Genomic DNA, 142,108 nt, shown 5'->3' with positions numbered 1-142,108 from the left:
AACTTTTAAGCGTTTGTTAAATCTATCAATTTGATAAGATATGCATTCTACGAAACTAGTTTCAACAATCCAACTGTCAAATATGTTTGTATATACTCCGAGATAGCATGTGTAAAAAATCACAAAAAAAAAAAAAATATTCAGAGATTATTTTGGCGGCCATTCAAAATTTTGCTTTGTTCGTGTCAGTTATATCCGACAGGGCCATGAGTGAAAAAAAAAAAAAAAAAAAATTTAAACATGTGTTTATTTATTTATTTTTAATCAATATAACATTGTAAAATAATAAAATCAGACATGATAGAGTATACCAGATGTTCATGTGTGTTTATGTGTCAAACAATGTGCTTTGTGACGCATTGAAAAAAAATTGTTTGAATTTCTTTGTATCTTGTTGCTTGCCTGTCAGGGAGCATAATCCTTATTACAAAAATGATAGAGCTTCAAATTGTAGTATATTGTTATTATTCTCTCAGAAAATTTATGGCTGGTGGGAATTGGATTCATTAGACTTTAGAGTCATGAGTGAAAAAAAAAAATTAAAATATGTGTTTATTTATTTATTTTTAATCAATATAACATTTTAAAATAATAAAATTTTCATTTCTGTCGGTTGTAACCGTCATAATACTAAAATAATAACCACTAGAAAGTAAAATAATAAAATAGTCAATTTCTGTCGGTTATAACCACCATCATTACATAAAAACCATCAGAATCTTTCAAAAATATTTAAAAAATATTGTTGGATATAACCGACAATATTATTTGATATCCGCCACTAAATATCCGGCAGGAATTTCTGTCGGATATAACTGACAAGATTTTTCTAATATCCGTCACTAATTAAATGATGTGTCGGATACAGTTTATCCGACATGATTTTTCTAAAACCGCCACCATCATTCGCCACATAAAGCTAATATTGTAGCAGTGGACGTTAGGCGCTAGCCCGATGGCGAGCTGGGCTGCCTATACGTCTGGACAGGGTCTAGGCAAATGCCTAGGTGGACTAGGCGGTTTTAAGTAAACTTGCCATGTATCATACAAGTAAGTGCCTACTTACACTTCAAAAAACCTATACTTGTATTGAGAATGGGGTTTTTTATTTTAACTAGGTTTGTTATTCAACTATAACATACAACAATCACCACCACCAAAATACTCCTCTTAAGCCTAGGAACAAACCCCAAACAAGTTTGGGGGCGGCGGAGCACCGGAGAGTACAAATTGAAGTGCACCCATTTCAAGGGTTTCTGGCGGATCAAGGCAATTTCAGGCCTCTTCCAGGCCGAATTGGACCTTGACCTAGGTATAAAACTTATTCCTCTCTTCATGATCTTTATTTTGGTATAATTTGATAATTTTTGGAGTTAGGTGAATTTTTCGGCCGCCACTTGCGGCGGCGTATGGCCCGATGACACACTCAATTCTTTTAGGCTAAAATCAATATCTCAATTCCGTATGTGACATCCAATTGATGATATTCCGTTGTTTGAACATATTTTAGTTAAGGTCCACCACTTAAACATTATAGCAAACGACGATCCGATCGTTGGATCGCCACTGAACTTTAATATGTTATTGTATGTAACATCCCACATCGCCCAGGGGAGTGATCCTTAAATGTATATTCCCATCCCTACCTAGCACGAGGCCTTTTGGGAGCTCACTAGCTTCGGGTTCCATGGGAACTCCGAAGTTAAGCGAGTAGCGCGCGAGAGCATTCCCAGGATGGGTGACCCATCGGGAAGTTCTCGTGTGAGTTCCCAAAAACAAAACCGTGAGGGTGTAGTCGGGGCCCAAAGCAGACAATATCGTGCTACGGTGGTGGAGTGGGCCCGAGAAGTGGTCCGCCCCAGGCCGGGATGTGACATTGTACGTAATATTTAAGGACATTAGGAACTAACGGATCAGAAATCTGACCTACAGATCTTGATGAATTGAATTTCTAAGTTTGTAAAACCAAACATTGACCCCCACTTAATTTTTGCGCTTGGCGGAGATCCGACCGTTGGATCGTTCCGAAATTTTAGGATATTGTTCTAAAATATTAATGAGACTCTTGGGAAGTTACGGATTGAAAATTCAGCTGGTGGATATTCTTGATTGAATTACTAGGGTTGACTTTGATCCAAATGTTATAATTGTTCTTAAATTCTAAAATTAGTATTACTAGAAACTCAATGAAGCTTTGCGGGCCTTTCTCGGTGAATGAATTTAATAAATGTGATATGATTATTACCCTGATTTCGTATTTAGTATCCTTTGTGGATACGACTTGGTTTTATAAACGTGTTTTATATAAAATGGTTTTTTTTTTTTAATATTTAGCCTTCGATCTATTATTATGAAATGTGATTTGATTTGTGCATTGGGAATATTTGTGAAATGTGATTTGAAATGCATGTGGGATTGTTTGTTAAATGTGAGGGCTAGCCCATTGTCATGGGGATTCATTGCTTCAATATCGTTTCATTTCTTGCTTCGTTGATCCGTTCTAAATTTAGTACTTGTGCTTGTTTCATTTCGTTGAGCCTTCGTGAATTGAGTAACTTGATTCATATCTTGTTTCTTCGAGCTATTGTTATGTTTCTTGGACTTCATCTCGGTTCCATTTAGTGGTCCGAAACTGGTTCCCCTGGGATTCCGTTGAGTGGTTTGGTTCCCTGCTCTATCTGGATTCTTTGAGTGGTCTGAAATCCCTCATGCTCTGCAATTCCATTGAGTGGTCTGAAATCGTATCCGGCTTGGATTTCGTTGAGTGGTCTGAAATCGTATCCCACTTGGATTTCGTTGAGTGGTTCGATATCCATTGTACTCTATGATTCCCTTGAGTGGTTCAGAATCATTACCACTCGGATTCCGTTAAGAGGTCCAGAATCCCTTCTACTCTGCGATTCCGTTGAGTGGTCTGAAATCGTATCTTGGTTTGGATTTCGTTGAGTGGTCCAGAATCCCGCTTGGTATTTTGGTTCCGTTTAGTGGTTCGGAACCCGATGTTGTTGAATTTCGTTAAGTGGTCCGAAATCACATTTCTTGACTTCGTTAATTCGTTGGATTTGATTATTTGAGAAGCTTCAGAGATGTAGGCTTCGGCAGAATTGTGTCGCTCTAGCCTTACATTTTGGTGTATTGTATGAGCTATTAATTGATGTGATTGTGGAATGGAGTTGGAAAGCATGTGTTTGTGTGAATGGCAAGATGACAACTCTTGTTTGGTTTATGGTTAATGTGTAGTGTGGTACTCTATGTTTTCTGCTAGAAAATGTTTTGCAAAAAGTTCAGAGTTAACAAACGGTGAATTACGAATGGCTTAATCCCGTCTGAGGGTACGTAGGCAGTCTAACGAGGAGGTTAGATGCAGCCATAAAGTTACAAAAAATTACTACGCAATTGGACCTTGAGTGGTGTTTTGTCCATGTATCGGAGGCGGGGCATGATAGATGTACAGGTACATTGTGACGTCACGTGTCGATCCTGGACGTATGTTAGGTTTGAGGCGTGACATTAGGGGGGCACAACCCTGATTAGAAAACAATTAAAAGCAAAATGGGAATTGTTCACGTGGGAAATAGAAAGAGAAAGTCTTTCTTCTTCTTTGTAACCATGGTCCAAGAACAACAAAGCCATGGCGTTGGCGTGAGTCAACGTCTTAGATGGATTAGGATTATATTTATGTTTCCTAGTTTGGTTGTAACTCTCTTTAATGTTCCTTGAATTACAAGGAAATAAGTTGTGTATATATGTTGCCTTCCAACGAAAGAAGAGAAATATGAAGAATATAGAAGAAGTATGGACATATGGAGGTGAAAGATTACACTGATGCAGATTGGGCTGAAAATATTACTAATCGGCAGTCCACCTCAAGCTATTTTACATTTGTAGCTGGTAACCATGTAACCTGGAGAAGTAAAAAGCAGAATGTGGTAGCAAGGTCTTCAGTGGAGCCTGAATATAGATGAATGGAACCTAGTATTTGTGAGCTTCTGTGGCTTTAGATCCTGATTACAGAGATAGGGTTTAAGCCCCAGGGTCCTATGTTGTTGTACTGTGATAATTAAGCAGCACGAGATAGCTAATAATCCAGTGCAGCATGATAGAACTAAACATGTTGAGGTGGATAGACACTTCATAAAAGAAAAACTGGATATTAAGTTGGTTGACATTCTATTCGTGAAGATTGATGAGCAGCCAGCAGATGTTTTGACACATGCAGTCTTAACAAGAATGTTTCAGGACTTACTCGTCAAGCTGGGCCTAGGAGATATCTATGCACCAACTTGAGGGGGACTGTTGGCGTGAGTCAACGTCTTAGATGGATTAGGATTATATTTATGTTTCCTAGTTTGGTTGTAAGTCTCTTTAATGTTCCTTATATTACAAGGAAAAAAGTTATGTATATATGTTGTCTCCTAACGGGAGAAGAGAAATATGAAGAATATATTTGAAACCCTAAAACTAGTTTTATCTCATGGTGGTCTTTTATGTGTTCCACTTTGTCTAAAATTAGATCTTTCTTCTTATTTCAAGGTTTTTTGTTGTAGAACATCTACACAACTATGGTAGTATTCACTCTTCCATCACATGCCCAGACCATTGGGTGGTCCTCAAAGGTCCTCACATGTGCTTCTTTAGACGTTCGGGTGGTCCCGAGACCACCCGGGTCCAGGAGTGGATCCACCCTTGTGTGCTTGTGTCTAATTCAATGGTTAATGAAAAAGTATTGAGAATGAATTCCACGTTGATGGGAGGATGGGCCTTGCATAGCTTGTAAATAAGTTTGGCAACTTCTCATATTGCCAATTAGTTTTATGGTGGAACCTTAACTTCTAAATTGTATAAGAGCAGCTTGTCTCACGTGTAAACCCAAACGGCCACACGCACTCCATGTTACCCTATTTGTGTTGCCCACGTGTTAAATTTGAAAATTCGTGACACGTGGTTGTTATTTCTTAAAATAGAATGACATCACCTCACCTACCCTTGATTTGTTTTTTCGGAAAAGAATCCCCTCTGGATCCATTGTGTGAGGAACCTAGGGATCCCCACATCTCAGCCGTTCATCGTGTATTGTACGGTCAAAAATCATTTGACTTTTATTATTTTAAATTAAATACAAATAGCACCTGATAAAAAATGATCGTACGATACATGATGAAAGACTAAGATGTAAAGATCCCTAAGATCTCCACATAATGGATTCAGAGGGGATTCTTTTCCGAAAAAACAAATCAAGGATAGGTGAGGTGAGGTCATTCTATTTTAAGAAATAACAATCAGGTGTCACGAGGGGATCCTTTTCCTGTTTTTTAAAGCAGTTGCTTTGAATATTTTGTTGTGCTTAATTAGAAAACTAATAAGTCGACACCGACCCTTGATTTATTTATTCTTTCAGTTGCTTCGAGTATTTTATTGTGCTTAATTATAAAACTAATAAGTCAACACCCACCCTTGATTTATTTATTCTTTCAGTTGCTTCGAGTATTTTATTATGCTTAATTATAAAACTAACAAGTCAATGTTCCTACAACGTTGTTAGAGTTGCCTGCGTTCAGAATCTTGCATATTACTATTAACAAAAAGAAACTCGTAAAAAATAACATTATCTTGTGAATGGTTTTTGGTCTCGGTATTATTCGCTCTTCACGCTATCAAACATATATAATTTCTTTATTTAAATTTTATAAATCACAATATTTAGTAAAAAAATGTCTCTGATATGCAACGCAATTATACAGTAGAGTAGAGGCATTTTTATCGTACTTAGAAACATTTGTAACTTGGATTTCTTCTAGAATTTTTAAGGAAGAAAGTGAGTTTTATATTTCTATTCAACTGTTTTATTTCACAAAATTAGGACAAAATACAAGCTTGGTAATGACAATTGGCTTAGTAGAAGTAGAGAAGGTTGGGAATGAGACTCTCTCAAAGTAGGATTCTTTATAGACTTTCCGGCACTTCATGCTTTTAACACAATATTTTACAATGTTGGCACGAGAATTGTGTAAAAAGCATGAGGTGACAGAGAGTCTATGATGAGTCTCAATTTTGTGAAGGTCTCCTCGAAATTTCGCATGGCTGAATGATGTCAACAAAATAAAATAAAAGGATGCGGTTGAAGTCTTTTTATGGAACAATTTGAAAAAATAGCCAAAATTTGAACCATGAATGGAATTTTAGCCAACCATACAATTTTTCATAATTCTAACCAAAATTTGAGGTGAAAATACTACAATACTCTTCCTTAACTCAAATAATTACTTAACTATATCTTCTCCATCCAGTGTGCAATCAAGTTTTGGAGAAGATATGGGATTCCTAATAGGGATGGGCAATGGTTATGGCGGGCGGGTAACTGCGGTTATTTACCCATAACTGTTTATGTTCATACCCGCATAACCATTTACCCGTTGGGTAATTGTATAAACGGTTATACCCATACCCATAATCGTGTACTCATTTAACCATAACCATTTACCCATTTAACCATAATCATTTACCCGTTTTTGAACCCGTTTATCCTTTTTTACCCATTTACCCCTTTTTTCACCCATCTACATGTTTTTTTTTTAACAACTTGAAAATTACAAAAGAAAAATTTGTCATAATTTTCGTTTTTTGACAATTAAACACCGTTATAGGTACATTTTAGCATGCATTTCCCTATTTTAATCATTTAAGTCCTCATACAATTCCAATAATTGAAATAATAGTTTAAAAACGATATCTTTATGCTACACCCAAGCAAATATTTAATTATAATCCATATGATTACAAAGTAAAGCTTCTAAAAATAAAAAGTAGTCATTATCTTGAATACTAGATGATTCAAAGCTCCAAAATATTCCGAAACTAAACACTTTCGAACACTAATGCTTTTGCACGTTCAATCACAAAATCTCATCGACTCGTTGTCACCAAAAGAGGTCTACAATAGAAATGTATAAATTGAATTAGTATCCCATTTAGGAACACCGACACTAATTAGCATGAATCCAACGGAAGTAAGTGATCACAGAAGGTTTACATTGTACACTCATTTATCAGAAGAAAAAAAAAAAAAAAAAAAAAAAAGAGCAAACAAAAGCGATCCTTAGTCCTTCTCCTCTCTAATATATATATATATATATATATATATGTGTGTGTGTGTGTGTGTGTGTGTTGTTGAAAACATTGGCAGTGTTATGAATGCCCACACAGATTTTCAATACCTACACAAAGGGATGTAGACTTTGGAAATAAAGGTGATCGTATTTTCAAAGTCATGTACTGTAAATTTCAAAATGTTTGTCTGAAGTTGCTCTATAAATAGAGCACTCCGACTACTATCAAGATACACAGACAGAGTAAGAAAGGAAAGATCATTAACATCAGTATCTATTCCTACCTCTTTTATTTGTCATCCTCTTGTGCTATAGTTACAGTGTAATATTTTATACCTGCTTCACTCATGTCACTAGTAAAGGTTATCTATCTAACTTTGACCTATTTATAACATGTGTGTGTGTGTGTGTGTGTGCATCTTAGCACCTACAAAGGGAAGGTCCTGATGATTCGTCAACGTCGCATCGCAATGGGTGGTACACAATATCTTCTATTTTCTTTTTGAGTGTACAATATATGTGTGTGTGTGTGTGTGTGTATCCTAGCACCTACAAAAGGAAGGTCCTGATGATCGTCAACATCGCATCGCAGTGGGTGGTACACAATATCTTCTATTTTCTTTCTCAGTGTACAATATATATATATATAAATTAAATGGGTAAATAGATACTCATTATAACCTCGGGTAATACTTATAACCGCTCATTTAAATTTCACGGATAAACGATAATACCCATAACCGTTTGTTCGTCTAAATGGTTATTCACAACTGTAACCGTGAAATTTAAATGGATGGGTAACCGCGGTTACCCAAATCCATAGGTATTTGCCCATCCCTAATTCCTAATCTTCTTCCGATTCCTGCCTTCTTGTATTTTCAGCAGTGTTCTAAAAAACGGCCTAGGTGGCGCCTAGGCGCTGGGCGTAGGTGTGCCGATCTGATTAGGTCCAAATCGTTAAGAAAAATCGGGGAGCTGTTAGGCGTCCACCTAGGTGCTCTTAGGCGGCCTGGGCGGTCTAGGCGATAGTCTAGGCGGAGTGAAATGGTTTCCTGGGAAGAAATTCCAAACACATACTTAGAATCGTAAAAGCTTTCTCGCCGCTTCGACTCCCTCTCTCTATGCACCACAACCTTCTTAGCTTTTGCGACTTCCTCTCTGAAATCAACCGAAGAAGAGGAACTTAAAAGCGTAAAACAGAAAAAGAGGAAAAAAAGAAGGGAGAATTTACAAAAGAAAAACAAAAAAAAAGAAGAAGAACTGAAGAAGAGGAAACAGAAAGATAACGAAGACGATGAGGAAAAGGAAAGAATACAAAAGAAGAAAAGTTTTCGGTTTTGTCAAAATGGTCTGGGAGTCTCTAGGCTGATTTGAATGATGGAAAGAATAAAAAAAAAAGAAAAGTTTCTGGTTTTGTCAAAATGGTTTGGGAGTCTCTAGGCTGTTGGGAGTCTCTAGGCTGATTTGAGTGATGGAAAGAATTAAAAAAAAAAAGAAAAATTTTCGGTTTTGTCAAAATGGTTTGGGAGTCTCTAGGCTGATTTGAGTGATGGGACTATGGGTGGAAGGGAGGGGTCACGTGTGGTGTGCTTTATGAAATGGTGAAGGAAGGATGCATGCACCTCTCCATAATTGTCTCTTTATGATTTCTGACCTCAACAAGTTAAACTTTCAGACCGGTTTTTGGTGGGATTTTTACTTTTATGTTTCAAAAATAAGATATAACTTTAAAATGTGTTAAGTTATATAGCATATATGTTTAATGTGTTTTTAAAGTTTGAACACTTGTTGGATACTATTTTTGTATTTTATCATTCTTTTATTACCTTATTCATGGATTTCATACAAGTATAATTTTTTATGTGTACTTATTTACGAGATATACAAGAAATTTACCTAAATCCGCCTAGGCTGCCTAGATCCCACCTAGGCGCTAGGCGCTAACCCGCCGCCCGACTAGCGCCTAGCGTTTTTTAGAACCTTGATTTTCAGGTTCTTTTTTCTCTTCTCTTCTCTTCACTCCACTTCAATCTTTGCTTCTGTAAAAATCTCTCAAAAACAACCAACATATATTATCTCTGAAAATTTGAAAAAATACAATAAAAGAAATGGAAGGAGGAGGAGAAGAGCTCAGCATACAGAGCTGGCCTCCAGTCTCTAACCTTGCAAACGTCAGCTTCACCAGGTCCCCCACTCTCCCCACCTTCTTCTTCCTTGTTTCATCTGTTTTTGTTCTTATTACGGTGTTTAATTTTCATCGTTGCTGTTGATATGCTGTGAATTTTATTAGGATTTATTTGAATTATTATTCAACTAGGGTTTTTCTTACCATTAATATTTATACCAATTATGATATAATAACCTGTTTAGGTTTAACCACTCCCCTCTCTAGTCAAAATGTTTGGAGAAGATATAGTTTTATAATTATATTAGTTAAAAAAGATATTGTAGTTTTTGTATTTTGATTAAAATTATAAAATAAATTAAAATAAATGGCTAAAAGAGTGCATTTTTACGTCAAATTTTCATTGTGATCGGAACACGAGTAGTACACCACGTGTTTTTATAAAAGTAGTGGAAAATTTTATTTTTTAAGTTATTAACTTTTTAACATACATATCCCACCATTTATATAATGACACGTGGTGTACCACCTCGTGTACTGGTCTCACTAAAAAATCTCTCATCAAATGGTCGTAATGCTTACCACCTCATTTATTATCGTTAAATGAGTTTAAATTTCGAAATTCGTATAGTAAATAAGCACAAATCTTAAAATTCAAATTCATCTAACAATAATAAATAAGATGATAAACATTACTACCATATAACAAATCTTAAAATTCAAATTCATCTAACAATAATAAATAAGATGATAAACATTACTACTATATAAGAGTGACGGGCAAAAATGCTTCCATGGCTAAAATTTTATTCATGTTCCGCTATCTTTCCAAATATTACCTTTTTATATTGGTCAACATGAGCGTGAAAGTCTATAACTCTTCTTTTGCTCTTAAAAAATGGCGAGTGCTCATCTCTCTCACTCTCGTTTCAATGCTCTAATGGCTACTCGGAGCCTGTGAGGCAAAACCCAGCTGGGAAGATCATCTGCAAGTTGCAACCAGGTAAAAACACTAATAAAGTTTGCATTTTTCCTATTTTATTTTGTATTTTCTGTGTAAACTTATGTGCTGTGTGTTCTTGGACTGCCATGGACTCAATGCAGTTCTGGGTTTTTGTTCAAAGTTGATCAGCTTGTTCTTCCTCTTTGTTGGATTTGTGGGCAGAGCACATTGTTTCACTTGAATGATTTTTTTACTGTTTTATACTTGATAATAAGCTTTTTGATTGGGGAACGCATGTTGATGTTTAGTTATTTCTGGGATTTCCTTGGTCATTTGTTAGTAATTCGAAACCGGAATCTTCGGACTCTTACTGATATCTGATCTGAATTTGTTTTGTTAGGACTAAAGTTGCAACATAGAGGGAAGGATTAAAAAAAATATAGTGGAGACGTGAATCGGCGGAAGGGAAGTAGAATCGCTTGAATTATCGGGTTTCGAATGGCTGCAAGAATGGCTGCTGATGTAAGTACCAATGAGAACGGTAGCATTCGGGTTTTGAATCAGCAGCTTGATCAGCCCATGGATGAGGAGGCTAAAAGGCTGAGGAATATGCACGAGGAAAAGGTATTATCCCACCCCCTCACCCCTATTCCGCGGTGAAACTTCACAACTGTCAGTCCCGAAGGGTTTGAATTTTTGAAATAGGCAGTCGATTGATTTACATCTACTATTGATTTTAACTTCTCGTACTTTATGGTTCAATGATTGCATTACATATACGAACGAATGTATCTGTCTATATCCGACATGGATGTAACATATCTTGAAAGCTTTTGTGCTATTTCTGAACTATATTTGCTCCCTTTGCTGATCACCCTTTTTTTATGCCCTTCCAGAAATTTTCAGCATTAGCGCTCGTGCAGGTAGCATTTCAAAGCCTTGGCGTTGTATATGGAGATTTAGGCACATCTCCTTTGTATGTTTTCTACAATACGTTTCCTGATGGAATTGGTGATCCGGAGGATTTGATTGAAGCTTTATCTGTTATTATCTATTCCCTCACCCTTATTGTACTCCTGAAGTACGTTTTTATTGTCTGTAGAGCAAATGACAATGGTCAAGGTAATTGATCTCAATCTATCATACTTATATAAGCTCCTCCTCCCCTCCCTACCTTTCTAATCTTAGCATAGGCCTTGAACGCTATGCTCAGATCATTAATCTAAAGCATCCATGTTTGATTATTGCGACAATAACATCGAGAGCTATAGATGCTGTTATGCTTTTGTTCTAATGTAGTGCCAAAGGAGGTAAATTTCTCTATTTATTCTGCGATTTTCAGTTCATTTAAACATATCCTCCTCATGGTTTCAGGTGGAACGTTTGCTCTCTATTCATTACTCTGTCGATATGCAAAAATAAAGGCTATTCCTAACCAAGACAAAACGGATGAGGCACTCACAACATATAGTTGTTCTACGTTTGGTGAGAAATCATTTGCTGCAAGAACCAGGAGATGGTTGGAGGGACATGCATTTATGCAGAGCACACTTCTTATTCTTGTCCTAATTGGCTCTTCCGCGGTGATTGGGGATGGGATTCTGACTCCGGCCATATCAGGTAACCATCTTCATTGTTGATGTTGTAGTATCATTCTTCTGCCTAACTATCCTCATTAGTGATTGTATCCTAACACATTCAACATCCGTAATTAGTTCCTAAAGAAGTAACTCGTAAGGGTAGCGTATTGCAATCCCTTGCACCCTGACCAATCTTAATTAGGAAACTATTATCTTCTTCTTCTTCTTCTTCTTCCTATTATCCCCGCCTAGCTTCTTCTTCTTCTTCTTCTTTCTATTGGTAAAAGGTACTTCCTTGAACGCATTTTTACCAAGTAAGAACATAGAAATATTCTACACAAGTTCTATGATATTCTTTATCAGTTTTATTGGAGGCTGCTTAACCATATTTTATATTCTGTTTGATAAGTACACGCACTGTTCTAAAAATCCCTGCCTAGGCGCTAGGCGCTTGGTCACCGCCCCAATTAATGCCTAGACGTTTGAAAATTAAGAAAGGGCCCACAGACCTACTGAGGCGCCGGCCTAGGCATCAACTCACTTAGGCAGAAAATAGGTAACTTTCATTTTGCATTTTATTTTTTTCAATAAATTGTAAGAGACTTGTCGAATACTTAAATGAGCACACATTATATGCTTGTTCCCCATGTTTTCATTATGTTCCAATACTTCATAATATATGTGTCATTCTATTTTATAGTTTATGATGAAATTATATATATTTTAAGTATAAACATACACTTATTTACATGAAATATAATGGAATTAGTTAAATCCGTCTAGTCCGCCTAGGCTCCCGCCTAGACCCCGCCTAGCCGCCTAGGCGCTAGGCCCCAGCTCGCCGCCCGACTAGCGACTAGCGTTTTTTAGAACCTTGAGTACATGTAACACTTGACGATGCTATATTTTGCAGTTCTGTCAGCAGTTGGGGGGATCAACGTACGCCACTTTGAGATTAGTAATGGTATCTCCATACGCTTGACATAAAGATACTGTTTCATTTGTTTCGTCTTGTTTGTTACTCATCGATCATTTTTGCCAAATCTAATCATAGCTACTCTTTTGTTATACAGAGGTAGTCGTGCTTGTTGCTGTTATTATACTGGTACTTTTGTTTAGTATGCAACCTTATGGTACAGATAAACTATGTTGCCTGTTTGCACCAATCATGCTCCTTTGGTTTCTCGTAACTGGAGGAATTGGCATGTTCAATATTTGGAAGTATGATAGAAGGATTTTAAAAGCCTTTTCACCTATATATGTAAATCGATTTTTTAAGAAGGGAGGAAAAACTGGGTGGACATCCCTTGGAGGTCTTATGCTCACTATAACAGGTAAAAGTTCGATATTCCATCCTTTTTTATTTATGAAATTCAATCAAGTTTGTGACGTGGTCCCTGAAGACTGGTTGTGAACACTTACAGGTACTGAAGCACTTTTTGCCGACCTATCCCATTTCTCAGTCCCATCCGTACAACTTGCTTTCACAGTGGTTGTATTTCCTTGCCTTCTATTAGCCTACTGTGGTCAAGCAGCATACCTCATGAAAAATCCAAATAACGTGTTCGGTGCTTTTTATCATTCCATTCCAGGTTTGTTTGATTTCTTGAACTATAAAATATAACATAAACATTTAGGTTTAGGTGTTTATTGTTTCCATGTTGCCGAAACTGATACCAAGTAAATACTTGTATGGTCAGAATACTGATACAAGATAGTATGTCGCATTTGAAAAACTAGTGTACGGTATTTTGTTCGAAACGTGAACGTGCTATGATACTCAAATTTCACGTGAAGTAGAAGTCTATTGTTCAAGGAAGCCCTTTAAACTTTACATATATTGTTAGAGTGGCATGAATGCCCTGTATTTATGGTAATGCATTGCCGAAGGATTCTGATTAATCGTTCTTGCAGACAGCATATATTGGCCCGTGTTTATTGTTGCAACTGGAGCTGCTATCATTGCAAGTCAAGCCGCCATAACTGCAACTTTTTCATTAATCAAGCAGGCAGATGCACTAGGCTGCTTCCCAAGAGTCAAAATTGTGCATACATCAAGGAAATACCGTCACCAGATATATATTCCAGAAATTAATTGGATTGTTATGATCCTGTGCATTGCCGTCACAGCTGGGCTTAAAAATCAAACCAACCTAGGGAATGCCAGTGGTAAGTTAAACCAGATGTCGCTTGTTTTATTGTGCACGTATCTTCCTATGTTAAAACATAACTTCATAGCATTAGTGAATAAAGAATTTTCCTCCATATTATATGCCATCTTCAAATTCTATGAAACTTTTGTATAGCATTAGGAAATCTATGATGGCAGTTAGGATTAAAGGGTAAAATTTTCTCTCCTCAAACTTCTGTTTTGACTGTTACTTGTCGTATCTCATTCCAAGCTTCTTGGTTGAGATTAAGATTGCACCAACTAACATAATCTTACGTGTTGCAACAGGGACGGCAGTTTGTGTAGTCATGTTGGTAACCACATTGCTTATGATTTTTGTCATGATACTAGTGTGGCGCTGCCATTGGATTCTTATCCTGATCTTCACTGGCTCATCATTGGTTGTGGAGGGCACTTACTCTTCTGCTGTACTCCTCAAGGTCAATCAAGGCGGCTGGGTTCCTCTTGTGATCGCAGCGGCCTTCTTTATCATCATGTATGTTTGGCATTATGGCACAGTTAAATGCTACGAGACTGAGATGCACAGTAAGGTTTCAATGGCATGGATTCTTGGACTTGGTCCAAGTTTAGGACTGGTTCGCGTACCTGGGATTGGCCTTGTGTACACTGAGCTAGCAAGTGGAGTTCCCCGGATCTTCTCTCACTTTGTCACCAACCTACCCGCCATCCATTCTGTTGTTGTCTTTGTCTGCGTGAAGTACCTTCCTGTCATCACAGTCCCAGAAGATGAGCGGTTCCTTATAAAGCGGATTGGAGCCAAGAACTTCCATATGTTTCGTTGTGTTGTAAGGTGTGGTTATAAAGACTACCATAAAAAGGATGATGATTTGGAGAACAAGCTCTTTCACAACCTTTTCATGTTTGTCCAGCTTGAGTCCCTGATGGAGGCGTCACCAAACTCTGATGTACCTAGTTTACTTGGCCAACAAACTAATCAATCAGGAGATGGCCAGTTGAGTAATAGCAGTAATATACATCACTTCAATCAAGTAGACCTGTCAATTGAATCAGTGGACTCGATCGTGATTTACGATTCTCCATTGCATGCAAACAACATGACCTCCATTCCGGCAAGCAGGCAGGCCGAGGCTGCTGAGATAGAATTCTTGAACAACTGTAGAAATGCAGGAGTGGTGCACATACTAGGAAATACAGTCGTAAAAGCTGGGAGGGAATCGAAACTATGGAAGAAGATCGCTATCGACTACCTATATGCATTTCTTAGGAGGGTATGTAGGGAAAACAATGTAATGTTCAACGTTCCTCATGAGAGTCTCTTGGATGTCGGGCAGGTTTTCTATGTGTAGCATCTGCATCAATCTTGTAAACTCTTTTTTTTTTCTGGACGAAGAATCTTGTAAACTTTTAACACTTCAATCTTACATGTTGTCATCCATTTCAGTTTACTTTAACTTGTGGATCAAAAACCTCCTTCACACCGATATATTTTTTGGCCAATTTTTTCGAAGTAACAAGTTAAATACCTAATTAAGATCTCACATCGGTCATTTAAGTTAATTAACCATTTGCACGCACCGGTTAATACTGATGGCCTTGCTAAAGGTAACCCAGGTCCTGCAGCTTGTGGCGGGGTTTTCCGAGATTCTGCGGGCTAGTTTCTTGGTGGTTTCTCCCTAAGCTTGGGGCATTGCACTTCTTTCTATGCAGAGCTCCATGCTGTCATCCTTGCTGTGGAATTGGCTCACGCGCGGGGTTGGCAAAATCTATGGCTTGAAAGTGACTATTCTAGCGTGATATCTTGCTTCACTTCTGGATCCTTCTCTCCTCCTTGGTCACTCCAGACACGTTGGAACAATTGTATTCTTCGATTGCAAAACATGGTTTCTGTTGCTCTCATACATTTCGAGAAGGGAATGCTGCTGCTGACAAATTAGCCAATTTAGGGCTTCTCTCATCTTCACTTGTTTGGCATTCCGCTCCTCCTATAGAGATTCTTCCTCTTCTGCACTCAGATTTCTTAGGCATGCGAGCCTACAGGTTTGCCTCCCCTTCTTGATGTGTGATTTCCCTTTTTTACCTAATCTTTTGGATTTCCTTTTTCGTTTTGCAGCTTGTCTTGCAGGTTCTTACCTTTTTAGGTTTATAGAGGGGTTTGGGTATATGTCCACCCAATCTTTTTCTTGTATTTTCTTTTTCAAGAGGGGTATGGTCTGTGCACCCCCCCCCCCCTTTTTCTTTTTTCCTATATTTTCTTTTTCAAAAGGGATAAGGTGTATGTCCCCCCTCTTTGTATTTCGTTTTTCTTGTTCTATATATTTGTGACCACGCACGTATGATATCGTTCTTTGATAAGGAAAATGATTCACAATGAAGAAAGAATAAATAAACAAATCAAACATCCCTATTGGAAGATTAATCTGAATTTTTCATCACAATTTCATTGAAATTTGAAACTTGACATAGCAAATTAATTAGATGAAACATAAAAATTCGATTTTTCCCCTACTTGGTAGTTGGTAACCTTAAATTAAAGTTGCTCAAAACGAAACTAAATGTATTAATGTGTCGGAGGCCACAACGCAAAGGGGCACGACGCAAGTTATCCAAAACAAAAAATTATGCCACAAAAGATTATCACGTCCTCTTCCTCAGTTTCCTTAATTTCCCTGATTAATGGCGCCGGTTCCGGATCCTCAAAGAATGACAGATACGAAGCATCGTCGCAGCAATCGCAGCCATGCTCAACAGCAACGCAGTCATCTTCGTCAACTGATAAAATCAGAGAGAATACACAGTGAACGCAGTGAAGCCAAATAGATTCAAAACAAACAGACATACGCGAGCGAAGAAGGCGCTTATTGAAAGTATTGTTTGTACGCAGTTGCTGATGTAGTCCAGCCCTCGAGTATGTACGTAGTCAAGAGTACCCACTGCATGCTATATATATATATATATAACATCAATCTGAAGGTAGACTGATATCTGACCACCTAATGGTTCTGGGAACTTTCATGTTTGCATTTTCTTGATTGGTTTGAATTAAAAGTGTGTGGTCTCTAGGAATCTTAGTTAAAGCTTAGAAATTCATGTTTGTGCCAGTAACTTTATAATATACTCTGTATATTAAGGCCAAAGGCTATGTTCCTTCAAGGACTTGGTATCCTGAAGAGCTAGATCTAGAGCTAGTGCAAGCCATTGAATTAGATCTAAATAATCTACTCATAAAGTTCACAAATCAATCAAACAAAATACAGAAATCTTATTACAGCAAGCATATCGCGATCCATCAAGTTACCACTCATAAAACACAACAAATTAATTTCTTGAAGGAAGAAATTAATCACAAAAGAATTGAAGAACAGCTAACAAATAAATCTTTGTTAGAAGCCATTAATAATTTTCAAATGAAACTTGTTAATGACATCTGTTCAGATATTCCCAATGCCTTTTGGCATCAAAAATAGCACATTGTTAAACTTCCTTACATCAAGGTGTTTAATGAATCCAAAATCCCAACCAAAGCCAGACCCATTCAAATGAGTCAAGAAGTTCTAGAATTCTGTAAAAAAGAAATCCAAGAGCTCGCAGGCATCCTTGATTAAAAATGAAAATACAGATGTTTATTATTTTGCTGGATATGGGATGGAACTGAATGGTGGCTTCTGTTCTTCAGAGAATTCACAGAAGTCTCAGTTATGATGGACGAAAGTCCCTTATGAAAGAAGCTTGAGCTTGGGTTTTGTAGAGTTGGATGAGATGATTGAGGCTGGGAATCCCGCTTGCTTGCATGTGCCAAAAGCTGTAAAGGCTGGCAAATGATGATGCTTTTTACTGTGGATTCACACCATTGCTGCTGAAATGATGGATGAATAGTAGAAGTGATTTTACTATTCATGAATAGTTTTTGTTGGAATGATTGCTACTTCTGCTGATGCTGCTTTTAGTGATAAAATCACATGGCTGCTACTGTGCGATTTACATGGGTAAAATTTAAATGATTACAAATTATTACATTTTGAAATTCAAATTTCAAATGGGTCTTGAGAATCTTGATAATCGGCCCATTTGACTGGCTAGGACGAAGCGTCTGATGAGTTGGAACTTGTCTCTTCTTCTTCATTGTGCAGCAAAGCACACATTGCTTTTTACAACCATAGAACATTTCATAGGAACACCTAGTAATGTCACCTCCAGGATCCATGATCAACTCAGCAATCTGAGATGTCTTACTCTAAGCGACTTTAGATGGTACAAAGATGTGTTCATGTCTAGAGTCATGCTCAGAGAAGACAGTAATCAACCATTTTGGAAAGAAAAATTTATAAACGGATTACCAAATCTTTTTGCACACAAAATTAGAAGTGTCTTAGTTAACGAAGAAGGTATCATACCATAGCATACCCTTACTTATGGAAATATAATTAATATTATCCAGAAGGAAGGTTTGAAAATGTGTATCAATATGAAAATTTCAAAACAAGTTAACAAAGACAAATCTATAGCCAAGTATAAGCTAGGAACATTCTGTGAACAATATGGATTACCTCATATTGCTCCTTCCAACAAAAAGAGAAAATCACGAGTCTATCATAAGTACTCCAATAAATACTCAGGTAGACATTATCCCAAATACAGATCCAAAAATAAACATTTTGAAACCAACAAGTTTTATGAAAAACCCAAACCAACAAGTGGAAGAGGAAACCCTCTGGAAAAATCCACTCCAAAAATCCAAAACAAAAAGGAAATTGCTACAAGTGTGGCAAATATGGCCATTATGTCAATGAATGCCGTGTCAAAAAGACAATCAATCAATTGAAAATCTCTGAGGAAGAGAAACAACTACTTCTGCCATAAGCTTGTCTGCTAATTCTTTGAGTTGTGAGGATTTCTCTTTTTTCTTCGAACTTGTTGTCTTGGATGATTTGGATGATTTAGTCTTTCCTTCGAGAGAGGATGAAGGACTAATGTCTGATAAGGATTGTGTTTATTCCAGAATTTCTGGCAATGCCTTTGTTGTTGGTGGAGATACCATTGGGACAAGTATAATGGAAAATTCTGATGAAATCAAGTTGATGATTTTTTGATAGTCAAATTTAACCCACTTGGAACGGTAGACTTCACCTGTTTCACTTTCGTAATTCCATTTCATGATCCAAGGGACCTTGTATTTTGCCATGAACAACAGTAGAAGTGAAATTCTGTTGTCGAAATGGCTGCGATCAAATCTTTTCTAGAAACCATTTGATAAAACTTGCATGGGATCATCTGGCAGTAAACTGGCTATTGGGCCGTGAGTAGACCGCCATTTTGGAAACTATGCTAGAAAATTTAGTTTGAAACTTTTATCAAAAGTTATGAACCATGAATGACTAAACTCTATTGTTTGATGAAGGAAAATGTTGGTCCAGGTTTGAATGTAATCAAAATAATTCATAAAAAGGAGACCTAAAATGACTGGATCATAAATGTTTTTGATTAAAACAAATGAGGTTTTAAAACAAATATCATTTTGACAGACATGCGCTTTTGGAATCTCAAAATTTAATTGCATTGGTGATTGGTTAGCAGCACTAAGTATTTCTTTTGACTTATGAAAGTACTTAGTAGGAATCTACCCTTCTTGAATACAATTCAAGTCTGCGCCCAAATCTATCAAAGCAATAGTTTCAAAATGAAAGTCATCAATTATTATTTTGATTTTAGAATACCATTTCTGGAGGCGGAAGCTTACCATCTATTGACGATGGTAGAAATTATGAGGACAACAATCAAGACTACAATCATTATGATCATTAGGCTTACAGAGATCATACCAAATGCTATAAACAGAAACGAAAAATTGAACAAACGATTGATCAATATTTACCTTGAATTTGAGATACTCAATGAATTGACTAGGAATAAGAGATTTATGCCAATTAAAATCAGTTATGATAAAAATATTCTTCATAATGAAAATAATGTTCTATGATAAAAATAGGTATTCCTTCTTCATCTTTTTAACAGCATTTTTTATTTCATTTATGGATTGTTCTGTGATATGTTTCTCCCACCAAGAATGAAGCATTCATGTAAATCTAGTGACCAAAACGTCGACAACTTGTGATTGGCTGAGATTATGATTGGTAATATAGCTATCAGCAACCATAGAGATATGTTAGAGTTTATTGAGAAGTTCTTGTTCTGACAAACCATCTATATTTCATTCATAGAGTTTATCATAAGAGACTGAGAATTGGTTTTGAATATTTCTTTCCTCAAACTGGATATCCAGGGGTGTTGGCCTGGGATACCAATTTTTGGTAAGAGATGTTGGGTTGACTTGCCTATTGGTGATTCTTTTAAGTTCAAGGTTTTGAAAAGCTTGTTCAACTTTTCGAATGGAATCTGAATCATCTTCTGATTCAGAGGAAGTTGGAGATGTTTCTGATTGAGAATCATCATGATGTTGTAAAACATGTTGAGAATCATCAGGATGTTGTAAAACATGAATTGTCTTTTCTTGTTTTAATTCTGATAACATTTGGTCAATTTTTTGACTTGTGGAAGTTGCCTTCAAGGCTATTGCCTTTGAAGAAGATTCTGGAAAATTAACCAGGGGTTTTACCCTGATTATGGATTTTGGCTGGGAAAGTTTATCAATTTTAGTTTCAATTTTATCTAATTGTTTTCCTTTGATATGAAGACTCTGATTGGTGAAACCTAATTTCTTGTTTGATTTTATTAACTTCACATTGGAGGTCTTTGATTGTGATTTCTTTCTTAGTCTTATTGAACCTTTCCAAGGTTGTGCTAAGAGAGATTTTTTGAGTTGGTTGAGGTTGGCTAGTGCCAGGTTCTTCAGAAGAAACTAATTTCTTTAGTTTCTTAAGATAGAAAGATTTAAGCTCAGGGTCATATACTTTACTTATTAGTTCTATAAGAATATCGTCTTGTTCTTCTTATTTGTTGAGAACTGAAATTTTATTACAGCAAGCATCGGTAAAGAATTAATCAATGATTTGATTAACATCAAGCTAAAGTCAGTCAAAACGACCTCTCAAGTCACACATCCTAGGTACCAACCTCATACCCAGAATCAAGGAGAACAAACTTCTCCAACATAATCTGATTTCGAAGCAGGTCAGATTAATCATCAACTTTTAGTTTTAAATAAACCTTTTAAAAGAAACAAAAAATGTCTCAGTGCTGATATTGAGGCTGAAGAGAACATTCCAAGAAGGAATGTTTTCAGAAATAAATACACTCAAGAAGAGATTTGATAAAGAGACTTTCTCAAGCAATTATTTTTTCAAAATTTGATATGAAATCAGGTTTTTGGCAAATTCAAATTCACGAAAATGATAAATACAAAATAACTTTTGTTACTCCTTTTGAACATTATGAATGGAATGTAATGTCTTTCGGCTTAAAGAATGATCCAAGTGAATTTCAAAATATTATGAATGAGATTTTTAATCAATACAGTCATTTTTCAATTGTTTATATTGATGATGTTCTTATTTACTCAAAATCAATAAATGAACACTGGAAACATTTGCATTTGTTTGCTAGGATAATTAAGTCCAATGGATTAGTCGTTTCTGCATCTAAGATTAAGCTATTTCAGACCAACATTAGATTTTTAGGATATAATATTCCTGAATCTACCATCCAACCCATTGATAGAGTCATCCAATTTGCTAATAAATTTCATGATCAGATTACTGATAAAACTCAACTTCAAAGATTCCTTGGGTCACTAAATTATGTATCTGAATTCTATCATCATCTTCGTCAACAATGTAAACCATTATTTGATCATCTCAAAGATAATCCCCCAGCATGGTCTACCATTCATACATCCATTGTCAAACAAATCATATACATATATATATGCCCTGTATGCAAAGGGATTTTCATTTTTTTCTCAAAAAATAGGGATTAGGTGTGGGGTCCACTCTACATCGAATTTCAACGATCTGAATCGACTATTTTGTAAATCTCGTTTCATAAATCATCCTTACAAAATTCAATTCAATCTGAAACCATTTGCCTATTTAATTATCAAGATAAAATTTTATTGTTTCTTATATAACAAAGTATTCGTTAATTTCTTTGAATTTAATTAGATGTCTTAAACATTTCCGATTTGGTTAATACTTTGTAAGGACTCTATGATGTGCAACTTGAAAAATAGACGGTTCGGATCGTTAAAGTTTGATGTGGTGTGGACTCCACAATTAATTTCCATTTTTATAAAAAAAAAATAGAAATATGTTCCCTTAAAGGTTTCATATATATATATATATAGTAACAATCAAGACTACAGTCATTATGATGAGGAGGTGTGCAGATATCAAACCAAAGGCCATAAACACAAAGAAAGAATTAAACAAATGATTGATCGGTGTTTCTCTTGAACTTGAGAAACTCAATGAATTGTCTAGGAGTAAGTGAATCAAAGTCAATGGTGGTGAAAATATTCTTCATAATGAAAATAATGAATTAAAATTAATGATGCAGATATATTTGAAAATAAGTTTTATTGAAAACTTAACTTGAAACTTACAATTTTGTCTATTGACAATTGATAAAAGAAACAATGGAGCTCGCAGGCATCCTTGATGATGAAATTAAAATACAAGTATTTACAATTTTTGACAGGGATATTCTGGACTGAATATTGCTTCTGTTCTGGTATGAGAATGTGTAAAAGTTTCAATCTTTGGACAAAGTCCCCTCTGGAATGAAGCTTGAGTTTTGTTTTATAAAATTGGATGAGATGATTGAGGCCAAGAATCGCGCTTGCTTGCATGTGTTAAAAGCTGTAAAGGCTAGCGAATGATGATGCTTTTACTGTGGAATCACGCTGTTGCTGCTGAAATGATGGATGAATAGTAAAAGTGATTTTGCTATTCATGAATAGTGATATGTCTGGAATGATTGCTAATAATTGCTACTGATTTCGGTGCTGGAGCTGACACATTTCCTATTGGAATTACATGCTAGAAACTATTTGTTCACATGGGTAGGTTGATTTACAAATCAAACGGGTCCTGGGAATCTTGATAATCGACCCACTTGGCTTTTTGGCTGGATAAATGAGCTGGTTGTTGAGAAGATGCATTCGAAGAGTCTGATTCTGAACCTTCATCATGGAGCAAAGCTGCTTCAGCCAGTAGCTGCTGGGCTAAATCTTTGAGCTGGGAAGATTTTTCTTTCTTCTTCGAGCTTGTTGATTTGGAAGATTTAGTAGTTCCTTTGAGAGATGAGGACGGACTAATGTCTGATAAAGATTGTTCTGGAATAATTGGCAACGCCATTTTTGGTTGTGTTGGAATAGCTTGAGTGGATGATGCCGAAATGGCTTGGACTGGAGTGACGGGAAATTCTGAGAGGACCAGATTGATGATCTTTTGATGGTTGAATTTATCCCACCACTTGACTGCTCTTTGTTTATAGACTTCACCTGTTTCAACTTCATACTTCATTATCCACGGAACTTTGTATTTGGCCATGAACAATGGTAAAATTGTAATCCTATAGTTGAATCTGCTTCTATCGAATTTCTGTTGGAAACCATTTGAAATGATTGTCATGAGTTCTTCTGGTAGCAGGCTGGCTGTTGGACCATGAACTGACCACCATTTGGGAAACCATGCTGGAAAATTGAGTCTGAAAGTTTTGTCAAAATTGATGAACCATGAATGACTAAAGTCTTCTGTTTGATGGAGAAAAATGTTAGTCCATGCTTGGATATAATTAAAGTAATTATAATGGTTATTAGGAATTAGAACATGGTGGGTATGAAGGGGTTTAGTCTGATAAAGGGGGAGTCCCCATTCGGATTCAGTTAAAAACTTTCCAATGTATAAATAATGATAAAGTATTTTGTTTTCATGGGTTTTGCTGTAAAGAGGTTTAATTGAAATGGATTCAGTCTCACTGAGAATGGCTTGATAATATTTGAGGGTCTTATAAGACTCAGTTAGCTGGTAATGAAAATTGGGAGCGAAAACTGTTTTGGCTATTTTTTCTGGTGCTTTTTCTTGATAAATATTGAAAGGAATGCTGAAGAGATACTCTTTTGGGGTTTTATTGACATATGGGGATGTTTTAGTATAACTAGTTGATTGGGATGATGAAAATGGCTGGGTTGAAGTTGAATATGGGTTATATTGACTGACTAATGTCGTTTGATAATTGGGACGTGGGGTTTAGTAGTTTGGTCGGAAATTTCCTATGGTGGAACCTAAGGGAGTGAATCTGTTGGTAATGGCTAATGTCGATAAAGAATCTGGACTTGATTCTTGTGTTACTGGTGGTAGTGATGTGGTTGGAAGCCTTTTTGTGGCTATTGCTTTTTTCTGTCATTCTTCCCTTACAAAAATTCTCTTGTTAGGAAATCGGGGATGCAATTTTGGCTGCCTTTAATGTATTCAATGTAAAAATAAAAAATACTTAATATCGTTTGCCATCATGCAAAAATCTGTTTTGATACAATGTTTTGAACATCTTTTTGTAAAACATGTTTTGCAGACTTACAATCGACTTTGATTAAAAACTTTTGATTTAATAAATCATCTTGAAATTTGCTAATGCATAGTACTATAGATAATATCTCTTTCTTAATAGTACTATAATTACTTTGTGCAGAGTTCCATACTCCTGAATGGAAACGAACAATTTGTTCAGGAGATCCAGAAGAAATTGATTGTTTGAGGATACCTCCATAACCAATGTCAGATGCATCAGTTTCAACTATTTTGAATGAGTTGGGAGTTGGAATGCCAAGGCATGGCAAAGTCTTGACATGTGATGTAATCTGTTTGACAATAGAAGTATGAATGGTAGACCGTGCTAGAGGATTATCTTTAATACGATCAAATAATGGTTTGCATTGCTGACGAAGATGAGGATAAAATTCAACAACATAATTCAAAGAACCTAAAAATCTCTATAATTGAGTTTTGTCAATAATTTCATCAGGAAATTTATCTGCAAATTGAATAACTCTATCTATTGGTTGAATGGTTGACTGATGGATATTGTATCCTAAAAATCTAATATTAGTTTGAAACAATGTAATCTTTGATGCAGAGACAACTAATCCATTGGACTTAATGATTCTAACAAACAAATGCAAATGTTTCCAATGTTCATCTATTGACTTTGAATAAATAAGAACATCATCAATATAAACAATTGAAAAAGGGCTATATTGATTAAAAATCTCATTCATAATATTTTAAAATTCACTTGGAGCATTTTTGAGGCCGAAAGGCATTGCATTCCATTTATAATGTCCAAAAGAAGTTACAAAAGTTGTTTTGTATTTTTCATTTTCATGAACCTGAATTTGCCAAAAGCCTGATTTTATATCAAATTTTGAAAAAATAACTGCTCGAGAAAGTCTCTTTATCAAATCTTTTTTTGTTGGGGATTGGATATCAAATCCATTCCTAAACTTCATTCAATGGTTTGTAGTTAATAACTAATCTAGGAGTTCCTCTTTCTAATTCTGCATTCTTTTAAATATAAAATGCAGAGCATGACCATAGAGACTTGCTTTTCCTAATGATACCTTTATTAAGAAGCTCTTGGATTTCTTTTTTACAGAATTCCATAACTTCTTGACTCATTTGGATGGGTCTGGCTTTGGTTGGGATTTTTGATTCATTAAACTCCTTGATATAAGGAAGTTTAACAATGTGTTATTTTCAGTGCCAAAAGGCAATGGGAATATCTGAACAGATATCATTAACAAGTTTCATTTGAAATATTAATGTTTTCTAACAAAGATTTATTTGTTAGCTGTTCCTCAATCCTTTTGTGATTAATTTCTTATTTAATTTGTTGTGTTTTATGATTGATTAAATTGATGGATCGCGATATGTTATCCTTTTGGAGATGTTTTAATTTTCTGAGATCTATTTCCTTACAGAACTCAAATATGACTTTCTGTCCTAAGACATGGGTGCTAATCCTATTATGATGAATCCTAAAAGGATATATTAGTGCCATAAAAGGGAGACCTAAAATAACTGGATCAGAAATGTTCTTGATTAAAACAAATGAGGTTTTGAAACAAATATCATTTTGGCAAACATGCACTTTTGGATCTCAAAATTTAGTTGCATTGGTGATTGGTTTGTAGCACTAAGTATTTCGTTTGACTTATAAAAGTACTTAGTAAGAATTAACCCTTCTTGAATACAATTCAAGTCTGCGCCCGAATCAATCAAAGCAATGGTTTCGAAATGAAAATCATCAATTATTATTTTGATTTTAGAATACCATTTATGGATTCTTATCTTGTCTAAAAGACCTTAAGATTAAATCTTTTTCTTCAGTCTAGGAGTCTGAATTATGACTTGAAGAAGAATCATCATGTTATCCATTATTGTTATTAACAAGTGTTTGAGTCTGAACTCTATTAAGATGTGTACAAATTTCTAGGTTTTCAGACTTTAAAAACTTAATTTCGTCTTTGATTTTATTAACTTCATGTTGAAGGTCTTTGATTGTAATTTCTTTCTTAGTCTTATTGAACCTTTCCAAGGTTGTGCTAAGAGAGATTTTTGGAGTTGGTTGGGGTTGGCTAGTGCCAGATTCATCTGAAGAAACTAATTTCTTTAGTTTCTTTAGATAGAAAGATTTAAGTTCAAGGTCATCGACTTTACTTATTAGTTCGATAAGAAGATCTTCTTGTTCTTCTATTTATTAAGGATTGAAATTTTGTTACAACAAGCATCGGTACATCCTAGCTTCATATCGGGAGATGAAAGATTGGTTGAGGAACTATTATCAAAGGAGGATAATTCCAAATCATCTTCTGATTGACTATGGTCTGTGTCCTTAAGATCTAAGACTTGGATTAACTGAAGTTTCTCTTCTTCAGAGATCTTTAATTGATTGATTGTTTTTTTTTTTAACACAGCATTCATTGGCATAATGGCCATATTTGCCACATTTGTAACAATTTCCTTTTTGTTTTGGATTTTTGGAGTGGATTTTTCTAGAGGGTTTTCTCTTCCACTTGTTGGATTTGGGTTTTTCATAGAATTCATTGGCTTCAAAAGTTTATTTTTGGATTTGTATTTGTTGGATTTGGGGTATTGTCTACTTGAGAACTTATTGGAGTACTTGTGATAGACTTGAGAATTTTTTTTTTTTTGTTGGAGGGAACAATAGAAGGTAATCCGTATTGTTCACAAAATGTTCCTAGCTCATACTTGGCTATGGATTTGTCTTTATTAATTTGTTTTAAAATTTTCATATTGATACACATTTTCAATCCTTCCTTTTGGATAATATTAATTATATTTCCATAAGTAAGGGTATGATATGGTATGATACCTTCTTCATTTACGAAGGCACTTCTAATTTTGTGTGCAAAAAGATTTGGTAATCCATTTATAAATTTTTCTTTCCAAAATGGTTGAGTACTGTCTTCTCTAAGCATGACTCTAAACATGAACACATCTTTGTACCATCTAAAGTCGCTTACAGTAAGACATCTCAGATTGTTGAGTTGATCATGAATTCTAGAAGTGACATTACTAGGTGTTCCTATGAAATGTTCTATGATTGTAAAAAGCAATGTGTTAACTGCGTCTGGGACACCTTGTCCCATATGTTCATCAAAAATAGGTATTCCTTCTTCATCTTTTTTAACAGCATTTTTTATTTCATTTCTGGACTATTCTGTGAGATGTTTCTCCCACCAGAAATGGAGCATTCCTGTAAATCCAATGACCAAAAGGTCGACAACTTGTGATTGGCTAAGATTATGATTGGTAATATAGCTATCAGCAACCATAGAGATATGTTGGAGTTTATTAAGAAGTTCTTGTTCTGACAAACCATCTATATTCCATTCATAGAGTTTATCATAAGAGACTGAGAATTGGTTTTGAATATTTCTTTCCTCAAACTGGATATCCGGGGGTGTTGGCCTAGGATACCAATTTTTGGTAAGAGATGTTGGGTTGACTTGCCTATTGGTGATTATTTTAAGTTCAAGGTTTTGAAAAGCTTGTTCAACTTTTCGAATGGAATCTGAATCATCTTCTGATTCAGAGGAAGTTGGAGATGTTTCTAATTGAGAATCATCAGGATGTTGTAAGACATGAATTGTCTTTTCTTGTTTTAATTCTGATAACATTTGGTCAATTTTTTGACTTGTGGAAGTTGCCTTCAAGGCTATTGCCTTTGAAGAAGATTCTGGGAAATTAACCAGGGTTTTTCCCTGATTATGGATTTTGGTTAGGAAATTTCATCAATTTTTGTTTCAATTTTATCTAATTGTTTTCCTATGGTATGAAGACTTTGATTGGTGAAATTATTTTGTTCAATGACTAGTTTTACTTTTGCATCTTTCTTGGGAAGTTTACAAGGAGTAGCTGAGATTTGCGTATTGGCAATTGTGATTAGAATTGTTTCTTGTGGAGGATGACTGGAGGAGATAATAGTCTTGTCTTCTTTAAGCCAATTTTCTTTGGTTATTACCTTTAATTTCTTTTTAGACTGGTAATACTTTCCAACATAATCGAAGAAAAATACTTCAAATCTGTGGGTTTCCATGAAATTAATCCATTTATGGTAAATTTCCAATTTTTCATCTTGATTATATTTATTTCTGAAAATATTCCTTCTGGGAATATTCTCTTCAGCCTCAATATCAGCACTGAGACGTTTCTTGTTTCTTTTGAAAGGTTTATTTAAAACTAAAAGTTGATGGTTAGTCTGACCTGCTTCGAAATCAGATTCTGTTGGAGAAGTTTGTTCTCCTTGATCCTGGGTATAAGGTTGGTACCTAGGATGTGTGACTTGAGAAGTCGTTTCGACTAACTTTAGCTTGATATTAATTAAGTCATTAATTAACTCTTGCTGAGTGACAGATGAACTGGTTTCTACTGATTTTAATTTCTTATTAGCTAATGAATTAATTAACTCTTGATCTTGACCCATCCTATCGTTTGGCATGGATCCAGCAAAAGAATTTCTGCTAGGAGCAAATGATCTATGCAAATGGGTAAACTCACATGATTTTCTGGCTGGACGATCAAAATTGATTTTGACAGTTCCGTCAAAATATTGTTCTATGTTGTCTAAATTGACTAGACTGTTTTGGATGGCTACTGGCTTGCTTTCATTAATCAAACACCAATCTGAAGGTAGACTGATATCTGACCACCTAATGGTTCTGGGAACTTTAATATTTGCATTTTCTTCGTTGGTTTGGATTAAGAGTGTATGGTCTCTAAGACTCTTAGTTAAAGCTTGGAAATTCATGTTTGTACTAATGACTTTGTAGTACACTCGTTATATTAATGCCAAGGGCTGTGTTCCTTCAAGGACCTGATATCCTAAAGTTTTGATATTTAGAGTGAGTGCTTTCAGCATATGTGGATCTGAAAGACTTATGGTGAGATCTGGGAAACAATCAAAATGGATAGGTCCATTATAAAGACTGGATTCGAACATTCCAAGTATGCTATCACTAAAGTTAGTGAATCTAGCATCTCAGAGACACAATAAAATAGAGGTATTAAGGCCTCTATGCGTTAATGGTTTTATTGCTATTTGAACTAAGCCAATATGGATGTAATTATGACCACCTTTTCTATGTGTTTTAATTTGTTCCGAAGAGAACAATTGGCAAGTTTTTGCTCTTTACTAAGAGCATAAGCTTTTTCTACAATTTTAATATGGTGTTCACTTCTAAATGAGGCTACTGACCATTTCTTTTTGTAAATATTTTTACTTGAAACTCTGGGGATATTCCAATCTCCAAAGTCTACATTATCATCAATTTGAAAATCAAGTTTTTGTTCTTAATTAACAATGTCTGGTATTGCACCTAAACTAGATCTAGAGCTAGTGCTAGCCATTGAATTAGATCTAAATAATCTACTCATAAAGTTCACAAATCAAGCAATCAAAATACAGAAAACTTATACTGATTCACCTTCCTCGTGTATCTACTAAACTCCTTCCCCGCTCATGCGATCCGCTCATGCCTCTCCAAGGACTTATTGTTTGGAACACACCTTACTGTTTGGTTGGGGAGTATAATAAACAACTTAGAGGACCGATAGATAAGTTAAACCGTAAATCTAAAGACTGAAAAATGAACCTGACTTGCAGATTAAGAAGATGCTAATGCAATTACCACTCACTTGGCTCTGATACCAAATGGGGGCGGAAGCTTACCTTCTATTGAACATGGAAGAAATATGAGGACAACAATCAAGACTACAGTCATTATGATGAGGAGGTGTGCAGATATCAAACCAAAGGCCATAAACACAAAGAAAGAATTGAATAAATGATTGATCGATCGATGTTTACCTTGAACTTGAGAAACTCAATGAATTGTCTAGAAGTAAGAGAATCAAAGTCAATGGTGGTGAAAATATTCTTCGTAATGAAAATAATGAATTAAAATTAATGATGCAGACATATTTGAAAATAAGTTTTATTGAAAACTTAACTTGAAACTTACAATTTTGTCTATTGACAGTTGATAAAAGAACCAATGGAGCTCGCAGGCATCCTTGATGATGAAATTCTATATATAGTAAACTGTCGATTTACCCCCTGAACTTTCACCTAGCTTTCGATTTCCCCCCTGAACTTTTCTATTGGAAAATTAAGGACTCAAACTAATCTTTTTAGCCGATTTGCCCCCTACTGTTAGTTTTTCATATATTTCATCCATATTTCTGTTAAGTGAGACCATGTGCACAACATATGAGGGTAGTTAAATCATTTCACTCTTAAAAATGATTAAAAAACTAAATATAGATAAAAAAACAAAACTTTCCCTCTATTTTTTCCTGCTAATTCCTATACTCAATTTTTTTTTCCCTCTCATTCCTATGCATGAGAAATGATATATGGTGTTATTGTCTTCATAAGTAGCTAAGTTAGTCTTTTTCTTGAAGCATATACTACCATTTTTATTTTCTCTAACAAATTAATAATTTGACAAATGTTCACGGTGTTATTGTCTCCAAAGCAGTGTATTAATATAAGAAACATGTTCATATTAGTCATAAAAAATGCTCAAGATAATTACATATTTTTCATAATGTCGTAATAATCCCAATACAATTCCACAAAATGATCCTTAAGAAGTTGGAAAACATAAGAGATTTTACCATCCATAAGGTATATAACCCATAGAATCTCGATTACAAAATATGGGCATTCCACTTAACCAAACACAAGCAAAATAAGGTTTTAGTTATCAAAACAAGAGCACAAACATTATGCTTGAAACGCACATGACACGTGGAGATCAACTACACTTTCCATGGCCTTCCTCGTTTGGTTGGAATCTTGTACCTAAACCTATTTTCATTATGGCTGAGTAAGGTTGAGGGTGTTATGTTTTCCAACTTCTTAAAGATCATTTTGTGGAATTGTATTGGGATTATTATGACATTATGAAAAGTATGTAATTATCTTGAGCATTTTTTATGAGTATTATGAACATGCTTCTTATATTAATGCACTGCTTTGGAGACAATAACATCATGAGCATTTGGAAAATTATTAATTTGTTAGAGAAAATAAAAATGGTAGTACATGCTTCAAGAAAAAGACTAACTTAGCTACTTATGAAGACAATAACACCATATGTCATTTCTCATGCATAGGAATGAGAAGGAAAAATAAAATTGAGGATAGGAATTAGCGGGAAAAAATAGAGGGAAAGTTTTGTTTTTTTATTTATTTTCAACTTTTTAATCATTTTTAAGAGTGAAATGACTTAACTACCCTCACATGTTGTGCACATGATCTCACTTAACAAAAATATGGATGGAATATATGAAAAACTAACGGTAGGGGGGCAAATCGGCTAAAAAAAATTAGTTTGAGTCCTTAATTTTCCAATAGCAAAGTTCTGGGGGAAAATCGAAAGTTAGGTGAAAATTCAGAGGGTAAATCGACAGTTTACTCATATATATATAATGTGTGCATATATAGGTACATGAGAGTACTCGTACGTACGCAAACGCATCATTGGACCAATAATAGTGTGTCATGCATGCATGCATGTTTCTTTTTCAGTGTCCATTAATTCGAACCAAGTTAATCACCAAATATCCAAAAATATTATTCTTACGGTATGTTTGTACCATCATTCTAATAGAGGTAGGACTCCGATGGGATGCTTATGTATTGTGTCTCTACTTTTCTACTTTTCCTTTTATGTGTTTTTCCCCCATGTAGTAGGTTGATTACTTGAAACTAAGAGTATAATATTGATGGCACAATACAATCTACAAATGAATGGTTTCTTATAGCATGCATATCCATATATAGCAAGCAGAGTTTCACTTCATTGGTTCTTAGGTACTAGACCATCTTTTTAGTTACTTTCTATGGAAATTATTCATGCATGTTGTGGATAATGGTTTCAAAACCCGCAGCAAAACGCGAGCACATTTTCTAGTATTTATTTATTGTAATGTGACAATCGGAGTTGAAAATTAATGTCAAAATCAATCTGATGTTCATTTGACTTGCTAATTAGTAAATTGATGTGGGACCAGATTTAAAGTTTGAACTCCCCTTCCTCATTGATAAAAAAAACACACTTTGTACCATGGATGCAAAACGAGGATTTTGGCTGACTAGACCTATGAAAGAATCAAAGAAATAATATGCCCAAAGTGATGAAGAGGGGGTGATGTGATAGGTCTAGAACAGGTCCAGGGTTCGAAACCATCCAAATGTAACAAAAAAAAAGTTCATATACATGTATTAGCATATTTAGAACTCAAGGTACGTATACAACTCATTAGGAACTTAATCCTCAGGCAACTAATTGTGCCTCCTCACTTTCAGGGACTACAATGTCAAGCCTCATCATGGGTTTATATTTCTCAGGGATCTGTGCACCTGCCTGCAAGCAAACCTCTACCACTGCCGGAGCCTTCCCATAGAACTTCTTGAGTGCACCGCCCTTCAGTGGAGGCCCTTTGGGGTCTTCGACGTGCCATACATAATTTGGAGGGAAAACCTCGTCCACGCTAGCATCCTGCCAGCCATGCTTCCCATCCCTCCATTGGTGCTTGAATTCCCCACAAAGCTTTGCATTGTGACCCCAAGGTCCCACGTGAACCTCGGAGCAATACCCGCATGCCTTCACAGTGTATTTCTTCATCAGCCTTGTCACCCCCAATCTAACAGTTTCATATGCGTCCATTGTCTCCTGTGCAATCCTGGGAATATCCACTGGCAGTGGAGGTGGAAACCGCTCACAAGCCCCATGTGTGTCGAGATCAATAAGGGAAGATGGATCTGCAGAGCACCCTGGTTGAGGCTCCTCAAGCAATCCACCTCGATCTATCACTTTCCTTCCAATCATCCGGATGGGTTTGGTCCTTCGACGTGAAGGGTACTCAGGGATCTCAACACCAGCTTGGATGCACAGCTCCACAACAGCTGGAATCCTGTCGTATTGAAATCTAGTTTCATGCTTAATGCGTCGACCAAAAGGGTCAAAGAGATGATATGCCTCGATGGGTACAAGTACATCATTGATGGAACCCTTGATCCAGGAGTGGAAGCTTCGGCGTTTAGCACTGGTTGAACCAAGACAGTCCTGTATGTGATGACCAGGGTGGCTTACATGAACCTCAGAGCATTCACTGTAAAAGAACAAAACCAATTTAATATTCCAATTTAAAACCTAGATTGCTAAAAGTTTTTTTTTGACAAGTAGATTGTTAAAAGGTTAGTACAAAGCTATATACAACCTGAAAGATGGACACCCATATAAATAAAGCATACTTACGTGCATCCGTATACAGGAATGATGTGCAACAGCTGCGCAATGCCTTTAATTAAAACTTTCCAGGAATCTAGTACTTGGCAAGCAACAGGAATCAGATCAGTGGCAAGTAATCCATTTTTTGGAGGTTCAAGGGGCTTCTCTATACCCAATTCTGCAAGTTTCTTGTCCTCCTTTGCGAACTGCTTGATCTTCTTTAAGGGAATAGGATACGGTTTCTTCTTATTCTTAGGTAGTACAGGTGGAAGATCCACATTCTGGGGATATGCTTCTCGCTTCCTAGAAGTTGGTTCTACTCTGGTCTTCCTACTGGCAGCAAAGATAGTTCCAAATATACTTCCTCCTTTATGAAGTTTTCCATGCTCAAACTGCATTTGAATAAAAGTTCAGTGTGAGATTTAAGGATGAGACTCGAACTCACGAGTATAATATCTAGTTACAAATAAGAAGATATTCTCAAAGCACCTGTACTGTCATCAATTACAGTAAAATTAGCCTCAGACATTCTCAAATCACAGTAATACCACTAGGACACATGTAAGAAACTAATTAATTAGTTGCGAGAAGCACAATGTTTCTCAACCACTCCAGCTACTCCAGGAGCAATATTATTGTAATTTTTTGATCCCTTGTACTTTATATGTATCTACTTTGTTGTAAATTTCAATTGCAGACTCACAAGGAAACAATTATAACTCGGTTGTGGGTTACCAACTACCATAAATGAGAATCACGAAGTTGTGAACCCCAAGAAAATTCCATGAAAAATGTACAGTACACAAACATTTTTAACCATTTCCAGGAGTTACATATGATCATCCACTACACTCCAGTTTTTGCTGCAGTGCACCACATCATGGTGAAGGACAAATGCTAATCTCCTAAAATCATATTAGTAATTTACTACTCAGAGGTTTCAAGGTATTTCCATAGTCCACAATGAATTTTAAAGACTTTTGGATGAATTTATCAATGGCTGCCTGCAGATGCAAAACTGACTGGTACCGTTGACTAAGTTATATACCACTTAGATGACCGATAAATCGGAACCAACATTGTGTAGGTCTAATAATATAATATATAAATAATAGCCCTCAAATTTTTCATAATTATGAATAGGAGTGGTTTGCTCGCTCTCGTATGAACTTGTACAAACCAAGCTCAAACAAAAAAGGTCATGGCAGAACTGGCCGGATAAGAATTTGTGCATAATAATTCGCCAGATCTATTATGCATATTTGTAGTACAGTTCCACAAAAAGCAACAAACAAACAAGACCAAAAGGAAAATAAAAGAGAGAATCAAACCTTCAACCCAAGACTGTACGATCTTGCAGCTGATAACTGAGGCAACTTGAACTCAACGGAACAGAGGCAAGCACCTACAAAAGTTGAGCAAAACCAACACATGTTATCCATAAACTTGTTTCTAAAAATCCAACCTTGAAGATCAAAGATGAAAGAAGAACACGATCACCTTTCGGATATGGATCCCACAAAGCAGAGGATACTGTTGGAGGATTCTGGAACATCTCACTAATATTAATATGATTCTGCAGTCTCCTGGTAAAACCAAGTACCCAATAATCATGCTTCCATTACAAAGCCAATATATACCACTTGAGAAAAATTGCTAAAGAAAAAACATGGGTATTCTACCAAAAGGGAAATCCTTTCCGGGTTGGAACAACATCCCCATTCCCCACCCGAATGCAAAGCGTATTTGTTCTTGGTTGGAGGCCAAAGTTAATGCAAATGTTGTTACTTTCACACCCCAAATCCCAAATTTCAGCCCATCTCACTCGGTGGTAGATTTCTTTGGGACTGTTGAATCTACAGAAACCATTAAATTGACATTTGAAAGTTGATGTGTTCTCTGAGGCTTTCCCTCAAACACTCGGCGTGCACCAGCAAAACAACAACCCAATTCACAGTTATGCGTACGTGAGAGAAAGAGCTTACCTTTAGCAATTTTGACAAGGAGAATACGCAAGTATCGCAACTGCTAGCCTGCTACTGTCAAAGAGCTTCATTATCTCTTGATGAATGGACATGGTTGTCAATATCGCATTTATACAAGGGCATAAATATGAAATAAAAAGTATGATTTAGTTCCATTTTCGTCACGTTTGCTATGTAGTCTCAGTTTTGTTGGCAAAAACAAAAGGTGTCAACTTCGCTGGGTACAAAAGAAATTTACATTTCAAACTTCATCTCACATGTTTAAACATGATTAACATTCTATTATAATACCAGTTACAAAGTGTCGAAATATAACGACATAACGAACTCACATCAAAGTTACGTTACCACAATAGGATTAGCCGTACCTAGCTATTAGATTCAAGAAAAATGTATACCGTCATTGCATTTAGTGAAACGAACTTGATATCTCCTTCAACTAAGTGGAGACAACTATCAAGAAATCAGAAGCTGGTTGATTTTTTTTTTTCTACTCTCACGTATAAGTTTTTTCGAACTTAATTCTCAACAACGAAACCTTACTCAAGTTTAACCTCAAAAAAAAAAAGAAAAGAAAGAATTAAGAGATGGATTACTCTTAAACAAATGATGATTCAAGTTAAAATTGGTTGGCGTGGCGCCAAGGGATGTCATGACCTAGCATATCCTTCAAAACCCTAATCCTAACATGGAGACAATAGTTTCACACAACGCTTGCCTGATGTCCCCAAGTCCACACGTATTTATTGATGACATGAAAGTGATTTGCTTTTTATGTTTTTCATACAAGCGATTTTGAGAAAGATGATTTTCAAAGAGGTGAATTAGAGCACAAAATCTCGCAACTTTAACATGTTAAAATGTTGGAGTAGGAAATTTTCACTCTTTTTTTGTCTGGTTGAGAATATATTTTACAACACAATTATGGTCTGATTAAGATGCAAATTTGAGATGTAACAATCACGTTTAAATTCCACCTTATAACTTCGGGAGACGTAGATATTAGTTCCTCTCCTATAAAAATGTAAATGTGAGAATTCACTATTTTCTCTCTTCGACTAGCAGATTCCACATTCCAAAGATGGTATATATAAATATATACAACATAAATATATATATTTTTTGTCACATATACATATATATATATATATACACACAGTATAAATACATATATATGGATTAGGATGGAGACACGTTTTTAACATACATTTTAACACACGTTTTTGTTTGGTAGACGTTTCAGAATGTAATAAAATAGACGAGCAAATGATCATGAAACAATTGCCTTTCACAGCTTTTTTTTTTTTTTTTTTCATTCATTTCATTGAAATTTGAAAAATAAAAGTTCGTGCATCACTATGAACACAAATAAAAGATTTACATAAAAACCCAGTTCTTCCCTTTTATGCACCTAAATACACAATCATTCCGTTCTGTAAAAAAGTTCGTTCCACAATTACACTGGGAGCCCTTCTTCTCCCCAGTCGTCATATAATACACACAACCTATACGGAGTATAAATAATTTCTTGTAATCGGCTCTCGTGCTAAGCCAAGATTGAACGAGGGGATCATCGTGGAACCCTGCTACTTGGGGACCTGGTTCTGTGGTTGAACCTGTGGTTTGGTAGGTCGGCAAGCTGCAGTCATCACCTGCAAGCGTTTGGTTATTTCGGTAAACGATGGGCGAGCAACAGGATCGGCGGCCCAGCATTGCTCCATCAGCAACTCCCATTCAGGATCACAATAGGGTGGCACATGTGGCCTCAATGTGTTGTTCACAATGCCTCCTGCAAGCAACAAAGTGTCAGTACAATTTCCGGTTTCTGTCTCTATTCTCGACTCCATACACAAAAAGTCAGCAGGTGAGCAATGACACATGCAAAGCCAGCAGGACTAATTAACAAGATATTAGATGTGCTTGAATATCGGACTGAAGCCCAGTTAGACATCGTGAGGAGAGAGCTTAGTACGCACCTATGATTGCTCCGTAATGCATGTTGGCATAAGGCTCCTCACCAGTTAGAATCTCCCATAAGACAATACCAAAGGAGAATACATCAACCTGTCAACAGGCATAAAGTGGCTCTATGACATCGCATCAACGTGTGGGGAAAAAAATAATCAGCAGAAACTGTGCGGCAGTAACATTCTTTTTCTGCCAGTAAGCATTAGATATGAATTGTAGCATCATACCTTTTCAGAAACCTTACTGCTGCTACCATTAAGAAGCTCCGGAGCCATCCATGGTAGGGTTCCCCTAACACCACCAGTAACCAAGGTGTTTCTTTTGATTTTTGACAAGCCAAAGTCTCCTACCTGCAAATTACATAATTCTCTGCTAAATACGATGTTTGATTTGGAACATAATAACTGTTTGGCAATGAAGAAAGGACGATAAAAAAGGCCCATATAAAAGCAAGATTCTATCATGAATTCCTGCTCAAGTATAAAATCTTATATAGACAAGAAGAATTATACAAATACCTTGCAAATGGGTCGTTGAGGGTCTTTCAAATTTACAAGTAAATTGTCGCATTTCAAATCAAAGTGCACTATGTTTTTTGAATGTAGGTATTCCATTCCAAATGCTGCATCCATCGCAATAATGAGCCGCTTACGACGATCAAGATGTCTGGGAGTTCATAAAACCAACATAAGGTGAAGGTTGGAGTGCCTGGACACTGCTAAGGTTTACATCATTGACATAACTAAAGAGAGCGATGTTACCTTTCCTTGCTAAGTAAAACATGCCTCAGTGAGCCATTCACCATGAACTCTGTCACCGTGGCTAGTGTTCCTCCTGGTCCATTCTGAACAACACCATAAAACGCCACCACATTCGGATGGTGAAGCTTCGAAAGAATTTCAGCTTCGCGCCAGAACTCATTAGTCTGAACCAGATTTTTTTTTTTTTTGGGGGGGGGGGGGGGGGGGGGGGGAGAGAGAGAGAGAAGGAAGAGGATCAATGGTTATTGTTATTGATATGTCACACAATGACAAGTTAATGAGCACAATGCTGTAGGTGAATGCCACCCTCCACCAGCCATGAGAGGTTACAGTAAATATCTGAAATAACGATCACTACCAGACTAGACGATGGAGGGATCACAGCCATCTAAATTTGAATCGATGGATTGTTTATAGCCTTCGATTCCAACTTGCTTAGTATCACAATATAAATATTCTTCACCTTGGACTGGAAAAACATATTCACCTGACATGACTCACTCTAACCTCTAGCTTAGTGAACTATTGAACAAGAAAACTCTGTGTTCTACTCACCAGTCTTTCTTGCTCTGATGAACGCCCCGTGAAACAGCTCTTTTTTATTCGTTTAATGGCCACATCTGTTCCCCTCCACTTTCCATGATAAACAGTTCCAAATGTGCCAGAACCCAATTCCCTAAGCTCTTCAAGATCTTCATTCTCTATGATCTGCAATGAAATACATACATGGCCAACAAGAGAATCAACAGACTTCAAACATCTCCAATTTGCATCAACTGAAGAAGGTACGGATGATAACAATTAGGAATAAACTTATGTCTGACACTACATAATGAAAATGGCAAGATGTTCCATCAACAAATTTTGCTGTGCAAAAGTTGGGATGTTTGATATTAGCATCAAAATGAAGCTTCTACTAAACAAATCAAAGTAAAAAAATAACCAGGATTCATGTAGCATACACACAAGGCAGAGCTTGGATGCAAGATAGTCTATTGGGAAGTCATTTAGGTTTAACAGTTGTAAAATAAGAGTTGGCAAGATGCCAGAAATGGTATGAAGAGATTAAACTGTAAGTTAGTAATGGCAGTGCCATGGTAGTTAGGGAAGTATGATACCATATATTCTGATGTTCGAGTGATTGGTGGTTTCCATAACACAGAATTACAGAAAAGGAACATGGTGGGAGTGGCAACACCGCTAATAAGCAGGCTGTGCAGGCAGAATTCTATGATGGAAAGGTAAAATTTTGCTTCCAAATGCAACCCAAGTACTACTAGTTTTACTCAAATAATTCCTTGACTTTAATTGAACAAGAATACCAAAAATTCTTATGCTTGGAAGAACAGAAAGAAAAGAAAAACAGATCCATATAGTTTATTGATAGGTTACAGAGAAGAGCACTAGTTAACGCCTCCGTAATGCAGATAGAAATTGTAATAAATAAACTATCATACCTGCAAAGTAGTAATATCAAATTCTTCCAGAGAAAGATCGACAAGAGGTACACCTGTGTTCTGAACATTTAGCTCACCATTCTGCAAGAAAGAGCAATCGAAAATTGGTCAGAGGCAATCAATATGATAAGTTGAGAACAGTCTGATTTACTAGTAAAAGATACAGCAGAAATACCTCATACTCTGATTCTCTTACTCCATGATTTACCCCATCCAGCTGCTCACTTTCAATTCCCTTGAGTGGCGTATGATTGTAAACTGAACCTAAATTCACGGCATTTGGCCCAGCTACACCAGGCAACCCTTGCCGAATATCTTCATCAAAATTTATTTGGGAGTCAGTGTGACCAAAAACAACTCCATCAGACTTCAAAGGTGGAAAGCTGTAATCTACTGGAGTCTCTGCTCCAATATCGGTCGGTGGGGATGAGAAACCCAGATGGTCCTGATCCATAAGGGAAACATCTTTTCTTACAAATTCATTCTGAGCCAAATTTCGGAAATATGACCAATGCTTAGGCTCGGGATTCTCCATGTTCAAGCTCAAGCCAGTACCATCGCCAGGAAGTGGAGGAAGGTCAGAAAGATCCCCTGAGATTGTAGCTTTGGAAAATATATCAGACAGGAAATCACGCGGAAAGCGGTCATTAATATCAATGAGAATGTCTCCCTGCTCAGGAGTGCCAGCACCAGCAGCAGACTCCCCATGAGCAACACCTCTGGGGTTCTCTGCCCTAGCCAATGGTTGTCCATGACCCTTGGCATGATTCTCATTGTCCTTACCGCCAGCAATCTCAGACCATTTAAATTCTGGTGGAACTGAAGCAGAATCATGTGTAAGCTTCCCAAATGTTTCCGGATCAGCAGTTTGTTGAGTCAGCACTGCCGCTTCTTTATCTTTGTTACTGGGGTCTTTGTAGTTATCTTTTGGCCGGCCCATTTCCTGATCCGATTTTTGTACCTTTGACTCAAGCCCCTCATGATAAGCATCAGAACTCATTTTACTAATATTTTCAGCAAATTCTTTATACTTTCCAAATTGTGCCAGTCCATCTTCAACGTGCAATAGTTTTGAAGGTAAGCCAGGCTGCACAGACTGCTCAGACTGCAAGGGGACATTCTCACCATGCAATTTATCCAAAGAGTCCGTGATTGGTAGTGAGTGATCTGACTGTGCTTGAGTTACCATAAACTGGGAACCATAAGAATCACCAGATTTTGATAAACGGTTCAATTCTGCTTGTTCCCTGGGGATCCGCTCAGAATGATAGACACGCTGAGGAGCCACAGGCGGGTCAAGGTAGCTAAAGTCCATAGAATCAACCTCAGAGCCACCATATCTAGAATCAACCTCAGAGCCACCGTATCCAGGATTAGACAGTCCACTGGCCGTGTCAAATCGGTCATCTTCATTGATCTTCTTCCCATCATTTACATCTTCAGAGGTCATTGGATTTTGTCGAGGTTCCTGGAGCTTTTTGCTGCTTCTTGTAGCCAACAAAGGTGACCCTGTCTCTGCAGCTGAATTGGCAACTGAAACTTCATCCCTAGAAATATGATTGGGAACTGAACTGTCAGATGGAGGTAGAGAAACAGTGTTGTCATTTACTAAATTCCTAGGCTTATTGCTTTCATTTATCTTCTGGAGAGAGCTCTCTCTCTTCATTCTTGCTTCCTTTGGTGGAGCTTCCTTCTCTGAGGATCGAATTTTCTCAGGTTCATTTATCTTTTGTGCAGAGCTGTTTCTTTTCAATTTCATCTCCTTTATGGGCAATTCTGAACCTTGCCCATGCATGCCACCATATAGCTGCTCTTCAATCAATCCCCCCTGTTGAGTGGATTGACCGTATACAGGCATTGAATCTATATTTCCTCCAGGTGTTGCATAGTGAGAAGGGTGAGAACCAGAATCATATTGCAATGGAACCAATGAAGGCACATGAGTCAGACCATCTTTCCCAGGGACAGGGTGGAAAGTTGACACTGGATGCTGTCTGGCTTCCACACTATGCACCTTCTGCCCCTGGTATGGTTGTGAATTGGATTCATAAGCCCTTGAAGAACCTGGAAGTACTGATTGAGAAGATTGATTAGCGGAAGCCACATTTGGTGCTGAGGGTGCTGCGCCAGCACTAGCTGTATCAGGCACTGCTCGAGTGCTCTCCCTTACAACATTTAGACTGAGTAACTCTTCCAAGTTGTTGCCTGAAGAACTTGCCAAAGCAATAGAATTCTTTCTTGAACCTAAGTCAATACCATTTACAGCAACTACATACTGAACCTCAGAATCACCGTCCATGCTTTCTACACCATACTGAGAGTCCTCCAAATCAACATGAGAAAACAGGAACATCCTAGGTTTCTGTGATCCCCCGTCTTGTAGCACATTGCATTCATCCATCATGTTTTGCAGATCTTCATCACATGAAACAGAAACAAGTGCATCGAGATCCTCACCAGGAAGCTGATACTTTATTGCCCGAGTTTCATCATAAATTGTCAACATTTTCTGCATCAGATCCTGCCAAAAGATATCCCTGTTTAACCGTATAATACGTGTTTCACCTCCAACGTATCTAAGCCTTCCATCACTGGGACGCGGCAAAATTTTACCACCAAAGCTGCAGAGAAACTTCACTTTCCTCACTGAGCTATCAGACATTCCTGAAGAAGCATAATGAAGTCCTCGATTGCTGTCATTTCTTGATGAGGTTTGTGGTAATTGTACCGAATCATAGTAACTCTTATCTTCATGTGCATAAGATGCCTTTCTTTCGGATTCCTGGGCACGCCCTTTATCTACCGAGTTCAGCAACGAAGTATCAGACCCACTTTCTGAACCTGTATGGCTAATTCCCAGTATGCCTTTTAGATCCATATAGTTAGGAGCACTATTAGGATCCCCAGAAGCTAAATGTTGCCTTGGGTTCACCCTTTCCCTCATGAATTCAAGAGCAAATTCCTCACCAGTCTGAATGGAGTAATTTAACACAGGCCTGGCTCCAACAGCAACATTGTAATCTGGAGGTCGCATGTTAGTATTCGCATTACTTGATGGATCCTGGAAGTACCTTTGATTGGATGACCCATTTCCGTCATTTCTAGCTTCAACATTATTGTAGCGTACACGCTCATAGTTTTTATGTTGATCCATTGTACCTTTACCCAGATTTCTATCCATGCAGTCTAAATTCACATGGATAAACATCCAAGCAAAAAAACAGTAAATATGACACGTGGGCATGTTCCCATGGGTAGCCAACTGCAATCTTTGCCAACAGCAAACATTCTTCCAACAAAGCAATCCTTAACTAGTAACCTAAGTGAGTAAATGAGGCATCACTAGATCAGTTAGCCGTAAGGATAATTTCTAAGCATGAGCAACATATAAAAAAACAACCTTCTCCAACAAGACAGCAGTCAGAAACTTGAAGCACCTTAAACAAATTACAAATTTGAATTCAAATGCATCTATGATTTGTGAAACAAAAAGAGTAAATCCATACAAAGATAATCCAAGTCTAAAGTGCAAACTAAATAATCAAATATTTTAACCTAACAACCTCTCATAATTATCCAATTTTCAGAAATGCAATGATATGCACATACATACTTGAAGCACCTTCATACACTTTGAAACAGGCTTCTGTATAAACAATACAAAAGTTGGAAAAAGTCGCTTATAGGATTTCCGAATTGCTCAATTATTTAAAATTACAAAAATATTAGCTTTAAGTCCTATTTTCCTTCCTATTCTCAGTGACCAAACAGGCAATAAATCAACATCCCTAATGACATCCTACAATTCACATTGTTTTGATCAACTTGAGACTGCACCATCGATGATCAACGCGGTCTGTATCCATCTCCTCATCTTTTTCAATCATTTTCTCATCATGAAAACAGTATATAGATGTCCAACAAGCACACGGCTAAAACTGTTCGGTTTCGCTACAATCAATGTCAGTAACACAATCTTAATAAAATTAGACAATCCATGAAAAATTAAACAATTTGTGAAAGTGACTAAGGGCTGGTTTGGTATTGCTGTGCTTTGAATAAAAGCTGCTTCTGCTGTGCTGTGAGAATATACAGCTGGGAAATACAGCAGCAGAATATTTGGTAAACTTATTTTATAAAAGTGCTTTTGAAAAAAAAAACAGTATTATAGTGTTTGGTAAACTTTTATGTAAAACAGATGTGAAAAAAACCGATTTTTTAAAGCTGGGTTTTGCAGCTTTTTGTTTTTTGCTTTTTTTATCCAAATCTGTGGAAAAAAAAACTGAAGTTGAATGTTTACCAACCACAAAAACAGTTACCCAGTTTTTTATTTATGCCAGCTTTTTTTCAGAATCACCTTACTGCAATCCAGACCTAAATCAGAAAATTATTGGAGTAGAAAGGACTAGAGGAGACTTCAGATAAACTTGAAGGGTGCCGGCATACAACTCAGACTCAAGATCCTAAACCCACAAAATCAATCCCAAAAAAACCCTAATCGAGTACACAGAAACACTATAAAAAACAAAAAACCAAATTTCACAACAAAAACGTAAGATTCAGCAAACGAACTCCGACCCAGTCAACCTCACACAAAATTAGCTCAAAAACATCTAATCCCCAAATTAACAAAAAAAAAGACAAAACTTTCCAGCGATCCAGCTGAAATCAGTACAATAATCGGATAAACAAACACAAAAACGATCCGTAAAATAAAAAATAAAAAAGATTAACATAATGATTACCTCCGAAAACACTAACAATCGATCAATCAAGAGCATGAACACTCACTGTGATGACCTCTCTGATGATGATAGTTGAACTCTCTGTGAGCTCAAAGACCCCCACCTTTTTTTTACTTTTTTTCTTCTCTTTCTTCGTTTTTTTAAGAAGATTTGGGAGTCTCTGAATTTTTGGCCTTTTCAGCACGGTAACGATTTTTTATTTTTCACGGCAGAAAAAAAAATTAATTAAGAAATTAGAAGAAAAAAAAACATAAAAAATGCTGTGTTTAGAAGGTATTGGAGAGGATATCCCACGCTATTTATGGCCGCGTGTCTTACACTGGCCAGTTGGAGGTGGAGGTGATGCTGTCACATATGACCCAAAATTGGGTGGATTAAAATGGAATTCTCTCTCTTTTGTCAAATATTCTAATCAAGATGTTTTGTTTCACGTAATTTGTCGTCTAAGTCAATCGAATAGGAGAGATTTAATTTCAAGTAAATAGAAAATATGATTCCTTATAATTATTGGTTTGATCGTAGTTAGGGAGATTTTTTTTAAAATGATTGACAGCGTTTTTAGAGAAATTATGTGTTTTTTTTAGAAAGTACTTAAGTGTTTTTCAATAATCTACTTATATTTTTACTAAATATTAATTTTAAAATATTTTCACAAAAAATGCTTTTAACAACTTTAGAAACAATTTTAAAGCTCACATTATTAGGAGTGACTTTGAATCGTCAACTTTTTAATAATTGTTTCTAAAAATTCCATGGACTTATGCTTGGAGGGGTCCAAAACTTTAATAAGGTAAATAGGTAAATTGCCAAGCAACTGCCATCTTGTCAAATTGTTCCTTCTCACCAGATCAAGATCCTCTCCTGATCTAAGGATGAGAATCCTCATGATCAAGAATTGTGGATCGTTGGATGAAAATTTAACGGCTATAACTATTATAACTTTAAAATGACCTCCTGTTTGTAGCCATTAGATTTTCATCCAACGGTCTACACTCCTTGATCATGAGGATCCTGATACAAGGATCAGGAGAGGATCCTAATCCCCTTCTCACCCTTCAAAACTGTTCCTTCTTTTTTCAAAAACTTCTGCAGAACAAGTATTCACCGCACGATTTTTATTTTTTTTTATTTAGAAAGAGACCAGATGGTGACTTTGCCTTGAGCCCGTCGTTCGGCTGTCGATTAGGGTGCCTCGCCTCGAGCGACATAAGACGTGAAACATTATGAAGGCCACCCCACTTCTCCAATCCACGAGCAATGTGGTAGTGCCCTATTAAATGTTTACAACAGAAGTGGTTTAGTACGAACATGCAGTGATTAAGCCATTGTAAAACGTCTAAATATGAGATCATGATCTCCTTCTAACTAGTACAAGGCCATGCCCGAGGCCCCAAATGACAAAACGATTAGTGGTTTGATGTAAGTTTTACGTTTAAATGTTCTCTAGTTACGTGAAATTAAGAGAAAATTTACCACATAAAGGAGAAATGAATCTGTTCTATAGCACATACAACAAATTTCATGTTGTTGGCAATCACTCAGGGTTATCAGGATCCTCTCCTGATTTAAGGATGAGGATCCTCCTGACCAAGGAATGTGGGCTGTTGGATGAAAATCCAACGGTTACAAACAGGGAGTCCCTTTAAAGTTACAATAATTATAACCGTTGGATTTTCATCCAACGATCCATATTTCTTAATCAGGAGGATCCTCATCCTTAGATCAGGAGAGGATCCTGATCCTGCTAGAAGTTGCAACATTAGTCTTACCTCTTCCTGCATATTCTCGAGGCTGTCCCCATCATTTGGTTTTCGATTCTTGTAAGCAAGAGAGAGGTTCATCGATGATGTGATCCTTCCGGACAATGTAACAAGTATTTCACAAACACTTTATTGGGAGAGATGGTTTGAAAAACAAGAAAAAAAAAAACAAAAAAAAAAGAAAAATATCTATAATTCGATTTGTATCCATATCAGTAAACGAACTGCATATAGTATATTTGAAAGTCCAATCTATTGGACACAACATTTCATCCTTAAGGCTCCGTTTAGCAAGCAGGATGAGATGAGTTATTTCTAATTAAATTAGATTTGTAACCAACTAATGTTTAATAAGAAAAATTTCAACTGGAAAAATAATTTAACGATTTTTTATAAAAATGACAATGGTGTGGTGAAGATGAATTTCTATAAATTAATAGTTGTTGAAATTCTATTTATGTCTGAGGTTTGAAAGAAAGATAGACATGCTTAAGATAATGACAAGAATTAGATATGATTAGCTTTAAAAAAATAGTGGAGTACAAATTTAGTTAGTTTATGGTAATACTTTGCGTTTATGTTACGCTATAACAATCGCTTTTATCATTATAAAAAGAAAAAAAAGATACTTAACTCTACAATCATGACAAGTCTTGTTCGCATTAAGTTTTTGTATTATTCACGCTCTTTTAGTGTACTCCCGCAATTCGAAACAGATATAAACAACATACATCATAAATACGATCCAATGTATAACGTAAATGCAATTCTATACCGAATCTCAAAAATAGTTAGACAACGAAAGATGTGATTTGAAAACCAAACAGGAAAGTATCTATAATTGGATTTGTATCCATATCAGTAAACAACCACCAGCATAACATTTGAACGTCCAATTCCATTGGATACAATATTCATCCCTAAACTTGTCTATTTTTAGTTGATATCCCTCACCATTTGTCTAATCCTTATAATGTCCTTCAAAATTGTAACAAATTAAATTTTAATTGAAACAATAAGGAAAGGTAGTTTAGTGATTTTCTATGAAAATGACAATGGTTTGGTGAAGATGAATTTTAATAAATTAAATTGTCTTTGAATTCTACCTATGTTTGAGGTTTAACAGAGAGACACAAATGTTTAAGATAAATGACACGAACTGGTTATAAAAAATTGAAAATCCCAAAACCTGTTTTCCTTTGGTTTCGTCCTTTTTTCTTCGTCGTATCAAAAATTGCGTGACATTTAATTCGTAAATATGTAATTAGTTGTAGAGTGTTTAAATATGATAGAATAAATTGTGTACTTTTAACATCCAATAAGCTTTTGATATTTTGAGTACTCATCTTTTTTGTTTTTTCAATAGCATCATTTGCAGAACTGACTAAACAAAACTCATTTTAACTTGTTTCTGTACCAAATGGATGTGAAAACAATATTCTTAAGTGGACGACCCCTTGGCCGTGCCTGAGGGAAGCGTCGTGGTGGAAGCCATTGCTCCTTTCCAATGATCTATTGTAGCTTAAGAAAGATAGCGATACAAATTTAGTAAGGGTTCATCAAAACACCATACCATTCAATGTAAATACGGTTTTCAGTGCTGGTTATCCAGTTACAAAAGCAACCCCATACGTTTCGGTTTCGCGTTTCTCTAAAATTGCAATAATGGTAAAATCTTGATTTATTTAATAATTAATCATCATACCCGCTCAGATCCATTTGTGGAAAAAAAAAATAGTAGAATGAGAATGAAGATAAATATAACGAATTTAAGTTTTTATTATTACTATGTGTTTGACGCTATAAAGGTCGCTCTTGTCATTATAAAAAGGAAAAAAAAGATAAACGTTCGACAAATGACAATAACGACAAGTCTCGTTAACTGTAAGTTTTGAATTATTCGCGCTTTTTTTAGCATATTCCAGCGCTCCGAAACCAATACAAGTGACGCACAACATAAATATGACCCGACAACTAACATAACCACACTTTCACACTGAATTTCAAAAGTAATTTGAAAACTGCGAGCTGTGATTTGAAAACAGAAAGGGAAAGAATCTATATTTCACAGTCCAATTCCATTGCACAGAAATATTCATCCCTAAAACTTGTCTCTTTTGGTTCAACATCCCTAATATTGTTTAGCTCCTCAAACAAGCATAACCAAATCCTAGCTAATAGAAACATGCTATGGAGTTGATTGGAAAAAATAGAAACAAAAAGCTGAGCAAAAAAGAAAAAGTATGAAGCAGAAGAAAGCTGCAAATGAAGGAAGATAAAGGAAGGAGAAACAAAGAAACACACACTTCCTATCCCTCTCCCTTTCTGTAAGCACTCTCTCACTCTCTCTCTCTCTCTCTCTCTAACAAAAATTACATAACACAAAAGAGAGTGAGTTGTGGAGGTTGGATGGAAGAGAAGGAAAAAAGCAGAGGGAGACGATGAGGGAAAGAGAGAGAAAAAGAGAGGAATATGGGCAGTGAGAGAAAGTGCTGAAGAGCCTCTGGACCCGACACGTGGCGAGTTCTGATTGGTGTTGAGCTTTCAACTACATCAAATAAGCTACTACAACAACAACATCACAAAACCAAAAAGCAAGAACAAGGTGAGAAGAGGAGAGAGAAAGTACCCACTTCTCTCTCTCTATCTCTCTCCTGCCATGTCAGATTGTAACCCCGTTCCTATGACCCTGGCGAATCCGTATTTGTATGCTTTCTCTCTCTAGAAAAAAATATTTAAAAAAGGATAAATGAGTAAGATTGGAAAAACCAAAAACTCTCTCTTTCCTCTCTCCCTATTTATTTCCTTTGTCACCCATTCGCTTTCTCTCTCCTCCTCGTATCTCCCCACAGCCTGCCTTCCGTGCCCTAAGCCTCTTCTTCCCCCCCACCTCCCCAGCCTCCCAATTCAGCTGCCTCATGCTGCTGCTCTGTTTCTTGGGTTTTTGATCCATTACTTGATTGGTAAGCTTCTTAATTTACCTGGGCAGTCTTTATTTCTCTGTTTTTGCTCATTTTTTGTTTGTTTGTTCTGGGTTTTTTGAATTTATGTGAGTTGAAACTTGCCCATGTGTGTTTTTTTGGTGGTTTGATGTGGGTTTTGTTTGATTATCGAAAGATTGTGTAATTTGAGCTTTGATTGCAGTGGAAAATGGTGGGGTGTTCTTGTTTAGTGGAATCTTGGTTTTTGTAGAATCTAGATTGTGTAATAAATTATTAGTAGGTGTTGAAATGGGGTTTTGTGTTTAGCTGCAGCTGAATGTGTTTGCATGTTTAAGTTTTTGCTGATTGGATTGTTAATTTTATCATTGTTTTGGTAGATTGCATTGGGCATTTGAAAGTGGTAGATTGGAAAAGATGGTTAAATTGTTCGATTGTCAGGTCTGTAGTGTGTTGGTTTTGCAGTAATGTTGCAGTATATATGCTAGTTTTCTCGGCGTGTTAAGATTATCTTGTTATCTCATTCTGCTACGGAGTTGGTGTTCGGCAATGTACCTTATAACTGTTAATCCAATATCATATTCAAGTGACTTATGCTTTTGTACCAGGTGCTGAGGTTGAGTTATTTGAGAGCCGTCACTGTGGACCGTGGTAGCTGATAAAGATTTCATTTTTAGGAATTCCAATTTGCTTAGCCCTACCAAATCTAACTATTATTCTGGTAGGTCACTTGCATCCATTATCCTCGATAGTTTTGTGTTTGCTTCAAACACCTAATTAAATAAGTTTTGTGACGTTTTTGCATGTAGAACCTCTGATGTGTTGACTAATTCATGGTTCCTGACGTGCTTGCTCTCACTCTTGACTATGTATGTAAGACCCAGGTCTAAAAGATGAAGGAAGACAGTTCGTCGCCTAGTAAAATGATAAACAGGAATTGGGTCTTGAAACGAAAACGTAGAAAGCTTCCTCATGCACCTGATCAATCTAATGGCAAAGAAGACGCTTCAGTGGCCTCAGAATCTCCAGGGAAGACTTCTTCATCTAAGCGCAAGCTGAAAAATGAATTAATTTCTGAGCGGTTTCAATCCAAGAAGAAAGGAAATGACGGGGTTAGTTTTTGCATAATTGAAATTACTCAACTGATTTCTTTAATCTGAAAAGTTCCTGAAGAAAAACATCATTGGAATAATTTTATCATTGGGTGGAATTTGTTTTCAATTTTGTTCATTTTATATTATTCTTCAGTCACTCTAGTATGTGCTTTGTTTGCGATGTTGGTGCTGATGTTTTGATTCAAACATTTTCAACCTGTGGTTTCTAGTTCTTCATACAAAAGTTATTCTGCAGCCTACTTAAGTTCTTTGTGATAGGATCTTCAAACATTTGATTCGAAACGCTGTACTTGTTCCACACACGAAGCTTTTAAGTGGAATAGTGGCTTAAAATTTCAATATACTCGAGTCTGTTCAATTGAAAACTAGAGATAGGTATAGACAGTTAAATTGATTCCTGGGTAGATGGTATGTTGATGATAATCATATGAGATTTGATGGACTCAAGAGTCAAAGTTAAATTCTGATGGAAATGGGAACTTTTATTTTAGAATAGGCAACTGACAAGTTCACTTTAGTTGCTGAACTTTGAGTTCCTGGTCTGCTGAACGGTTAGAAGAACATAAGAATGGGCTCATATTTTTTTGGGTTTAGTATTCCTTTTGAGTTTGTTGGCACAACATATTGTCAGATACAGTAACAGCATTTGTACTGCAGTTTATCGTATCTGCATGGAACATAATATTTTGCTCGTTAGCAGTCCGATGTTAGCTTTGAGCGATAAGTAGATACTTATGTTTTATCCCTACTCTGTAATATTAGTTTTTTTTAGGTCTCTGATTTCATGCAACTTTTTGTCTAATCTAATTTTCTCTCATCCAGTATTTCTATGAGTGCGTGGTCTGTGACCTTGGCGGTAACTTGTTATGTTGTGATAGCTGTCCCCGAACCTATCATCTCCAGTGTCTTAATCCACCTCTTAAGGTAGATATATTTTGACGGTAGTACGATAGCTTGTTTTTCATGATCCCCTTTTTTTTATTGCAATTATGGTTTTTCCCTTTCTTGTAAAATCTTTAATTGTTATATTCATTGTGTGAAGCGCATTCCCAATGGGAAGTGGCAATGTCCAACTTGCTGTCAGAAAAGTGATCAGAAAAGGAATCTGCTTGAACCCAGAAACTTTTTGACGGATACCATTTCAAAACGAGCAAGAACAAAACTTGTCACTACGAAGTCCAAAACTGGAATGAAGTCATCTGACAGGGAGAAAGTAACACATATTTTTGGAAACTCTATTGTTGCAAAGAAAAGATCCTCAAGCAAAGGAAAAGCTGTTTTAACCCATGGAGTCAAATCCTTATTGAAGAACTCACAGATAGATATATGTAGCACCAACCCGACTCATTCAACAGTTGGTGGTTCTGCAGACGGTATTTCATCTTGTGTGAATGTTGATGATGAAAAGAGATCCAGCATTGTCCCAGAAGAGGATCCCACAGACAGAAAGTCGAGCTCTCCTGCTAAAGAAGTTTCATCTCATTCTAAAGTTATAGCGTCAGAGCAGAAGGAAGAAGCTCCTGAGGTATCTGCCTCTCCTGATGTGAAGCCTGATATGTCTTGTACTGATGGATCTCCACGCAAGACCATTGTTCTTGCGATCAGTGCTGCAACTGACAAGGCTAAAAAGAGAAAACACAAGGGAAATAATGATAAGAGTAAAAAGAAGCGCAGGAACGATAAGGGGAAGTCTGTTAGTATTTCTGAACAATCTGGATCTAAGGCAAATACTGCAAAACTGAGGGTTGGTAAAGCTCCTCGTAAGCATAAATCTATTAACCATGGGGTTTCTGCGTCTTTGCCAAGAGAAGAAATTGGAACCAAGAAGTCAGATATTAAAAGCAAAGATGAGGTATCATTAAATTTTTTTGATTTTATATTGGACCCATGTTCATATGTAGGAACCATCAATAGGCTTTTGATGACTTCTTAATAGTTTTCCAAATCATGCTGGTTTTTATACTGTTATCACTGTTATTTCCATCAAATAATTTCAAGTTCTTGATGTCCATAGGCTGGTGTTATCAGGATAAGTCCTTAGTTATGTTTATTTATACGTAGTAAATATCATTGATTTGTTTCAGGAGCTTCCTGAGGGAGCAAACGACTCATCACATAATGCAGATAAAGCTGGAGGTCATGTAGTTGAAACACCAATTTGTAGAGATAGTTTTACTGCTCAACCTCTGCAGGTAAATGAGTTTTCTAGAGTGTCAGAATGTTTTTATTACTGGATGTGGATATATAGAAAATATGCTCTTGTTTTGGTTACTTGACGTTGCTATACAGATTAATTTGTTTCTTGTATGCCCATGTCACAGGTTGATCGGGTTTTGGGATGTCGAGTTCAGGGTGACAATGCCAACTCTTCTTGTCAGATATGTGTGACAGCTGCTCCTGACCTGTGTCCTGATGATTTGCAAGTTTCTGAGACTCAAAACAGACTAGCAGATGGAAATTCTGTTTGTGATAACGACATGGATGTCGGAGCTGCTGACAAAATTGTCAATGGTGGTGATGGGGATGAAAATCTTACCGAGAGTTGTGAAAATGTTGTCAGTGGTGCTGATGGGGATGAAAGCATGAAGGATGATAATCTCGTGGAGGGTTGCGAAAATGTTATCAACGGTGCTGATGGGGATGAAAGCACAAAGGATAATGTTATAGTGGACAAAATACATGTGTACAGAAGATCTGTGAACAAAGAAGGTAAAAAAGCTAGTTCCATGGATGTGTCGAGGATGGGTGCTAAGGATTCGATTCCTGCTAACAGAATTTGTAGAGATCAAGAGGAATCTGCTGTAGCTGCAGATGATTCAGTAAAAACCCCTGAAAAAATAGTGACTGCGGAGAATACCGAAGTTAGTCTGAAAAGTCCTGATAATGATGAGGTTCGTGAAATTGAAATGCATGTGTCCCTTGACACCGAAGACAAAAAAGATGCAGATACAGAAACTGGACTCAGTAGCAGCCCTCAAACCAAAATTCAGGGGCCCTCACTGGCTGATCTTGCAGGTGGAAGTGATGGGACTGTATCGTTTGAATTTTTAGTTAAGTGGGTGGGTAAGTCTCATATTCATAATAGTTGGATCTCTGAATCTGAGCTAAAAGTCTTGGCCAAGAGAAAATTAGAAAATTACAAGGCTAAGTATGGAACAGCTGTTATAAATATCTGTGAGGAACGGTGGAAGCAACCACAGCGGGTGATTGGTCTACGTGGTGTTGAAAATGGTTCAGGCGAAGCTCTGATAAAGTGGACTGGTCTCCCGTACGTCGAATGCACTTGGGAAAGATTGGACGAGCCTATCATTAAAAATTCTCAGAATCTGATCGATCAATTTAATCAGTTTGAGCGCCAAACACTGGAAAACAATGCTTCTAAGGATGATTCGTCAAAGGGGAAGGTTAGTTGTCAGCAAAGTGAAATAGTTACTCTGACAGAGCAGCCTAAGGAACTGAAGGGTATATTGTTTCCTCATCAGCTTGAAGCACTCAATTGGTTGCGTAAATGCTGGCATAAATCCAAGAATGTAATACTAGCGGATGAGATGGGGCTTGGTAAAACTGTGTCAGCTTGTGCTTTTATTTCATCATTATACGTTGAGTTCAAAGCCACTCTGCCTTGTTTAGTCTTGGTTCCACTTTCCACAATGCCTAATTGGCTTGCTGAGTTTGCATTATGGGCTCCTGAATTGAATGTTGTGGAATATCATGGGTGTGCTAAAGCACGAACCATAATTCGCCAGCATGAATGGCATGCTAGTGATCCAAATTCGTTGAATAAGAAAACATCTGCGTATAAATTTAATGTCCTTTTAACTACGTATGAAATGGTTCTTGCTGATTCCTCACATCTCCGCGGGGTTCCTTGGGAAGTTCTCATAGTTGATGAAGGCCATCGTTTGAAAAATTCAGGAAGTAAGCTTTTCAGCTTGCTCAACTCCTTGTCTTTCCAGCATCGCGTACTGTTGACTGGTACCCCTCTTCAGAACAACATTGGTGAAATGTATAACTTGCTTAACTTCTTGCAGCCGGCATCATTCCCTTCCCTTTCTGCATTTGAGGAAAGGTTTAATGATCTTACAACTGCGGAAAAAGTGGATGAATTGAAAAAACTTGTTGCTCCACATATGCTTCGGAGGCTTAAAAAGGATGCTATGCAAAATATCCCCCCCAAGACTGAACGGATGGTTCCTGTTGAGCTGTCCTCTATCCAAGCTGAATACTACCGTGCAATGCTGACAAAGAATTATCAGATATTGCGGAATATTGGAAAAGGGGTGGCACAACAATCCATGCTGAACATTGTAATGCAGTTAAGGAAAGTCTGCAATCATCCGTATCTTATACCAGGCACTGAGCCTGACTCTGGGTCTGCAGAGTTCCTTCATGAAATGCGGATAAAAGCTTCGGCCAAGTTGACTCTGTTGCATTCTATGCTTAAGATTCTGCATAAAGAGGGTCACAGAGTCCTCATCTTTTCACAGATGACCAAGCTGCTAGATATCCTCGAGGATTATTTGGCCGCAGAATTTGGACCTAAAACATATGAGAGAGTAGATGGCTCAGTTTCAGTGACTGATCGCCAATCTGCAATTGCGCGTTTTAACCAAGATCAAAGCCGATTTGTCTTTTTGTTATCAACACGCTCCTGCGGCCTTGGTATCAATTTGGCAACAGCTGACACTGTCATTATCTATGATTCTGATTTCAACCCGCATGCTGATATTCAAGCTATGAACCGAGCACATCGAATTGGACAGTCAAAACGACTTCTGGTATATCGGCTTGTAGTTCGTGCTAGTGTTGAAGAGCGCATCTTGCAGCTTGCAAAAAAGAAACTTATGCTTGATCAGCTTTTTGTGAATAAGTCTGGATCCCAAAAAGAAGTGGAGGATATTATAAAATGGGGAACAGAGGAGCTTTTTAATGATTCTCCTAGCACTGATGGAAAAGATACCGATGAAAATAACAGTAACAAAGATGAGGCAGTGGCAGATGTAGAACATAAGCATAGGAAGCGGACTGGTGGCTTGGGAGACGTTTATACGGATAAATGCACAGATAGCAGCAACAAGATTGTATGGGATGAAAGTGCAATTTCAAAGTTGCTTGACCGTTCAGACCTTCAGTCTAGTTCAACTGATATTGCTGAAGGAGAAATGGAAAATGACATGCTTGGCTCAGTAAAGGTGCTATTAAACTTATCTAATGCATTGAGTTTTTTTTTTCCCGATTAGAAGTCTTTATGGTGATTTTATATCTGATGCCACTTGAAAGCATGACTGATAAGCCTCCCTCTCGCTCACTTTCGGATTAAAACTAAAACTACAATTTTTTGACCCAGATTGATATTATTTGTCCATTTTTCCTTCCTTCATCGGGTCAGTAATAATTAGTTGACTAGTTTTTGTGTCAGTTTTGTTATTGATTAGATTGGATGTGATCACTCTAGTCCGGGAAATTTTTTCGTTTCTCTCAATTTGCTATGTGTTCGGTTGAACCTTTTTTGGAGACCCTATTTTGGTTTGATGCTTCTCATAGTTGTAAAAGAAAGCAATCATTCTTTTCATCTTTTGTTCCATGCATATTGATTTTGTTATCCTACTTTATGCTGCTTTTATTCATTCATCTCATAAAGTTTCTAACTAAAATTTTAATCAGGCCACCGAATGGAATGAGGAACCAGCTGAAGAACAGGGAGCTGAATCACCTCCAGGTGCAAGTGATGATACCAGTGTACAAAATACTGAAAGGAAAGAGGATAACATGGTTACTGAAGAAAATGAATGGGACAGACTTTTGCGCCTTAGGTAACAAATTCTTCTACTTCACCCATGTTTAGTGTTCCATGTGTTATTACCGCTGCTCTTCTAATCTGCTAATTCATATTATCTACATTCAAACATTAGTGTTCTGATGAGGTTTTCCTGTGTACCTTTTGCTTTCCGTCTCCCATTTTCTTGATTTATTAAGGACTTCTTTGTATTTTGATGGGTTTGTAGGTGGGAGAAATACCAAAGTGAGGAGGAAGCAGCTCTTGGTCGTGGGAAGCGCCAGCGGAAAGCGGTTTCGTACAGAGAAGCATACGCTGCACACCCAACTGAAACATTGAGTGAGGTACTTCAGTTGACATATGATTGAATGAAGCATGTTGCTTTTTCTAGTCTACCTTTCTTTTGTATCTGCACTTTCACAGTGCTGCTGAAATTGTCGCTAAGAAAAACTTTCGTTTTCTTTTTCAACTGCAGATAGACTTTCCTGAAAATTACTGAACTCCTTCTATAACTGAATTCTATGTGGTTGTAGATTGGCTGAACTTGTTTCAGGCCTTTCGCTTCTAACTTGTCTTTTGACTTGCATGAATTCATATATAGTGCAGATAATTTTTTTTTCCTTAGGCTCCTGGACTATCTGGGCAGGAAGTTACTGCATAATTAGTTTGGTTAAGTTGCTTATCGGCGGTAATCTAATTGGTTGCATGTAAGCAGGGTGCTGACGATGAGCATGAGCCCGAACCAGAGCCAGAGAGGGAGTACACACCTGCTGGACGAGCTCTAAAAGAAAAGTTGTAAGTTCACATTTCCTTCAAGTAGTTATACTGTAATTGCTTTAGTTCAGCATTTTTGCGACATACCTAGTTGTGTTTTGTAAAAGGGATATACGTGTGTACCTCTCACATTTTCTGATTTTAGTTTAATTGATTTTAGAACTGGAGCCTTAATATATGGATTATCAAATTTGAACTTAATCTCTATAAATAATTTGGTGGATTTTGGAGTATTTAAATATTTCAGATATTTAGGCAGTAACAAATTTATGAGTTGTAGGCATTTAGATTTGGTCGGAAGTCCTGAATAAATGGTTCGTGTATAATAGTGATAATTTTTTATGCATTGTCTAAATTTTTGATTGTGGATGTCGTTAAGTACTTATATTTTTACTCTACAGTGCTAAGCTCCGAGCTAGACAAAAAGAACGACTTGCTCAGAGGAATGCAGTTGAAGAACCTCAACCTAGTGAGGGACTACCTGTTGAGTCACTTCCTCAGGGTCCTACCAACACTGCCAAAGATGGGGATCAAGCGACTGAATTAGTTCAGTTTCTCAGAGAGAGGCCTTCTGTAATTGACTTGGAGGACGATAAGTTAGATCCCCCTAAGGCCAAGACTGATTCTCCTTTACGATTGGGCCGGCTATCGAAGCATAAAAGCAGTCACCTTGATCTTTCTGTTAATTCTCTTGACTACATGTCACCTGATATTTTCCTTCCCAGCCACCAGGTTCCGGGAACAAGCTCACTGCTCTCAAATAATTTATTACCTGTTCTGGGACTCTGTGCTCCCAATGCTAGTCAAATAGGATCATCAAATAAGAAATTTTCAAGGTCAAACGGTAGACAAAAAGGAGCTCGGCCAGAGTTTCCATTTAGTCTGGATCCTCGGTCTGGGACTGTGAATGAGACAGAAGTAAATGGTGATGACATGAAACTATCAGATGCACCAGCTGAAGTATCACGTCTCAAGAATAAGTTGAATAACATCCCAAATGGTGGTTTTCCATTTAGGCCGGTAAAAACTCTCTCTCTCTCTCTCTCTCCCTCCCTCTCTACATATATATATATATATCTGTGGGTGAAATTTTTTTTGATACATGATCACTATGCTTGGTCTGTTTGCAGTATCCTCCGCCTGGTCAAGGAAGCAGTCATGATTGTCCGGAAAGTTCCGGTGCTTCCTTTTCTGATTTCCATGAAAAGATGGCATTGCCTAACTTACCATTTGATGAGAAATTGCTACCAAGATTCCCACTTGGAGCAAAGAACATGCTGAGTCCACATCTAGACTTCTTACCTAACTTGTCATTGGGTAGCAGACTCGAATCTGCAAGTGGTTCCTTGCAAGAACTTCCAACAATGTCATTGTTTCCGAATTTAAAATTTCCGCCAGATGCACCCAGATATAATCAGCAAGATAGAGATGTGCCTCCCTCCTTGGGTTTGGGACATATGCCAACTAATTTTCCATCTTTTCCTGATAACCACCGGAAGGTGCTCGAAAACATAATGATGAGGACTGGTCCTGGATCGAGCAACTTATTCAAAAAGAAATTTAAGGCAGATCTGTGGACGGAAGATGAACTTGATTTTCTATGGATTGGTGTTCGTAGGCATGGAAGGGGCAACTGGGATGCAATGCTGAGAGACCCGAGGTTGAAGTTCTCGAAGTTTAAAACTTCAGAAGATCTGTCAGCTAGGTGGGAGGAGGAGCAACTCAAGATTTTAGATGGGTCAGCTTTTGCTGGGTCAAAGTCAATAAAAAAGACTGCCAAATCGTCACAGTTTCCAAGCATATCGGATGGGATGATGGCACGGGCACTGCATGGAAGTAGACTTGTTACACCGCCAAAATTTCAATCCCATTTGACAGATATAAAGCTGGGTTTTACTGATCCTTCATCGGGCTTTCCGCATTTTGAATCATCTGATAGACTCGGTTTGCAGAATGAGCAATATCCCCCTATTCCATCTTGGTTTCATGATAAATTCAGGACTAATTTTTCTGAAGATTCTGCAGCCGGAGCTTCTAACAGAGCAGGTACGTCTTCCAGTGTTCCTGCTGAGCAGCCATTTGTTGTCACTTCTTTTGGTACCAGTTGCTTGGGTTCATTAGGCTTGAATTCCGCTAGCAACTATGATGTACAGAAGAAGGAAGATGAACAGGGTGCTCATAGGTACGGCAAGTTGCCTTGTGTGCTCGATAGGTCACTGAATGCTTTACGTGATACGAATAATAATTTGGGAAGAGGTGAACCCTCCAGTTCAGGATTGCTGCCTAATCTTAAGAGTGGGATTTTAAAGGGAGAAGATGTTGCTGGAAGTAGTTCTTCAAAGGGCACGCTCCCCATTGGCTACGGGAAGCTGTAAGTGTTCCTGCTAAACCTCCAGTACCTGACCTGCCACCCACAGTGTCCGCAATAGCTCAATCTGTCCGGTTGTTATATGGGGAGGAGAAGCGAAGTATTCCTCCATTTGTGATTCCTGGTCCACCTCCTTCGCTACCAAAGGATCCAAGGCGAAGTCTAAAGAAGAAAAGAAAGCAGAAATCACGTCTATTTAAGCGGGTTAAACTAGACATTGCTGGAAGAGGCCGGGACTTTCATAGCAGGCACGCTGGCGACAATGCTTCAAGCTCCATTCCTATGGCCCCATCATTTCCATTGCTTTCACAAGCAATGGCTGCAACTTCAGGCCTTTCACGGATTGAGTCTGGCCTAAGTGCGCCTCTGAGTATGGTAAACCCATCATCCTCAGCGCCACATCTGAATCAGCAGAAGAAAACAACCATGGGATTGTCGCCTTCCCCTGAAGTGCTTCAGTTGGTAGCATCCTGCGTTGCGCCAGGTCCACATTTGTCAGCAGCTTCTGGCATGGCAAGCACAAGCTTCCGTGACGCAAAGCCCTCATTGCCAAACTCCGTTGACCAAGTAGAACTCTTGGACTCGCAAACCGCAACTGCTATGGTAAGAACGATGGCTAAGCAGGGATCGCCTGTTAGAACATTTGATACTGTCAGCGGGGATTCCAGCAAGACACAGTCGGATCCCCCTAGGACAGAACGACCCGATGTAGAGGAAATTTCTTCTGAGGGCACTGTCTCGGATCATCCCGTGAGTGATCAGGAATCTTAGGTGTAATACGCGGAGCGAAGATTAGAACACAACTATTCTTTTGTGTTGTTCATGGCTCCGACGTGATTGAATTTTTGTAGGTTTCGTGTAGTGCATGATAAACTAGGGTTGTTAGGATATATTGTGTAAAGCTTATGTAAGAGAATGAAAGTATAGTGTTGTTTCCTTCTCATTTTTCCATGTGTGTATCCATGGAAGCTTTCTTCCTCCTTGTGGTCTCATCAATGAGGTCTGATCAGCGGCGCTGAACCGGTTGGTTTTGCTGAAAAAATGGCTGGTTTGGGACTTAGAATTTTCTGGTGGCCGTTTCCGTGTGGCGGTCTTGTGAACTGTTGATTTGTTTACAGTTGAAAGAGGAGTTCTGCGTTGAGCAACCAAATCTCAACTGGTTTTGTGTAAGTTTGTTTTGATGGTTAAAGATTTGGTTGTTTTAAGTGATTAAGGTTGATGCAGATGAAATTTGGTCCAAGTAGAAGTTAAAGCAGAGTCTCTTACACACTTCTTTATTTATGGTCATCCAAAGAAATAAACTAAACGAAAACCACGGAATTTATGATCATTCAAAAAAATAAATTAAACGAAAATCACAGAATATGAGGAGAAAAATAATGTACGGTTACCATTTTCCTTTCTTTATCATGACTAATTGTGGACAGTAAGTTATTTCTGCATATTTTGTCGTCTCATTTTTGTTTTTGGGGTAAAGATTTTCATGTCCCAGGATAAAATTTTAATTTGGAACCTTGCTGTCTTTTGTCCTTGTAAAATGATATTCTAACATCAGCGATATATCATAAAAATAACAAATATATCTAAAAACAAATAAAAATATAGAACGAACACAAAAAGAAGGAAGAAAAAGTTTTTTTTTTAGCCAAAAATGATCCCAAGAATGGGATAATTCATCATTTTAATTTTTAAAATTTAAAATCGATAGAAGTGATTTTAAGTTTGTATATCATCAATCATTTTAATCATTTCACGAAAATTTTTGTTACATATAGATCAAAATGACAAAATTCCTTCAGTTTAATAAACAATAGATCAAAATAATTTGACAATAATTAAAAGTATTTTTAACGAAATGATCAAAATAATTAATGGTAGATAAAGATCATTTTTATTAATTTCAAATCATTTTGAATAAAAAGTCATAAAAAATTATGAAGAAGAAAATTGATCGTCAAACTATTATCTATTAGTCAGCACAATAATTAACCACTGGTACAAAAATGTATTAGCTTAACTTGCTTCCCCCATCATATCAACCTCTCACTCTCTCTCTCTCTCTCTCTCTCTCTCTCTCTCTCTCTAGAAATCTCAGATGCCAACCTCTACCAGACTACCACTATACAAAATACCCATTGCATCCTAATGAAAGATTACAAGCTCAACATAATATATATATATATATATTTATTTATTTTTTTTTTCCTTTTCTTTTCTAGTGAGGAGTGGTGGTGTCTAGCCTGGGAGTTTGCTGAGGAAAACAAGCTGAACATAATATATATATATATATATATATATTTTTTTTTTTTTCCTTTTCTTTTCTAGCGAGGAATGGTGGTGTCTGGCCTGGGAGTAGAAGCTGAGTTTCCTGACGGGTTGGCCACAAACCTGGAGGAAAATGCACAGAACTTGAAGTAATCTTGGTCATCCAACAAGTTCCCACACCCACTGGCATCAAAGTTGAGAGAATAGCTCAGTGGATCATAGTGGGACTGCAATGAACTTTGCCTGCTAGCTGCAGCCCTTACCCTTCTCCTATGTTTCCTAATTAGCTTCCTCACCAGTTTGGTTAGACAAGTGCAGTGGGATGATAAACCATTCATACACCTATTGGCGGCGGTTGTGGTGGTGGTGACACCTTCAGGACCACCGGTCTTGGTGGGGCAAGTGGTCTTCGGCCAAGAAATAAGCCACATCGTGGAAATATATAGGTAACTTCTCTAGTTTTTTTTTTCCGGAGAGATTTGGAGTGAGTGAATTGAAAATGATTACAGCAAATGGTCTGGCGATGGAAGTGAGTGTGGAATGTGTATATATAGGAAGTGGAGGGGTGAGGGAGGGAGGTGTTTTCTCACCTTTAAAAGTGAAAAAAAAAATAAGATAAATTAAGATTAAAAGTTGCATGCAATGCCAAATTTTGAATGCTTTTGTTTGTACTTCTCAATGAATAAAAAATGTATCATCCACATGACAGAAAGCCAATGTGAACCTTTTTAATTTGGTTTCAAACATTATTTCTCGAGCACACTGTCTAAATCACAATTAAATTCTTATTTTAAAATTTATGAATTTTTTTATTTTGTTAATTTAAAAAAGAATGAAATTTAAATACGAAATTTGTTATTTTTAAACTCTCATTCATAAAAATTATGAATGATACTTATCTACATGGAATTTAGTACTGATTTGGTACTGACGTGCTTTTATAAAAAGTGGGTATAAAAAAAGCTGAGTTCAAAAATGTGTTTGGTAAGTACTTAAAAACAACTTATGTTTACAGTTTTGGATGAAAAAAAACTGAAAACGTGAAATAGAAAAAATGAGCTTATTCTCACAGCATAGCAGAAGCAGTTTTTTTCAAAACACAGCAATACCAAACTAGTTAAACTTCGAAATAAAACTCCTAAATTTCTATATTTATGAATTCAAATAAGGAATTAGTGTAAACATTTTTTTTAGTATAAATGGAGAGTTCGTTGGTGTATATTCGGTGTCAGATTCATTTAACAAAAATACAGTTAAATTGAGAGAATGTCTAAATCTATTGATTATAAATTTATTTATATAGAGTAATGTTTATTCTCGTGAAAGATAGTAAACTCGACAATCTAATGACTACAACGTGCTTATATAAAATGTGTTGTAGAGAATGTGTGTTAACTATATTTTGAAACTACTGTCCCTATGTTGAAACTGAGGGTTTAGGCAGCGATGAGAACGACAGAACTTGTGAATGCATAAAAATTCTGTTGAAAATGAATTCTAATGATTCATTGAATAAGATGGTGGAACGAATCAGAAATTTCTTTGAGCGTAAAAGCAAGGTTAAGTTAATTAGATCACTAACCACAATGATTAAGAGAAAAATGATTAAAGCAAGTGCAGGAAGTGACGCAGTAAGGCAGTGGCATCCCAATCTAATCTTGTCAGAGAGCAGAGAAATAATTTGACTGAAAAGACCCAAGTGGCCACCCGGTTGGTATAATATTCTTTGCATATGTCCCACACCTATCAACTAAACTGTCAACGATCAATGATCTGAATATGTAATTTTATACTTTGATCACTGAGATTAAAAATCAATAGAAATGGTTTCTGAAATTGTCCATCATCCATCATTTTGATCATTCTGCTTAAAAACTCCGTTAAGTGTCCCAGAGCTCTTGGCCGAAAGTTTGGCAATTTTCAAAACTTCGTAACTCAATCGTTTTTTAACCAAATTCGACCCATAACATATCAAAATGAAGATAGAAAAGTGTAAAACAAAATTATACCTATTTGGAAGCCCAATGGTTGCCAGAGATGGTCGGAAAATAGCCTCAAAGGTGATTGGTATGCGGGAAAACTGGAAAATTCGCCGGAAATTAGGTATTTAAACGTTCATAACTTCTTCAATACTCAACGAAATCGAGTGATTTAAAAATGAAACTCATACTACTCGACGAGATGAAGAGAATGGTACATATTTTTGATGGCTAATTCACCGTATATTGGCCGGAAAAACGGTTCGAAAGTGGCTAACTATTTTCGAGTTAGCCACTTTCGAGCCGTTTTCCGTCCAAACCATGGATATTTAGCCGTCGAGAAAGGTACCATTCTCTTTTTCTCGTTGAGAAGTATGATTTTTGTTTTTGAATCACTTGATTTCGGTGAGTATTGAAGAAGTTATGAACGTTTAAAGTTGACATAGTTTCTAGCGAGTTTTCCCGCGAACCAGTCAACTTTGAGGCTATTTTCCGGCCATTGGCAACCATTGGGCTTCCAATTAGGTATAATCTTGTTCTACACTTTCCTATGTTCATTTTGATATATTATAGGTTGAATTTGATTAATAAACGATTGAGTTACGAAGCTTTGAAAATTGCCCAAACTTTCGGTCAAGAGCTTCGGTACACTTAACGGAGATTTTAACGGAAAGACCAAAATGATGGATGGTGGACAATCTCAGGGACCAAAGTGATGTGTTATGCAAATCTTAAGGACTATTTTGACTATTTACCTTAATTTAGTAGAAAAAATAATTTATAATTATCAGAATTGTAACTGTTTGATTTTACACATAAGTACTATCTTTATCGGCTTTGTGGAACAAATTGTTATATATGCTTTCAATAGTTAATTACAATCCCATCGGAAGAAAGCCAGAAAAAAAAAATACATAATAACTTATTGATGTGTATGTAAAATACACATTTAGCAACAGATGTTGTATGCAATTCGTGCATGTGAATTTTTCCTCTCGTGGTTCTCATCTCATGAGCGACCTCTCATCATTCTCTTCTCTCTTTTTTGGCCTCTTGTTATTGAATAATGGAAAAGAACATGTTACCAATTCATTAGATTCTCTGATTTTACCTTTGTTTATGCCAAATTATATTGCCTAATTAATGTTAAACTTATATCTCTCTCTCTTCAAATATTACTACAAAGTTGAAAGTTGATGACACAAAAATCCAAAAATCCATTGAATAATGGAAAAGAATACGTTACCAATTCATTAGATTCTCTGATTTTAACTTTGTTTATGGAAAATTATATTGCCTAATTAATGTTAAACTTATATCTCTCTCTTCAAATATTACTACAAAGTTGAAAGTTGATGACACAAAAATCCAAAAATCCGTGTCATATACAAGTGTGTTTAGTTTTTAGTTTTGGGTACACACCGAAATCCACATGTCAGCGGGCATGCAAGTCAATGCGCATGTGTGTAAAGACTAAGTCCAAAGAAGATGGGTGTTTAATTTAGGTTTTGGGTAGACACCAAGATCCACATGTCAGCGGGCATGCAAGTCAATGTGCATCTGTGTAAAGACTAAAACCAAAGACGATGGGTGACCAGAGAGACAGAGACAGAGAGACAGAGACAGAGAAGAGCTAGGGCGTCGTCGATCACGTGGTGACCCTGATCAGCCATCGGTTTATACAGAAAAAGAAAGAGGAAAAAGTCGAAGAGCATGCGAAGCCGCACATGGCCCTCCCTTTATGGGTACGTTATTTTTTTTTTTTTTTTTTTTTTTTTAAAAGAAGGATTCTCTTTTTTTTTAGTCTCTCTTTCATTCCATTCTTTTTTATTTAAACGATCACGATTAAATCACGTTAATATTTTATATTAATTTTTTTATAAAGATAATAAAATAAAAAACAATATATGAGAAAAAGAAGAAAATAAGATGGAAGAGAAGGTAAAGAATCATATTCTCTTTTTTTAACGCATCGTTTCTGCTTAAACCCTATTTCCCTGCCTTTCTCTGAGATCTGAAAGGGAACTCTGATCACTTGGCCACTATGGCACAGTAAGATTTGTGTAGCATCAAATCTAAGTGTACTTTCTGACCTCTGTTATGGACCTTAATACCCGGGCATTGTGGTGTCGTGAGCATTTCTTAACCTAATAAGATTCTGAGATCAATGAGAATCGTACTGCAAGAGCAGTGAATTGTGCAACGGGTTTGTAGGTCAAGTCCTAAGGAAAATTTATTAGGGTTTTGTGCACTCGAAATTTTGTATTCTTGACATTTACATTCTCAAATATGGCTTACAAATTTGTATATATATAGTTATTTTGCGTAATAGTTAAGTATCATTTGCAGATTAATTATCAACAAATTTAAGTTTGTAATATCAACAAATGCTACAAAAATATACTACTTATCGACGATATATCTGTATTTTAATTGATCATAGAAATACTATAAACACAATATATAAACTTAAGCGCCAATCAATGAAATAAAAGTCTAGGCCGTACTCGTCGGTATTGTAGAATAACCTACCAACGGCTGAAATTCTTGTTTTGTTAACTTTTACAGCAATTCCTTTGAATTTTTTACCTTTCAACAAATGATAACATTAGTAGGTTAAATTATTAAATTTTAGGATAGAGAAAGATCTGTAAAAATTAAACTCGTACCAAAATGCATATGTATTATTGGTTTTCGTCATTACGATGAAGCGTCATATGCTATTACTAAGGATTTTTTCGAGTGGACTATACATGTCTAGGGCTTCACAAAGTTTATGTGGCCATATATTGAAATCTTCTCCACATGCCTTGGGGTAGGTCAGCTGCGCGCGCGCGCATGCACACACACACATATATATATATATATATTTGGTAGTACCAAATTCAAATGGGAGTATACTAGTTATATAAACTATGTGGAAAATTTCAAAGATTCACATTCCAAGCCAACCGACCACTATTGTGTAGGGTAATAATATTTGGTAGTACCAAATTCAAATGGGAGTATACTAGTTATATAAACTATGTGGAAAATTTAAAAGATTCACATTCCAAGCCAACCGACCACTATTGTGTAGGGTAATAATATTTGGTAGTACCAAATTCAAATGGGAGTTTACTAGTTATATAAACTATGTGGAAAATTTCAAAGATTCACATTCCAAGCCAACCGACCACTATTGTGTAGGGTAATATATATTGACCCTTAATGAGAGGGTATATAGGTGCATCGTGCATGCCATACTGACCCTTCCCGATATAGATTTTTGCAATCCATCAACTGCTTCCAGGAGAAATTCAAATAATGTAAGAAACAAATTAGGTTGCTCATTGTGGATATCAAAATTAAGTTGTCCATTGTGCAGCTTAGCAGAACTCTCACTCTTTTTAATGTAAAAAATATCGATGTATTCAAAAATTTTGAATTTCCTTAAGGTTAATGCAGCATTTTATTTTTAAAGTAAAGTTTTAGGTAAGATAATGATATCAGTTTTGTATATAAGTTGATAGTTTGCACAACCATGTTGCCTAATAGAGCAGTTCGCCGTACAGAATATTTGTTTTATATCACTTTAATTAAGTTAATAAATACAATGCAAACAAAAACATATTGGTTAAAATGTGATAGTTGCTGAAAAGCATGGTATAATAGGGACATTATTTCGGTGGTCCAGAGTATCGGATATTCTAAAGTATTTTAATCGTTAGATCTTAATTTTTATATTTTAAACCACTGTAATGCTATTTACACATTTATTTTTATATTCTAAACGCCCTTGTTAATTTTTATTTATTGATTTTCTTTAATTCATTCGATCTAATTATTAGAAATTAAAAAAAAAATGTGAGAAATAAAAACAACTACGTACATAACATCATCCTTTAAATAAAATCTGACAGTTAAAGTATGAATACACTCCAAAGTACCAAAGAATTTTTCGACATAATAACACTATCAATAGGCAATACCATGCGTGAGGCTAGCTAGACCATGGTATTAGGTTTCAAACCCATAGAAAATGCATTAATCAAACGGTCAAGACTGATGAGACCCAGCAGCAAAACATAGAGGCAGAATAGTATATATATATATGTGAGTGGCGACAGATATATATTCTCAACCTAAACAATCTTACTTTAGGAAACAGTACATGAACATCGCCATCTATCTTGCTAGGCACTAGACCAGTAGACATATTAGTTAATGGGTTATTTCATTTCTAGGGTTTGTAAACCATGTTTATGAAAGATAATCATCCTAATTAACGGTTAAGTTCTTCAATATAATTGGATGCCGGTGGAAAACTTTGAAACCTATGCTGCTACTCAAATGCACATGTCTTGGTTTGAGTCGCACCTTGAAAAGTGAAAACAAAACAATCGAACCCCAACCCCTCTCCCTAATTGACTGAAAACTATTAGTTAATGATTTAGGGTTCAATTCACTTGGAATGATTTAGGGTTCAATTCACTTGGAAGTAGGTTAAACCTTCTGCAAACATCCATGCAACTGTGCAATGCATATTCATTGATCATGGTATTATATGACTTCAATTCAATGAATTTGCTTGAATATGATCTTCAAACACAATGCATTGATCATGATGTTAATCCCAATTAATCAAAGGAAAACTCATGACTCATCATGCGGTTTTACATTAATCCAACTTCTCTTTTCCTACTGCTTGTTCACCATTTGGTTTGAATTTATTTTATTTAATATAATATCGATACCAAACCTTTCGTCACTTATAGCATGTGGACTAGTTTTATCAAGTGACGATGTTTAACCATATATAACTTTGTATGGTTTTGGGGACAATGAGATGAGTCATGTAGGTAGTTAATTAATAGCACCATGTTCAAGGTAGCCAAGGAAATACAATGTAAAACAGGGGTGATGAGTCATGAGTTTTCCTTTGATTAATTGGGATTAATAATTTGATATCATGAACAATGCCTTGTGTTTGAAGATCATATTCAACCAAATTCATTGAACGGAATTGGAGTAATATAATGATCAATGAATATGCATTGCATAGTTGCACGGATGTTTGTAGAAGGGTTGACCTACTACTCCAAGTGAATTGAACCCTTAATAATTAGAAAGATAATGATCAAATTGCTCTCAAGGCATTCACATTTTATGCATGTAATTATATTTGGAGTAAATTTAGGCGAAATGTGGAGAATAGACAACGATGGGAAAATTAGCTAAATAATTTAATTTGAGTTCTTAATTCTATAAAAAAGAAATTTCGGGAAAGGTTTAGATTTACTCGTTCCAATAAGTAAACATAAGATAGTTAACATAGTAGCAGGTGACCCTCTACCACAGTGATGGAGAGAAGTGTTGCTCTTGCACCATGGTGTGTGTTTGAACTATGTCGACTCCTTCATATAACATCTAATCTAATAAATCTATCGTCTAACAAAAAAAAATAATAATAAACATATTATATTAAAGTTTACAGTTATGAGATATTTTAAGTGTTTTAATTGCTAGATTGTTTTAAATATAAAAATTAAAATTTAACAGCTAAAAGATCTGAAATATCTCATACGCTCTCAACAATTTTTGTATAGTTTATATGTGAGGTGAATGAAGATATAGTTACTACTTACTAATATAGGAGACTACCAAAATCATCTTTTGGTTTACCGCAGTGACGAAAAACAATAATGCATATGCACTTTAGTGCAAGTTCAATCTTCACCGATTCTCTCTTTACAACATTTAACTATTAAACATTTGCATTCAAAACACCCTTCTCATCAGTAGTGACTAGTGAAGCATTAGCTCCTGTCCACCAAAGGTGAGTTACAACTTACAAGGGATTTGCTGCCTGGTCGCAAACGTTTCAAAACCAACCGTCCTTGGCCTATATTCCATCATAGTTTAATTGTATACCAACATCAGTTCGTAGTGCAGACTTTTCTTTGATTTCTATTTTCCAGAATCATAAGATAATAATGTAAAGCAAATCTATTATTTCACAGGTTAATAATCTGGAGATGAAGCAACGTACTCCGCAGCAAGGGTGAAATCCAAATGGAAGGACTCAAACAACGTTAATTCTTTCGGAGAACAGGGAGTGATCCGACCTTGATCATGAAGACAGAAACATTGTTGGTATTTGTCCCAGTTCTTCTCTTTTTAGCTACAGCTATTCTGTATGGGTGATTATCTCCCCCTTGTCAAAGACAGATTTACAATTTCTTCAGTTAATCCAAATTCCAAGTTGTACTAATCAGCCGAGTTCATCATTTTCTTGTGTATATCTTAATTCCATTTAATAATTTGGATTTCTAATTATCTTCTTTTCGGTCAATAAATTAGTTTTCAACCTCTAAGCATTAACATAAATCAAGCATTAGAAGCTTAGAAGTGCAAACGGTTGCTGATTTCAGCTTGGCAATGTGTAGCAAACCAGCACCATCCATGTTCAAAACACGTGACTAAGCGCTATCAGGAGTTGAGGGAAGTGATTTCCGCACTCTACTTTTCTTCCAATGCACTCATCTCTTTTTATCTAGTTGTTGAATTGAACAAATCAAAGGAGGATTGAGCGAGGAGCGCATTAAGAAAAAAACAGAAGGGAAATAATTTCCCGCCATTATAAACGCTATGAATGGCAGGCACCATGCTAATAGAAATATTAATAATGAAGAAACTAAACAAAGGTCCAAGAATTATGGAAATCGGCCTTCGTCTGCGGACCATTCTTAATCAAAATCTCAGCTTTACCAGAATAGATATCAATACAGTAAAGAAATCAATCGTGAGCAAATTTCTGAACATAAAACAGTTGGAGGAAATCTGAGATGTGATTCATAAGGATTGATAAAACTCTGAAAAGCTGATCACCTGGTATTCCCAAGGAAACATTGACTAATCTCGCAATATCTCGAAGAGGAGTACATCTGGATCGTCTTTTTATTTCATTCAAGGGAAACTTTTGCGCCAAGAGCTTTCAGCTTCTCTACCAGTTGCTCTCCTTCTTCCTTTGACACTCCTGTCTTTAGCACCGATGGCGCCTTCTCCACTAAATCCTTTGCTTCCTTGAGTCCTAAGTCGGTGAAGCTCCTTACCTCCTTGATCAGTTTTATTTTAGAGGCTGCCTCAAATGACTCCAATTTCAATTCAAATACAGTCTTTTCTGGTTTCTTCTCCTCCTTAGCTGCCGATGACGGCCCCTTCATTGCCAATCCTAATCCAGCAGCTCCCGGCTTCATAACTCCCACAACTGGTGGTTCCGTCATTCCCTTTTTTCTCATCAAAATGGAGCCCAGCTCAGCAACTTCAACTAGTGTGAGTGACGATATTTCATCTACGAGCCTAAAAACCCGATCAGTTGGAGGACTACGATGCTCTGTGGGATCAAATGTTGCTGGATCATAATCAGCAGGGAGTCTCCTTTGGTCAATCTCCACTTCTTCCTCCTCTTCCTCTTCTCGCCTTGCAGGTTGACCAAAGTTCCGACAAAACCCATTTAAGCTACCAGTATTCAGTCCTCCAAGGGATGAAATAAGTGGTCTTCTGCAAAGCCCATTAGGCAAATGATTCCGTAATCTCAAGATCAAACTCATCTTTTCAAGGTTTGCACACGAGTAGGTTCTCTAACAATGGAAATCAACCTATGACAAACCCATTTCAATTCTCACAATCGCTTATCTGGATCCGGAATCTACACAAAACCTGTCGGATACAATTGTTAAGGTTAGTCTAGGTACGTTAAAGCTAACAAAACAAAAAGGCTTGCATCAATACACTTATGGAAACAAACAAGAACTATCATTCCTATACTTGCACATCATCTCCTAATTGAAAAAATTCATCTCCACCGACTCGTTGTAAATTTCTACCATTGGGAGGTAATGATATCCAAATTTTTTGTCTTCAACATCTTCACATTAAGATTCAACAAAAAAACTAAAAAGGGGGTAGGGAGGGGAAATGCTCGGTTTCTGAGAGCAGGGTAGAAATTCGAATCCCTGAATTCAATCATTTGGATTCCGAGATCGGTTTTGTGTTTTCCAGGTATGTTTAATCACAAGATTCAGACTTTGTCTTCAACAATCAAAAGCAGAACAGACAGGAAGCAAGAAATCATTAAGTTTGATGTTTTCTGATCCCATTTTCTCAGCAACCAAACAGAAGGTCAATAAAACTAATAAACAAAGACGAGCCCAATTTCGGAGCTCGATGGAAATTCAATTAGGCAAACAAAAATACAACATTTCTGATTCACAAGTACCAAAATCGATCATAGAGAGAGAAGACCTTACAAGTTCTGAGCTTGTTGAAGCTGGAGGTAGAACCCTAGAGAGACTGAGCGACTGAGCGAGAAGGGTTTTGTTTTATGATTTTTAAATGGAAAAGAAAAAAGAAAAAAGAAAATAGGAAAACCCCATTTAAACACGGTTTTAAACCTGAACGAAGGACCCGACCCAATTTGTGAACACGTGCTCCCTATTCACTATTCAGCCTTCCTTTGTTTTGTACACAGGTTACAGCTCTAGAGAGAGAGAGAGAGAGAGAGAGAGAGAGAGAGATGGAGAGAGAGGGAAGGGTGGAGGTGGAAAAAGTTGGAGGAAGGTCAACAGTGACAAGATGCTTCTCAAAGTATCCTCTCAAGTTCATCATCCCCAGAAAGGTCTCATCTTTTTTCTCCACTTCATTATTTTTAACCTTCTGTTTTTGTCAACATTTTCAGATCAAATTTCACGTTTTGATGATAATAATGTGAAATGGTCCAATTGGGGTGTTAATTTTGATGTTTCCTTAGGTGGGTCCCTCCAAAACTGATGCTGTTTGGGTTTACAACCTCACCTATGGTGGTGGTATTGTTTCTGTATGTGCTTTTTTGTTCCATCAATCTGTATTTGCTTGTGAATTGTTATCCGTTTTGTTTTCTGGGTTAATTTTTTTTTTGAACTTTTTCTCTTGTTTTAGGGAGATTCTATTTCATGTGAGTTTAACATTGGAGATGGCTGCACCACTGTCTTAACAACCCAAGCTTCCACTAAGGTTACTTAAAAAACGAAATCTCTTCCTCGGATTTTAGGGAACTGTTATTAGCACTTCAGAATAGTCATTTTGCGCGTCGTTCTTACTTTTTTTTATCTAAGGAGGAGTGCAAGATAACGATTTTGGAGTGCCAATAACATCTTGTGGATTCACTATCTTCATTCCCTTTTTCGTATGTGGAAGATTGACTTCAAGGAAATGTACTGTGTCTGGAATATATGGATTTCTCAAATAGATTTTGGTTGTTGCATAGGTTTACAAGTCTGTGGGATTCAAGTGCTGTGAACAAGTCTTGGAGGTAAGAATCTAGCCTAATCAAACATATAGCAGTTCGATGCCGCACATTTTGGGGACATTTTTAACACGCAGTTGAAGCTAAATATGTGTTGTTCGGATTAGTTCATGCTTTCTGTCAATGACTACATTACATGTGAATCCTGGAAATCACGTTTCTGTGCAGTAGGCAAGAGTTGGGAGCAATGCCCTTTTGGCGGTCATTCCTGATCCTGTTACATGTTTTTCCACGGCAAGATACTCTCAGAAACAAGTCTTTAGGGTAGTTTCCGACTCAAGTTTGGTCATTGTAGATTGGATTACCAGTGGGCGTCACGAAAGTGGAGAAAAATGGGATTTCGATCTTTACAAGAGCATCAACCACATATTTATGGAAGATGATGAACCTTTGTTTCTGGACGCGGTAATCTTTTTCTTTTCATTTCATTTTTTGTATGTTTCCAGTCTAAACATCCAAATGCTTAGTTCTTAGGGATGGTAATTCTACCAATAAGTTTTCTTTTCCCCAAGGGAATTTGTGAGCTGCATATTTCAGGTTCCCTATATGTTTGAGGACTAGATTTAAAGATGGGATGCCCTGTTTCAACCTCTAAGCACAATATTTCAACCTTTATCAACTTGGTAAATTTAAACGCCTGAATATGCCCAGTGATGTAATATGTATTGCTCGTCCTTCATTTCATCCCTCTGTACGCAGTGCACTAGGATTTTGAGAAATGAATGCTTGCGCGAGTCCTGTTGTCTTCCCTTCCTCTTCTTCTCAGATGGTTCAATGTTTTTAGGACAGGTACACCTCGAGCGTGGAAATATCTCTTCAATTGCAGAACGAATGCAGGACTACCAAGTAATTGCAATGGTTGTACTCTTGGGGTGAGTATTTCATGATTCATAGACCATTTGCATCTTCTCCTTAACCTTTATCAAATGTTTTACAGTGGTTTTAATTTACTCATATTAATACGGAATGGAAGTAATTACGTGAATAAATCAATGTTTCACCTTGCGGTTGCTTCATTATAGGCCAAAGATCAAGCACATTCAGAACCTAGTTCAAGAAAACGTGAAGAGGATTATGTCTGACCAATTACACATTCCTTCCACCGCGTCAGGTCACCAAATAAAAACACATTCTGATAATCGCTTCGCCAAACCAAGCTTTATTGCTTCTTCAAGTGTTTTTGGTCCTAAGGTATATTGGTCAGGTGCTGCTAAGGGCCTGTTCATGTTCTGGTGTAAAACCAATGCTTGCCACATATTGCGCATTTCATATTTCCTCAATAAGATAAATCTAGTAATTTCTATGACGCGGTTCAAGACCCACATCTAACTCTCTTTTCATGTTCTTGCTTCAATTAAGTTTTCTATTTTTAGAACATTGGACAGATCATATGATGCTGCATGATTCTCTACTGTATTTCGCAACCATCTGAGGTAAATGCGAGCTAATGGTTCTTTTTTCTGCAGGGAATCGGGGTGGTTGTTCGTATAGCTGCTACAACAACTGAATCGGTTTATAAGTTCCTGCAGCATCAATTGGCCGGCATGGAGCCACTACTTGGGGTATCGCCATATCACTGAACCTGCGTGGGGAATACGAAACTTCAAACACTTTGTTTTGGTCTTATACCCGGCGACCTTTGTCGGAATCTAGCTCTTGCTTTCCTTGCCCATCCTTTTCAATGACTCGGTGGCTCGACGGAGATGGTTTAACTGGACGATAAGCTTCTCGGAGTAGCTGGATAAAAATGCATTGTAACCTGTTCTTCCAATCCATGATTAAACTACATTCCTAGTTACAATCGTTGTCCGTTAGAGTGAATATTGGCTGATTATCCTTGACATTTTGCTAAACATTTGTTATGCTAGATATCCCACATTGGAACGCTTGTAACTAAGCAAGTTAGCAACGCAAGAATAGCTAAAGTTGACGGGCTCGTCATGTTGTTTTGAGGTCAAATTGAGCACGTTATAAGCCCTCGGTTAGTAGGGCATCCACGTAAATCCAAAACTCATAAAACCCTAATTATCCAGGTTATCTACAAAGGGAATTGTTATTAGCACTTGAAAATCTTATTCTACACTCCAAACTTTCTATATTAGGAAAGAAAAATACATTTGTGAAAAGTATGCAATGAGATTTTTGGAATGCCAATAACACTTTCCATCTACAAAATCGGTTCCAATTGAGGCTAATCAAGCTTTTCAAAGATAAAATAAAAACAACCAAATAATAGAAGGGGAGTAAATTTTGCGCTGTCCGTTTTACCTTCCACACTCTTTCCTCTTAATTTTGTTTTTGGTTTTCTTTTGATTTGTTCAACATTTCTTAACTAAGCATTCAAAACTCAACGAGAGAAGTTTGTACTGTCAATGACTATTTTCATGCGTCAAAAAATTAAGAGGCTAGAGTCCCACATGGGAAAAAAGTTGATTGACTAACTTTGCTAACCCTGGTAACGTAGGCTTGTAACTAAGTAGGACATCAAAGTGATTCAATGTACAAGAGTGAATGAAAGTGGGTAAATGATTCAGTATCCTCACGAAAGGTCAAATTAAGCACGCCTTAAGCCCTCTGGTTAGTAGGGAAACCCCACCACCATTATGTGGGTAGCAATTCACAACTTAACAAAGCAAACAAAGGTGGCCGTCGAGACATAGAACTGAAGCATGACAAAAATACGTATATATCTCAAAGACCTTCATATTATACACAGCAAATCATCCACTAATCAATCACAAACGTTGAAGATATAGGCGGAGCCAACTCACACTCTAGGTTTTAGTACAATACAGCCGCACAAATTAAGGGTAAAAAAACCACGATTCTGTCAACTGATTAGAATGTAATCTCGCAAGGGGCATGGAAGGTTCGTCCACGGCAAATAGCTTCGAGGTTTTCTCCGGCATACGAACAAAGAGGTGACACCTCCACACCTGCATTCAACATCAACTGTGTCAGTGCAACTTTCCCTTATTTTTGTTTCCTTCCCTTGCGTTTATGCACATACTAGAACGCAAATAAGAAACGAAGTGCGTGCGTGAGTTACCAGTTGCATATAAAGGCACTGAATGTGTTAAGAATCCACCAGCGGCAACTACCCAACGAGCGTGGAGTCGGAGAACAAGAAGCTTGGCACTATCCGGAGTGTCATAATTTGACCCGTTTGCATTTTTTACCGGTGCAAACTCTTCTTCACGCAATACCTGAATATTTGGCAAACAAATGCTATCCTTAGCACTGGAAAGTCAAGAAAGGAAATTGTTGGGATTAGAGCAGACACAGGGGGTAATGAAGTCACCTCAAAAAGCGCAGTTGAGGGTGCATAAGGAAAGGCATCGAATATGAATTGCTCTAGTTTGAATCCCATCGACTGTCCATGGATAGAAGAAATTTTCTTCTCAGCGAGATGGTAACTGCATTCACAAAAGCATGTTTACAATAATATTGTTAGAATATCGAAAACTAAAGTTGAGAAATTCCAAACGTAAGGCAATTAGAGAGAGAGAGAGAGAGAGAGAGAGAGAGAGAGAGAGAGAGAGACATGCTATCCTTCTCAAGGCCATTAGCCACTTGGTTTAGAAAATCTAGGGTGAACATGTGCAAACACACCTGAAAAACACAATGTCGCAAGAGTTGCCATAACTTAGAAAGCACGAAACTGCCATAACTCATAATTCAATCCACTAAAGAAAAAAGCATAGAACTTAGAAGACAAAATATTTATTTCAAAAGAAAGAAAGAGTAGATGATGAGATCAGAGGTAACAATAGACATTACATTACTCCAACAAAAACGAAGACGTCCAGTTTCTTGATTGATTGCAGATGCCAGAGATGAGTCCATCTCACTGTATTCAACCACAGTAAGAGGTCCTCCTTTTCCTCGACGTACAAACACACCAACCTTTTCTTGTGGGTATGCCTGTAACCAAAAACCCGAAGTATATCAAAATGTGATATATCAGAATAGTTCTAAAAACTCAATATGTATGGAACGACACAAACTTTCGGAACTCATGTGTAACAAACACAGGTGAAAAACTGATATCAGTAAAATAGTTATGCAGAAAAAAGGTATATTCGTCCAAAATATCGTCCATCTTTTTTCTGGCTTTACCAATATAGCCATACCCATATGGATGAAGATGAGCTAGTTCTGATGAGTTCTCCCCTACAGATGCATAGGCTGCACAATGGATATTTTGAACTATGAAAGACTCTGACACATACATTAAAATCCGCTATAAAACGGTAATATACCTTTACCCGAGCAAGCACCATAGCTCGTATCAAATCATTTGAGTTCTATCAGCCTATCACTATCCATACACTTCAGATACAAGAGCAGGAGCAAATGTATGTGTGTGTGTATCAGAGAGAGAGAGAGAGAGAGAGAGAGAGAGAGAGAGAGTTAAATTCTTGTCAATTACCTTACGAACAACTTTTGCAGCAGCTGAAACACCTTTATCAATGAAATATCCTAAGAACGTTGGATCAGCTACACGAACCTGCTTTCAACAACCTAATCATTATAAGAAAAACTTTCAACTCTTTCTAAAAAAGAACATTTAGACTCCAGTTGATTTAGGCAGATATGAGAGGAGAAAAAGATGAGTATTTTCTTCCTTGACCAACCAAATAATGGAATAGAAGGAATTTCAATTTCTGCCCTTCTTTTTCCCCTCCTTGCAGACTACACACGCCATCAGAAAGGAAGAAATCTCACCAGTGCATTGTCAACTCCATAGCAATCCACGTATTTAATACCTCTTGTAGCCATATCTTCTAATAATCTTGATGATTTTAAAGCTGATAAAATATATGGGCCCAATTTATTAAGGAATGTCTTATCAGCAGTTAAGGAAAATTGAGGAAATTAAGCTCAGCCAAATCTAATGGGAAAATACCTGAATATACTCCTCCATTCCCATCAGGAGCCTTAGCTACCTGGTTTAGAAGAATAAACTGGCATTAATCATAGGCCTTTTTTGTTGGAGGCAGTATATCACAATCTTTATGGAATGGGAAATACAGTGGCTGTGTGCTACACACACACACACACACACATGCATATAATATCGTAAAACAAAATTATCCTTTTGTTATATTCTAAGTATATCTAAGGTACGTAAGAGATTTATAAAGGCTTAAAAGAAGGAGGTAAAACAAAGTGAGGTTTCTGAATAAGTTACAGTTCAAATAGAAGACTTACTCTATACGGAGTTTCCATGATAAATCTGCCATCCTTTGAAACACAAGGTATGGTTCCTTGCTGAAAGAAGGTTATCTGCATCAAGGAAGTTTGAACTTAAGAAAAGTAAGCAAAAAAATCTGTTTTCTTCAGACTAAACAAAAACACCTTGGCTATCCTCAAAATATTAGAAAATAGAATATAAAATTTCTTACCTGGTCAGTGTCGAGACCAAAGTATTTATGACTTTCAAAAAATTTCCGTGTGGATTCATCAGTAAATGGGCTGGTCATGATATACCAATGTATTTGCAGTGAAGCAGCGTTACCTGAATAACATAGCAATTAGTATGAAAACCCAAATTACTTGAGACCATAAAGAACCTCTTGCAATGAAACATACCCTCATTTGTAGCTTGAGCAGCTAGTCTTTGGACACACAAAATCCGCTCAGCTTGGAGTTGAAAGAGTGACTTTCCAGATGGAAGCCCAATGTCTAAAATATAAGTATAAATACACATATGGGTAAACTTTTCCGGTAAATGTAAACATAAAGGTATGATACACACAATGCTTCACAATCAGGTGAAGATATGAAAAAAAAGGAAATGACTACTACTCACTGAAGCATCCCTTCGGATCTGAACTTCCAAGCCGAGTTCCCTACAAAATTAGCCAAGCTCACACTTGAAAAAAATGATAGAGCAGAACTGAAACAACTCAAGTATGGAGAAAATGTCCTGAAAGAAACTCAGCCAGAAGCAGTGTAACAGATTCATTCCTGACTACATCCCCTCACATCACATCTTGATAGCCTCAAAACACAAACATTGTCAAACGGGTATAATCATTTTATTCATGACAAAAATTTCTAGTTGCTTGTATTACCACAACATGTATTATCCAGAAAATTACTAGGCTTGAATAGTTTACTGTTACTATGACTTGTGCACACAACACTTCAAATGAGGTTAAGTGAGCAAGGAAGCTGAGAAAGATGGACCCCTGACATGAGCATCGAATTCTTTAAAAGCATTCACCTAGACGTGGAACCCAAAAATGTCGGTATTTCACGTTCCAAATGTGACAAGAGATTGAACTACAGTGTAAAACATTTTCACTCTGTATCATACATCCCCCATAACCCCAAAAAACAAAAACCAGAAAAATAAAAGAAAGAAAGAATAAAGATATTGGAATCCTACAAAGCAATTTTGCTGTAAATGATGCTTAAACACGGGGAAAACCATATTCCAATGCTTTTTCCATCACTAAGTGCCATCAACATTGTCCCAAATGAACATTTAGAAAATAACATCCTACCAACCAGAGAGAGGGAGAAACACATTATTCGTAAAACTACCTACAAATCCATAAAGCAACATCATAGCAAAATAATAGTTAGAGAGAGAGAGAGAAGGAGAGGATGATTAAATACATTATGGACTAAAAAAGTTTGCTTTAAACATTAAGCGTACAAACCCATGTGTAATCAAGTTGTCTTTATATACACAAAACCCCGAAAAGCGAATCGATCCCGGAAGTCATAGTTTGAAGGACAGAGAGAAAGAGGGGCACCAAATGTAACACCCCACTTACAAATAAAGAAGCACTATTAAACTAAAAATTCCCTTTTGATGCAGTATAAAGTTAAACATTGAGCAAAAGCAATGAGTGCCAAGCAATGCCACATTAAGCAAACATATCTATTAAAAGCTACAAAACATGATTGAAAAAAATTGGACCTCACCTGTCCACCGGACAAAAGTAGGACAGCCAACTTTCCCTCATAGATGGCTTTCAGTCCCATCTTCCACCACCTCTCTCTGTCTTCTAGCGTTCGCTCCTCCACCGCCGACACATTGTTCTCCGGCACCGGCTCAATCGCCGCCGTCGGCAGCCCTGTCAAACCAATCAAAATCCATCAGAACTACCAATCATACTTTGATTATATTTTCTGCGTGTAATTAGCAAGATACTGACCGTGAGATCGAAGCGAACACCGTATGATCCGATCGATTCTCGAAAGATCCAAACTCTAAGCAAAAATGCAATACAACATGCATCAATCTCTTGATTCAGAAGCAAAATCAACAATTCAACTGTACCAGATTGGCATTGAAATCCAATAAATTTATGAAAAATCAGATGAATTATCGTTACTGGTCCCGAATTCGATCACTGTCGAGCTCTGTTTTAAGAACCTTAACTGTTTGGTTGCCGAGAAAATTAAAACCAGAGGGGTGAAAGAAAGAGAGAGAGAGAGATATAGATGGAGAAGCGACCTCGATCTCATTGACGAGAAGCTTGCGTTCGTCGGGGGAGAGCTCGTCCCAGAGGGCAAAGGCGTCTTCTTGGCCGTAATCCTTGAGCCTCTCCAGCAACGCCTGAGGCGGCGGTGGCGCCAACGACACATCGCTCGATGGCTCACTCATTTTCTCTCTCTAGAATTCTGAATCTCTCTCTCTCTCTCTCTCTCTCTCTCTCTCTAGATCTCTCTAGATCTCTCTCCTCTCTCTGCAAGCTTAACAGAGAAAACGAGGGAGTGAGCGTCAGAAGACAGCTAACAGTAGTAGTGGCGAGGAAGACAAGAATCATTTACAGCGGGCAGAGTAACCACCCGCTGTATCGGAATGACGAAAATGCCCTCGATTCCGGACGTACCAGTTGGGTCATGGTCCATTGGGTACTTGCGACTGTGACAAGATTTGGGTTGTGGGGCCCGGCTGGGTGGGTCCCATTGGTTGTATGTTTAGTTTTACACTCTTTACGTTGGAAATCCAGAGCCTAGAGATAAAGCTTCAACTACCGGTATGGTCCCTCTACCGATTTTGCCCCTGTGACCGGGTGGGTGCGATCCGAACCAAACCGTTCCGGAAATGGGTTGGGTCTATGGAAGGAAAGAATCTACTTGGTATAAACAATGGAAATTAAAATTATGGAATAGAGATTTGTCTTTTCAAGGATTATAAAAGAAATTTTTGGTTTTTGATGAGCCAATGAATGAGAGATGACGGTGGATTGTAATCTAGACAATAATATCATTATTCAATTAGGAGTCCTTTGTGACAACTGTCGATTTTCGAGAGAAATTTTTTATTTTATCCAAAATACGAGCGATGCACCGTATATAAGTAGAGTGAAGTTTTATTTTTCAAGTTGTTAAATTTTCAATACAAATATCTCATCACTTATATAGAGACACGTGATGTACCACCTTGTATTTCGGACACACTAAAAAATGCCTCGATCTCCAAGACATGTTGATCCAATCACATATTGTTTTCATTTTTCTTATTTTTAATTGTGCAAAAGGGTTTCTGAGACTAAATGTGTCTATTCTTCATATAAACAAGCGATGCTGTAAACTAAACTAAAGTATAAGCAGCAAGAAGACTGACAAATTTAGGCGTAATTCGTACATATGCACCCTCTCATCTCAAGTTCATGGAGCCCTATTAACTTGAGAGTCTAGTATTACATAGACCAAACATTTATATAAGATGCTTACATACCAACCTTGCCAAACTCTGGTGGAAAAGTTAGGGCGATAGACGTAAAATTTCATTCATAGCCATCTTGCAAAAGTTTTGTAAAGAAAATGACATGGGAAAATTTGGCTTTCGCAACATGGAAGCATTGAATTAGGCACTAAATGGGAGCACTAGAGTGGAGAGTCCTCTAGTGGTTAGAATTTTCGAGTCACACCGCATAACATTGGTTATTCTCTAATTTGGTAGGAAGGATCATTCTCAATTTCAATGTTGAAAAGGAAAGGTGGTTGAATTCTACGATATGGGTGAGTTTTCAATCCCTTGATATAATGTCATTTTGTCACATTTTTGATATACTTATGCTAAGAAGACTTTCTCAAAATGAGACTCTTTATGAAGTCCCTGCCACCTCACAATTTAACGTTAATTATCGTACCAACATTATAATTAAAACATTGTGCAAAAAATATGAGATGACAAAAAGTTCATAAAGAGTCCCACTTTTCAAAATCTCCATCACATTTATCGTGATTATATATAAAGGTCATATATATAATGGTAGGACTCATGCGACATATTACCATCTTCCTTAGGTCTCCAAGTCTAGTGGATTTGTTGTCCTCAATTTAGTGTTTTCTTCACGTTTTATGTTTTGAAAAACCAACAGTGTTAATTCTAAAATGAAATGAAATAACAAGTGTCAAACTTCATAAAAACGAGACACCAAATTAAAAACAATAGATCTGCAATCAAGATGCACCTATATTAAAAAGTGCTTGTTGTGTACACTAATAACTATAAGTGATGGTGCACTCGTCGTACCATAAAAGTTTAACCAAATCAAGTGTTACTAGCAAGACCGTAATGAAAGGTTGGACACATGCACATTACTTCTTTTGTTTTCAAAGATTGTGATATAAATATCTCCATTGTCCCTATCGTGTTAAGTTGTGGTTGACATTTCATGCGAGGTAACAATCTAACAATTGTTGGGGTTGCCAAAGCCCTAGGCCCCAAGTGTACTTATTTCGTTTCTCTTTTTGTATTTTGACAACCTTTTCTTTGACTACTATAAACTATTCGGGTTCGTTATTATTTGTACAAGCTTGTAATTCTTTTTTTTTTTACAAGAATATATTATTAAGAAAATAAAAAAATAAATTCATATCAAATTCATTATTTATAAAATTAGAATTTATGACTTTTTACTCACAAATAAAAACCGTAATAATACATGAAGTTGTGAGTTATTAATTTTAATATAACATAAAGAATAAAAAAAATGATAAGAAATAGGATCATCTTGATAGGCCATAATTTGATCCACGTCTCTACTAATCAATATAGTACGTATACTTTTCAACCCAAAAAGAAAATGAACCAAAAATATGATTATCCTGCCTCCTTTGGCTCTTATTACGTAAGCATACATCATATAATAATAATAGTAACAATAATTAAAATAGTTTAAATAGTAATAACTAATAAATAAAAAAGCAATAAACAGTTTTTTTTTAAATTTATTTATTTAATAAACGTCACTTTTACTATTTTAAAATACACTAAGAATAGAGAAAAAAAAATTTAGCGTGAGACGCATTAAGTTAAGAGCAACTCCAGCGTTGGAGCCCTCCCCCCTGGCAATTCACTATTCAATCCACCTAATGAACAGTAATTGCCCTTAATGAACAGTAAGTAGCCCTGGCAATAGATTTTGCATCTCCACCGTTACACTTCTATAGCCCTGGCAATAGGCAATAAAATATTAGTATTTTTTTTATTTATAAAATTAATACAAAATAATTTTAAATGTAATATCGGATAAGATTTTTAATCGTTATCGGTGCGCCACGTGTCATTATCCTAAGTATTATTAAATAATACAATTAATTAATCTCTGCCGTTGGATATAAAAAAATTTGAATTCCAACGCTCCAGATTGTGCCACGTGTCACAACGGTAACTTTTCAGATTTTTTAAACTATTTTTTCATTTATTTTTTAATTTATAAAGCATTTTAATATCCACCGTTGATCTCAGATCGAACGGTGGATATTAAATCTGACAGTTTTAAAATTTTTTACCGTTGAGATCTAACGGTCCACATTAAGTGACCGTTAGGATCTAACGTACCGTGGGAAGCCACGTGGCTTCCCAACGGTAACAGACAAAACTTTTTTTTTTCTGATTAAAGTGTCAGGACGCGCCCCCACGCGCGGGTGGGGTGCACGCGCCTGACACAAAAAAAATTAAATAATAGGCTGACGCCACCCTGGCGTCAGCATGGCGTCACTCCCACCCCGGGCTCAAGGCCTGTCAATTCCTCACGGGCCTGGCCCTCGGGCCTTCCCCTTCCCCCCGGCTTCCCAACGCTGGAGCTGGTCCACCTTCACTCGGGCCTCCGTTTTGGAGCCCGTCCCCCGAGCTAAACCCCACGCTGGGGATGCTCTAAGGGATGATGGAGACCTTATTTTTGCAATAGATCTACAATTAGTAATAAATGACTGCCATAATAATCACATAGATCTAATACATGGTTGCTCATTTTACTTATGGCTCATTTAGAAGTGTTTTTAAAATGACTGAAAATACTTTTGAAAAAAATGTGTTTTTGAAACCAATTATTGGTAACTAGTGCTTTTTGCAGAAAACGCTTTAAGTAGTTTTGAAATCTAAAACTAATTTTACCAAAAACGTATTTAATCATTTTAAAAACAGTTTCAAACGAGTTCTAAACCAACCGCAACAACAAAGGTTGCTTGCTAGTTTAGTATTAGGTGAGCAGGTAGTTGGGAAAATAACATGCGACTGAACATCAATGCCTACCTTAATAGTAACACATTATTACCAATCAACTCAAAGGTGTTGTATTACTGCCCTATCCTTAAGTATTTTTTTAGTGATAAAATCATTAGTTTTAACTGGCCAAGGTTCTTCTCAAGGGTTACACACGCAATGTAACGAAATGACATCATAACAAATTTCAATCAAAGACATGAGCCTAGTCCAATCTAATCTCAACTTTATTCATTTAAAGTCAAAGTATATATGCCCTTTCAAACTGACCTTATACCATCATTCACAGACAACCAGTCTTCAATTTTCATTGGCACTATGTGTGGGGAAGAGATCCCTCCGGATCTCTCCCACCAAAGTCATCCCAATTCATTAATTCGGGCTCTTAAAATTTGATGCAACGGCTAAAATTATTATAACTTTTAAGGGATCCTATGTTTGTAGTCGTTGGATCAAATTTCAAAAACCTGGATTAATAGATTGGATGAATTTGATGGGAGAGATCCGGAAATGATCTATTCCCCTATGTGTGAGGTGTTACCAACTAGTTTTTAGTTTAATAATAATTGTTTGGTGGAAAGTAATCTTATAATCGACTCATACGAATTCTGAAGTATGAAGATGATAAAAAACGAATTACAAATAACAGTTCAATTTTATCACCCTTACTTTATCTTGTGTGGCCTCTCTGATCCCTCTTGAAATTTTGCCATATTTATGTTGAACTATTCTGGCCATTTAATACTATAGGTTAGTGGTAAATGAGTGATTTTAGAATCGAATTGTTAACTATGTTGACAAAGTATGAAGATTATCCATCACAGTGGAATGGAGAAGAAGATGAGGCTTTGGAAGAAAATGAAAGCTTGTATTGATATCTTCTAAGTTCAACTAATTACAGAAAATGAGAAAGCTTTTACAATTTATACTAGCCCACAAGGTAACTAACTCTAACCTTCTAAAAAACTCTTCCTAGACCAATCTTCATCATTCAATTATAAAACGATCTCCATCATACATTCGTTAATACAAATCTCGTGGATGCATAGTGTAAATATATTGTTGTATAAAAGTAAATAGCGATTCTTGGCGAGAACCAATGGTTAGGGCTCCAGGTTTTTTGGATAATACAGTTCTATATAAAGTAGTGGCTAGTTTTGTTTTTGGTTTTTGCTTTAATGGTCTGCAAGTAGATTGAAGTATATATTTAGATACCAGGCGAATTAGCCATAGTGAAGTGATCAAAATTCACGAAAGTTATTGTACGAGACAAATATCCGTTGAGTTGAGATGCTAAAAAGAAGGTTTGAGTAAATCTTCTTCGCGCTTTGTTATCTCCACAGTTAAAACCCCGTCACTAGAACAATCAGCAGTTGCTATATTTACATCACAATTCTGACAGCCTGAGGAGTGAGGACAGTAGCATGTTCTTGATGGCCTCCAGTTAAAGCTCCGTCACTAAAACAATTACTCCACCCTGGAATGAAGACTCCTGCTAAATTTATGAATCAATAACTCCAGATTACTTTGTAAGAAATTATAATATTCTGGCCAAAAAAAAAAAAAATATTGCCCACATCCGTCGCGGTTGCAATTGGTGGATCTTCTGGTTGATTTGAAATCTCAGACGGCAGCAGGTCGGAGGAAGAGGGCCAAGAAGCGCCCTGCGGTGGCATCAACTCCGGAGACAAGGAGAGAGAGAGAAAGAGAAACTCTAAACCGTGTTCTCTATAGGTACGTACGTCAGAATACAGCCGTGAGCATTTTAGGGTTTGATCGTGGATATGGGTATTTTTGTTTCCCTTATGCATAAAGGACTTACCTTTTATGTTTTTCAAGGAGGTTGTGGACACAGTTCACAAGGCGGCTATAAAACAAGTTAACTTTAAAACCAACCCTGAGAAAGCGAGAGCCGAAGTGAACTCATGGGCTGAAAAGGCGACGAAGGGCCTTATCACTGAGGTTCTTGCTCCTGGGACAGTCAAAACCAATACCAGGCTTATATTTTCAAATGCTTTACACTTTAAAGCAGTTTGGAGTGACCCGTTTGATACATCGGAGACACTAGAAGAGGACTACTTCCACCTTCTCGACGGCACTTCTGTTGAGGCGCGCTTCATGAGAAGCTACGATTACCAGTTTGTAAAAGCCTTTGACGGCTTCAAAGTCTCGAAGCTTCCTTACGAACAAGGCGAAGACAATGAGAGACAATTTTGTATGTACTTGTTACTTCCTGATGCGAAAGATGGGCTCCCAGCTTTTGTTGAGAGAGTTTGTTCCGAGCCTGATTTCTTAGATCGTCATCGCCCTGAAACACGAGTCGCGGTTGGTTCCTTCGAAATCCCAAGGTTTAAGATTAGCTCCGGCTTTGAAGCTTCTAAAGTTCTCAAGGATGTAGGATTGGTGTTGCCCTTCAATGGTGAAGGTGATTTGACAGGGATGGTGGAGTCACGTCTAGGTAAGGCCAAAATAATTCACAAATCCTTCATTGAAGTTGATGAAAAAGGCACAGAAGCTGCAGCTGTTACTGTTTGCGACTTGACGATGAAGCGGATGGTGATGATGAACCATTTATACAGAAAACGATAGACTTTGTGGCTGATCACCCATTTATGTTTATAATCAGTGAGGAAGTGATTGGAGCGGTTCTGTTCATTGGTCATGTTCTCAATCCGTTAAAAGAATGAGCTTTAGGACGTGACAAGGCAAGTAAGATTTACTCTTTATTTTTGTTTTTTTAACTATTGCATTGTGGATGACTGCCTGCGGGAATGGTTTTTAATTTCTTGTTTTTCTTTGCAATGTAACAGTTGAGGTTCAGTGATCGTTTTGTTTTTCGCAGTTGAATCCTCCTCTAATTTCTGCAATGTTTGTTCTTTTTGGTGTTGAGGTTCACTGGTTGTTGATTTCCAATTTAAAATAAAATAAAAAAGTATTCGTTTTGATATCCAAATCCAATGAATGAGCATACGATGATGAAAATCTCATATGCATTTTTCAGTGTGCCAGAAACACGATATGATACACAATATAATTATACAATTGGTTGGAAACGTAATCAAGTAAGTTGGTCTTTCTTCTTTTTCTAAGTCTATTCAGAAAGTACAAACCTAGAGATTCTAGTATTAACTGGACCAAAACATTTTATGCATTCAACGTCTATACCAACTGAGGGCAACGAAGCCACTAATACTATCGGTATTAATTTTGGTTTGACTAATATTAGGTACGATTCTCATGAATTAATCAAATTTAAAGCATACTCCATGTCAATGACGAATTGGTTTACTAGCGTTCAAATCTCTACTTGTGTGTAAATAGGTCATGAGTCTAATTATTACGAACTATATTATTTTGCCGATGAAGAGAAAATATTTATCCCAATTGCATTCGTATCAAATAACAGTCACAATCATACCAATTAGTCATATACAACATATCTATCAATAAACGAGAAAAGTTATCATTTTGCGAACATAATATTAGTTGAATAGTATGTAAAACTTTAGTAGGCTAGGCTTTCAGTTGTTTTTGCACACCCCTTCGATGGAGGGTTACTTGTATTTATAAGATCATAAAGATTACATCAGTGGGTCTGAAAATACCCTATTTACACGCTAGTTTGAAATTCAAACTTTACAACAGCATAATAAACTTAGCTAAGAAACATTCAAAATATTCCTAGACTTATCAGACTCCCTTTGGGATAAAGAAAATCATGCACACAACAGATTTGAGAGTGAACGTAAATGGGAAGTCTGACTTGGTCTAACATTTAGATTTCAAATCACATAACTTATTCTGTTTAGAATGGGTATTGCATTTCATTAGTGGGCTAGGCCATAATGATACATATATGGCTTTGGGCCTAGGTACATGGTTGGGCTTTTCAAACCCAAATTCCGACCCGAGACAAATAAATTCAAGAAAGAAACCAAAAGAAAACAATAGCAAAGCCCCAAATCATCGATAAGAGTACACAGAGACTCTGCCGCGCACTGCTCTCTCCTGTCCGAACGAGAATGGCAACGGCCTTCTCATTTGCGCAGACCACTCTCTTCTCCAAAACCTCACCTTCTCTCCGCACAGCTTGCCTCAGAAGCTTCACTTTCTGCCTGCCCTTCTCTTCTTCCTCTACAGATCTTTCCTCCGATAAGCTTCACAACAAGAAATGGAGGCAGCCGGTGGCTTCCGTGCTCGAGCTGGGCGGCGTCAAAATTGCTAAAGATGGTAACTTTGACCATTTCCCTCATCTGGGTTGCTCTCGTTTTTGATATTTTTGTTGTTTTTCTGTATTGGGTTTGCAGTGATGGTGAAATTTTTGTACTTGGTTTGCATTTCTACAACCTGATACTGTGAATTTGTTCGTTCCGTAAGTAGTAGTTTTCTGTGAAATTGTAATATTTGAATTGGTTTTAAGTTTTTACAACTTTGGTTAGTCCATTTATTCTTTTATTCATTAAGTTCTGCAGTATGTTTTGTTCGTAATGCAATTTGGTTCGTTGAAAAGTTTTGCATTTTGTTTTGTATACTTGTTCGAGAATTGTATCTCACATCAATCCATTGCACTCTGGAATACTTGTTTCGGGTACATTCCATTTTGATGTTGGATGTCTGTTTGATGGCCTAAGTCTAACAAACATTTCAAAGCATGTTAGAATTCTCATCATATGTTTCTTTTGATGCTCTGTCGGATATGTGCAATTGGAAAGTTGCAGACTTGGTTTTCTGAAAGATTTGTTAGTGGCTTGATAGTTTTGGATTATGGGTTTGTAGATGTGCTGAGGGATGACCCCACAAACAATGTACCGGATACAATTTTTGCAAAGCTTGGACTGCAACTCCACAGAAGAGATCAGCACCCACTTGGGATTTTGAAGAATGCAATATACGAGTATTTCGACACCAATTACTCAAATCAGTTCGATAAGTTTGATAATCTTTGCCCAATTGTCTCTGTGAAAGAGGTACGAACTTGATTTTATTTTAAAAATTGGACCATGAAATACACCAAATGAAGGGGACAAGAATCTTTAGTTTATAGCATTTATCATTCATATCTCCTAGGTTTGTTTCTGGATTGTTAACCTCATTGATTAAGTCATGCATTTTTCATAAAAGAAGAATAGTAAATATGTGTTATTGCAGTGCTCTTTTATCCTTCTAAGATTGTAAGAACCCTGTGAGTTCTTGACAGTGAATCAAATTTCAATTCTTTCAGAATTTTGACAATGTTCTGGTTCCTGCTGATCATGTAAGTCGAAGTTATAATGATACGTACTATATTGACTCTCAAACCGTGTTGAGGTGTCATACAAGTGCTCATCAGGCAGAAATATTGAGAAGAGGACATACTCATTTCCTTGTAACAGGAGATGTGTACCGTAGGGATTCCATTGACTCAACACATTACCCTGTGTTCCATCAGGTTTCTTATCTCTAATGCTTAGAATAAGACTTCAATACTGCTTAGCTTCTTGGAATTCTGCCTTAACGAATGAATTTATTTCCTGCCCATACAGATGGAAGGTGTTCGTGTTTTTTCTCCACAAGATTGGGAGGCATCTGGGACAGATGGCACATCTTATGCTGCTGGAGATTTAAAGAAATGTCTAGAGGGTTTGGCACGCCACTTATTTGGTAAAATCTATCTTGAACCACTGTGCTTCATATCTCCTAGGCAAGCTGTAATTTGGTGTGCCATTTAAGTGCTTTAGCATTCAACAAATAGCTATTAAGCATATGGAGTTTTATTTGCTTCAAAAATTCTTAGAGTGTTTTCTTAATTTTATTTAATTTATTTGTTTATTTATTATATGATACAATTTATTCTTTTTGGTGGATTGATAGAGTTGTTTTGGAACATCTAAGTTTATCAGATTGAAATTTTCAGGTTCTGTGGAAATGCGCTGGGTTGATACATATTTCCCATTTACCAACCCATCATTTGAACTTGAGATATTTTTTCAGGTATACTACTGACACTGATCATTTTGGGACACGAAACAAAAATTCCGTGTTTCTTTGTGGATTGTGAATCTACTTCATGCTATTTCTGATACATATGGGTTAGGATCCTGGGACACACACTTTTGACACACATTTTTGTTTGGCCCACTCTGTAATGTATCTCAACAATTCTAACTTTCTATCTTTTAGGTCTTCTCTCAAAGATCATGTCTACCCAAAATCACCCAAATCCGAAACCAACAGTTGGATTATTCTTTGTAGTATATTAGTTGCCAGTATGATTTTGTCTTTATCTGCTGCCTGTGAGATCTGGGAGTTCGAGTGGAAGTAGTTGTTTACGCTAGATTAAACTTGATGGCTATCCTAGATTACATGTAGTGACCCTTGAGCCCCTTTCTATTCTGTAGATGAAAAAGTAATAAAAGTAAAATTTATCAAAAATATATCTATGCAATTCCTTGGAGATACTTTCTATTCTGACTGTTTCCATTGTTGATTATTACTGTTCATATCCAACTAGTGCTTTTGTCATGCGTTGAACTGGGACACCTGTTGATAATCAAATCTCGCATTGAACTAGTGGCCACTGTTATAATTCGTGGTTCTTATGTTTAGGAAAGTTTTCTGTTGTTACAATTCATGCTTTGAAACCCCTTGTCGTACTTTTCAATTGATGCTTGGAGGCATGAATATTTTTAGCATTAAATCAATTTTATAAATGTTGAACACAATACCAGGAAAAATGGTTGGAGGTTTTGGGTTGTGGGGTGACAGAGCAAGAAATATTGAGGAGAAGTGGCAAAACAGACAACGTTGCTTGGGCTTTTGGACTTGGACTGGAACGGCTGGCAATGGTTTTATTTGACATCCCTGATATTCGGCTTTTCTGGTCAACTGATGAGAGATTCACCTCTCAGGTGGTTCCTGAATCCGTTAAATATGATTTTTCCCCTCTCTTTTTTTAGATATGTTCTATTTGCTCAATTTAAGTATTGACAAGTGAAATAAGCAAGTATTAAAGTCCTTGGCTTTTTTCTAATCCATTATATCTAATTATCCAATTTTGGATATAGTTTTTGAGTGGCCAGTTGGGAATCAAATTCAAGCCATTTTCCAAGGTATTGTTGCAACTCACACATAGGAAATTAGCATGTTTACTTTCTGGTTACTGAGTTTTCTGGTCACGTATTATTGTGTAAAATTAAGATATAGTTTTGTGAGATATTTGATCTCCCTCCCTCTGCCCTCGTATGCTTAGAGCTTGTGCTGCCCTTTTGTTATATCTTGTATCAAAAGATAGAAAGCAAAAATTGAGCCATGATAATGTTGAGAATGAGTCCCACATTGATGGGAGGAGGGACCTTGCATGGGCTTATAAGAGGTTGGGCTACTCCCCATATTGCCAATTGGTTTTATTATTGCCTTGAAAGAAATGAACAAAGAAAGAACAAAGAAATGATGATGTATGACTGGATTTTTATGGTGGAACCCCAACTTTCTTCAGTAAAAGAAAGAACAAAGAAATGATGATGTATGACTGGATTTTTATTATTGCGTTGAAAGCCAAATGGCTTCTTAAGATTTTGTTGCTTGTGGATCTAACTATTGGTTTTAGGGTAAATTACTGCTTGCTAACAATTCTTATAAACTTTCTTTTCGTTTCAGTATCCTCCTTGTTACAAAGATGTCAGTTTTTGGATAAACGAGTCTTTCACCGAAAACAATTTATGTGAAGTTGTTAGAGAAGTTGCTGGAGATCTTGCAGAGGAGGTATGCCTGTTTTCACTCATAAATTTACTGGAGGTGTAGATTTTGAACATTGTGGTTGAACCTTGATGTTTTTTGGAAATAAAGAGCAGCTCTAACTTGACGTATTCGGTGCAGCTAGTTTTCTGAAATGATTTTCTACTGAAGTGGCTTAAAATTGAAAGATTTGAAAATTTTTAACCTGTCCACACCTGAACTGCTATATTTATTAACTATATCAACCTTACTAAAATGGTTCTGTGGAAGGATTCCTACACCTGGAAAGTTATTTGTAATCCAAGTCAGGAAGTTTTCGTACGCATTCATGGAAAATCTCATCTATGATTACCACCACTGTGTGATATTTGTTCATCAAGTATTTTGCCCCAACTTACTCTGTCGAGTCTGGTGAAGTGATCTCTATTACCTGACAGTATATTGGAAGTGTTGTTATGCGTTTACTGAAATACCTGTTCCCTCATTGCCAGGTGCAATTGATAGACAATTTCACAAACAAGAAAGGGATGACCAGTCACTGCTACAGAATTGCATATCGATCCATGGAACGCTCGCTCACAGATGATGAAATTAATAAGTTGCAGGTAAGTCTTATAGCGAGACGATGTAATCATATCTTTCCTTCATAGGAGCATTCAGACTTCCATAACTGTTTCAAATGTGTATGCAGTGGAATGTAAGAGAGTTGGTGCAGAGCAAGTTGAACGTCGTTCTAAGATGAGAGGTCTCGGTGTAGTAGCCTATTGTGGCAGTTCAAACAGTAACACTTTTCACCTGATTCATGGGTGTTGAATTTTTACCTACATTGTGCAATTGTTTCCTTGTTTTTTAGCTGGCTGTGAATACAGAGTTTTAAGCCTGTCTTGGCAAGAGATAAAGAGATCAAACTCTCCAAGAATTCAAGGGGTAGACACTGAAAATAAATTTTTTTTTTTTTTTACTGAGAAAAAAGAAAGGTGGTAGAATCGAAAGTGGTTTTGGCAAGCAATCTCTATTATTTCAGCAGTGCTAATTTGCTTCAGAGAGATATGTTCGCCTGTTTTCTCTTCATGCACACCTTTACCCTTGTTTACTTTTGACCTTTTGGTTGAGTAAATCAAGGGTTACACAACCGAAAGCATTTATGATGCATTTGTTGTACTGGATTAACTTTAGGAATTAAGCTGGTCTGACTTAATAAAACGTTTGATGCATTATCGGACTAAGAAGCAGGATAATGAGAACTTACAAAGACAACCTTCCTAGTCTATAGAGGTCAAAAGAACCAAATTTCGATTCAGCTGCAAGTTTTTCCTTCAATTGAACCACCTCTCTGTCCTCCGTGACTGACCCAACAATTCAAATCAAGACGAAAGTCAAATCGAAATCCAAATCAAGACGGAATCGGAATCCAAATCTTTATGTTTACCTTTTAGAATCCACACGAAACTACACGAATAAGTACACTAATAAGTAGTCCAATCCGGTGATGGCAAACAAACATACCTTTATGGATATGAATATCACATCTAAATCCCTAGCCAGCACACAAAATATGCCCTTTTGGGATTTTACAGGAAGTGGCAAGAACTCTATGCAAATGGGCTTCGATTATATCCAAATAGGAACCCTAGTTCAACCCAGGATATCCCCAGACTTGTTTCTTCAATGCAGAAGCATGGCCTCCACAATTTATTTGGAAATTGCACGAATCCTTACTTAGCAAGCTTCTGGAGCTCACATCTAGTTCGTTACAGATTTGTGTGGCCTGTAAACTGGTTTGTTCGCATCCTCCTGCCAATAAAAGAAAAAACTCACAAGAAATCGAACACAACATCTTATATATAAAGACAAACGCTCTTAATCGCTCAACCGACAAATTCCTTGACAAGCAAATAACATTTTTGGAAAATCGCAAAAGAAGCTATATGAAGAGAAATACAAACATTAGTTGAAGAACCAATGCTAACATTCTTAATGCAGGAAAGTAAAACATTAATGATTTCTGCATACTTTGTTTTTCACATCTCTATTTTTTAACCTCTTTAATTTTTTTTCTTTATTCTATCCAAAGGTTATACTTAAACAAAAGTTGCACAATAAGAGAAGAATGTAATCTTCTTGAACAAAGTACAAGTTCTACACCTGTTCATCTTACAAAATAATAACAACTTATATACTACTTATGTTAATTGGTTGCATTTCGAATTATATCGAAATTTTTTGCGTAAATACTCTGCACTTATTAAATACACGAACAACAAAATTAGAACAATATAAATGCGATTAGTAGTGAAATGCTGCCTTTCTCTATAAAACGTTTAACAAATTGTAAAATATGTGCCATTTTTGCCGACAGTATATAGTGTAGCCATGAGCCAGAAGGTAATCTTTCAGGATGGCATCAGGTCTATAAAGAGTAGGGGAGGATAGGGTCAAAAGGGAGGACAGAAGTAGAGTGCCATGAGTCAAACATTTGGGACAATGATGGCCTCTCGAATATCCTGACGTTGGGTCCCTTTCCACCACCACCATTGTCTACTCTCTTCTCAAGGAGACAAGGGACTAAGTAATTTACCAGCTCATCCAACATTTTTCCCCCAAAATTTGTTTTAGTAATATAACCACATTTAGCGGATTAAGCACAAAGACAAGAGATGCTGAAGAGAACTAAGATGCTCCTGGTCCTCTCTCTATCTGAGTATCCATTTTCCATAGCTTATGTGTTTTCTAGTTTATCTTCAAGACATCAACTGTGTTGTGGTGGATACAACTAGCTAGAAAGAATTTGTTTTACAATCGTTTTGGGTTCATCTCTTTTGATCCCTGTTAAATAATGAAACATATAGATACATTAAAATACAAAATCTTGTTATGAGAGAGATAAATACAAAAAGATGTATAATTAATTAAAAAATATTATTTTTTTTCCGTTGAGTTTGAGTGTGGTGATGAAGAAATTGAAAACAGAAAAATATAAAATCGCTTGCAAGCCAAATTCTTTCGTCTCACACAACTTAAATAAGCATGGTATTAAATACTAACAAAATATAAAGTTACACTTTTATAAGCTACGTTACGAACGACATGGTCAAAGCCATGCACAAGGTTTTCTTATCTAGATCAGTAGAAGAGTGGAGCAATCATTTTCTTTCAGTGTTAATATTAACATCAAATGGATAATTGTCTCGGTGGAACCGTTGGTGTAGTATTGAGGGGAGGTAAAGCTCTGTGTTTGTACAAATCCGACAACATTGATACCCCAATAATGCATGCAACCTGGGGACAGATATAGTATGAGGTCTACCAAATGCTAGATGCATAGATACATAATAGGTTGATATGAACATCATAAGTTATCTAGGATTAAAATCGTTTGTTGCTGATAGGTTCTTCTTAGTTCTTTCTTGTATTTCTTTAATAACCCAAGCTTGGAGAAGGAAGAGATAAGAAGGTCATATAGACTATGTGGTTAGAAATCCATAATAAAGTTCGACCACAACAACCGAATAAATTATCTTCATGCATAAGGATACTAGATTACGTAGTATAAAAAAATTTAAAATCATCACAACCCTCCCTTTTTTCTTTGTAGAGCGCAAATATGCATGATCCAAAATAATATCTCATGCATGCTTTACATTTCTGCATAACCATAACAAATAATTTCTCTTTAAACGATGACGTGATATCATTTTACTGTACAAATAATCTAATTTATTGCGTTCATTCAATTTGAAAACTATTTAGTTCTTCTTGTGTGTATTTAGAAAATGAACGATTAATCATCAATTTAGAGCAAGTCCACCTCTCATTTAAAGGCTGGCCCAAAATCTAAAAAAATAAGTTGGCACCCCAAAATCCTACTCCACCCCACAAAATAGACTAGCCCAAAGTCCACCCCAGTCTCTAGGTTTGCCCATAATAGGTTGAGTGAGGAACCAGCCTATCTAACGTCAGCCATGACTAATTCTTTTTTTGCGGATAGCGCGTGGGATACAAGTGAGCGTGGGTGCACGTTCCAGACTTAAATAAATAAATAAATAATGTCAGAATCTCACCATGGGCCACGTGTCCATTTTTTGAAATTCAACCGTCCAGATTAATTAACTTAAAAAAATGTTTAAAAATATAGAAAAAAAAATTAAACGATATATATATATATATATATAAATATAAATATAAATACCTAACCATCTTCTACACAAATTGTAGTTTAGAAAAATAAAACAAGGCGTGACAATATTAGTTAAAAATTCTATCCGAAATTAAAAATAATATTATTTTATAAAAAATTAATAATATTTTAATACGAATCGACTAGACTTTGGGCCAACTCATTTTTTTTAGATAAAAATGCATTTGACTAATTACTGTTCAATCAAGTTTATTACTATTTATTTGGGTGAATTAAATGTACTTTGGACCAGTTCATTTTTTAAGGAGTGGAGTACTAGATATCTCAAACTGAAAAGTGCAAAATTCCTGCAATTTGTGAGAAAGTATTATCTCAACCCTGCCTCCTGCGGTCCTGCATGTGAGTGAGCTGCCACATGACCTCCTGTAGAGCGCCTTAAATCGAAATTGAATTTTCACATCAGAATTCAGAAAGAGCGTAGTGGATTTAGCTTTTTACAAACTCACCCAGGTCAGATGGAAGGGACATAATAAGCCGCCCAGAGAAAGATAAAGAGAGAGCGAAAAATCTGTAGTCATACGACTCATACCCATAAGTATCAATCATTGCATTCTACAACAAATGGGTGGCTGGATTGAGTTGTCAATTGGAGAAGGAAAAGCCGGTGAACCTGCTAATATCTGGTAAACATCGGTCCCACTTGGTTCAACATTTGATAAAAAAGAGAAGCAAGATGGCCCACTTTTGTCTCTCCACTCTCACTTTCTTCTTCTTCCTCTTCTTCTCCGCCTTTCACAAACATCTGCATCTCCTAACAACCACCACCGCCTCGCCTACCGTCAAGACTTGGAGTTCCAATATAGTACATATATAGAAGGGAAATAAATACTTTATTTTTTGCCATTTTTTCGTCCGTGAGCAATGAAATCGTGCTCGACCATCAAGGGGAAAGCTTTGCCAGAAAAGAACTGCTAGCATCTGATGCTACGTAGTACAAAAGAAAAACCTGAGAGAGAGAGACGAGATGCAAGTTGAAAAGGCTGACAAGTGTGTGGAATTATTATGATATGGATGTGTGATCGATGTGTTAATAAAATGTGTTAATAGAAATGTTGTAATGGATCATGCATGCATCTGTCTCCCAAAGTCCTACATAAGTCCCAACTACTTCTCAGATTCTGCAGAGATCAATGGGGACCGTCATACGACCTCATCTCTTCGTAAACCTATCATTCTAAACTTGAAATCGTCCATGCTATTGAGCCTGTAGTTTTCCCCGCAACTCAATTATTGCCATGCATTTTATTTAACTCTCTACTGTTAATAAGTAGTTTGAGGAACTCAAAATTTGGGTGCCAATAACATGCCCTAACTCAAATTTTAGTAGTTACATTCTCTTGATAATTTTCATGCTCAAATTTTATAAATCAACTAGAAAATATCACAATGTGTTTTCAGCTTACATCAACAAAGTTTATCATGATTCATAATTAACTAATCTGACGTATGTATCGTACGTACAAGCTTTAAGTGTCAACACAGTTAAATTAAGGGACCAATTTTACTTAAGTAGGCGTCGACGATGATTGTATATAGATACTAAAAAAAGTATATATTTTGAAAGGAGAAAAACCTGTCCTTACAACTAGTTATCAATGTGTGTACAACAAAAGGTTCTATGACGCTTCGGACTAAGATATTTCAAGTCTTGTAAACTTGGATTTTAATTTCTATAAATTAGAAAATATCAAATACTTTAAAACACATTAGAAAATCTCATGTACATCAAAGTTTTTCCCAATTTGTAAGCGTTGAGAGTATGAATCTCACATTGAACAAATGAGAAACCTTGAATGGGCTTATAACTAAGCAAGTTTATAGCCAGTTGGATTTATGATGGAACCTCAACTTTCTTTATGGTATCAGAGAAGGTTCTCCACGTGTAAAGCCCTACGGCCACACATAATGAGGCGTGTTAAGAGTATGATCTACATTGAGAAAAAAATGAACATTGCATAAGCTTACAAGTAAATTGAATTACTCTTATATAACCAATTAATTTTATGACGTGACCTCAATTTTCAGTAAAGTTTCAAACAGCATGAAGCAGCTCCTACTATATTCCATTGGGCAATTAACCGTGCCCAATTGGAACTCTTTTCAATTGAATGTCACACTCTGCAGAGAAGATTTGAGGGCCAAGTGTCAAACTGATTCTTATCAGATTGTAGAAATTCAAAGTGAAATTCATTAACTAAAATTGATCTGAACGCTCCAAAAGTAAAATCGAAAGTGATTTCAGGTCCCCCACTGTGAATGGGTACGGTAACCTGCATCACGACTCACGAGCCTCATAGTCTATTTGCCAGATTTCACTTCACTATCGCAATCTGCACATCCAACTTTTTTAATTTCTTAGTTTTTTTCTCAACCTACACGATTATCACGTTAATTAGATTTACAATATGATTGTGTTTTCAGTTTAAGGACGAGATGCATATCAAATGTCATGTGAGTTGAAAAGACACTTAGGTTCAAGCATTTGTCATTTTACCTATGCTATTGTTTCATTGACTATAACAAATTTACAGCATATGTAGTTATGTTTCAATGTAATCCAATAATGTAGGGTGTATATTATAATAATGCAATGGTCATATCGAAGTGTTGAATCTCTAATATGGTGTGCATGTCGTGTAATCTATAGTGGGTGGTGCTATATCCACACAGTCATTTTTATTTCTCACACATCTCCTAATTTTTAGCCGTTAGGCCGAATAAATTGAAGAAGATCAATGAACAAAAATGAACAAGAATGTGTGAAAGGTAAAAAAATGTGTGTGAATGACACTACCCTATGTTTAATGTAATAATGTAGTGTGCATATCAAGTGTTACGTAAAATGAAAAACAAAAATGGCAAGCTTTTTCAATATATTCAGCTATGCCATTATCCGTTTGAATTCTACGATATATATATATATAGTTATGTTTTTAATAATAATGTGTAATATGAGAATTAAGTTTCAGAAAAATTATAAGAAAAACAAAAGCTGGGTTTCATATATTGTCATAGAAAGTTTGAGGGTTTAGATGGAGAAGCTCTAACATGTAACAAAGTGTATATTCTTATTAGTATCTCATTATATAATACATATCACGTGATAGTATCCAAAAATCTAACTTCAGGAGGAAGGAGGTGATATTCGTACTTGGTAGCATAACCATAACTGTAGTGCAATATATATGGAACTCCAAAATATCATATATGTTATAGACCCTATGAACAATCTTATTTTAAAAAAAATCTCATTAGCATGTCGCATCATAAAATTTTAACCATCAAAGCTTCATCATTTTTTATCTTTATCCAAGAATCCATCTATTAAAAGTTATAAAATAAAGAATACCCCAAAGTATCCACGTTCCGAATACTTCTCTAAATGAAAGAACCTCAATAATGATTATCAGATTACCTCGAGCTTGTTCCTCCTTGGAAATCACACAAACCTCCCTTCCTTCCATCTCTCTCTCTCTCTCTCTCTCTCTCTCTCTCTGAAATTTAGATATGCAAAACATTTTCACATTGGAATGCTCATTCAAGCCCATAATACAAACTTTCCGCACTGCCTCCTGCATGGTAGTCCATGACTTCAGCCCATGGGCTGTGTTTCTTTTCTTCTTTCTTTATTGGAATTATTTGATGAGCAACTTCCACCTTCTGATGAAACAGAATAAACGAATAAAAACCCTTTAGGAAGACAAGAAGAACAACTTATGACAGAAAAAACATTTTAGTAGGAAAATGTCTCCTGCATTCTTTTGCAATTCATATTTTTTTTTCTTCATAAAATTGTGTACCTAGTGTAGAGAAAAGCTAAGATAAAGTTCAAATACTGTGGAAAGTTTGGAAAGTATTTACATGCAGTGTTTTTTTGAAATGAAAAAAAAAAGGCAATATATGCAGACAAAACTTTACAAATAGCAGTTTTTACACCTACACATTGGAGGATTCTTGATGAAAACTTCCACCTAGTACCTTTTTACTCGCAGCTCATAACTTCATTCAAAACAATCTGCAGAAACTCAAATAACAAAACGATATCTGAGAATTCTCCCAGTAAGATCAACAACAGAGAAAGCCTAGATGCAAACGAAGTGTAATTCAATGGACTTGTTTCTAAACCCTAGATGCAAACGAAGTGTAATGCAATGGACCTTTTTCTAAAGTGTAATAAGTAAAAAGAATTCGCGTCTACCATAATAGTTTATATACATTTTACAAAACTATACAATAATTGAAACCCTAGTTGCAATAATTTATCTTATACGTTGTGTGGATCTTTGTACTGACAAATACTTAGAGTATGATTTTCTTCCCTTCTAATCTCTTTTTCCTTTTATTCTTTTTTATTTAAACGATTGCGATTACGCCACGTTTACATCTTGTTTTGAATTTTTTTATATAAAGAATAAGATAAAAATAAGAATGTGAGAGGAAAGGATGGAAGGGAATGATAATAACATGGGAGAGAAGTTCCCTTGGAAATACTGAGAGAGTCAAAATAGTATGCCAGACTTTCCACGTGTAACAACCCCAAGGATGACAAGTAAGACACGTTGGCTCTGCCTAGGTTCGTAGGTTCCTACAATGGAAACCGAAAATAGAATGTGACATACCCATGTGACTCACCTGACTCCACATAACCAATAATGCGATTCCGATCCCACATCCTAAAAGCCATACACTAGTAGGTGCTTTTGTGGATATACTTGACTGGAAAACTGGATTCTTCTTCTAGGCTCACTTTTGGTCACACCATACTACCTCAAATCAAATGTATTAGCAGTGACGAAGCTAACGTGGGATTACTGGATTGTCTATAAGTTTAACAATTTCAAAAATTTATGCATATTTGTATGTGTTGGATTTGATCCTAAAATAACCAAAACAAACTAAATTACTATCTTCTTTTTTTTTGTTTTTTAGTAGTATATGTCTACACACAAAATGTCTGAAATATTTTATTTTATTTTTTTAAATTAAAGAAGAGAGGATGAAAGTGAGTGGGTAGAGAGGGAGACAGATTTTTAACTTTTTATTTATTTTTATTTTTTTAAAATAGCAATGTTAAAATCATGTGTAGGTGAGATTTAAACAAAAAATAGCAAAATTTTGTTTGTGAAATTACGTTATTGCCCTTAACTTTTTGTTATAATATAAGACAAAATAATCTTTTCACCATTTTTTAATTGACAAAGAGAGGTCTATTAATATGTAGTTTAGATAATTTGTGTCTTCATTTTCTCTCTTCTTGTGTGCAACTCTATTATTTATATCAAATGCTTAATAAAATGCCTCAGTTGACAAGCATTGACAATTTTCAACGTTACTCTACAGTTTCATGTAGTCACCCTTAACAAGCATCTACATATTATAGTAATTGTTGACATATGTTGGCAAGAATCGACATGTTCCTACATGTGCTCTACAAAATGGTTGAATGAAATTGTTTTGATCAAATTCATGACTCCATTATTTGAAAAGCCTGCCTTCATGTTACCAATACCTAAGCATCCCCTAATTTTAATACCTATCAATTATGTACGAGTCTATTACAACATACATGTTAAATTACTTTATGTCTTAGTGTTTGTTGTGTCCATAGAAATGTCCTCTCGCAAGTTGAACACAACCAAAGGGACTCCTATAAAGAATGTAGAAAGATAATGCCCAGGATTCAAAAACCAGAAAAATGAACTTACATATCCCTTATTGTTATTGTATACCCCTTTTGGTCATCTTTTTCTTATCCTTTGTTTATTTCTCTTATATTTAAACTACATATTAATAGAACCATGATTGTCAGTTAAAAATCAATAAAATTATCATTATATCTTTTAAACACAAATGAAAGAAAATATTAAAAAAAGTGTGAGCATTAAAGTAATTTCACACAAACAAATTTTTACTTTTTTTTTCTAATCATCACAACCATGTCACACTATCAGTATCCTAAACCGACTCTCTTTTCCCCTGTCTCATTTGCACTCCACGTCTAACTTTTTTTATACTTTTTCAAACTTCCCCAATTCACTAATTTTTTTAAGCATAATTTGACATTAATTAAACTTAATTCTTTTAAAAAATTTAAATCAAACACAAAGTGTGTACTGCAACTAGTTACATACTATAGTTTTTATAAATAACTAAGTGATATGCAAGTGACCCTTTACCAAAGTGGTGGAAAGGTATTGATTCCTTACATGACGACATGAGTTCGAACTCCGTCGGTGACTAATCTAACATCTAATCTAACAAAATCTATAGTTTGACCAAAAAAAAATAAAAACTAAGTGATAACAACAATGAGAAGTTATTTCCATGCACCTATTTAATCCTTCTACACATTTATCCTTTTGCTTATTCAATCAAATATAAAAAAATAAGCAACAATGCAAAAAGTAAACTAATAAGTGAGCGGAAATTATTTTCCTGCAACAAATTACATGAAAGTTTTTGGTCAGTGAAAAAGAAGGTAATAATAAGAAAGAAGAGAACAGAAAGGCTGACAGAACTTTGCAAAAACTAAAAGATTCGAAAGGCTCAATTGTTGTGCAGCATGTGGTGTGGTGGGAAGCTCAGCAAAGCCTCGGGTTTATCATTGTCATCTTTTGCTGCAAAACCAGGTCACACTAGTACATTGTTGTAGACTTCTTGTGTCCGAGTCCTCCAGAACGATCCCAAACAAAATGTGGCCTCTTGGTAATCCCCACACCCCTTAAAACCCAAGATCCTTCTGTCGTTGAAGATCTTGACTACCCTAAATTTTTAGGGTAACTATTAACTAGCTAGTACCGTTGTGGTAGTACACTAGCTAATAGCTAGCCTCAGTCACTACTTTACGAGAACCTTAAGAGAGAAGATGCTTCTTCGATATCAAATCATGAGTCTTCTCCATTCTTATTCACCTTCTGAAATTATATGCATACGGGTTCCTTACAGAAATGATAGTGGTACGAAAAAATATGAGAATAATCCACAAATGATATATCACAGTTAATTGACGACAGTTTTTCATAGGGGAGGAAATTTGAGCTTACATGCAAATTTACGTTGAGTGGTTTACTAATAAAGAAAAAACATAGGAGGAGTTGTAAATTCAAGTATTCGAATCCTAAATTTGACATATTATGACTTATGCGCGTAAATGCTACGAACTACTAAAGCCAATGCCCGTTAATGACTATGAGTCTTTTAAGCTGAGTGAATCCCAAACAAATCAATGGATGGATGCTGTATCCAAAAAGAATATAAAAAGAGGAGTTTACAGGCTTAGCGTAGTGAAGTGGGAGCCTATGGAACGCCGTCCGATGGAGAAATGAGCTATTCTCTGCCTCTGCATCGGCCTATGCTAAGATACCACAGGGACTCACAGGAGACGTAGATGAAGTGTCACAAGTCGTAATGATATAATTAATATATGTGTCGGGTCAAGCCATTGCCAAAAACAAAAAGAGCTATTGGCCATCACAATTCTTGAAAATGAGAAACTTACCAAATTTAGATCCCACCATTTACAGTAAACTTTTTCTGCTTCCCAACCAAAGAGTAATTTTTTATTGTATTCGAAACACGAACACTACTTGTTATTATATAAATACATAAAAACAAAAAAAAATATATTTTATTTATGTATGTTATGATGCTTAATATAACAACTCGTGTTCTGAATATATTGAGAAATCTCTCCCAAGAAATACACTTCGTAGGTTGCTTTTTTTGTTCAACGAGGACACCATTTTGACGGTAATCACAAATATCATCACATAAGAAGCTAACCTAAAAAAAAAAAGAGAACAGAAATGGGCTCTCAAGAAAGGAGGAGCTCCTCCTACAAATTTGTGGCCTATTCACATAATTTTGTACTTATAATCAAAACAGTTCATATTATAAATCACTTTGTATATATCATTTCTACAAAAAAATCAATCAAACCTAAGATCATTTAGTCATCAAAGTATATAAAAACAGATAGACGGATTTGGAAAATCATTACGAATTGTCTATCTATTTGCTTCAATTGATGGACTAAACAATCTTAGTTTTAATTGACTTTTTACATAAATGATCTACATAAAGTGCTATATAATATGAATGGTTCCGATAATAAACACATATTTTTGTGAATAGGGCACAAAGTACATTGAAAAGAAACTCCTCCTCAATCTTAAGGAGCCAATATTTTCTAGAAAATTGCATGTGTACAATATATCTTGGGTATTTTTTAGCGTACTAGAAAAACTCAATATAATTTCTATATTAATAATAATAATAAATTGTGCTTAGTATGAACGTAAATGAAACTAGAATCATAAGACTTAATTAAATCGAAGTAGAATCATAAGATTATTGCTAATTTTGCTGTTACATTTTCTCTTCTGCTTTTGCTTGAATAAATGAAAGTAGAATCATGAGACTTTAATTAAATCAAAGGTAAATGCAAATGAAAATTATTACGGCCAACAAAAATGAGAATCAACCATACCATACTAATCAAGAACAACTATATGCCAAATATATATATATTGCAAAAAAACACACAATATGGTAGCTATAGTAGCTTAAATAATTGAACGAAAACAAATATTATAGTATGTACTCGCAAAGCTCCATTACCTTCTTAGATACAAAATTGGTGGAGACGATGAGAGCCTAAACCCTTCAATGTGGTTCACTCTCTCTACATCCGCCTAAGGTCAGTAATGGAAATGCCCCATGCAAAGTCAATACAGACAATAGCCATGCCAGAAAATTTCACAAATTGATCTAAATATTAACCGTGGCCCGACCAACCTTAGTATTAGTACCTAATATAACATATTTCATATGATGCCAATAACGTTAATCCTACAATTTATTTATTTTTTTCCCGAACTCTCATTCTAAGAAAGAGGAGCTCTCTGAGGAGCACCCTTTCTCCTGCTGCTAAGGGAGAGGACAATCCCAGGGAGGAATCCACTGCTTTTCTTCTTCTTCTTCTTGATAACCTCTGGTTCTTGTGACATTACCGAATCGCTGGTTGCTTCATTGGAGCATGACGAAGCTCTGTATTGCTGAGGGTCTTCTACGGTGGAGCTAGGCATCATGTGGCCATCATCCTCGGTCATCTCCAAGCCGTCCATGCGTAATCCTTCGAACTGAGAGATGGTGAAGTCGGATGCATCAAATCGGTAGAGTATACCAGATAAGTCTTGCCCTTGGTACACCAAATGATCAACCTGTAACATATATATTTGTTACATGATATACCGCTAGATTAAGAGAGATATATATATATATATATATATCTGCCTGTAATGTAACCCTAAAATTGAGAAAACCCTTGATGCCTCTAATACTTGGATCAAAGAAAAAAAATAATATCAAGATCATAGTTCAGGTGGAAACAAAAAGAGGCAGGAAACTGAATAAAAAGAGTATGTGCAAATGGGATTTTTCTTTTTTCTTACTTATCCTGAAGCCACACATAAAGCAGTAGAGATGCTTCCAAGACATATAGCAAATTAATTCAACGTTGGCAATGGCTTTAGAACCAGTGTGTGTCAGAAAATATGCAAAAGCCATCAAATAGGCAATTGGACAATGAGAGAGAGAGAGAGAGAGAGAGAGAGAGAGAGAGGAATATGGAGGTGAAATGGACCTTGCAAGAGAGAGAACAAAAGTGGAATGGCTCTTGGAGAATCCTGTCGCAAGTGAGGCAAATATTGGCAGAGCCCTGCTTGCAAGTCCTAGACTGTGTCTGTGGCCTCTGATTCAAGAATATCACTTTGGCACCGTTAATTGTATAGGGCTGCCAAATAAGGAACAAACTTGTTATAACGGAATTGGAAAGATAATAGTAATTTTCTTTTACACTCGATCACCTTTTCTTTTTTACTCATTTGTTTTTTTGTTTGATCATATTCCAGTGCGTTTGGTATGTATGGAAATTAATGTTATGAAAAAGGCGGAAAAACCGAACCCTTGAGGATTGAAGAGATTTTTTTCCGTTCATCTTTTCTAAGCCGTTGTCAAATTGTTTTCCCAAAACTTTATCCCATAAAGAAACAAAAATATTAATGTCTCTATCTTTTATATTTACTTTCTCAACTTTACCAAACTTTGTGTGAGAAAAAGTATTTCTCATCTCCTAGGAAAACACATGGAAATTACTTTTTATGAATTCCTCTTCGCATACCAAACGCGAGATCAAATCTTCTGCACCTAAAATGGATGTGGCCTCTCTATGGCCTCAATAAGTGTCTGACACGTATTCATTATCTTAACCTTTCTTAATTTTGTTGTCATAAATTTGATAGGTGTCAGACATTTATTGGGGTCACACAGTAGGCTACCCCCACTTTGGGTGCAGAAGATTTGATCTCACCAAGTTGAAACTTAAATTAAACCACAAAATTAATAACCAGAATAATTTGATGTCAAACTTGTTATCTTAGTGAATTGGACTTTAAAAACCTTCTAGTTACAAGTGAAGAATATATTACTTGATCACCTTCTACCCCCATTCTTGTTTTTACTTTGTAGTCATACCTGGGTATAGGAACAGTCGATCAGCTTTTCAAGATCACCCAACCGAACCACATCATGGTACACATATCGTCTAACCTGTCACATGGAGCCAAAACAATGTCAATTGGACTTGTTTACTGCCACAAATGGTGATTTACCCTTCAGTTAAATTTACCCTTATGACAACAAAGAAGATGAACAATGTTGAGGTAAATTTTCTGCAATGTGTGACTGAAAGTGATCAAGTAAATTTGCATAGTCCAAGTACAATTTTTTAACTTCAAAAAGTTCAAGAGCCAATTATTTACCTCACCTGCAGGCAGGCAATTACCTGTTGGAAATTTAGGTGAAACGAGTAGCAAGGCAACCAATCATGACGGAAAAATAAATGAACTGAGAGCTGAATTGAATTAAAAGGAGTGGGATCTTTTGAGAATATAAACACTATATGGTCAAAGTTTCGCTTTCATGGAAAGGAACAGCTGAGGAACCTTTGCAGGGTGGAAATCAATAGAAACAAAATCTTGCATTAGTAGGAAACAAACCACATAAAAAAAGTGGGAATCAAAGAAGACATCATAAAACCTTTTTGGAATTCCAATTTATAATTTTATAAAAACAAAAACACATTCAATTGTAATTGCATGGAAGGATGACTAGAATTAGAATACTATTGAACAACACAATTTTGACGGATTAAAAAAAATCAACAACAATTAATTAACTTCATCATTATTTTCTTTCTTAATTTGTTTCTTTGGCCACAATCAAGGAGTAAAAGTTTCACTTTGTTGAAAAAATTTATTAAAAGTGAGAGAAGATGTAAAATTGCATGAAATTAATTATACTAAATTCTAGAGTATAAGATACCTTGGAGCATACTAGAAAATCTGAAAGTGCAAAGTACAATATTTCAGTAAGAGGTTTTTAGACAAGTTTTCAAATACAACCACAAAATACTTTCAATTCTTAGAGATAAGAAATGAGATGATAGAAAGACCTAAACATGAAGATCAAGGGTAAAATTTGCAATCACTGAGCTTTCTCTATGGTAGAATTTGTTAATTGTTCGAAGAACTAAATGAAGTATATAGAGAGGTACAAAATTTCAGGCAAATTACATATGTATCGCTACTGCACTAGCTGAATTCACTGGAAAGCAAATAAAAAGAGAATTAAGTAACAGACAGAGGATTGTACAGTACAATTCCACAATAATTTTCAACACACGCCCAGGAATCAAGGGTAGTTACAAACTTACAATTCATTAAAAAAGTTACAACTTTCCAGCTAGTTAGCTAGCTAGAAGTAAAAGCCAACTGGAAGTAATTGAGCAACTTTGATCCAAAACTTGTGAAAATTCAAAAGGGTAGATGAATGGTGAAATTTGGTGACGTAATTTGATGAGTGAGAAATTGTAGTATCGGAGTACCTGCAGGAGAGGATGGAGGCGGTGAGAAGGGAGGCAGTGGGGGCAAATACTAAGGCAGCAGTGCAAACAGAAGACGTTCTTCTCGTTTTTCCGGCGGCTGTGGTGGACCCCGCACCCGCCAAAGAATGTCTCGGCCATTAAACGCTCAAGCCATGCAGGCTTAATGTTGTTTCCACCACCACCGCCACCATACGATTCTGTCACCATCCCTTAACTCTGTCTCTCTCTCGCTTTGTTTCTCTCCAACGAATTGTGTCTGTTTTTGAAGAAGTGGGAGGATGGTATGAAAGAGAAGAAGGCCTTTTAAGTTTAGCTGCTACTGTAGCAACAGATAGCTAGCCAATTACTATTGTGCGCCTTTGGTTTTAGTTCCTTTTTTTTTTTTTACCAAGTTGGGTTTCAAAAACCCTAACCTAAATGCTATTTTATATATAGCTGGTGAAAGTTCCAGAACTGTTGCGTTTTCAGACAAGAGAGAGCGTGTCTTTACTTGAGAGAGAGAGAGAGAAATGGATTGGGTGGTGAGGTGTGAGAAAAATGCGTTAAATAAAATATGTTCACCTTTGTTTGATGTTAGTCTAATAATACAATATCATGGTTTTCGTTACAAAAATTTAAGTCATTAAATCGAAACAGCGGTGAAGTGAGATTGCATGTGGTGTGGTGTAGGACGGGGGAGTGGAGTTAATGGCGGGAAGACAGCCCACCGGTGTGTATGTACTTTCTCTGCACTGCAACTAGTGCAACAATACTGTAACACAATTCCTTTTTCCACAGTGATCTGAGCGCCTCCCATATTTCTGTTTAATTTACTGTGCATTTTTCTGCATTGAACCCCCCCTTCTGCTTAATCTGTTCTGGCTATAATATGCCCGGTTAATTTTGTTAATTCAAGATTAATGTTTATCATTCAGGTCAAAGTGTTAGGTCAAGCTTCTGCAGTAACTTCATTTTCAACAATATAATCAAATCGTATATTGCATAGTGTATAGAGATTGATGAACTTGAAACTGATTTGGTTATCTTTTTAAGTAAAAGTTCAACGATCAAGCAGAACTCAATTCTGTGCCAATTCAGTCCTGTGGAACCCCATACGGTGGAGACCAACTTAGTATCCGATGTGTAAACAATCCGAGACAAATAAAAACGAAATCGTTCTCTACTTTTTTGGTATACAATTTTCTTAGTAACATTAACATTTTTACAAATAAATTGCAACAAAAGTTTGGGTCAAAACCTTGCATCGGTTTTCCTGCCAGAATTGCATTGTATGTACTGTATATGTCTGCAATAGTAATAATGAGTATGAAAGAAACACTTACCTGGGACAACTCTATAAGACGTGTTGTCTTATATCCTTTAGAGTTGTCGTATAAATTGAGATTTGGCTGTAGAATGATCAAATTGTATTTTCTCCGTAATAAACTAAACCTTCAAGCCAGACAGGTTTCATAAATAAGGAGGACGTAGGCTCAAGCAGGGTTGTGAATGCATCAATTCAAAACCATTTTTACCCTAAAAAAAATTTCAAATCTTAATCATCCTGTTGTAATTAACAGCTAAACATGATTAGCTAGGAGCACCCAGATTGTACAATATCTAATGCAGCAACATGAAAATAGTACATTGTTTTGGCTTACTAATTAGAATAAGAAATAATAATATGATGAGACCATTGGTTGTTTTGTCTGTTTTAGCTGTAGGTACAATCGCACTACCTCGGTTAAAAAGCTTTGTCATATGAGTCATGACCTACAGCTCTTTTGCTTGTATTTATGCATACTTGGTGTGTCCTTTTTTTTTTTCATTTTTGTTTATATATTAATACGTATATACGTTGTTTACAAGTTTAAAAGGATATATATACTTGGTCTGTGGATTATATGATTTTAAAAGTTCATCGAATTACTCAAAAACTATTTTGTTATGTATTGAATGACTCAAAAACACCTAATTATGGTCATGTTTGTCCTCTCATTTTGGGAGGTGTGTCCCATTTGGATCCTACTCATATGCTCGAAATTAAGCCCAGCAGTGAATCAGGTGGAGGGTTTGATTATAGTGTAAAACTTACCTGATGCGATTTTTAACTTTATCACGTGACGAGAGATATAGAGTGATATATAAAATTTGTTATAGGTAGCAATATGTGAAACTTACTCAGTGCCTTTTGGTGGAGTCTTATTTTGCAATTGTTGTCCAATTGGTATTACATGGTGCCAGTGACAATCAATATGTTGGTGAGTTGAATCAAGCATGTCGTGCAATACATATTAGTGCGTGACTGGAAATATAATATTTGACATATATATTGTGAAATGAATTTTGTTGCTGATGAGTTGGCCAACATAAGCCTCTCTTGCCTTTTGGGTCCGGTCAATTTTGAGCAAGTTTCATCTTCCTATAAGCAGTTACTATTATATAATATTTTTGATATCTCTCCCGACCATATGACATTATTTTGTAATTTCTCTTTTGTCGGGCTATTAGTCCCTTTGTTTAACAAAAAAAAAAAAAGTAGAACATATATGTTTAATTAATTGAAAGATAAGCATGACAAACATTGAAGGATTAGAAGTAGAAAAATGGAATTTGAGAAAAATTTATGGTTATAGTTAAGGGTTTTAATGTGTTTAGAATAGTGATTAGTAGTTTTATATCAAACAACAAAACAAGGGGACTGGAAAAAGGAGACAAGAAGGAATGCATGCATTCTGCAAATTCACCAGCTGCATCAAGCAATTGTTGGGTGAAAAATTAGGCAGAGGTTCACGTGGAATTAAAGCGGACAACTAGCTTTCCAAAATATTCCCTAAAATAGTTAAATTGAGATTTAACACAATAACGTTTAACAATAACACCAGTTAGGTATTGTTTAATTTTTTTAATAAACTAGGTTCATTCTCCTTCCAATAATAATGTCTAATGGTCTATTAGTGGATGCCATGGTAGCCTAAGATTCCTATTTATGTCGTGTTAAAATATTGGAGATATATGATGTATTCGCATTCTTCAAAGGATTTGTTCGTGTTAAGTACATATTAAACGTTAAAAAACGATATGATCAATTTTAATGCTATTTGCTTACACTTAGTTTGACATGTGTATTTTTCTACTTAATTATTACTCAGACACTTGACCGGTATTTCCTTCAAAGTTCTTCAATTTGGTTGAGGTAAAATTATAGTTTTATATTTTAGAAAGGAACTTCGTGTGAGATTTTAAAAAGAATAGTAATTTTAATGCTTTCAATTTAAATACTGACACTTCTTGTTACAACGGGTGATGATTTTCGCATTTTTGTTGTTCTGTACTTGAGAATGAAGGAATGAAGAGAGAATTTAAGATTATTAAAGAATTTTAAAATGACGGAAATTGAAATGACGAGATTTTATTTTCTAGAATTTGTAAATTTTCTTGTTTGGTTAACCTAAAAGAACAATGGAATTGAATACAGAATTTGTTATTTTTAAACTCTCAATCATAGAAATTGAGAAATGACACCTATTTACATGGAATTTGAACTTGGGATTTGGAGGTCCCAAATTCCAAGTTTTTTTTCCATGCGGAAATTCTAAATTTCTATGCTTATGAATCCAAACAAGAGAATTGGTGTCTGTTAATTTATAAATTCTGACTTTTACCAAAATTCCATGTTTATTTCCCTCATCCAAACATAATGTTAAGGAACAAAAACAAGAGAAATAATATACGATGAGAAATTTAGAGCATGGAAATTACATTTGAGTTTAGGGCCCATTGGTATTCGGCCTTGTTATACTAGAGAACCATAAATAACTGTGTTGTGCTTAATTGCCTAAAACATGCGGTCCAAACACATTGATGGACCTTTTCTCACTTGCAGCTGGATTTTTTTGTTTTTTTTTTGTTTTTGTTCAAACAGAGAGGGATTGTTTTTGGAGAAGAGAGAGAAAAGGAAGGAGGGGAGAATCGACGGTGTGTACAGTGGAATAAATAAACAAGACATAAAATTTACCAGATTCCTTTACAGTTAGTGTGACTGGAGTACGTCCTCGGAGATAACTCTTTATATTCTCTCCTCTCTTTTTCTTCTCTCTGTTGTGAGCCTTGTGGCTTCTCTCTTCTTCCTCTCTTCTTCCTTCTTTCTTTTCTCTCTTTACAGCCGTGTGTCTATGTATTTGTGTGTGATTTTATATGGAAGGATGAGGCAACAAGTGGATTAGTGAACAAACATGTAGAGTTGTAGTGGGTTGGCCATCCACATATTGAATGACTTATAAGATTACAACACTCCCCCTTGGATGGCCTTAAGTCTTCAATTGACTTGTTAAAAAATCTTGATCTGTTTTGGATGCTTCCCCTGATGAGTATCTTCCCCTGATTTCAAATTCTTTAGGTTGATCATTGATCCTTCTACTTTAATCTCTTAGCGGGGGAGAGTTGCCAAATGAGGTGCTTTACTTGTTGTTATCTTTCCACAGGCCTTTTCTTGAACTGGGTTGTAGGACTTTCTGCTAGACTTGCACCAAATGTCTGAATTTAGTCTTTTTATCTGAAACGGAATTTGATTCAAGGGTGGTGGACACTTGATCTTGAATCGGACTTATGATTTCTTCAAGATCCTTGGGACTTGTCCTTGAATGAAATGGAACCACAAGCAACTCCACATATCAAGTGATCTTTGGCTTCGTCTGGGATGAATCAGTTTGTGTTTTGTTGTGCTGTCTCCACATGCTTCAATGTATCATTTTCGTTTGCCTTATCTGTTCCCCCTTGCAGAAGTGATATTTTCCCTATACAAGTTTGACATCTTCTCTTGCAGTATTTATCATTTGATGTAGAAATGGAATGCAAGCCTTGCATTTGAAAGGTCATTCAGAACATCACTTCTCAGTGACTCATCATGCTTGGCAACTCCAATCATCATATCAGCAGTTTGAAAATAAGTATTCAAGAGCAATGCTAGGTAAGCAATCAGGAAAGTTTCTAGGTAGTCAATTCCTGACTGGAAATCTGATTTCAAGTTCCGACTGATTGCTTTGTCCTCTAGGTGATAATAAGAACAAATAAAAGGACTAGGGAGATTGTATGATATGAGATACTTTTGCTCTCGTCCCTGATGATATGAGATATTCTTCCTTTGATGTGACTTATTTGAAGAGGTATTTTCGGAGAGGAAGAAAACTGAGTATTTCGAGATGCTTTGTTGAATATGCATTCTACTGAGTATTTTGAGAGGCTTTATTGAAGATGCATTCTCGAAAAGGATGAAGAGTTTAATTATTTTTGTAGGTCTATCTTGCCATGGAGGACGAATATCGACATATATAGAGTTCTCTCAATAGCAAGTAGTGGTGCTGTGCATTTATTCTTGTCAACAACTGTGGTGTAATTAAAACAATAAGATTCACGCGTTTTCAACTTTATGAGAGATCTTTGACAAAGTTGCACATGATATCCAAAAGCTGAGATTGCGTATGAGAAATGTTGACGAACTTTATCCTGAAAATCTGGCTTTTGAAATTTGGAGAGCGGCGTCTCTTCGATTTTTGAACAAGTGGCCATGTTGCTTCTTCCTTTATAGAGGCATCAATTATGCTCAAAATGTATGCTCGAAAAACTACTGGATGTAGAATTTCCTTTTCTTGCACTTCTGATATTTTATCTGACCTTATTTTTCCTTCATCATTTCTGAAAAATGGCTTGCCTATCTAACATTTGCTTAGATTTTAGTCTTAAGAGTGGTACAGACTGAGCTGCGTCAGGATAATATATGGCGCTCATCTTTCTTATCATCTAATGATCCTCTTACGGTTGGGGACTCTGTGATGAAGAATGACCTAACCACAACAGTGGTAGCTAGGAATCTTCTCACTCCCAAGGATAACAGAATCTTTCAAACCGGTCTAATGAGTCAATTGTTCAAGACTCCTTAGCTCTCAGTATTTAGTATGCGGGCTCTGTTTCTAATATGGGCTAACGCCTACTTGCTAGAACTCACCAAATTAAATCATTGATAGCTGATGTGATAAGTTTTAAACGAGAAATTAAAGGGCTCAAACACGAGAATAGAGTGTTACACATGCTTGTAAATAATTATTCGACGAGCATAAAAAGAAAGCTCGACCAGCTACTGAAATTCGAAGGTCGGACTCAAAATAACAATCAAGGGTTCGAGTCTTTATTCCAAAAACACCCATTGTCTCAGCCGTCTGGAGTTTCACCAAGTATTAAGGCTCTAAATAATCAAGCTTCGGTGCCTACCTCTTCTGGGGTATTTCCTAGTATTGAGACTTCACATGAGCAGCCTTTGTGAAGGTTCCCTCTTGTTTGTTCATTTTAACTTATGTGTATATACATGTCTGTAATTTCTCAGAGATATTAATAGATAAGCTTCATTTCATTCAATATATTGTGTAAATACAATAAAGCATATACTTCACTAAGATGTGGTACTTCTGAACCAAATATCAATTTATTTTTACCTTCATGAAGATGAATGATCACTCTTAGTGTCTAAATAATTTAAGTATTCAACTCATAATCTTCAATCCATATGATTCTTTATAAACATCATGGATAAGATTTGTGTTGGCATATTGTTCGATTCTGCAATTCGAGACAATATCTTTCTTAACACTTTATAAACTTTTTAGACTCTTCATGAGTCTAAATCTAATATTATCAACTCTTGCAAGAGATTTTGGTATGTTACAACAATATCATAATGATAGTACTCATTAAGGCAATTTATACCATTCATTGGTATTTAAGTAATATTTTATGTTTTACCCTTCCAAGGTTTTCTTCAAGCAATCTGAATCCTTCAAAGATTTTCTACACTTCATAACACATATTCCTTTATACTTTATACAGAGTAACTTGTTTCCATGTATATTTGAGGGATTTATTTATGGAGATATGATGTGGGCGACTCATAACCCTTCGTATATAATTCTCCATTCATATGAACTTATTTATAAAAGCATAATTTCAGGTTTCAATTAATAACCTAACGTCATATCATGTTGGTGTAATTCACTGTATTACAAATGCCTATATATAACATTATTTGGCTATTTGTATTATATACACATATATATAGGTCCATTTTTTCACGTTCTTACAAGATTGTAATGGAATTGCTTTTCTCCATTTTTGGCAAATAATATTTCCTTTCGTCGATGAACAAAAGAACGTGACTTAATATCAATACAGCTCATTGATGAATTTAGTAGCTGCTTGTAAAAACCAAAATTATCATTGGTTGTCATCAATCATTGATCATATATTCTCATGTGCATGCACATGCATAAAAGCTTTTCATTTCTTTGGATATCTATTGCCTATTCAAGGACATTACACAATTTCCTCTAGGATAGTCATAATTTAGAGAATGCAGATCATAACCTCCTCTAGAGCGTTATAGAGTTGGGATTTTAATCTCCACTTCCGGGAGTTGAGTCATTAGAACATATATGTCTATCATGCTTCATGCACGAGATATCAACATTCCTATGTCTGCGGATTGTCTTTTTCTGGGACATGCATACAGCGACTGTCATGCTTCTGGCATGCAATAGTTATGCTTTGGGAATGCAATAGTTTAATAGTGTCATATTCTTCTTCTTTCGAAGTACTGAACCTTTTGAATCTAAGGGTCTGCCACGTTTCAGGCGTGTAATAGATTTGTTACCACATTATTTTGTCTAACAGGAACATCAATTCATGTAGGCACATTTGCAACAAGTATATGTGATTTTATTACTTTCGTTGCATCATTAAATGCATCTGACATTTGATTTGCATATCGTTGCATCATTCAATTATTCTCACTTCGTTTTTATATTGATTGCTTCATGAATCAAAATGAGACAAATTCTCTTCATTCTTCTGGAACGGTCTTTTCTCATCATTTTTATGTAATGATATTTTCTCATTATTCTTCTGGAACGATGTTATTTTCTCATCCTAACGGCGGAAAAATTGTCTTATAAAAAATCCTAATCTGCAAGCCGCGCGGTAAAAATATCCCCAATCAAGAGTTCCAAATGTTGAATGATAAATGGTGAATTAAATTCAAGATAAATTTCCAATTTGCTTTCAGGCCTCATTTTTAGAACATTGTGACAGTGCAATAGGCACACAAATAATATAATAAAAAACTTGTACATGTGTAATGTTTGGCTGGTGCTCAAACACGAGTTGTACTGAGAAATATTAATGGTTGATAATTGGTCTCAACCAAACTTACTAGTGAATTATGTATAATGGTATGTCCACATGTAGAAAAACTTGCAATCTCGTTTTTATGAGCAGAACGTGGGTAATCAATTTCATTTGCTTAATAAATGCTTATGCTAAATCATTTTTTAGTATGAACATGAGGAACATGGTGTTCAACATCAATACCCAATGACATGCAATAATCATTAAAATTTCGAGATGTAAACTCTCTAGCAAAATGTATCATACCTCAAGGAACTTCTGGTCCTTATTTAATAGCCTATGAATTGAGACTCTCATGGTCATTATTACAATTAAGTTGTGGCACTTCGGCTCTTCAAACTTAAGTTACTTATCAAGAAACTTCATGTCCGATCTTGAAGATCTAGGGACTTCATTCTTGATCCTTTTGCATGATAGAACTTCAGGTTCAATCATTTTATGTGATGATGATAAAAAAACTTCAGGTTCTGATCTGATCGAAGAACTTCGGGTCCAGTATGTACTTATCGTAACAAAAAATATAATAAATAAATTAAAGCAATATACAGTAATTCCAACCATGGTAAATAAATTACTTTTAAGTAAATAAAACTTGTGACAAGGGTTTTGATTCAGCACCATTCACATAAATATCAAAGCTTTAAAGCAAAGGGTAATAATTCTACCCATTATAAATAAATAGAACTTGTGATATGGCTTTAAAACAACATTATACACATAAATATGCCAAAATTGAAAATGCAATAATTAAGTTCTCATTTTTTGCTTTTTTCTTTTTCTTGGTCCGCTACTTCTTTTGTTTCATTCTTTTTATTTTAGTATTTTTTTTTTTTTTTCATTTCACAACTCTAAGTCCTTTTGGTTACTCAGGAGGTAATAGTAACAATAAGTTCCAATTGTTGTTCCTCCTCCAATGAATTTCGAAAAAGTCGAAACGGTTCACATAGTTTTGGAGTTAAGAGTGTCTATAATTTATGAGAAGATCAAACCGTTATTTAGTTCAAATGTTAGTATGATATGGATAAGAGGATACTGAACAACTTTCGTGAAGAAACAATTTTGATCTGAGCTACCGAAATGGAGTTTTGGTACTCATAAGTTGCCTGTCTAACTTTCTGTGGAAATTGAAAACTGGTTTGGTATTTCAGGCATTTACAATGATCGCACTATTGGAATTTTCTGAAAATTTGATATGTTGTAGGTACTGGGCGTACGAACAACTTTGAAGAAGAAAGTATTTCAATCCGAGGTCTACAAGTTGGAGTTCCGAGGCTGTTTACATGGCTATCAGATTCTTTACGAATTTTGAGTTTGTACTCTTTTACTTCTGCAAAGGATGATATACAGTCATACAACAACATATATACATTTGTTTTAGGGAAATCAGTTGTACAAAGATTTTAAGAAGAAATGAAAAGATTTTCTTATCTATGAGATTCCAGGCGACAGAGGTGAACAAGATTTGTGGCATTATGCTTTCCATTGACACCAGAGCTTCTCGTGCTGATAACGTGTTGTAAAATCGACAGTGTGTGTAGTGGAATAAATAAACAAGATACAAAATTTACGAGGTTCCTCTACAGTCAGTGTGACTGGAGTATGTCATCGGAGTAACATTGATGTTTTCATTTATAATATGAAGTAATAAGATTACAAATATAATTCTCTCTATTCTCTCCTCTCTTTTTCTTCTCTTTGCCATGAGTCTTGTGGTTTCTTTCTTCTTCCTTTCTTCTTCCTTCTTTCTTTTCTCTCTTTTCAGGCGTATGTCTATCTGTGTATTTGTGTGTGATTTTATATGGAAGGATGAGGCAACAAGTGAATTAGTGGACAAACATGTAGAGTTGTAGTGGGTTGACCATCCACACATTGAATGGCTTATAAGATTACAACAAATTAAACTATATAAGGAGTAATTAGAATCCCTCACATTTTTTCCAATTTGTTTAGACTAAATATTTGTTCCTTTATAAAATTTGATTAAGACGTTTGGAACAATTGTCAACTCAGTATTGTTTAATTTATTTAGTATATATCCACTTAAGCTAGCGAAGAACTAATTTCCTACAATCTAGGAATTTTAAATTTGTGGCTTTATTAAAAATATGAATTTAACTAATTCCTTATTATCACTAAAAAAATTAATTTTTATTTATGTTATTATATTTAATTAGTCTCTTCCTTTATCTAAAAAGTCATTAATACTTTCATAACAAAACTTCATTAATTTGTTAAACTTTTAAGTATAGTTACATAAAAAATGTATTTAAAACTTCTGGTACATTTGAAAATAAACGTACCAACTTTTGGCACGTTTAGATTCTAAATGTACTAAAAAACAAAACGTACCCATATTATAGTTATCAAACGTACCAATATAATCAAATGTAAAATTGTAGAAAAGATGTTTAATCAAATCCTTAAAAGAAATAGATGTATAATCAACGAAATTGAAAAACGAGGCGCCTATATCAAAATCCTCCTTAATATAATTGAGCAACCCTAAAGGCTCCTACAAGATCATTCACTAAATGTTGCGTTAGCTATGGGAGGAAGCTCAAAAATATACAGACCAGGGTCCAAATTGTAGCTCTATTTGACTAGCTGATATACGACATTGTTCAGTTCCCTAAAACTTGTTTCAACTCACAATGCACAATCCATCTCATCATTATCCCTGCAACTCTTCAAAAGGGTAGCGAGAGGGTGAAAAATATCTTGCACAGATTGATTCAACAATAACACAGCAAGGTCAAAGTCACTCTCAATAATTAATTTAGATATGCCTTCTTCAAGAGCAAGTTGGAGTCCGAAATACAGGCCCCAAACTTCAGCTTCGATCATCTTCGATCATCTTCCCTTGCCCTAGATTAATAGAGAAACCTCCCTTGTAGCTGGATTTGGTTATGACATCAAATGTAGAGATTTTTGTGTTAATATTCAGAGTCAAATGCTAGTTAACTCCACTTGGCTGGAGTATGCTCGACTCACATATATGCGGGGAAAATATGTATAGCTTTGTTTTGTTAACCCATTGTGAATATATAGTTTATATCTTGGTAGTGATTCCAATTAAACTTCCATGTGAGAAAAACCCCACTGTCTATTCATGGAGGGTTTTGGATTTTAACTAATTACCATATAAACCAACACAAATTTGATAGAGCTTCAAAAACCAAACTTGTCGAACAAGTTAACCGTTTATAGTAGAAAAGGCAATCTTACAATCAGCTTGCTAGCACAAAATAATTCTTACAATCTCCTTTAGTTTATTCTCCCCTTTGTCCATAGTCTTTCTTGATCGTCTTTTTTTTTCGGGCGCAAATTGATCATCCTCACTCATTCCTGCCTGGAACACAAAACTACTGCTCAGCCATAATTCCAGATCATACAGCAGAAAGCTAGAAACTATAAGGAAATGTGTCAGTGTCTCTGCGTTTGACTGAGAGTGAGGAAGTGCAATACAAAAGCAAAAGCATGAACGCTTTCTATTGTTAACATGCAAAAGCAATTCAAGAGAACATGAGCTATCGATTCACAAGCATGTCCAAGAATCCTAAATTTATGCATCTCTTTGGAAACTACTTACACAAGTTAAACCAATACAAAAAGAGTAACCCAAATTTAACAGCATACAGATCCCCAACAATTGCTACACCACCAAATGTTTTCCTTTACGATTTTCTTTCTTTTTGCAAAATTTTTTTTTAACAGACAATCAAGTAGCTAGTAAATGCATAATTAAGTGCCGTAACCGTAAAAAAGAGACAAAATTGACATAAATGTAGGAGGAACACAGTTGTTCACCTACACCATCATCACATAACAATAACACCAAAAAACCACAGAAGGTTCCACATTGCGGAGAGTTTTTTGGTTTTTGATTCTCAAAATGGATCATATGGTCCAGTAGTAAGCTCCAAAGATAAAGTGCAAATGAATTATGCAACTACCACGTTTTCCAAAAGCTACTTTCTAAGTGTCATCAACACCAACAGTTTTAGTTACACACACACACACACGAAATGGAATCCTACGAGAGGGTTTAATATAAATTGAGCTATAGAACTGATCGCATTTGGAGAAACTTGAACCGCTAAAAACTATTATGCATTTCATATAAACACCACATTCACAAATGAGAAAGCACACAAGTGTAGTGTAATGTACTAAAGAATTACTTGTAGAGTTTTCCAAAAGTGTCTCTCAAGCGAGCAACATCAGCACCAACAACTTCAGCCAACTTCTTTCCATCTTGAAAGAACTGGAATGTAGGCTGCACCAAAATACACACATCAGATCACAAACCAAATGGAGCTTGGATTTCACCATGTCCAAGTTAAAACATATAGAAGTACTAAGAAGCAAAACCAGTAATAATCCATTCAAAAGACCATCCTAAAAAGATCATCCCATGAGTGCCATGAATAAAAGAAGCTATAAACGAAGAACAAAACAAATTGGAGCATTTTCTTTCAAACATAATAAGAGCAATCATTTACCACAGAGGAAATATTCAACTTGCCCAAAGTGTTTGTAAGTCCTTCCTGTAGATAGAATAAACAAGGTTAGGTATGAATTAAAAAAAAAAAAAAAATCATGCTCCCAAATTAAAAATAAATAAAATTACATCAAACTAGCTAACCATTCCATGCCAGATGGCTATGAGCCCACAAGTAAAGTTATTGCTAAAACTAACTTGAGAATTGAAACCCGTAACAAATAACTAGATTTCATAATTAACAACACTTAACATATAACTAGATTCCAATGCGAATGCGCACCTCGTCGATGTCAATCTTATATGTTGTTACATGTGGGTATTGCTCGCTCAACTCTCCAATGACTGGAGATATGAACCTGCCTGCACAAGAGATCACACCAAAGTACCAATTTTAAGTTCAAAACACATGATTACGCCACATTTCGTGCCAATGACTTCGTTGCTTAAAGGAAAACGTATTTCGAACTTACAAGGCCCGCACCAGACTGCAGTGAAGTAGAAAAGTGCTGGCTCAGCTCCGTCTATATGAAATTTAGCAAATAAATCAGATAACTTGCATAAATGTTTGATAAGTTTTCTTACAACAAAACAATTCGAAAAACCCAGAAAAATTACCTTTAGCTTTGCTGATTGCGCTGCTGTATTCATCCTCTGACTTAATGACAACAATGTTTGAGGAACCTGAAATTCAAGTTAATCAAGAATTCAATTTAATGAGCTATTCCAAAACCCAAAATTCAAAAATTGAAACTTTGAACAATGGCTGAAACAATAACAAAAAAAGGGAGTACCCGAGGGCGAGGAGAGAGGTCGAAGCTGCAGAAAGCGAGGGTTTGGGGAGTGGTGGAGGGAATTGGAGAAGGGTTGGGAGGTGGAAGGGGTTGCTGTGGGCGGCGGAGGTGGTGAGGTGGGGATTGAAGAAGCCAGGGTTTGGAAAGAACTGGAAGGAAGGTTGTAACGATGAAGAAGTGCGGCGCAGAACTTGCTGCGATCGCCGAGCAATTGCCGTGCCATGGCAACCCTGAATTCCTCGCCATTTTTGTCTCTCGATTCGGTTCTTTGTGTGGGGTTAACCGTTTAAGGCAAAAATAAAGAGGCCACAAATGGGCCAGTTGATGCGAGTATATAGGCTTGGGCCATAAGTCCTACACAACCCATAAAGATTGTTATTTTTTGTGCGTGCAAGCATATAGGCTTGGAGCATCGGGTAAAAGGTGTGCTCATGCTCAGGGCGGATGCACCTTGAGGCAATGTGGGTCAATTTACAGAAGAGTTGTGTGCTGTTCTTTGAAAATTTAAAATGCCTTTGAAATTTGTTTTCCAACTGTTCGACGAATTGTCTTTATAGGCACTAAGCAGGGCATGGTAGCTGCTAGCCTCATACTATTGTATGCGTTGCTATGGACATCTTTTGATAGGATCACTCAATATATGTTTACATTTGTTGGCATGCTTCTTCAAAAATTATTAACATCAGTCGATATGTTTACTCGAAGCATACGTCGACAAGCATGCAATATGACTTGGCAAATGACCTCAAGCCTACCAAGGCTCAATAAAATACCAATTTGCATGCTATTTCATCCAAAAAAATTTGCGCCCTATTCTTTATTTCTTATTAGCACCCAAATAAAATAAAATAAAATAGTCACCGCTCATGTGTTTCAGTTTAGCTAATTATGGTACATACGTTATAACTCGTTTATAAAAATCTTGGTCTGTCCTGCCAAATTTGTTAATTAAAATTTTTATCAAATTTATAGCCAGTTAGCCAGTACCAGTGACTATAATTACAGTAAGCCTTGTTGTAAACACTGCCAAACATAAACCTTGCCAAAAGTCGTTTCAAATTGCAACCAAAACACACTAATCATGTTTTTCATGGGTCTTTTGACCCCCAGTTTTACAACAACAACAACAACAAAAAAAAAAAAAAAAATGGTATCAAATTTTAATCCAGTCAAATTTTAGATAAATAACGTGATGTCATGTGTTTTAACTTTTTTACATAACACTACAATATTGATGATGTGGAATGCTAGGACGGTGGTGTAATAGAACGCATGTATGTCTATCTCTTTTGTTTGTTGGCCTTGGTGAATTTACTCTACTAATAGACATGGCCATAACCTCCTTCCCAATGCTTGTTAGTTTCGTTTGAGTTTTCTTGAGTTTTGGACCCTAAGTTTTATTAAGACTTGTGATCTATATCGTTAATTAGGAGCATGTGAAGAAGTTAGAATCACATAGGGTTAACTAACTAATTAAGCTTAGGTATAATACTTAAATATATTATTAAGCATCTGTAACGCTATACACTGAATGTACTTACAAATGACAAAAGTTAAAAATTTAATCTAACATGAGAAATTAATTAAAAGAAATCACTTTCGAAGATGACAATCTAGCTAGTTCTTTAAATCATTTGATATCATAATATACAGTATTATTTGACAAACCCCAACTTAGATTTGGTAGCGGACCAATTAGCTAGCTAGTATAGTCACAGGTCACGAGTCACAATTGTTAATAACTAATGTTGGATGTTGATCATAGACGTTGCACCAACTATATATTCTTGTGTTTGATCACCTGCTATTCACCAAGAACACAAACATAAATTCAAGCCATTTGATAAGGACATCCCCAGTTTATATGTCCCAATCATCCATGGAGGATGGCATACACTTAAAGCAATTCGACTGCATTAGATTTTGATGGTTGTTTATCAAACCTAGGGATATCACCTAATTTATACTGGCCAAAATTACCATAGTACCCTCACACACTCGTACCATAAAGTACAACTTGTATTCAAAGTTGCCACGTCGGATGGCCACAGTTAGTTGTGCCATTCGAAGGTGGAGAAGTTCTTGTGTGAGATCACAGTTAGTAGTGAGTTATGGGTGTTATGTGAGAGGGGAGTTGAACACGAATGAAACAGAATGAACATTAAAAAAATTAGGGTGGGAGAGGTGTAGATGTTTGTGTGTGAGCCGTATGAGCCATCTGGTCCGGTCTATGGACATAAGAATTTCTCTTGGAAGTGGGTCGACAAAGCTATGCGTTTTGGTGGAAGGATGAGAAGTAGACCCATTGCTGTGTTGCTTTGCGTGAGCTGTCTTCCCATCCTGCTTATTCGTGCATGCATGCGTCATAGTGGAACATTATTTCATCCCTTTAATTTCTCTGTATTTTTCACAACCTTTTCTCCTGTGTCTGGTAAGTGGAAGCATGTCATCTTTCCAACAAACGCACTTATAATTACCCTCTCGCAAAACGAATGGCTCTCTCATCTGTTGCGAGTGTGCATGGCGATAATATGGCCCCGATAATCATTTGTTTTTTAGCTTTTAGGTTTCCTTAATGTGCTGGAGACGGAGCGAAGTACATGGAAAAGAAGAAGAACAGATAATAAGAGTATAGGAATAATGGTTGAAGAGACGTAGAAAAAATAAACAAGTGTACAAATAAAAATTATTTGGGAGTTTTAACGAAAAGTCCACGGTACTGTTCACTTTAACGAAAAATTACAATTTTACACTGAAAAGTCAATTCTGGTATTAGTCATTTTACCCTTCATTTTGTCTTATCATTAAAACTCAAAGTTTTGAAGTCCTTTTTATTAGTTTTCCTAAATTATTTTAAATTATTTTCCTTAAAAGATTTTGTTTCTATTCATTCTTTTAGTTTCTTCCCCTAGCTCTTTCCACCCACCATTCTTCATCCATCTAATCTCTTATACACTTCATTTGATCTCAAGCATAAAAGATAAATACTAAAAACTTTACGAATCCTTAATTAATCAAGTGAATTTTAGTAACGATAAATGGTTTGCATTCGCATAATGATAATGTGGTATACACATCATACTTTCAACCCTCCATTCAGGAATCATCTTTCTATCTGTTGTAAGTGTTACTAGTCACACGTCATGTTACACGCCATTTTTATCGTTGTAATTTAGAAACCGACTTCTAGTTCGATTCTTTTGTTCTTTTTAGGTATTCAGCTTATTTGTTTACTGAGGAAAAAAAAAGAAAGATATTTTATTTAAATTCATTTCATACCACGAATCATCACATTTAGGAAACAAATTTAGTTTTTCAAAGAAAAGGAAATTAATTTAGTTTAGAGACTATATTACCAAAAGATTAAATAGATTACACACAATGTACCTCATTTTTATTTTCTGTAAAATGATAAAATAATAGTAATAAACCAACTAGTCTTTGTCTTTACGGTAGTTGTCTCTGTTGGAAAATTTGAGTAGAAATTTCATTATTCCACATTGGCCATTCCTAAAAGGTTTCCTCGCTTTATAAGGTTTTGTTTCTTATAGATAGTGATTGAAGTAATGGACCTTTGAGAATGAAATTGGGTTCAACTTTGAGGTTAGGCTTTAGGGTGTACTAATTATTTATCAATTAATTATCAAAAGATGGGCTCTTGGGCTCTGAAAATTATATTCTTTAATTAATTATTATTTTTTAATTAAATTCTTTTTGAATTGTTGAACAAACTCATATTTTCAGATGAAATCTGAAGCCAATGGAAAAACGCAGAGAGCACAACACCCCTCTAAAGAGATGTCTCCCAACAGTCACATCCCATGCGAACAGGCATAATCCCACTATATATACATCCATCTGCATGGCATTTATAACACAGAAAATATCAAATTCTTCTTCTACATTCCTAAACCTTCTTACTGAGAGAATCACACAGAAATTCGCCAGAAGTTAAGTTTTCCGATGCTGGAATTCTAACTTGATTGTTGAATCCTGGTGAAGCAAACGTCCGTAGAACTACAAGCACTAAGTAGGGACGAAATTTATATTTCAAGGACATTACGGTACGCCTCGATCTTCAAGTTGTCTGTTTTATATTTTTGTTTTGTTCATACTCTGTATTTTTTTTATTCGCATTTATTATTTATTAGTATATATAATTATATCACAGATTGTTGACATATATCCAACAGTCTCTATTTAGTTGAAGGAGGTCTCACATTCGACCTTCACATGTTAGAAGACGATATATGTTTGTGGTAAGTTTGATATCTAATTGTGGTTTTTTACAACTCTGTGAAGATGACATATATCTATATGATGAGTTTGTAATTTAGTTAAGTATGTTATTATGTTCTTAAAGTAAAAGGTATATCGTTGATAACATAGTAAAGGAAAAGATGTACTGATAAATTTGAATTTAGAAAAACGTTGTTATTAGTATTCTAAAATTTTATCTCGGCTTTCCGTATGTTTTTTTTCTTGCTCCCTTATTATGCTTTTACAAAGGAAATCTGCATAATGATATTTTTTGTAGTGCTGTTTGTTTATAAACAAAATCAAAAGTTTGTTAACTAGTCACCTAGGTAGAAGACACTATAGGCTTGAGTAGAACCTTGCATTTCGAAAAAATGAACCTAATTTACTATCACTATAGTCACCGATCCCGTGCTATGGCTTTGGGTCGGTGATAACTCCTCACTTTCTCCTTATCTCCTTATCCCCTTCCCATTCTTTTTATCCCACCATTTTGTATGCAGCTTTCATGGATTTAAGCCTCTTATCTAAATCTGGGTCACGCCCCTCTCAAGGTCTCTTCTTTAATTGGAGCTTGATTTGACGTTTAGGGTGGGATTTGTGGCTGCTGGTGGGTCGGATCCACTTTTGTCAGTGTGATTATTTGATGATGATGCTCTCCTCGGCTGATTATTTGGTTGTACTGCCTTATGTGCCCAGATCTAGTGGCTCTGCAACTTTGTTCGTTCAAATCTGGTGGCTTTGCCACCTTGTATTGTATACTCAGAAATGGTGACTCCAGCAGCGTTGTGTAACTTGATCTGATGACTCGTAAAAATTTTAGATCTAGGTGATGCAATGAAGCTACAGATGGCGTTGGATAGAGTGTCCTTGTCCTCCACTTAGATAAGCGGACCAGTGATTTATTTCTTAGAGTAACGAAGTTGTCCTGTTGTTGTTACGCTTCTATTATGATTGTATTTGTCGTTGTCATTGAGCGATGAGTAATGTGGTATCGTCTTCAAACAATGACTTAATGTGGTCTAACTCCTTTGTGATGACTTGTGTGGCATCGTTCGTTAACGATGACATGTACGATCGTCGGTAAAAATCTGTTGCGTCTATAGTTATTTTGCGACAGACTTATCATGTGACGCTTGTATGTTTGTGATTGTTGTAGCAGTAAGGGCCCTATAGGAGTTTACTTAATTTGTTTAATTGTGCAAATTCATTCCCATCAATTTGTCGATCACTGAAGTTATATGTACCCAATTAAGACTATTATACTTGCTTGTGTTGATAAATGAAATATCACTCTATCGTTCTTATAGGAAAAAAAAAATTGAATTTCCATTTTCAGAAAGTTGTTACGAAATAAGGGAAATTACGTGAACCATAACCCTAAAATTGTCATGGCAAGATGAGAAAGTGATCTGCGTAAGCACCAACGTGCCTTGGGTTTCAAAACCGGTCAAAACACCCGACGGCTGCGGTCTCCGCTGAAATGTGGCGGTAAACAATGGCCACGCTTCTTCGTTATATCCAACGAAGACTCCCAAGCAAATTCACTTTGTATTTCCCAAAACTACCATCGTAGAAGGTCACACTTCTTTTCTTTTCCCTTTAAAATTGAGGCAGGATCTTTGGACCAAGTTGGCATCAAATTACACGTTTTCGACGACTGCTGGAAAAATGAACATGTTCTTATTTTTGACAAATTCCAATTTCAATTTCACATTTCACATTTCACGGACGAAAAGAAAGAATAAAGGAGAAAAATAATAGACCTTGGAGAGAGAAGAGCACATGGCCAGGTGACCAAACCAAAAACTGTGGATACACCATATCTTAATAAAATTTGCAAACCAGGTACAAAAAGACAATTGTAGCCTAACTAGTTATATAACCCAGGGTAAATTTGAGACTTTTTAGTCAAAACGGTTAAATAAGGACCAACATGACAAAAAATACCCTCAATTTAGTAAACAATGAGCCAAAATGATTTGACAAAAATTGAGGATATTTTTTTCATTAAATCCTTATTTAACAGAAAATTTTCATAAAATGATCAACATGATTGATTGTGGACAAACTCATGGACCAGTTCTATTGATTTTAAATCTTATAATCAAAATGAGGAGTTATGCCAATCTTAAAAACCATTTTGTCAAAAAAAAGCCTAATTTTTTCCCTCATATGAATCATATAGGTCAAATCATTACTTTTTTTTTTTTTTTGCTAATAAAAGTTCAATATATTCTTAGGAAAAGAAGGCACAGAAACTCGATATGCATGCATTTGGTGGAAGTCTAGTTTGTTACCATTAAAAACGATATTATATTAGTAATTATTAGCAAAAAGATAATTAACGCTAAAGTAAAGAAGAAAAGAAGATCGAATCATAAAGATCCCTTCAATGGATATCACATTTTTGTTTGGTCACTATGATGGTGTCACATTAGTATCATACAAAAGATAAATAATCATGAAATTTTCTTTCTGAATAACTTATGTTAATTAATTAATTAATTAAGTGATTCAAATTTTAAAGTTGATAAATTACATGATGACGATCAGAAGAATGAAATGCCTCTGTAAGTCTGTTCGTTTCTCAAAAGGTGGACTACCGAAAGTAAAGAAGAAAAGAAGATCGAATCATAAAGATCCCTTCAATGGATATCACATTTTTGTTTGGTCACCATGATGGTGTCACATTAGTATCATACAAAAGATAAATAATCATGAAATTTTCTTTTTGAGTAACTTATGTTAATTAATTAATTAAGTAATTCGAATTTTAAAGTTGATAAATTACACGATGACGGTCAGAAGAATGATGAAATGCCTCTGTGAGTCTGTTCGTTTCTTGAAAGGTGGACTACCGAAAGTAAAGAAGAAAAGAAGATCGAATCATAAAGATCCCTTCCATGGATATCACATTTTTGTTTGTTCACTATGATGGTGTCTGATTAGTATCATACAAAAGATAAATAATCATGAAATGTTCTTTTTGAATAACTTATGTTAATTAATTAATTAAGTGATTCGAATGTTAAAGTTGATAAATTACATGATGACGGTCAGAAGAATGATGAAATGCCTCTGTGAGTCTGTTCGTTTCTCGAAAGGTGGACTACCGTGCGAAGCCACTGACTGGTCTCATTTTTAAACAAATCAAAACAAATTTAATCAAGTTATTTTCTTTTTATCACTTTGTGATCATTGACAATATTCTCGTGTCAAACAATTTGATACGTTATGTCTTCGTGATAGACTGTTAGTAATTTATAGTCTGATAATAAAATTATTGGTGTAAAAAGAGTATGTTACATTTACGCAATCAAAATTAAAACTTATTTCAGGAGCTACGTCATTCATATAATTCATCACGAAAGATGAGAGACATGCGCAAACAATTCAAATCCGGTTAGGTATAGACAAATTTCCCTACGACCTTAAGACACCTTTTGTAGTATTTAGACTGATTCTTTTGGTCGTCTTCACGAACACACGCCACATTGGTTGCCCTAAAAGCCACCTCCTTCGTGTAGTACAAAAACTACCAAGTAAGAAGTACAACTCAGTAGGGGCCAGTACCCACCCCTCACATTTGTAATTACCAAATACCTCCCAGGGTAAAAGAGTAAAATCGTCACCCTCCTTTCCCACCACCTCTCCCAGAACTTTGGTTAAAAAATTGCTGTCTCAACCATCTCCCTCGGAAAAAGTCTCCTTCCTCCTCCCTTTCTCTCTCTACAAAAACCAACTCTCGCTTTCTCTCTCTACAATTCGCTCCATTTTTTTTGTATAAATTTCTCGGGTTTTTTCTATCGGCTCGGTACCTTACAATGGCGCCGAGTCCCAGAGACCTCCAGCTTACCCAAGTCTCCGCCAGAGATCGGAAGTCGATGGTTGCCGCCGGCGACTTCGGTGATTCGGAGGACGTGAGGCTCCTGGATTCCTATGAGAATTCAGAGGGAGTTGAAGCGGGGATGAAGAGGGTTCAAGTCAGAGTCTCTGGTATGACATGTGCTGCTTGCTCGAATTCTGTCGAAGGTGCTCTGCAGAGCGTGAATGGGGTTCTCACGGCCTCCGTGGCGTTGCTCCAGAACAGGGCCGATGTGGTTTTCGATCCGAGATTGGTCAAGGTTGGTCAATTTTAGCTTTTGATCTCGTTTTTGAATGCTGTGTTTGGGTTTTGCTGGGTTTTTGGGTGTTTCTTGCTGAATTTGGCAATTGGGTTCGCGTCGTTTTTTCGAAAATTTTCGTGCTTTTGGTGGTTGTTTTGGGTGTTTTGAAGTATGGTCTAGTCCCGGTTGCTTAATTTTCAGAAAGTTTGGTTTTTTTATTTTTAAATTGTATTTGGGTATTGATTTTAAGGTGGATTGATCATGGGTTTAGTGAAATTTTGAGGTTTGGTAGCTGTTTTGGTGTTCTAAACTTAACGTCTTAGTTGCTAAGGGTTACTATGGTTTTCGAATAATCGTAGGATCCCGTTTTGGTTGGTAATGCTTTTCATTAATTTATTAATTTATTTATGATTTATGTTGGGACTGGATCATGATTAACGGTTAATTATTTGGTAACTCAGTTATTTTGTAGTTGAACTTTATATACTTGGAGCTGCAATCATGATAGGAATTAGGCTAAAGTGACAGATTAGTCCTCCTCACCGCTCTTTAATGATGGTGTATCCGATCTCTCTCTCTCTCTCCATCTGTATCTCTCTGTGTGTGTCTCTCTCTCTCACACACACAGAGGCAGAGACAGACACATTTACCTCTTGTTCGACTGAATTATATGTCCTAAATTGGTGCATTATGATAAAAAATTGTGACCGGTGGTACACTTTTCTTTTGAAATTTTACATAAGGTTGACTCAGATATAGCATATGCCTGATTTTGGGAGGTAGCCGTACTCAACTGGATCAGATAGCTTAGGTAGATATGGGTACGACTTGTTTTGAAAATTAAAATAATGTAAGGATGTTCTCTATCCAGATAATGCAAGGAACCTGCATTTTGATCAGCAACTTTTGAAAGCAGTGAAGCTGCCGATGACATGCTATTAGTACTATAAATGTGGAAACTCTCTCTGAAACTCTCCTTGATCTTATGTAATCTTCAATAATTCGGATCCCTTTCACGTTTTTACTTTCAACTTTTCTAGGCTTTGCATAGTATATGCACTTGTTGGTTGAATTGGTTTATTTTCGACTATTGTATTGGATGATGTTCCTATGAACTTCACAGAAAAGTTAGAACGATTTATAGGATTGTTAGGTTGGGAGTTTAATTCTAAATTTTCTGTTGCTGTACCTGGACATTTCCTGAGTAAAGTTCTAGTAAACTTACCTTGTATTCTTCAGTTGATTCCTTTTGGGGATAACCTTGATTGTATACTGTTTACCACCATGTTATTCAGAAGTAGGGTGCTCTAATAGTTACTGAGACAACTTTAGCTCTATTCATTCAGGATGAAGACATCATGAATGCAATTGAAGATGCCGGGTTTGATGCAGAGGTTATACCTGAGCCCAGTGCAAGCGGAACAAAGCCACATGGTACCCTGTTGGGTCAGTTCTCAATAGGAGGTATGACCTGTGCAGCCTGTGTGAACTCTGTTGAAGGTATTCTAAAAGGGCTTCCTGGAGTCAAAAGAGCCGTAGTAGCTCTGGCTACATCACTGGGGGAAGTGGAGTATGATCCTACATTAATTAATAAAGATGATATAGTGAATGCCATTGAAGATGCTGGTTTTGATGCATCACTTGTACAGAGTAGCGAACAGGATAAAATCATACTGGGAGTTGCTGGCGTATTCAGTGAGATGGATGCACAGATGTTAGAAGCCATAATTATCAACTTGAAAGGTGTGAGACATTTTCGTTTTGACAGGATTTCAAGAGAACTTGAAATTCTCTTTGATCCTGAAGTTGTTACTTCTAGATCCTTGGTTGATGGGATTCATGAGGCCAGCAATGAGAAATTTAAACTACAAGTGGCAAACCCTTATACAAGAATGACTTCTAAAGACATCGGTGAAGCCTCAAATATTTTTCGGCTATTTCTTTCCAGTCTGCTTCTCAGTGTGAGTATATTTCCTTCTGTCATTGAACAGACCACTTCTATCATTAGAGAAACTAAGTTAATTAATTATAAATTTCAATTTTCTAAACAGAGCATATTGTTTCTTATATATTTCACTCAGAATGCATCGAGACACTAGTCTTCAAGAGCTCTTTTAGACACCTAGTCGTTATATTTTCGTTTTTCTATGCATGCATGCATAAGTATAGATATGTATATATTACGTTTAAAATCTATTACTGATATCAATAAATTGTCTCCAGATTCCTATCTTTTTCATTCGAGTAGTTTGTCCTCACATTCCGCTTCTGTATTCATTACTGCTCTGGAGATGTGGGCCCTTCGTAATGGGTGATTGGTTGAAATGGGCGTTGGTCAGTGTTGTTCAGTTTGTTATTGGGAAGCGCTTCTATGTTGCAGCTGCCAGAGCTCTACGAAATGGTTCAACTAACATGGATGTTTTGGTTGCATTGGGAACTTCAGCCTCTTACTTCTATTCTGTATGCGCGCTTCTATATGGTGCAGTTACTGGGTTCTGGTCTCCAACTTACTTTGAAACAAGTGCCATGCTAATAACATTTGTACTTTTGGGGAAGTATCTGGAGTGTCTTGCAAAAGGAAAAACATCAGATGCCATCAAGAAATTGATAGAACTTGCTCCAGCTACAGCATTGTTGCTTGTCAAGGACAAAGGTACATTGTTTGGTTCTGTTTGTTTTTTCATTTTCCTTTTCACCCTTACCAATTTATATTTCCTTTTCCTGTATTTAATATCTGATATTGTTACCATTTTTTAACCACATCAAAGTTTTGGTCGGATTGATTTTAAACTTCTAGATAACTGGCTAATTTCGATTATATTGTTTATTAGGTGGGAAAGTCATTGGAGAAAGGGAAATTGATGCCTTGCTAATTCAGCCCGGGGATGTGTTAAAAGTTCTTCCTGGTACAAAAGTTCCTGCTGATGGTATGGTTGTGTGGGGTTCAAGCTATGTCAATGAGAGTATGGTGACTGGTGAAGCTATACCTGTTTCAAAGGAAGTAAATTCATTAGTTATCGGAGGAACGATAAATTTACATGGCGCCCTTCACATACAAATTACAAAAGTTGGATCCGATACGGTTTTAAGTCAGATAATTAATTTGGTTGAGACTGCTCAGATGTCCAAAGCTCCTATTCAGAAATTTGCTGATTATGTAAGTGCTGGAAATGTAGTTTTCAATTAGTTTGTCTATGTGATACTTCTATGCTATAGATGAATATCATTTCAAGGTTATTAGGAATTATTTCTTATAAAGTTGCTTGTGAGAAGATGCCAAGTGCCCCTATATGTTTAGCCCATCTTTATTTCCACTAAAGCTAATTCAGCAACTGCTGTAAAGTTTAAGGTAAAGTGAAATTAATGTCTTCCATCTCTTCATAACTGCAGGTTGCTAGCATTTTCGTCCCTACTGTAGTTGCCTTGGCATTGTTGACATTATTGGGTTGGTAAGTTCACCATATTTATTATGATCTTTTGCATAATTAGTGAATTTGTAAGTTGAGAATGTTTAAGCCAGCTGTTGATAACTTATATCTTCTATTGATTTGCTTTAGGTATACTGCTGGAGCCTTTGGAGCTTACCCAGAAGAGTGGCTCCCTGAAAATGGAAATCACTTTGTATTTGCCCTTATGTTTTCCATATCAGTTGTGGTGATTGCATGTCCTTGTGCACTGGGCTTGGCAACACCAACTGCTGTCATGGTTGCGACGGGGGTTGGCGCTAATAATGGTGTGCTGATAAAAGGAGGAGATGCTTTGGAAAGAGCTCAGAAGATCAAGTATGTGATATTTGATAAAACAGGTACCCTGACCCAGGGAAAAGCGACGGTTACTACTGTAAAAGTTTTCACGGGAATGGATCGTGGAGAATTTCTTAAATTGGTGGCATCTGCAGAGGTAACTTTCTATTACCTGACTAGTTTCCACTTTTTTTCCAGTCTCGTTTCTATGTTCTTGTCCTTTGGATTTGAACTATTATGGTGCTTCAACATCTCCAGAGAAACCTCCTTTGTATATCATTATTATTTTATTTTTAATTCAAAATGTTTTTTTCTTTTTTCTTTTCTTTTTTTTTTTTCTTTTCTGGCAGTCCTTGACATCTAATATTGTTCCATGCTTTAATAGAAAGTTCTAAACATTCAGCTGTAGAAAGGTGACAGCAATTTTTATGTCCGCTAATATATTTTTCATATTTTCCTTGTGTTGTCTCAGGCTAGCAGTGAACACCCACTGGCAAAAGCAATAGTGGAATACGCACGCCATTTTCACTTTTTTGATGAGCCTTCTGTAGCTGATGATGCACCGAACAAGAGCAAAGACACCACAATTTCAGGATGGCTTTTTGATGCCTCAGAGTTCTCTGCTTTGCCCGGAAGAGGTATCCAGTGCTTTATAGATGGAAAACTTATTCTGGTGAGTTCTAAATTTCTATATGGCTTCCACCCTTATATGCTTTCACCCATCCAAGGTTGCTTATTGGAAGTATTGTTTCCTAAACAGGTCGGTAATAGGAAGCTGATGACTGAAAGTGGAATCGACATTCCTACACATGTAGAGAATTTTGTTGTAGAGCTGGAAGAAAGTGCAAAGACGGGCATACTTGTTGCATACGAAGGCAATTTACTTGGTGTTTTGGGGGTTGCAGACCCTCTAAAAAGAGAAGCTGCCATAGTAATCGAGGGACTTCGTAAGATGGGTGTCATACCAGTCATGGTTACTGGGGATAATCGTCGGACAGCACAGGCTGTTGCTAAGGAGGTGAGCATATTTCTGTTTATCAATTATTAGTCAACCTAATTCTGATAGAAAATATATGCAACTTTGAGTGTCATTTCGAGTTGAGAGTCTTCATATGAATTGAAAGTTGGAGAATATATTTTGATTTCAAGCATGTACGAATTTTTTACCAAAAATTAAAGAGTTTTAATAATGGTTTGGTAACATTAGAGTCATCGGTTTTTAAGTTCTTTGGTCAGCCACATATAATATAATCAGTTTTAGTTGCGTAGAAATTTGACGTTCGTGTGAATACATTGCTGGGCAGGTTGGCATTCAAGACGTGAGGGCAGAGGTAATGCCGGCTGGAAAAGCTGATGTTGTATGTTCATTCCAAAAAGATGGAAGTATAGTTGCCATGGTTGGTGATGGAATCAATGACTCACCTGCCCTAGCTGCTTCTGATGTTGGTATGGCGATCGGTGCAGGGACCGATATTGCAATTGAAGCAGCTGACTACGTGTTGATGAGAAATAACTTGGAAGACGTAATCACAGCCATTGATCTCTCAAGGAAGACCTTCACTCGTATTCGATTGAACTACGTGTTTGCCATGGCGTACAATGTGATCGCAATACCTATTGCTGCCGGGGTGTTCTTCCCATCACTGGGGATCATGTTGCCGCCGTGGGCAGCCGGTGCATGCATGGCCATGTCATCTGTTAGTGTTGTATGCTCTTCTTTGCTCCTTAGGAGATACAGAAAACCCAGGCTTACGGCCATACTGGAAATAGTTGTAGAGTAGAAAGAGAAGAAAAAAGGAAAACTCTAGTTTTCAACTGTGTAGGAAGCAAAAGTAAAACAGGATACATAGCTCGAATTCGACTTTATCCCAATCTTGTGCTTTATGTTTTCTCCTTGTGTGTTTGTGATGGGGTGTAATTTTAGGACCTGGAGTGTCTGCCCTCCTCATCCCATACCCTTCCCGTCCCCTTCTATTTTTGTGGTCACGGTTAAGTCACATCAACATTTTATATTCTCATTGCTTTTTGTCTTATTATTTCTACAAAAAAATTAATATAAAATGTTGACGTGATTTAACCTTAACCATATAAATAGGAGAGGATGGAAAGGGTATAAGATGGAGAGGGCAGACAATCCAGGTCTGTAATTTTATGCCTCATTCGTTGTAAATGTCCCTCTTCTGGTATATATCAAATCTTATGATGGAGTGTCTTACTAAAATATACAAAAGAAAATTTATGCACATGTGTTAAATTGTAAGTTTATCTATTACGAGAGAGTTGTCTGTAAAGAGGTATGGTTTGTTGCAAATCACAATTTTGGGAATTATATAAAAATGTTTTATGAACTTGTACACATTTTTCTATTCGTAATGTGCGTTAAAATTTCAAGTGATTTTGTTATATCAATTTTTTAAAATCATTATTTTGTCTTCTCACTCTAAATTCGTTAAGTTTTTCATTCAAAATGAATTATGTGCAAGGCACATGACTCATGTTTAAAGTTATTTCATCCAAAATAAATTATATGCAAGGCACATGAATTGTGTTCCATGCTATTTCAGCGTGGCAGGAAAAGTTAGTTTTTATTATGCAAAGATATATTTACACAAACCTTCCGTTTGGATAAGAAAATAAACTTAAAAATTTAGGTAGAAGTCGTAGAAGTCATAATTTATAAATTGATATGCATCAAATCTCTTGTTTGGATTCATAAACATAGAAATTTAGAATTTTCGCGTGAAACAAAATTGAATTTGGGACCCTCAAATTATAAGTTTACTAGCATTTGCCTACACACTTTGTGTGTATGAACGCATTTTTTTTAGAAAATGAGAAGGAGAGGGAGGGAGAGAGAACGTGGGGGGAGTGAGAGGTTTTTGTTTTTAGTCTTTTTTTTTTTAATATTGAAGGTATTTTAACATCACCTATAGGTGAGGCTTTAATAAAAAATAGTAAAAATTGGACCTGTGAAATTACATTATTGCCCATCATTTTTTTTTGTGTGATAGAAGACTAAGTTGTCTTTTCACCATTTTTTTATTGACAAAGAGGCTTTCATTAATTAGTAGAGATATTCTAAGTAAATATTTGTCATTTTCAAATTGTCATGAGTGAGAGTTTAAAAACAAAAAGTAAAATAAAATAAAACTCAATTATGTTTGGCCATCACTACCACTTTCACCACCATTACCGGCACCAACACTAACCATTACAGCTGCCAACGCTACCCATGATCATCGCTACCGCTACCGCCACCACTTAACATGATCACTAATGCCTCCACCAACCAACATCATCATCGTTGTTATCGCTACCGCCACCACATACTATCGCCATTGCTCCCACTATCACCATAATTGTTGTCGTTGCCACCACCACCCACCATTATCATCGTCTGTTGCCGTCACCACACTAGCACACACATTTCCTAACTACTATCTCGTATTTATCCACTTGTAAGTGAAAGGTCTTAGGTTCGATTATCGCCAAAAGTGAATTTAAACCACATTAATGCTAGCCCATTGTGAGGCTTAGTTCACTTTCCCACCCTTTAGTGTAGATAATATCGTTTGTTTAAAAAAAAAAAAAAACTAACATCTCTTATTATATATTAAGGACTCTAGAAACATGTTAAATTCTATATTTAAATGTTATTATTCTTTTAGGTTAGCCAAACAAAAAAGTTCACAAAATTATAGAAAATCAAACTCCATCATTTCAAATTTCATGATTTTGGAATTTCTTGGTAATCTTAAATTTTCTCATCCAAAATCAGTGTAAGATGTGAGAGAATAAATTAGCTTCAGACTTTTGACCTCAATCCCAAAAGTTCTCTATTTTTCTTTGGTACTAACCTAGGATTTTTAGTTTCAAAAGCTTGTGATGAACCACTAAAAATGTACATTAACTCATCATAGAGTTTAGCTAATTGCAATATGTTGATAGTGAATTCTATAGCGGGTGAATGAGGAATCTTGTATGTGCTTGTAAGTCATTTGTGAAGCCTAATGGGTACACGTGCTCCATATTATTTTGTTTATGTTGTTCACGTATTAAGCTTGAAAATTTGCCACACATGAGGGGGTGTGTTAAGAGTGTATTGCCACATCCATGAAGGAGGGATCTTGCATGCTTATAAGTAGTTGAGTTACTGCTTATATTACCAATTAGTTTTATGGTAGAACCTCATATGTCTTCATATTATTATCTTTGCGTTAGATTGCATTATCCTCTTTTCAATATCAAGTGGCAAGAAAATTGAACCTACTCCCTAGCTAGGAAAAGCAACTTACGTAAAATGAGTTCACTGTTGCATGATGTTCCTATCTAATAATAAATTTGCCATGTGATTTCTTTTTTCTTGATATATATTATTGAATACGGGACGTCGCAAAATGATATGATTTCATGAAAGTCCTCTAGCTAGGATGGTTAAAGGTTCACACTTGGAAAAAAAAAAATATAAACTTTTATTCGTTGTAAGTCTCTCATCAGTCAGGGTTGTGTGCGGAGAAAGAAAAAGACGAGGAGGGTTTGTGGCAAAGTTCAAATCAGTCTTGGCTTCTAGCACAGGTCATTGGTGACGCAGCGACCAAGTCAAAACAAAGAAAAAAAATGCCAGATTTGGTGGTTGGTCAAAAATATACTTGACAAGGATAGGGGAAAGAATTAGAGATTATATCATTATTTATTGCTTCAATTATTGCCTTAATTCATTTGTCCATCTTTGAGACTTTGATCCAAATATAATCGGAAAAGGATTCTCAGTCAGATTTTTTTTTTTTTTTTTTTTGAGGATTCGGAAGATTTTGTGATCATGATCGTTCATCGTATATTGTGTGATCAGTTTTCGTTAGGTACTATTTATTTTTAATTTAAAATTTAAAATTTAAAATAATTTCTAACCGCATGATGTTCGATAAACGATCATGATCACATGATCATCTAAAATCCTCAGGAAAAGATTTGAAGAGAAACCCTTTCCAATATAATCAACCTTAATTAGTCACTATCGTCTTCTAGTACTACTGTAGATGTGATACTCTTTCACACACACACATCAAATAAGAGACAGATTAAGCATAAATAAAACATTTAAGAGTAATGCTAAAAAGATTTTTTCAAAAGTAGGATTTTTTATAGACTAGTCACTTTATATATTTTACATAATATTTTATAATGTTGGCATATAAATTTCTATTAAACTGTTAAGTGACAGTGAATTCATGAAGATTCCCACTTTAAGAGAGTCTCTGTAGCATTCTCAATTAGAGAAATGCTAAGGAAACCTCTTAAAGTGAAACTCTCCATAGACTTTTTGTTACCTCATAGTTTAACGTAATTCTCTTGCCAACACTGTAAAATGTTATGTTAAAAATATGAGATGACACATAATTTATAGAAAATATAACTTTTAAGAGAGTTTCCTTAACATTTCTCATTAATTTAAATGAAAGGAAGATTATAACAACTTTATGCAATTAGCAATATAAACATCAAATAATAACAATAAATAAATAAATAAAACTTTTTCGACTTTCTCAACTTGGAAACTCATTTATAGCTTTTATGCACTGTCAGCTCACAAAAAACAACTGTAAAATATTTAATTTTGAGTATGCAACTAATTCTTTTCCAATTGAGAAGTTTATGTAACCTTGAACGTATGATCTCTCATTATTTGTGAATTTTCTTTTCCCACTATGCCATGACCAAAAATTGTTGCAAGCTAGTTGTATTAGTTTGGTTTAGTAAATTACCTCAACTACCAAATCAAATACAAAAGGAAAATAATAAACATATACCTTGTTTTTATTCTTACAACTCATTTTTAATCTTGTTCGTTGTTCTGTTTGACATATTCAATTGAACGACACAAAATAAATAGAGGTGTATGAGAGACTAAAATATGTATAAAAAACAACTCTCCATGCAAAAGAAGAGATTCAAAACAAATGGTAATTGGAACATCATATCAAAGTTCATTTTAATTACAAAAATGTCCATCTTCAACATCCATGGAAAAGTGACAGTGGTGTAGGGTTCGTTTAGAATTGTTTTTAAAACGACTAAAGCATTTTTGGTGAAAGTGTTTTTAAGCTCTAAATGCACTTGAAGTGTTTTATGCAGTAAACACCAATTATGTGCTTCTTGCAAAAAGCACTTACTATTCTATGATTCACTTATATTTTACTAAAGATTAGTTTCAAAACTACTTTAATCAAAAGCGCTTTCAGTTATTTTAAAAACACTTTTCAAACCAACCTGTATTTCTTTTCAACAAAAGAAAAGACATAAGACATGTTCAAAGGATCTGGAGTGTAAAATTTTTTGGTCAAACACATGTTAAACAACTTGCCCTACAAGCCAATCCTAGTGGATCAAGGGTCCACTAGTGTTCCAGATAATACATAATTTCCCTAAGGAACTTAGTTTATTAATCTCCGGATAACTATTTTCTATCGTATAAAAAAAATTAAAAAACACCAACGCGCATGTCAGTGTAATTGAATTCCAGAAGCTATCTATCTAATTCATTTCTTTTGCAATGGAAAGCTTCAAATGCTTGATCGGCAAGTAAAAAAAGAAAAAATTAGAATAGTGTTCACACCTGGATTACTTTTTTAAGTATGTGGTCTAATATCTTAATGAATAAGATGTTGGGTTCTATATATGCATCTTGAATTTGAAACTTCTTCTTCTCTAAATTAATACAATAGTTTCGAACTAGGGATGCAGGTTGGAAACTTGGAATGGTGTTTTAAATTCCAATAGTTAAATTTTCGAATATGAACCTAAAAATTCCGAATTCGAATATTTTATGAAAAAATTGGAATGCATTTAGAGATTTTGAGAATTCCGAATTTCCGATCTGATTTTTTCCAAACTTGTTTCGATAAAAACTTCCAAAAAAATTCGATTTTTATAGTTATTTACTCAAATTATATATTATGTAATTAACTTTTGTATTTTATCGTTAGTTATTGATACATTTTGTTCATTATTTTTATATTGAAGAAGATAACCATACTTGTCACATCTCGGGCCGGGCCCCCACCACATTCCGGACTCGACCCCACCGTAGCATGATATTGTCCGATTTGGGCCCCTACCACGCCCTCATGGTTTTGTTTTTGGGAACTCACACGAGAACTTCCCAGTGGGTCACCCATCATGGGATTGCTCTCGCGCGCTACTCGCTTAACTTCGGAGTTTCTACGGAACCTGAAGCCAGTGAGCTCCCAAAATGCCTCATGTTAGGTAGGGATGAGAATATACATATAAGGATCACTCCCCTGGTCGATGTGGGATCTTACAATCCACCCCCCTTAGGGGTCTGACGTCCTCGTCGGCACACCACGGCCAGGGTTAGGCTTTGATACCAAATTGTCACATTTCAGTCCGGGGTCCACCACATCCCGGGCTCTTCTCCGCCGTAGCACGATATTGTCCGCTTTGGGCCCCTACCACACCCTCACAGTTTTGTTTCTGGGAACTCACACGAGAAGTTCCTAGTAGGTCACTCGTCATGGGATTGTTCTCACGCGCTACTCGCTTAACTTTGGAGTTCCTACGAAATCCGAAGCCAGTGAGCTCCTAAAAGGTCTCATGCTAGGTAGGGATGAGAATATACATATAAGAATCACTCTCCTGGGCGATGTGGGATCTTACAATACTAGTATACCATAAACTTAATTGAATTTATACATGACCATATACCAAATATTAAGAAAAAACAATAAATTACATGTCTGAAAAAGTTAGAGAGAATATTCAAAAACTTATAAAATATATGACTTTCCGATTTATATTCTAAAATTTTTGAGATTATTCTAATTTCGAAATTTCCGAATATGGTGAAAATTTCAAATTTTGAAAATTGTGATCCGATGCGATCCGATTCCGAATTTTGGAGCGGAAGTTAGACGTGATTTCCAATCCGATCATTCCGAAACACACTCTATTTCGAAGTCTCCCCTTCCCGTAAATAATAGCGTTTGTGTGTGTAGGAAGCCTTTAAGGGAAGGGATCCCCATTTTTCAGAAAAAAAGAGGATATCCTCTTAACCGTTAAATTTGGCTTTAATGAAATCCTTTGGTTGAGATTTTGTGGCCTGTGATTTAATCTCAGCCATATAATTTCATTAAAGTCAAATATAATAGTGAAGAGGGCGTCCTCATTTTTTTTGAAAAATGAGGATCCCTTCCCTTAAAGGGCATGTGTGTGTGTGTGTATTAAAAAAAAACTCGAATCAAC

General features: G+C 36.1%; 13 protein-coding genes across 20 annotated transcripts; 6 read left to right on the top strand and 7 right to left on the bottom strand.

Annotated features, from left to right (window-relative positions):
- Nucleotides 1–10,114: 10,114 nt before the first annotated feature.
- On the top strand, nucleotides 10,115–15,567 carry LOC125472598 (potassium transporter 10-like). The gene is made up of 9 exons (XM_048574251.1): nucleotides 10,115–10,234; nucleotides 10,575–10,798; nucleotides 11,071–11,296; nucleotides 11,549–11,794; nucleotides 12,668–12,718; nucleotides 12,828–13,088; nucleotides 13,179–13,346; nucleotides 13,669–13,923; nucleotides 14,213–15,567. The coding sequence occupies exons 2-9, from the start codon at nucleotides 10,673–10,675 to the stop codon at nucleotides 15,250–15,252; spliced, it is 2,373 nt and encodes a 790-aa protein (XP_048430208.1). The 5' UTR covers nucleotides 10,115–10,234; nucleotides 10,575–10,672; the 3' UTR covers nucleotides 15,253–15,567.
- A 17,074-nt stretch (nucleotides 15,568–32,641) lies between these two features.
- On the bottom strand, nucleotides 32,642–35,817 carry LOC103932434 (APO protein 1, chloroplastic-like). 2 transcript variants are annotated; one of them, XM_048573647.1, is made up of 6 exons: nucleotides 35,666–35,764; nucleotides 35,363–35,536; nucleotides 35,181–35,266; nucleotides 35,012–35,085; nucleotides 33,708–34,072; nucleotides 32,642–33,561 (listed from the first exon to the last, which is right to left on the bottom strand). In XM_048573647.1, the coding sequence occupies exons 3-6, from the start codon at nucleotides 35,233–35,235 to the stop codon at nucleotides 32,724–32,726; spliced, it is 1,332 nt and encodes a 443-aa protein (XP_048429604.1). In that variant the 5' UTR covers nucleotides 35,236–35,266; nucleotides 35,363–35,536; nucleotides 35,666–35,764; the 3' UTR covers nucleotides 32,642–32,723. The 2 variants fall into 2 exon arrangements, with proteins under 2 accessions (XP_048429604.1, XP_009340317.2); XM_009342042.2 differs by lacking the exon at nucleotides 35,363–35,536 and having other exon boundaries at nucleotides 35,666–35,817.
- Nucleotides 35,818–36,932: 1,115 nt separating this feature from the next.
- On the bottom strand, nucleotides 36,933–44,734 carry LOC103945170. Its single transcript, XM_009355705.3, has 9 exons — nucleotides 44,597–44,734; nucleotides 40,027–43,170; nucleotides 39,852–39,932; nucleotides 38,950–39,102; nucleotides 38,395–38,558; nucleotides 38,152–38,299; nucleotides 37,861–37,983; nucleotides 37,642–37,729; nucleotides 36,933–37,454 (listed from the first exon to the last, which is right to left on the bottom strand). Exons 2-9 carry the CDS (start codon nucleotides 43,093–43,095, stop codon nucleotides 37,252–37,254), a joined length of 4,029 nt encoding a protein of 1,342 aa, XP_009353980.2. The 5' UTR covers nucleotides 43,096–43,170; nucleotides 44,597–44,734; the 3' UTR covers nucleotides 36,933–37,251.
- A 4,256-nt stretch (nucleotides 44,735–48,990) lies between these two features.
- Nucleotides 48,991–60,271, top strand: LOC103932431 (protein CHROMATIN REMODELING 4). Its single transcript, XM_009342035.3, is given in 13 exon segments — nucleotides 48,991–49,319; nucleotides 49,904–50,016; nucleotides 50,174–50,407; nucleotides 51,233–51,334; nucleotides 51,453–52,262; nucleotides 52,495–52,602; nucleotides 52,732–55,602; nucleotides 56,075–56,223; nucleotides 56,416–56,530; nucleotides 56,902–56,981; nucleotides 57,362–57,980; nucleotides 58,091–59,306; nucleotides 59,309–60,271. Coding segments are annotated over 11 exon segments (7,080 nt in total). The 5' UTR covers nucleotides 48,991–49,319; nucleotides 49,904–50,016; nucleotides 50,174–50,188; the 3' UTR covers nucleotides 60,100–60,271.
- A 1,378-nt stretch (nucleotides 60,272–61,649) lies between these two features.
- Nucleotides 61,650–62,024, bottom strand: LOC125472573. The gene has a single exon (XM_048574217.1). The coding sequence runs from the start codon at nucleotides 62,022–62,024 to the stop codon at nucleotides 61,650–61,652; it is 375 nt and encodes a 124-aa protein (XP_048430174.1).
- An 8,198-nt stretch (nucleotides 62,025–70,222) lies between these two features.
- LOC103945173 (50S ribosomal protein L7/L12) lies at nucleotides 70,223–71,996 on the bottom strand. Of its 2 annotated transcripts, none has more exons than XM_009355711.2 (2): nucleotides 71,864–71,996; nucleotides 70,223–71,273 (listed from the first exon to the last, which is right to left on the bottom strand). In XM_009355711.2, exon 2 carries the CDS (start codon nucleotides 71,162–71,164, stop codon nucleotides 70,517–70,519), a length of 648 nt encoding a protein of 215 aa, XP_009353986.2. In that variant the 5' UTR covers nucleotides 71,165–71,273; nucleotides 71,864–71,996; the 3' UTR covers nucleotides 70,223–70,516. The 2 variants fall into 2 exon arrangements, with proteins under 2 accessions (XP_009353986.2, XP_009353984.2); XM_009355709.3 differs by having other exon boundaries at nucleotides 71,859–71,981.
- A 92-nt stretch (nucleotides 71,997–72,088) lies between these two features.
- On the top strand, nucleotides 72,089–74,833 carry LOC103932427 (urease accessory protein D). 3 transcript variants are annotated; one of them, XM_009342030.3, is made up of 8 exons: nucleotides 72,089–72,231; nucleotides 72,364–72,429; nucleotides 72,531–72,605; nucleotides 72,859–72,903; nucleotides 73,069–73,302; nucleotides 73,687–73,769; nucleotides 73,920–74,088; nucleotides 74,364–74,833. In XM_009342030.3, the coding sequence occupies exons 1-8, from the start codon at nucleotides 72,130–72,132 to the stop codon at nucleotides 74,475–74,477; spliced, it is 888 nt and encodes a 295-aa protein (XP_009340305.1). In that variant the 5' UTR covers nucleotides 72,089–72,129; the 3' UTR covers nucleotides 74,478–74,833. The 3 variants fall into 3 exon arrangements, with proteins under 3 accessions (XP_009340305.1, XP_009340306.1, XP_009340307.1); XM_009342031.3 differs by lacking the exon at nucleotides 72,364–72,429; XM_009342032.3 differs by lacking the exons at nucleotides 72,364–72,429; nucleotides 72,531–72,605.
- A 727-nt stretch (nucleotides 74,834–75,560) lies between these two features.
- LOC103932429 (UDP-N-acetylglucosamine diphosphorylase 1) lies at nucleotides 75,561–80,539 on the bottom strand. The gene is made up of 15 exons (XM_048574142.1): nucleotides 80,375–80,539; nucleotides 80,073–80,127; nucleotides 79,840–79,991; nucleotides 78,713–78,752; nucleotides 78,493–78,585; nucleotides 78,306–78,418; nucleotides 78,112–78,186; nucleotides 77,807–77,846; nucleotides 77,626–77,708; nucleotides 77,330–77,407; nucleotides 76,678–76,821; nucleotides 76,442–76,509; nucleotides 76,199–76,313; nucleotides 75,947–76,103; nucleotides 75,561–75,833 (listed from the first exon to the last, which is right to left on the bottom strand). The coding sequence occupies exons 1-15, from the start codon at nucleotides 80,522–80,524 to the stop codon at nucleotides 75,736–75,738; spliced, it is 1,461 nt and encodes a 486-aa protein (XP_048430099.1). The 5' UTR covers nucleotides 80,525–80,539; the 3' UTR covers nucleotides 75,561–75,735.
- A 4,780-nt stretch (nucleotides 80,540–85,319) lies between these two features.
- Nucleotides 85,320–87,328, top strand: LOC103932439 (serpin-ZXA-like). The gene is given in 2 exon segments (XM_009342048.3): nucleotides 85,320–86,915; nucleotides 86,918–87,328. Coding segments are annotated over 2 exon segments (858 nt in total). The 5' UTR covers nucleotides 85,320–86,206; the 3' UTR covers nucleotides 87,067–87,328.
- Nucleotides 87,329–88,334: 1,006 nt separating this feature from the next.
- On the top strand, nucleotides 88,335–93,011 carry LOC103932425 (phenylalanine--tRNA ligase, chloroplastic/mitochondrial). Its single transcript, XM_048574267.1, has 10 exons — nucleotides 88,335–88,609; nucleotides 89,156–89,346; nucleotides 89,601–89,807; nucleotides 89,902–90,019; nucleotides 90,273–90,349; nucleotides 91,087–91,266; nucleotides 91,423–91,467; nucleotides 92,015–92,119; nucleotides 92,584–92,697; nucleotides 92,784–93,011. Exons 1-10 carry the CDS (start codon nucleotides 88,402–88,404, stop codon nucleotides 92,832–92,834), a joined length of 1,296 nt encoding a protein of 431 aa, XP_048430224.1. The 5' UTR covers nucleotides 88,335–88,401; the 3' UTR covers nucleotides 92,835–93,011.
- Nucleotides 93,012–104,838: 11,827 nt separating this feature from the next.
- On the bottom strand, nucleotides 104,839–108,757 carry LOC103945235 (protein RGF1 INDUCIBLE TRANSCRIPTION FACTOR 1). Its single transcript, XM_009355775.3, has 4 exons — nucleotides 108,235–108,757; nucleotides 106,824–106,898; nucleotides 105,934–106,083; nucleotides 104,839–105,511 (listed from the first exon to the last, which is right to left on the bottom strand). The coding sequence occupies exons 1-4, from the start codon at nucleotides 108,439–108,441 to the stop codon at nucleotides 105,176–105,178; spliced, it is 768 nt and encodes a 255-aa protein (XP_009354050.3). The 5' UTR covers nucleotides 108,442–108,757; the 3' UTR covers nucleotides 104,839–105,175.
- A 10,830-nt stretch (nucleotides 108,758–119,587) lies between these two features.
- On the bottom strand, nucleotides 119,588–122,019 carry LOC103945179 (thioredoxin O2, mitochondrial). Of its 4 annotated transcripts, none has more exons than XM_018646953.2 (7): nucleotides 121,741–122,019; nucleotides 121,565–121,630; nucleotides 121,420–121,470; nucleotides 121,230–121,309; nucleotides 120,948–120,992; nucleotides 120,627–120,721; nucleotides 119,588–119,853 (listed from the first exon to the last, which is right to left on the bottom strand). In XM_018646953.2, exons 1-7 carry the CDS (start codon nucleotides 121,961–121,963, stop codon nucleotides 119,847–119,849), a joined length of 567 nt encoding a protein of 188 aa, XP_018502469.2. In that variant the 5' UTR covers nucleotides 121,964–122,019; the 3' UTR covers nucleotides 119,588–119,846. The 4 variants fall into 4 exon arrangements, with proteins under 4 accessions (XP_018502469.2, XP_048429562.1, XP_009353992.2 ...); XM_048573605.1 differs by having other exon boundaries at nucleotides 119,588–119,790; XM_009355717.3 differs by having other exon boundaries at nucleotides 119,588–119,794; nucleotides 121,741–122,018.
- Nucleotides 122,020–129,697: 7,678 nt separating this feature from the next.
- Nucleotides 129,698–135,790, top strand: LOC103945180 (copper-transporting ATPase RAN1). The gene is made up of 9 exons (XM_009355720.3): nucleotides 129,698–130,124; nucleotides 131,453–132,067; nucleotides 132,330–132,759; nucleotides 132,938–133,263; nucleotides 133,497–133,555; nucleotides 133,664–134,006; nucleotides 134,322–134,522; nucleotides 134,610–134,867; nucleotides 135,154–135,790. The coding sequence occupies exons 1-9, from the start codon at nucleotides 129,825–129,827 to the stop codon at nucleotides 135,628–135,630; spliced, it is 3,009 nt and encodes a 1,002-aa protein (XP_009353995.2). The 5' UTR covers nucleotides 129,698–129,824; the 3' UTR covers nucleotides 135,631–135,790.
- Nucleotides 135,791–142,108: the final 6,318 nt, after the last annotated feature.

The sequence above is a fragment of a genome, unplaced genomic scaffold (assembly GCF_019419815.1).
Source record: "Pyrus x bretschneideri cultivar Hongxiangsu unplaced genomic scaffold, Pyrus_bretschneideri_v1 Contig7, whole genome shotgun sequence".
NCBI classification, from domain to species: Eukaryota; Viridiplantae; Streptophyta; class Magnoliopsida; order Rosales; family Rosaceae; genus Pyrus; species Pyrus x bretschneideri.
This window is presented reverse-complemented; position numbering and strand designations above follow the sequence as displayed.

Excerpts from the sequence above, each read along its gene's own strand:
- LOC103945180 (XM_009355720.3), top strand. The coding sequence starts at position 129,825 with ATGGCGCCGAGTCCCAGAGACCTCCAGCTTACCCAAGTCTCCGCCAGA. Across the intron at positions 132,068-132,329 it reads TTTCCAGTCTGCTTCTCAGT|ATTCCTATCTTTTTCATTCG; the intron begins GTGAGTATATTT and ends AATTGTCTCCAG. Across the intron at positions 132,760-132,937 it reads GTTGCTTGTCAAGGACAAAG|GTGGGAAAGTCATTGGAGAA; the intron begins GTACATTGTTTG and ends ATTGTTTATTAG.
- LOC103932425 (XM_048574267.1), top strand. The coding sequence starts at position 88,402 with ATGGCAACGGCCTTCTCATTTGCGCAGACCACTCTCTTCTCCAAAACC. Across the intron at positions 88,610-89,155 it reads CGTCAAAATTGCTAAAGATG|ATGTGCTGAGGGATGACCCC; the intron begins GTAACTTTGACC and ends ATGGGTTTGTAG. Across the intron at positions 89,347-89,600 it reads CAATTGTCTCTGTGAAAGAG|AATTTTGACAATGTTCTGGT; the intron begins GTACGAACTTGA and ends CAATTCTTTCAG.
- LOC103945170 (XM_009355705.3), bottom strand. The coding sequence starts at position 43,095 with ATGCCCACGTGTCATATTTACTGTTTTTTTGCTTGGATGTTTATCCAT. Across the intron at positions 37,984-38,151 it reads CTCAACGACCCATTTGCAAG|GTAGGAGACTTTGGCTTGTC; the intron begins GTATTTGTATAA and ends TGTAATTTGCAG. Across the intron at positions 37,455-37,641 it reads GCATTACGGAGCAATCATAG|GAGGCATTGTGAACAACACA; the intron begins GTGCGTACTAAG and ends TGTTGCTTGCAG.
- LOC103945173 (XM_009355711.2), bottom strand. The coding sequence starts at position 71,164 with ATGAGTTTGATCTTGAGATTACGGAATCATTTGCCTAATGGGCTTTGC.
- LOC103945179 (XM_048573605.1), bottom strand. The coding sequence starts at position 121,963 with ATGGCACGGCAATTGCTCGGCGATCGCAGCAAGTTCTGCGCCGCACTT. Across the intron at positions 121,631-121,740 it reads ACCTCTCTCCTCGCCCTCGG|GTTCCTCAAACATTGTTGTC; the intron begins GTACTCCCTTTT and ends CTTGAATTTCAG. Across the intron at positions 120,993-121,229 it reads ATAAGATTGACATCGACGAG|GAAGGACTTACAAACACTTT; the intron begins GTGCGCATTCGC and ends TTCTATCTACAG.
- LOC125472573 (XM_048574217.1), bottom strand. The coding sequence starts at position 62,024 with ATGTGGCTTATTTCTTGGCCGAAGACCACTTGCCCCACCAAGACCGGT.
- LOC103945235 (XM_009355775.3), bottom strand. The coding sequence starts at position 108,441 with ATGGTGACAGAATCGTATGGTGGCGGTGGTGGTGGAAACAACATTAAG. Across the intron at positions 106,084-106,823 it reads TCGACTGTTCCTATACCCAG|CCCTATACAATTAACGGTGC; the intron begins GTATGACTACAA and ends CTTATTTGGCAG. Across the intron at positions 105,512-105,933 it reads TTTGTTCTCTCTCTTGCAAG|GTTGATCATTTGGTGTACCA; the intron begins GTCCATTTCACC and ends TATATGTTACAG.
- LOC103932434 (XM_009342042.2), bottom strand. The coding sequence starts at position 35,235 with ATGTTCCAGAATCCTCCAACAGTATCCTCTGCTTTGTGGGATCCATAT. Across the intron at positions 35,086-35,180 it reads GTGGGATCCATATCCGAAAG|GTGCTTGCCTCTGTTCCGTT; the intron begins GTGATCGTGTTC and ends CAACTTTTGTAG. Across the intron at positions 34,073-35,011 it reads CGTACAGTCTTGGGTTGAAG|TTTGAGCATGGAAAACTTCA; the intron begins GTTTGATTCTCT and ends ATTCAAATGCAG.
- LOC103932429 (XM_048574142.1), bottom strand. The coding sequence starts at position 80,524 with ATGAGTGAGCCATCGAGCGATGTGTCGTTGGCGCCACCGCCGCCTCAG. Across the intron at positions 78,187-78,305 it reads TTGGTCTCGACACTGACCAG|ATAACCTTCTTTCAGCAAGG; the intron begins GTAAGAAATTTT and ends TCCTTGATGCAG. Across the intron at positions 76,822-77,329 it reads CTGCAAAAGTTGTTCGTAAG|GCATACCCACAAGAAAAGGT; the intron begins GTAATTGACAAG and ends TTTTGGTTACAG.
- LOC103932427 (XM_009342030.3), top strand. The coding sequence starts at position 72,130 with ATGGAGAGAGAGGGAAGGGTGGAGGTGGAAAAAGTTGGAGGAAGGTCA. Across the intron at positions 72,606-72,858 it reads CAACCCAAGCTTCCACTAAG|GTTTACAAGTCTGTGGGATT; the intron begins GTTACTTAAAAA and ends GTTGTTGCATAG. Across the intron at positions 73,303-73,686 it reads AACCTTTGTTTCTGGACGCG|GTACACCTCGAGCGTGGAAA; the intron begins GTAATCTTTTTC and ends TTTTTAGGACAG.
- LOC125472598 (XM_048574251.1), top strand. The coding sequence starts at position 10,673 with ATGGCTGCAAGAATGGCTGCTGATGTAAGTACCAATGAGAACGGTAGC. Across the intron at positions 11,795-12,667 it reads TCTGACTCCGGCCATATCAG|TTCTGTCAGCAGTTGGGGGG; the intron begins GTAACCATCTTC and ends TATATTTTGCAG. Across the intron at positions 12,719-12,827 it reads CCACTTTGAGATTAGTAATG|AGGTAGTCGTGCTTGTTGCT; the intron begins GTATCTCCATAC and ends TTTGTTATACAG.